The following is a 143,323-nucleotide window of genomic DNA, read 5'->3' on the forward strand; positions in this document are numbered from 1 at the left end:
TAGCAATGGGAGCCCAGCAGGACACAACCCCGTTTGTATATTGCAGAGGACAACCATTGGCTTGAGCTAGCCTAGTGGACAGGTGGATCTGACCAGTGAATTACAGCCATATGGGACTCTGCTAGGAGGAAGTGACCCATTTTAAAACGTCTGTTGGAAAGAAGCCTAATAGCAATGGAGACCCAGGAAAAGCTGAAAAGCGGCCCTGAACACAGGTGTGAATGGTGGGTGTGTGCATGTGTGTGCGAATGGTCTGTCCCAGGGGACACATTAGGCAAAGGAAAGCTCTTGTCTCACAGCAGAGCCAAGGCCGAGCAACAGCATTATTACCTCAGAAAAGTCCCTAGATATCTGGACTTCCTCTCTGGGGTCCTTTGCCTGGGGACCAGCTGCTTTGCTCACAGATCCTGCTGTCATGGTGGGCATCTGTCTAGCACCGAGCTGCTGCTCTCAGATTTGTACAGGATGGTTTCCAAAGCCTGCTTCCTAACAGGGTTTTCTTCTAAGGCAGACCGGATTCTCTCGTTCTGAGGTGTGCACTCACGTGTACCTGTGCCTGTGTTCCTGCATGTGCAGTTTGTGTGTGGGTGATCCGTGTGTGCTTCGGGGCATGTACATGTGTGGGGCTTCCCAGAGTTCTGGATGGAGGCTGAGCTAGTGCCACTGCACTGACGCTGCCCTGAAAGGACACACCCCACAGCAAAGGACACGTGTCCCGGGCTGTTCCCGCAGAGCAGGACAGCACAATTCTTGCAGTGCAGTTTATTTTTGGAAGACAGACAATACAGAACTGGAGCAGCCTTTGGTTTGTTCTCACAAGGCTTTTGCCCCGCCCCCTTCTTTGTCTTTGGTTTTCTGAGATGGGGTCTCACATAGCTTGCGCTGGCACTGGGCTCTTTACCCCACTACCTCAGCCTCCCGATTGCTAGGATAATCCGTGTGGAATGCTATGCCTGCTTTATGTGGTGCTGGGATGGAACCCAGTGTTTCATGAATGCTAAGCTACATTTCACCAGCTGAGCTACAGACCCAGCCAATTTCCCTTTTAATGGAGAAGTAGCTCTTTGTTATCTTCAAAGAAAGAAGGTGGCTTTTATCAAAGTAGTTCAGGAGATAGGCCTGCTGACTTTGAAAACCATTTATTCCTCAGCAGTGTTGAACTTTTAGAAAAGATTTATCTTTATGTGTATGAATGCTTTGTCTGTATGTATGTCTCTGTAACACATGTATTCTTGGTCCCCAAGGAGGCAGAAGAGGGCGCTGGATTCTCTGGGAGTTTTAGATGGTTGTGGGGTGCCACGTGGGTTCTGGGCATCAAGCCTGGGTCTCCTCTGGAGGACCCGCAAGAGCTCTTAACTGCGGAGCCATCTCTGCAGCCTCCTCAAGGACTTTTATATATATAGTGTTCTGCCTGCATGCGTGCCTGCACACCAGAAGAGGGCACCAGATCTCATTATATATGGTTGTGAGCTACCATTTTGGGGCTCGGAACTGAACTCAAGATCTCTGGAGAGCAGCCAGTGCTCTTAACCCCTGAGCCATCTCTCCAGTGCCTCAATGGCTTTTAAAACCCAATGCGGAGGCTTGAGTCCCTCAGCATTTCACAGGCCAGCTGAGTTCCCTTTCTACTGCCCAGAGTAGAAAACCTGGGCTATGGGGCCCTGGGACAGTGCTGCTAGCTGAAGGGCCTCAGAGAGAAGGCAGGGCACGAGGGGTTGGAGAAGGTGGCTCCAAGGAACAGGAAGCACGTGAGGGTTGTCTCCTCCTGGAAATCTATGCAGACCAGAAAGAAAGAGGCAGAGAGTCACTTTCTCATATATTATGGACATTTTATCCCTCGTTCACAACAGTGTTTGTAATAAACAAATATGATACCTATGCATTTTGCCTAGAAAGTTCCACCAAGCAGGCGTGCCACACTGCCTGAGTGACCTTCCACGTGCTGCGGACAGGGAAAGCTTTGCATAGCAGTCAACACAGCCGGGCAGTAGATCCACGCCTGGGAACCTTAAGTCAGCTCCCAGACCTGGACCTCTTCCTAGAGCATGGACAGCTGTCCTTACCACAGAAAGCTTGTGAAGAGCAAACTTGTAAAAAGAAGTGTACAAAAGGACACATCCATATAACACAGTTGCACCCTGTAGACAAAGCATCCCTTTGAGATTGCCCACAGTCAGAGATGGCAATGGGGAAGAGGAAAAGAAGCTCAGATGTCCGCCCACCCTCACAGCACGCGATCAGAAGAGTCCGTGGTTTGCGTGGCTCCAGAAAGAGCCGGTCCTGTAGTTAGAGGACTCGCTGGTACAGACGCCGGCGCCGGGAGGGGCAGGCCTTGAGGCAAATCCCGTTTGATTGTCACCATGTTGCTACTCTGAGACAGTAAATCCAAGCAGAGCAGTGGAGCTCTTCTTTGAATCAAGTAACTCCAGTTTAATAGAATACAATGTAGTGCATTTCAGGGCCTCATTCACAGTCTGCCTCTCTCCGAACACCTTTGCAACAGAAGGAACCCAAAAAGCTAGGGAGAAAACTCCAGGTGACCTGTCAGAACAGAGTTCACAGTTTCGCAGGTCTGTGAAGAGATGATACCACCGTCTTCAGTGGCTGCTCTCAGTGGTTTACTTCTGGAGTGGTTTGTAAGAATGCCATCGTTCCCCTGAATCAACTGATTTCAAATGCCTGTAATAAACTCCGATCCATATGTCCACCCTATCAGCCAAGTTGCTCACCCAAAGCCTGAACTTGCATTTTCAAATCCTGGCCCCTGTAGGCAGGGGTCTGGGGCCTGAGTGTCAGCACCCAAAGGACAGCCCCGTGGCAAGACTCTGGGACAAGGCCTAAGGCAGGTCAGGGATACCCTCACCGAGGCCCAGGTGCCTTTGGTGTGGGGCTGGCCTATTGGCCAAAGATATGTATAGAAAGAAGGCAGGAGGCATTTCAGGTGCGCCATTCTAACCCTGAGCCTCATGACACTGCAGAGGGCTAGAAGCCACACCAAATGGTTAGCACTAAGCGTCACATGCATCTAGCTAGTGATGGGGTCTGTGTGGGGGACAAACAGCTGAGGTGCAAGTCATCAGGGCTAGAAAGGCTACTTTTGGCTTGTCCTATAAGGTCTCAGGCAGAGACAGGGCAACCTGCAGGAAGAACCACTTACTCCATCCTGAACCTGATCCAAAGTAGTCCTGGTGGGCATGGATGGTCTCCTGATGTCTCTTGCACTGTATATGAATGGAACTCACTGCAGATTCTAACCCTGACTTTTCCTGATGGCGTAAGGGCAGGACTCCAGAAGAGACAGAAAAGATTCTCAGGGCAAGGTGCACAAAAAGGGGGGGAGGGGAGTCAAGGCATCGTGGAGACACCTGTGTTATTTCTATAAGAAAGAGTTGTTACATTGTTGTGGTATGTTATCTAGCAGCCCCCATATTCGGAGCTCATCAGACCGTTTCCGAGGACAGGGCCTTACAGCATGGCATGTGTGACTCATGGATGCAGTCACCAAACACCCACAGATAGCAAGTGGCTTCTTTCTCTGGGTTAAAGGTTTCATCAAGAGGAGTGTCCCTGATCCCTGAACTGCCCACATGCTGACCATTCAGCCTCCCTAGCTTATTGTCCCTACTTCTTGCAGGACGGACACCAATGAGGATGCTAACACAAAGTCCTCAGAGGGAGCAGTCAAGTACCTGGATGCTCTGTGTGGATAATCTCCAGGTGGGTACCATGAAACGCAATTGGCAGTCAGGAGAATGGCAGCCACAGTTGTAGCTCAGGACAGCTTCAGAGAGGCCTACATGAGGTACATGGTATAGCCAGGGACCAGGGGTGAGAGACCACCTGAACAGTGGAAAGGTTTATCAGGGAGCTGGCAGGTGCCCTTGTATCTGGCTCTTGAGCCTGAGTGGTAAGGAGTCCACATCCCAGTCTGAGCTGACGGTGTGGGGTCCCCTCTGCTGGGGAAGCTGAAGTAGAGCCAGTCTAGCAGTCCAGGCCCTTCCTCCCAAGGCCACCAAGCACTCCAATTCCAGAATGCCTCTGGCTCCTGAGCCTACTGCTTCTAGCAGGGGCTCCCTGAAGTCTAGCAAGCTGCTACAGCAGCACCTTCAATCTGGATCCAGGCATGACATCAGCCGTGCCTGTAGCAGGCATGTGAAGCAGGGTATGAAGGAAGAAGAGAAGAGCATTATTCTGGGATTTATTAATTTAATAGAAAAATCAAAGAGGCTCTCCTCCCCATATCCTTCTGAAGCAGATGAAAAGCAAAATCCGACCCCACCAAAACAAAAAAAACAAAACCCCAAACCACCCACACCCACATTCCTAGTGTAGTTTGTGTGCTCTCAGAAGCGCTGCATTCGAGATAAGCAGGGGAGGCCTAGGAGAGCAAAGCCTGCAGCCTGGACTCCTCGGGCCATTCACAGACTGATCTCAAGGCTCAGGGCTTCTGAGGAAGTCAGAGGCATTAGCGAAATGGTGAAGGCTCTGAGCTCTCTTTATCAGGGGCCAGGTGCATGCATGGCAGGCCCACTGGCCTGTTTCCTTCTCATTTGTGAGGTGACTGGGGTGGGGGAAGGACAGAGACCTCAAGCAGGCAGAAAGGCAGAAGAAAAACCCCATCAGAAAGGAGTGCCCAAGATGGCTCAAGAGCTGGCAGAGGCCAGGGCAGGCAAGCCTTCACCTGGAGGGAGAGAATCAGTGTCTTGGTTTGCTTGACTTAACCCTTCACCCTTACAAGCAGTCGTGATTGTTGCCGCCGCCCAGGAGCGAGAGGAGCAGTCCACAGCCACTCTGTTGTGCACGGACCGCAGAGGCCAGGAGTATCTTCTGTAAAGTGGACAAGCTGCCATGCGGAGTCAGGCCTGGGCTACTCTCAGGCTTCTCCAGGTCTCCTTCTTCCGGTGTGCCCTATTAATCTTCTCTGCCTTTACTCTGAACTCTGGCTGCAGTATGCCAGAAAGAATACCCGGTTTTTCCTTGTTAGAAAACGTGAAATGACTGTAAAAGGGACTGTGGAAGGTTCCAGACAGAAGGTAAAAGTATATGACGCTGTTTCCCCGAGGACCTAGATCTCCCAGAAACCAGGCAGGCCTTCCTGCGCTGAGTAAGGAGGAAAATGTGCCTCCAGGGCCAGCCCATGGGACCCTGGCAAGGCACCAAGTGCAGGCGGAGGACCCTGCTGTCTGCCAGGAAGCTTCTGTCACTGAAGTGGTACTGGGCAACGGTGGGTGTGACGGACGGCAGCCATGACACTTTCCCGGGCAGAGGCAGGAGAGGGTGAGGGCAGGGAGAAGCTGCGAGCCAGTCACAGACCAATTTGTAAAAATAAATTCTAACAAGCACTAAAGGTGTCTGACTGAGAACAAGGAGGCCTGATGGTGACACCACCTCCTGAAGAGTGTCCCAGGGGAGTCCCACAGGCTGGAGCCCCCAGACACCACAACTTGGAGGTGTGGGGCCCAGGTGCAGGACTTCAGCCTTCTGGCTACAGAGGACGAGGGGGCCATGGACCTGTATGGAGGTGCTGTATGAACTCAGGGATTCCACATTCTGCAGAGTTCTTGGGCGTTCACTTTAAAAAGAGACATAAGGTGCTTAAAACACAGCCTCCAGAGAGGCAGTGCCAACGGTGCTGCAGAGGACGGAGGGGTGGTCTTCAGCCCCTGGGCAGAACAGGGACAAAGGGGCCAGATCTACATTCAGTGTGTGCTTATCTCTAAGACTTCCTCCCCCTGGCTAGAAGCAGAGGTGCTAAGCAGGGCAGGACAAATGAGCTCTGTAGGAGAAGGATCCAGCTGACCTGCCCCCCAATGAGGACAGCGGCACCCATGAAGAGCCAGTGTTCTGGGGTGCAGGGCACAAGGTGGGGGCCAGGTTAAGTTCCCAAAATAACAAATAAGAAACAAAAGCCTCATTCTAAGTTTAAGAAGGGAGAGCAGCCAAGGCCGCCTCTTGGAGGCAAAGTTCTGGGGAGCCCCACAGCCCCACCACCTTCCCCAAGCCCGCCTCTGTCCCCGCAGAGGGCCGATGGGACCCTGGGTGCTGGCTGACCATCTTCACCTGGCAGCTGAGTTCTTTGCTCTTGGCTCAAGTTTTGTTAATATTAGTCACCAGTTAATAAGAAAAATAGTCTCTAAGTGTCTCTTTCCCTCGTTCTCGTGTGTTCTGTTTTTAATTGAGTTAATTGGATACCGCGTCAGGTTATGGGTGTTCAATCACAGCATTAATTATTCCTTTTTCTTAAGCTCTTGGTTGCCATAGCTGGAGCCTTTTTCTATCTCGGTCACTCCTATCAGTCTTCGGACTCCGAAGGAAGCTTTAAAGACAAGAGAGAGAAGGTTAGAGGCTAGACTCACGAGGGCACCCTTGCTGGTCTTGCCATTCCCCACCCCTAATCCCTTCCTCCCAGTGTGCAGCTGCTCTAGAACAGGAAGCCACACTAGAGTGAAAGGAGGGCACAACTTCCACAGCCCAACATGCAGGAGCCTCCCAGGGGCACCACGATAAGCCATCAGCCCTGGGTGGTGGCCCAGTGACCCCAGCATGGGAGCTGGCATATCTGTGCTGTTTTACCTGCTCCTACAAACCCCAAGAACGTCAGGATGAGGAGTGGGGATCCACTGGCAAAGACACCCAGGACAAAGCTGAAGAGGGGGGACAGTAGGATGGTGGCCCAGCACAGGAAGTTCAGGAGGGTCCACGGCCTTCGGGCAGGCTTGATCGGCTCTCCTGGGAATGTGCCCTTCTGCTTGTACATCTCTTGCAGGGCGTCCTGAGAGTGATGGGGAGAACAGGAAGTTGAGACTGTCAAATGGGACCCTGATGCAGGAGAAAACTCAGCAATAAAAGCCACTTGGCCAAGACACAAGCCACAGAATAAAGCAGACAACACCTGGTACAGGAGGGAGGAGCAGGAACCACTTCCTTGGAGGACCTTCAGTCACTAGTATAGAGGATGTGTCATCTGGACCCAGGAGTTAACTAGGAAATGGCCAGTCAAAGCTGCATGTGGTCACAAGTGGCAGATGGCTGGCTGGTTCAGACCCTAACAGTTACGAAAGCCCAGACAAGGGATAGCAGCATGGACCTGCTTGGGTGCTGGGCCTGGCCACAATCCACACTCACCTCTCATACCATGGCATCCAGGGACCAAACTCAGAACATTATCTTGCAGGGCAAGCACTTTTACCCACTGAGTCATCTTGCTGGCTCCACAGCATTCCTATATTGTTTTCCTCCTCCTCCTTCTCCTCCTCCTCTTCCTCTTCATCCTCTTCTTTCTTCCTTCCTTTGACATGGGATCCTTGGTAACCCAGGTTAGTGTGGAACTCTCCACATAGCTGATACTGGCCTTGAACTTCTGCTCCTCCTAAGAGGCTAGGATGTTGGAATAGCAGGCATCAACTGCCACCAGCTACATTTTCTTCTTGAGAGGTGTACTATCCTCTCTGTGTGTCTATCTATCTATCTACCATCTATCTAAAACTTAACTGACATGATCGTACATATTTATGGGTCATGGTCTCTATCTCACTCACACACACATACACACACACACACACACACTGTGTAAGGAGCAGAGGCTGGCTGGGCACTACCTCACATCTGTCATCTATTTGTGTTGAGAATGACTAGAGTCCTCTCCACTGAAGATTCTGAAATTCAGAGTTGATATCAGCCACGCCAGTAATCCTAACACCACTCAGCTCTGGGGCATTCCACGCCATCAGCCACACCAGTAATCCTAACACCGCTCAGCTGTGGGACGTCCCACACTTCCAGTCTTCTACTCTACTATGGTGAGACTGGCTTCCATCGGTAAGGGAGCATGGGCTGTGTCCTCCCGTACCTGGCTGGCTTTACTTCTGCAGTATTCCTTCCCTTCCATCCACGCTGTTCCAAATGGCAAATTTGATATGTAGTGGCTGAACAGTGTTACCCTGTGTTTTACACATCATATTTTCTTTTCTTTTTATTTCTCTTTGTTTTGTTGTTGTTATTGGTTTTTCTTTCTTGAGACAGGGGTTCTCTGTGAAGCCCTGGTTGTCACGGAACTTGCTCTGTAGACCAGGCTGGCTTTGAACTCAGAGATCTGCTTGCCTCTGCCTTCTGAGCCCTGGGATTAAAGGCGTGCACCACCACCATCCAGCTTCATCATAGTATCTTTATTCATCCATCAGAGGGTGGGGGGACTTCTACCGTGAACAGCACTGAGGTAATGCTGGCTGCAGGTGCCTTTGTCTTTCTTTTTTTTTTTTTGTTTTTGTTTTTTTTTTTTATTTTAGATTTTATTTATTTGTAAAGTATACAGTGTTCTGCCAGAAGAGAGCACCAGATCCCATTATAGATGGTTGTGAGCCACCATGTGGTTGCTGGGAATTGAACTCAGGACCTCTGGAAGAGCAGCCAGTGCTCTTAACCTCTGAGCCATCTCTCCAGCCCGCCTTTGTCTTTCAAATTAAGTTTTCTCCTGAAAACTCCCCACAGGAGGACTTCAGGGTCCGATGGTGGTTTAGCTCCTAGAGTTTCTTTGATTTTGTTTGGATTTCTCTTTCAGCGAGTTCATTTTGGGTATGTGGAAATACCTTTTGGACACTGGTTCTGTACCCTGAAACTTTAGGGAATTTTCCAGTTCTAACATTTTGGCAGTTCTGACTTTTGTGAAATGGAAAGTCGTGTTGTCTGAGAACAGAGTGGTTGGATTAGCCTCCTTTCCAATCTGGACTTCCTTCACCTCCTTCTCTTCCTAAGCGCTCTGTGAAGACATCTAGTGCTATGCTGGATAAGGGTGCTTCGACAGACAGACAGACAGATGTGCTGAACCCCAGGACTCTTCCATCAGGATAATGAGTCTGTGGCACATGGTCTGAGCTGTGTGAGCCAAGAACCTTTTACACCTCCTTTGGTGGTAAAGGAGATGGGCATACGTTATCCAGGTTTCCAAACAGGTGCGCATGAAGCCAGTCAAACCAACCTCATATGATTTTGATTCCATTTGTTGGTTGTGTCTTGTTTTATTTTTGTTAATACTAATTCCATTGTTTTGTTTAATCAGTCTTGACCAGAGTTTTCTATTTTATTAATTTTTTTTTTGAGATAGGGCCTCACCATGTCCAACCTTGGATTTCCTGAATGCTGGCCTTGAACCTCAAACCTCTGTCTCTTGAGTGCTGGGATCAAAGGTGTGCTCCTCTACACCTGGCTCCTTCTTTATTATTTATTTAACATGCATTGGTGTCTGCCTGCATGTATGTCTGTGTGAAGGTGTTAGATCTTACAGACAGTTGTGAGCTGCCATGTGAGGGCTGGAGATTGAACCTGGGTCCTCTGGAAGAGCAGCCAGTGCTCTTAACCTCTGAGCCATCTCTCAAGCCCCTTTGTTAATATTCTTGAGAAAAGTGTTTGGTATGCAGTGGGAACCTGATACACGGTAAGCGCTGTACACACCGGGCACAGCCCACAGCACCACTCTGCTGGCAGGCTGATTTTGTTATCCACTTGCCCCAGGCCTTTCTGCTGCTTCGTTCACTCTTCTGCAGGCCTTCTTGTCTCCATTCTCATCACTACATGCTCATTCATTCTGTATCTGCTACTTCTCAAGTCCCTCCGAGGACTTTGATTGTCCTGCCAGGCATTGGCAAGGCTTTGCTGCCATGGACATTTTGTCTTGTGGTAGCTTGCAGCTGGCCTTCACCTGAGTCCCATCTGTGCAAACCCTGAACAGTCTGCCTCTGGGGTCACCTCCTCCAGTTGTGCACGGGTCTCCCTCAGCAACCTGAGGGAGCTCTCCATATACCACTTTCTATTCCAGTGTCTCCATCTTCTAGAACTGAGGGTGAGCCAAGACAGTCACCAAGGCAACGCTCTCCAGCACAAAGGAGGTGGGTGGGAACAAGTTCAACCTTCTCTAAGCTGACTTCCTAGAAGGTTGGGCCTCTAGGGTGGTAGTATGGGTCACATGTAGTCACTAAATAGTGACATGGGTCACATGCAGTCACTATATAGTGACATGGGTCACATGCAGTCACTATATAGTGACATGGGTCACATGCAGTCACTATTTAGTGACATGGGTCACATGCAGTCACTATATAGTGACATGGGTCACATGCAGTCACTATTTAGTGACATGGGTCACACGCTACCACCCTATAGTCCTGTGCAAAGTTACATCTCACCATCTGATCCTATGGGGGCTACAAATCAGGACTTTGGGGGGAACCAGCAAACATTAGCAGAGTGTGTATCATCAGCATAGGTCCCTTCCCCTCAGGTCTCGCTCTCTTTCCTCCTTGGTCTCTGGAGCTCCCTTACTTCCTTGGGAGCTGCTTGAAGCACTGGTAAGGACTGTTTCCTGCAGGCTTTTCTGATCATCTGATTTCCAACAATGCTGAAATGGACACGTATTGTCCCAGGAAGTGAGCATAGGATAAGCATGCACTTTGGAGTGAACTGGACACGTGGTTTCAGGAGCACCTCCAGGTGCCTGCTGTGGGCCCATGACATAAATATGCTGTTGTAAATCTGGGGGCTGCCCACAACATAGGCATGTTATTGTAAATCTGGGTGATGTCTGTTACACTCATAAAATTTCTTTTTTATAAAAAAAGGAACAAATGTGGTAAAAGGCCATCAACACAGTCTCACACGTGGGACACTGTGCAAGGCTTCTGCACAGCTGTGCACACCCAAGCCCCAGGCCAGATGTCACTCTTCATTGGAGGGCTAACTTCTCAAATTTTAAGAAAAAGAGAAGAATCTAATGTAGGTGAGAACCACCAGTGCTTGTTGATGTGGGATTCATCTCTGCACGCTGTGAATATTCTTTATTGACATTGGTTAATAAAGAAGCTGCTTGTGGCCAATGGCTTAACAGAATAAAGCTAGGCAGGAAAACTAAACTGAATGCCGGGAGAAAGAAGGTGGAGTCAGGAGAAGTCATGTAGCCACTGTGTAAGCCACAGTCACATGGCAATACACAGATTAATAGAAATGGGTTAATTTAAGATATAAAAGTTAGCCAGAAATACACTTAAGGTATTGGCCAAACAGTATTGCAATTAATACAGATTTCTGTGTGATTATTTTGGACGTCTGGATGGCCAGGAAATGAACAAGTTAGCCCCGCCCCCAACAGAGAAGCATATAGCACCTGCCTATCCTCCTTACCACCCTGCCTGCTTTGGAGGTAGAAGACGGGCAAGCAGGAGCCTTTACCTTCTCCTGGTACAGCTTGTGAAGCCACTGGGCTGCGTCGTTCTCATCTGCGGGGATGTCTTCCAGGGGGAACCTCCTGTCGTGTCAAGAAGATCAAGAGCAACATGAGAGAAGGGAAAACTTCTGCTCGCGGTTGGGAGGCGGTTGGGAGGGAGCGACTGAAACCAGCAGGCAACAAAATAAGTCTTGGTGGTCAGCTGACACACTGGAACCTTCTGGGCTCCCACGAGGGCTAAAAGATGCCTCTATATCCGGGGACCCTTTGAGCCACCTGCCTAGCAGAGCACGCCTTGACTTCCCCATAGGGTGATTGCAGTGGCCTTGGTCTTTCCCAACACAGTCACTGTTGGAGATAATCAAGACAAGGTCTGGGGCCTTTGACCTTGACTGTCACCCTCGCTGGGCTGAGGGAGACTGGGTGATGAAGAAAACACACTCTGGGCAAGTCTATGAGGCTGCTTCCAGAGAGGTCTCTGACCTGACCATTTGTTGAATCCGCTGATGGATTTAATTTTGAATAAACTTTTGGGAGGCCCTGTAACTGTGCAAGGCCCCTGGCTGGGGTGTGCCTCTAAAAGGTATATACTGGCCCCCTCCTGTCATTCTCTCTGCTTCCTGACCACCACGAGGTAAGCAGCTTGGTTCTGCACAAATGCTCCCCACCCCTGATATTTGAATCTCACCTTAACCCCCACAATAATGGAGCCAGATGACCATGGTCTGAACTCTGACACTAGGAACTAAAACACACCCCTCAGACTGTTTATGCAGAAGTGACCAACACAAGGTGAGTTGAAGTGCCCAGAAAGGAGCGAAGGAGGGAAGAGAGAGGAATGAACAGAGGAGGGGGGCGGGGGAGAGACAAGCAGAAGTCAGCCAGGTAGAGATAGACAGGGACAGACAATGCTCCTGGGTTAAAGACTCTACAAGGCCAATTAAACAAACTTCAAGACTATGGAGAGTTCAAATGTTGCAGACTACAGCCAAATTATCTTAAATTATTTTCAGTCTCTTACAAAGCCATCCACTACCTACCCTGTGTCTGATTTAACATGCTGGAGACTATCAAAAGCTAACAATATATTCTAAGCAGATGACCAGCTCCTACAAACCCAAAGGCTAAGATGCCATGAGCTAGCCTCCGGGACCTGTGGTAGTCCCTTGCTCTACCTGTGGCTCCTATCAAGCATGTGATGAATACTTCCTAACCTTCTCTGGTCTGTAACTAATAATAATATCACATAACTACTTCCACAGTGGGAAATGGCATTTGGAGGAGACTTCAATGTGTGGTTTGGGGCCATGGTCACTCATACCTGACTCTAAAGCAAACCGCCTCTTATTCTCTTTGAGATGAGGGCAGCTTCTGTGTCAATAATTGTTGAATTATCTCAGCTCGAGAAATAATCAGGCTAGCTAAAAAATAGAACAATTATATTTTTCTTTATTATAACGGGCAAACTCACGAAACAGGAATGAGAAGTCTGAGCTCAGCTATGTAGAGCAGGAACCAGAGACAGAGAGCACACCTGGGCCGCATTTTCTCCAGGTACCCAGAAAGTCACGCCCTAACTTGGTCCCACCTCTTAAAGATAATTGGCTGACAAAGATTCCCCATCAAATAACATTTTGTTAGACATGTGGATCACTGCTTCAAGACAAAACTACATATCCCAGGAAGGAAAAGTATTCAACATTGGGAAATTTTAATCTCATCTTACAATAAATGTTTCCATGTGGACCCTGAGCTGTCTGAACCCCTATTCTGGGAGTCTGTTGGTAAACAGGTGGCTGCCTAGCAACTACAGGTGAAGCCTTTCCCAGTCACGTGGCTCAGCCCCTGCTGTGGAATCCAATCAGACTGTGAATAAACAGAGAGTGTGAACTACACAGAGAAGTGTATGGAGACCTTTCCGTCACTTTTCCGCTGGAGACCCGGAAGAGATAGAAATGCTGTGCCCATGCCCCGCAGATCACAGGGTGTGTCTGGGAGATGAAATTCTGCCACATATGGAAAGCACATATCCTCGCCTTCTAGAAGCATCTGATGGCAATGAGCATCATTGCTCCCAGAGGAGCATCTCAACTACTGTGCTTGACTTGAAATCACAGGCTGAGTGATGCTGAGCCACTTGTGGGGACAGTCAGCTAGAACTCTGTCACCTAAGAATAAGTGTTTGTGTCATAAGCTTCTTTAAAAAGTTAGGCCCGAGCTGGGCTGTTGTGGCTCATGCTTTTAATTCCAGCACTCAGGAGCCTGGTCTGCACAGTGAGTTCCAGGGTAGCCAGGGCTACACAGAGAAACTGTGTCTCAAAAACAAAAGGCAAGACCCAGAGCTGGGTGTGGTGGCCCACACCTTTAATCCCAGCACTTGGGAAGCAGAGACAGGTTCCTGGCCAGCCTGGTTTACATGTCAGGTTCTAGGCCAGCCAAGGCTACATAGTGAGACCCCATCTCAAAACATAACTATTATTGGAAGGAAGGAAGAGGAAAAAAGAAAGAAGGAAGGAGGAAGGAAAGAAAGGAAGGAAGGGAGGGAAGGAGGGAGAGAGGGAGGGAAGGAGGGAGGGAGGGAGGGAGGGAGGGAGGGAGGAAGGAAGGAAGGAAGGAAGGAAGGAAGGAAGGAAGGAAGGAAGGAAGGAAGGAAGGAAGGAAGGAAGGAAGGAAGGAAACTAGACCCATTGGCATATTCCTGTAATGCCAGAACTTGGGAGGCGGAGAAAGGGAATCAGGTGCACCCGGCCAGTCTCACAGGGAGGTCCTGCTTTCCACAGGGAACTGCAGTACTTCACAATGCCCAGGAGGTGGCAGAGAGCACACAGGACTAGAGTGATCAGCGCCCTCCTCATGGAGACACATCCCAAGTCCCCAGGTGACATGGGAACTCCTAGGCATTCTGCACCCTCTGCATGCTGTGTTTTCTGGTGTGCCACATGCGTCACACCCTAGAGTTCCCTTTGTTTCACTACTCTTGTACCCTGAAGTCATTATGAAGTCACATGGGGATACTTAAACACTGTGAGTCTGTGCGGTCACCAAGAAGACTGCTGGAAGAATGGGGGGGTGGGTATAGACACAAGGTGGCTACATGAGACAGGTGCTTTGCATCCAGGGGGTCGAGTGAGGCCACAGTTTCAACTGTTTAACATTTTAAGACTTCATTTGATGGATGTAAAGGGAACTATGAGTAAGGGGGAAGGGCTGTGATGAGCATGGCTCTGGCTTGGGTGGCCCTCATGGTGGCCCGCGGTTCTTTCTTCCAGAGAGAAAAGCCACATGAAATGCCCACAGCCTGAGACAGATCTGTGCATTTAAAGTGAGGCCCTGAGGGGCTGGGGTTATGTAGGCTGTTAGGGACCTTTCCACCTCAGCACACACACCCAGCAGAGTACCACTGCAGGCTCAGAGCCACATCAGGGGGAGAGGCAAGAGCATCTGTGCAGACAAAATTTAAGCCTCTGCCTTCCAAGGGCTCCATCCACGTGTGGGGAGGATTTGTCACAGTCAGTGGGTGTAGCTGGGGGGGGGCACCTTCTACAGCAAGAAGACTATAAGGCTTAGACCTCCTTCATGTCTCTCCCTGGTGTGTGTGTGTGTGTGTGTGTGTGTGTGTGAGTGTGTGTGTGTGAGTGTGTGTGTGAGTGTGTGTGTGAATGTGTGTGATGCCACATTCACATTCACACTACCATATACATTATGAAAGAAGTAAAAATAAAAGCAAACGCTGACAAGGCATGTAAATGAGGTCCCGCTGGCTTCCCTCTCTTGGCAGCTACAGCTTGAGCTCTAGTTATCCTGAATTTCCATGGAAGTACTCCACATCCCAAGGCTAACACGGGCATGCCAGCACAGAGAACAGAGGGCCCTTGAGGGTACACACATGCAGGCTTGCCCTATCACAGCTTCTAGAGTGCTATCACACTCAAGGGAGGCTGAGGGAAGGCCCTTAGCTGTGACTGCAGGAGCATTCTGGATGATGGGAAGGGCGTATTTGTGCAAAGTCCATGGTCAAGGGCAGACCAGCCAAGGCCTCTGCAAGCTCTTGAGAAGCCCACTGGAATATAGTGGGACACAGCTACAGAAATATCAAGAGGAAGTATCAGAGATGGAGGAGGCCTCCTAGTCACAGCTTGGTGTCTCTGTGGGGGCACTTCAGCTCGATGGTTGGCTGGGCAGCAAGAGGGGCTGGATGAGTGGGACCTGGAGCAGTTAAGCCAGGGACAGAAGTGTGACTGACCTCTGAGGGGCTCACTTCTGGACATGACCAGATTCTCAATCATTGTCATCTACCCTAGCACTATGGTTTTGGTCTCTGCTGTCTCTTGAAGACTATGAATTAGTAGCTTGGTCTCCAAGGAGGCCCTACTTTAAAAAAAAAGTGGGGCCCAGTGGGAGGCCCTGGGTCATGGCTGTCTCTGGACGGGTCAGCATAGTGGGAGGTCCTAGATCATGGCCATCCCTGGAGGGGTCAGCACCTTGGTCCTTCCTCTTTTACCAACTGGCCAATGAGGCAATTGCTATAATCAGTCGTGTGTTGTGTTCCTATCATTATGTGCTAACCCCACACTGGACCAAAGCAACAGACACTCAACCATAGACTGAAACTAAGTTTCTTCTCTCTAAGTTGATTGTCTCAGGTGTTTGTTACAGTGATAGGAAGCTAACTAACACGTGGCATTGGAAGCCACCTAAGGCCCAGGGTTAATCACCACAGTCCCATGGGGTCAATAGTGGGCTGGATCCTTGCTGGAAGATGAACAACATGAAGGAGAGAATTAGGCTCACTTGCTGACTCCAATCCAGGGCAAGTTCCCAGGACAGGATACAGGGTCCTGAACCTCAGTTCAAAGCCCAGGAGGAGCCGGGCGGTGGTGGCGCACGCCTTTAATCCCAGCACTCGGGAGGCAGAGACAGGCGGATCTCTATGAGTTCGAGACCAGCCTGGTCTACAAGAGCTAGTTCCAGGACAGGCTCCAAAACCACAGAGAAACCCTGTCTCAAAAAACCAAAAAAAAAAAAAAAAAGCCCAGGAGGAAAAAGCAACAAGCTTATTGCTTATGTTCACAGCCTTATTTCTGGAAGCTCCCACACAGTGTAATTTGTAACCAACATGAGCTCAAGTCCACTTAGAAAAACCAAGCGCAGCTGTCAAACGGAAGCGATTTTGGGTGGATTATCTCCTCAGGAGACACAGAGAAGAACATCACCTTGGCCATGGCCCCAGTCAACACTGAGACATGACTCCACCCACCCTGTCTAAGGCAGGCTGCCCTGTGTGAGGTCTCAGAGCAGGCAAGTCCAATGGGTCCTGACAGTGTATGTGTCTAAGAAGATGACCAAGCAGTTCCTGAAGGCACCATCACTTGGGCTCTGAAGAGCACACAGGGCCTTCCCCAATCAGAACTCCCTGGGGATGCCCAAGTCACTATCTAGAAGTTAACAAGCCAGATCAGAGCCACCTGGTGGCAGTCCCACTCTACCCGGGGCTGTGCAGGAGGTTCCATGTCACTGGCTGAAAGTGAGAGACCAGAGGTCAGCATTAGTTCACTAGACTGTGTGACTGGGAGAGCAACTGACAGTGGCAGGATGTGGGACAGAGCTTTCCTCAGAGAGACATACACGGTGTCCGCTGAGACTGAGAGACAGACAAGAAACGACCCTCACACTGGTCAGGGGACCCAGCTGGGGACACTAGGGGCTCTGGTGTTGCCTTCTATGCCCCACATCCTCAGGAGTACTGTGGAGGGTCAGCCTCGTCAGGGCGCTCACCTCACACACATGTCCGCCTCATATTTCTTCCCATAGAGGATTCCCAGCAGGGACGGGTTCTTACTATTCCTGAAGTTCAGGGTCACATCGTAGATGGCTCCAGCTGTGGGGAGGAGGCAGGACCAGTGAGAGATGGATGATGGGAGACACTCTACAGTAGTGACATCACCACCAAGCAGAAAAGCCACTTTTACACTGGGTCTGCCCCTCGACATGCAGAGTGGGGATGGAGGGGCGATGATCTTCATCCCCGGCTGGCTGCGGAGTGCTCAGACCCTCTCTGCTGATGGTTCCTGCATGCCCAGTGCTCTTCGGCCCTTTCTGTGGCTTCCCTAACTCCTCCCAGGTGAAGCAGACATCTCTGATCTGACTTCTTCTTTCTATGGCTTGCAGTATTTACTGTGTTACTTTGACAGTTTTTGACTAAGCAGCATTTTATCATCTGCAAAGAGCTGCGAGATCTGAAAACATGTCAATCCTACTTCCTCCTCCTCCCCAGGCTTTGAGTGTATTTTACACTTTATAGTTTGTATACTTTTTAAAGCTTTTCTTCTCTTTTTAAAACACAGGCTTACGTAGCCCAGGCTGGCCTCAAACTATGTTGCTGAGGATGACCTCGAATTTATACAGTCAAAAGTGATCTTCCAACCCTGATTTCATCTCCTGAGTACAGGCCTGTGCCACAATATCGGGGTTTATGGGGTTCAAGGACATAGGACCTCATGTATTCTAGGCAAGCCTTCTACCAATTGAGCATTATCCCCGGCTCCATTTAACTTCTTGCTGCATAGAAGGTAGTGGTGGACTCCAGTTTCTCACCATGGGTCCCGGTCTCCTACCTGTTCCCCGGAGGCACTGGACTGCAGTGGTAAAACCCTTGGTCCGGGGCAGTAGATGGTACTTGAGTGGCGGCAGCCCCTTGGAGGCAGCCACCTCCATGCTGATGCGGTGCTTGGTCTCTGTGAAGCGTGTTCCTTCACAGTAGAGGAGAAACTAGGTACAGAATGAACGTAGGGTAAGGGGAGGCAAGAGGGTTATTCCAGGCCAGCAGGGAAGGAACCAGAGCCCTGCCAGGCAAGGCCCCTAACATTCTGGGTCTCACACGCTACAGCAGCATAGCACGGGCTGCTGGGTGCACAGAGAACTAAAGCACAGAACCATCCAGCGACAAGCATGTGGTGTCATTGAAGTGGCATTTTATTCTAGGGCTGCAATCTGCACTCCCGTCACACAAATGAATGCATACAGAACGGTTTTCCTGAAAGAACTATCCAGAAGAAGAGAAACCTGAAGGTGTCTCTGAGCAGCAGCCTTTATCAGAAGACAGAGCATCTGTTGTCCCCGAGAAATGTGAACTAAGAGGCCAGGTTTCCAAGAGGAGACAAGAAAGAAGATGAGATTTGTTATGGCTCTCCCATCTCCCTGCACCCTAGGAGGGTGTGTGCCAAAGTTAGGCTTGTAGCAGAGGGAACAGATAAAAACTATGTCCCAGGGAAGGCGCTAAGTCTGAAAGGTCAGGTGAGATGGTCTTGTGGGCACGTGTATGCACAGATGTGTGTGTTAGACTGGCTGGCCAGTGAGTCTCGGGGGTCACTTGTCTCCACCTCCCCAGTGCTGGGATTATTCGCATGCGTACCACAGCCTGGCTTTTCTGTTTGGGTGCTGGGGGCTCAGACTCAGTTTCTTATTCTTGTGTGGCAAACACTTTACCAAATGAGCCATTTCCCCAGCCAGAGATCCTACAATGTATGACTTGGGCCATGGCATACACACAGGAGGACTGAGTTGCCCCCCTCGGCCACTGCCATCTCATGGTACATGCAGCACACTCACCCACATGCATTCTGGATAGTCCGCCAAGCGCTTCAGCCCCTCTTTGACAATGTCCCGGTCTTCCTCCCACTTCCTTTTGCAGAATACGATCTCCAGAAAGTACCACGTCCAGCCGATGAGAGGCACGCACAGCAGCTCCCTCTTAGCCAGCACCTTGGAGCTCTGCGGGGAGCAGGGAGGCCAGTGGCATCTGTCAGAGGTGGGGAGGGCCTGGCCAGAAGCCCTGACAGCCACCCCAGGGGCTCAGGCTTTGCTTTTCCCAGTTCAAAGCATTTGCCATAAACAGGACCCTGGCTTATGGATCAGCACACCTCAAGCACACTCGGGGAGGGGACCTCAGAAACTGTTCAAGAGTCAAATTTTGGGAGGAGGGCAGGTGCACCAGGATATGGAGGATAACACCTCAGTTCCAGGTCCCTTTTCTGACCTCCATTTTCCTGCCATGAGTTAGGGGCTTTGGCTGCACTGAAATCCCTGGCCCTCTTCATGTCGTTTAAATTCATCGGAGGCCACTCAGCTAACTGCAATTATTCATTTGGTCTTGAGTGGAATCCTCTGGAAGGTGAAAGGTGCTGACAAGAAATGAAGTCACAGCTAGTCCCAAGAATGGGCAGGAAACTGAAGAGGGTGCCACACGGGGAAGACACACACCCCGTCTCACTATTAAGGGGGCAAGTCAAGAAACCTCCAAGGGACAAGCCTCTACAGTCCTGGGAGCTTCAGATCCCAGAGGTTTCCTCCTAGGGCCCTATTTCACCATTACTCATCCAGACCCTCCCTGAACCCCCTGGGAGTCACCCCCAGACCCCATCGCTCACCCAACCCTTCCCTGACCCCATTGCTCACCCCCAGCACGCCAAACCGCTCGCACATGGTCCACCCACAGAGGAAGTCGATCTCGAAGTTGTGGTTAAGGATGACAACTGCGTGCTCCTTCCCAAAGTGGTCCACGGTGGCCTGGTCGGTGAAGAGAGTGCACTCCGTGCAGGACCACCACTCCAGGAGCATGACCAGCTCTGCGGGAGGGCGGGGTCAGCACTGCGAGATGCCTGCCCAGCACCCCCCTCTTAGGTCTCCACAGACTCTGGGAGTGCAGTCTTAGAGCCACTTCCATTTTCATCTGCAGGGGAGCTTCCTCCTAGAGCTGAGCTCCCAGGGCTCCTGCTTCTAAGCTTCCCCAAATCACAGCTGTGTAGTCTAACGAGAGCTGGGTGGTGGCAGACAGAGGAAGCAGGGCCTGGCAGACCTAAACGGACCCCACTGCCTCAGTGCGCAGCCACCGTGGCACTAGTTTGCTCATGCGGAAGGAGGGGGGCTGTGTCCTCACTGACAGGCAAGGAGAACACCTGCAGGGCTGTGGAATTAGCAGCTGGAAAGTGATGATAAGGTGGACATGTTGACTCTTTTGCCTACAACTTTCTCTGGTGTAAGCTGTGGTTCATATTCAGTTTTGCTCACCCCAGGCCTAAGAAAAAGCTCAAATGAGATCTACTGCTGCCCAGGAGGCTGTAGGACCCCCAAAGGCACTAAATGGTACGTGGCCAGGAGTGTGGAGTGTACTCAGTAGCTGACCCAGCATCTCCACCAGAACACAGAACTGAGCCTCCCCTGCCTGCAACTCATAGGCCAGTGGCAGATTCAGGAGGGACCAGGATCGTGGTATCGCCTGTCCCCTCGAAGATTTAAGGGAAACACATGTTCACTTGCATAAGAAGGTCAGGGCCAGACAGTTCCATGTTAAGAACTTTGCATGTGTTTGTTCAGGAAAGAATCTGGACATAAATGAGTTCTGGTGGGAAGCACAAGATGGCAGGCAGGCGTCCAACGTGCACCCCGTGGTCTCCAGTGGGAATCACACCATGGAGACCAGGCATCTGAGGAGCGTGGACCAGGATAAAACTGCCACCCGAAGGATGGTCACAGGAAGATCCATACTTCTGACTCTGGCCACTGCTCTGAGAGAATCCCAGAGTCCTTTGCAAAGAACTGTCTGCTGGGGATGGAGCCAGCGAACACTGCCTGCCTCAAACATGGAACCCACAAGCAGGGTGAGGCCTCAGGGGCATGGGAACTCTCATCCAGAGGGATGCCAAATGGCATAGGTGCTTTAGAACACGGCAGAGGTAGGGTTCTTTTTTTTTTTTTTTTTTTTTTTTTTTTTTGGTTTTTTTGGTTTTTCGAGACAGGGTTGGCTTTGGAGCCTATCCTGGAACTAGCTCTGTAGACCAGGCTGGTCTCGAACTCACAGAGATCCACCTGCCTCTGCCTCCCGAGTGCTGGGATTAAAGGCGTGCGCCACCATCGCCCGGCAGAGGTAGGGTTCTTAATGTTTTCCAAACACATCAGCACATGGCCAGATGGGCATCCCATGCGTGTGCCTGAGATTCACACATGTCCACACAAGACACACACAGCAGTGGCTCTGCCACTAGAGAGTGGTGACAGTCATCATCCTGCAGCCCAGCACAGGGTACCACCCAGTCACAACACAGATTGAAGCTCTGAGCACCAGTACCCAGAGAGTCCCCGAGGACGTGCTCTTCAGTCACCAGGTCAGGGCCCTGAGAACTGGCTTCTCTGCCCTTCCCAGGGGCTGCAGTCGGGGAGTCTCAGCGGGACGCGTGCTGTTCTGGCTTCAGAGTGCTACTAGATGCGGGAGGCTATGACTTAGTGTTTCTTTGTAAACATTTGTGTGGCCTTGTCACCCGGTCACACAAGCACAACAGCATTATGTGTGGATGTGGGATTCCTAGTTCACCCTTTGTGAAACAGCTGTCCCCTTTTGAGTCAAACTGAGGAGGAGACTTGGGCAGAATGTTGTCACTGATGGGGAGGGCATAAAGGTGCAGAGCCTGGAGACACACTTCCCTGTGAGATGGCACATGCCCTCTGCTGTGGCCGTGACACACAACAGGCGCCATCCTATACCCACTCCGGGCACGGCAGTCCCTTCCTACCTCTGTCCCTGCTGTCCACGTCCCTGCTGTGACAGCCAGGCATAAACAGTAGCATACTGAATACTTATTTGTGTATCTGATTTTTTGTTTTAAAACTTAGAAATGCAGTTGGAAGGCTGGAGAGATGGCTCAGAGGTTAAGAGCATGGACTGATCTTCCGGAGGTCCTGCGTTCAATTCCCAGCAACCACATGGTGGCTCACAACCATATGTAATGAGATCTGGTGCCCTCTTCTGGCTTGCAGGCACACATGGAGGCTGAACACTGTGTACATAATAAATAAATAAATCTTTAAAAAAAGAATATGGTGGTGATCGACTTTTTAAAAAAGAAAAGAAAAGAAAAAGAAATGCAATTGGAAGAAGGTTCTCTTGTACAGAAAGACCACTCATTTTCTCCGTGTCCGTGTGGGCCCCCTGTGGAGAGATATGGTCAGTACTAGCCTCGAAAAGACAACCTGGTGAGCTTTGGGTCCATATGACAAGACAAGATGAAGATGCCATGGGAAGTGCACATCTACAGAACTCTCAAAGCTGTATTCTTACTCTGCAGAGCAACTGAGTCAACCTGGCATCCTGTAAACTGCAGGTAGTCACACCCAGGTCAGTGCCACTCCCGGTGCACAGGCTGTGAGTAAGCGGCTGTCTCTCCAGGTTTCTCATAGAAATGGGCTCTCATGCACTAATGCATCTGACAGACAGTGTGTGGCAACATGCACACACTCGTGATTAAGGGCACTCTTGCTTCTTCCTGTACACTGTGATGTGAGCAGGCAGAGGGCCATGCCACACTGGGCTGGAGTGGAGGCTGGCTCTCAGCTCACCGAAACTACTCTCTCCTTGTTTTTGCTCGTTTGCAAGCACCCAGAGGGCTGTGACGTACCCTGTGAAAGTCTAGTGACACAGCCCGCTATGGAAATACCATGTGCTTGGCAAGTCACATGGCCTGCTAGGGAAATATCGTGTGGTTGAGACTAGTAAGGCTACTCTGGACACCTGTTCACGGGGCTCCTGGGAGGGTGTGACCTCAGGGAGGATTGAACTTCACCTAGCTCTATTCTGGGATGGAGAGTCAGGTGTGGCCCTGTCCTTACTGCCCCTTGAGAACCCTGGCAGGAGACGCTTCCCTTTCCCACTGGAGAAGAACCTTTGCACAATGCCTGTGGGCGGAGACACTTACGGCTCCAGAGCGAGTAGGCCAGGCGGCAGTTGATGCGGCGGTATAGCTGCTTGCTGATGGGCCAGAGGGCCAGTGTGCACAGCTGGGTGAAGTTGATAACCAACCCACTCACCACAAAGACGAAGCCAATGAGCAGGTGCACCACGAACTGGGTCTTCAGGTAGGCAAGCAGGCCCATGGTCGCTGCTCAGGGGCGGGCGCACGGTCCTTCACTGAGAACAGCCGTCCTGCAAGCACAGGGCGCAATCAACGGTCAGTGGATGCAGGGACTCGGCATAGGCTGTGGCCTGGGAAGCACAGTCCTCATTCAAGGCCCTGGGGAGGAGCTGCCCTGTGCCTGGCTCAGAGAGAGGCCCCTCCGGAAAGCTGAGGAACTACATTGTCTATGTGCATCTCACACATCACACACCACCACGACACACGCGCACGATGGCTTTCTGGGGCTGCACTGTTAGCAGAATGGCCAGTTACCAGGCCTTAAGGACATGTACACAGCAGGTCTCGCTCTTGTGATAGAAACTGGACCTCGTGCTCCAGCCAGATCTCCAGGTGACCAAAGCCTGTGGCAGCTTAACTGTGACTGTAAGAACATCCCAAACCACTTGGTTAAGTCACCTGGTTCTGGAGAAACTGGTTAAACCAGAAGTAGAAGATGAATGCATTGCCTGAAAGGGCAAAACCAGAACAGGGATAACAAGAACAACTCTCAGACACGCTGTGCTCCAGGGCCCGGTACAAACACTTCTCACCACAACTTGTCAATGGTCATGAAACCCCAGAGCAGATGTTCTTAGGACTGTGTGGAAGAGGTGAGTGACCAAAAGCAGGAATACTGAATGGTCTGTTCAGGGTCACTCACGGACCAGCAGGAAGAGATTTTATCGTGGACTTTGAGGCTTAAATCTAAGCTCACATCCCAAGGGCAGTTTCCTTACAGGCAGGGCCGCAGGCCATGTGCAACATGACAGCTCCCTCCTACACAGTACAGGATGGATCAGCATAGACCTCAAGATACAAGGGGTCAGAGTCTCCACAGTCATCCCCTGGCACTAGCCTTGCTGTGACAGCTCTGAGCCAGCAGTCCCAGGAAAGGGACAGCCCTTGCCATCCCATGCTCATGTCATGTCTCGCCCATTGGTTTTGTGGCTTTCCAAGGAGATGCGCAGGCCCGTGTCACACCTCCAACCCCACAGTCAGGGCCCCAGAAACAGACCATGATTTTTCATAATGAACTTCAGTGAGGTCTTACACACAGTCACAACACACTCAATTTTGGGTGGCAAGTTTCAATGGCCAGGCAGCCACCACCACTACACAGAATGAGTCATTTAGGCTGGTCCCATCCAGACCCTGGTTGTGCCCATCTCTACTCTGACAGCTTGACTTTTAGTCTTTTCCAAGGTGTAGAATGGCAGAATTTGGGCCCAGATGGCTTGGCGTCACACTGCTGAGCCTGACCCTGCCAGCATGCAACAGCTCCAGCGTCCACTTCTAAGTCCTCAACTGTCCTTTACCTGATGAACCCGGGGTGTCCAGCTGCAGGGGACCAGGGTGAAGGAGCCACACTTGTTTGTGCTCCAGGCTGTAAGGATGGTTTTTTTGGAGCAACCTGCTCTAGCAACCATCCCTGTGCTGCACAGTGGTGGCTTCCTGCTCTACTATAGGAGTCTAGAAGCAGAGAGCTTGTGCAGATATCAGGCAAGCCCACACCCCCCTCCATACCCATCCCTATAGTGCACTGCCACCTACCACATTCACTTCGGATCTCTGGTGTTTCATGGTCAAGGTCCCTGGTCTAATCAGACCTGGCAGGGCCAAATGCTAGCTTGGAGATCAGTTCAGGTCCAGAGACCACTACTCTATGTCTTAACCCGACATCTGCCTACCTGCCAGGTTACCCACACAGGACTATCTACCACAGTGTCCCACAGGCCGCATGTGCTTGCTGCAGACCGCTGAACTCAATTGTCACTCTCTACTCCCTAAACACTCCAATGACAGACACAGGGCCTGCTTTCTCAATGCTGGCCACGCGCCGATCCCAGGATTGCTTCCTTACTGCTTTTTTGACTTCGGTGCTGTATACAAGAATGCCATTCAACCTTCACACCAGATCCTGTCTGCTCTGTTCTTGGCTGCGAAGATTCTGGTCCATCAGAGCAGGTAAGTGTGGGGAAGGGTCTGGACTCAGTGACCAAGCGTTGTTGGCCAGAAACAGACCATGATTTTTCATAATGAACTTCAGTGAGGTCTTACACACAGTCACAACACACTCAATTTTGGGTGGCAAGTTTCAATGGCCAGGCAGCCACCACCACTACACAGAATGAGTCATTTAGGCTGGCTAAAGTATTTGTTATTTTAAGGCAGGGTCTCACTATGTAGCCCTGGTTAGCCTAGAACTCATAGAGATCCACCTGCCTTTGCTTCCAGTGTTGGAACTTAGGGCATGTACCGCCATGCCCAGCACAATGCAATTTTTTTTGTTGTTGTTTTTGTTTTTTTTGTTGTTTTTTTCGAGACAGGGTTTCTCTGTAGCTTTGGAACCTGTCCTGGAACTAGCTCTTGTAGACCAGGCTGGCCTTGAACTCACAGAGATCCGCCCGCCTCTGCCTCCCGAGTGCTGGGATTAAAGGCGTGCGCCACCAACGCCCGGCCCACAATGCAAATTTTAAAAAGTTTTGTGTCCTCAGATTATTTCAAGTTGACACCTGTATTTCAAACCCAAGTTTAAATATGCAGAGTGTATAGAATCCGGCATGCTATAAATTCCGACTTTTTAAGGTAAACTTTTAATCTTCTAAACACAACCATAGACAATGGCCAGCCTAGAGATTTGGCGTCTCCGTGGCTGTTTCACAACCTCCCTATGCAGACACTTCCCTGCTTGCTTCCTGGCTGGGTATTTCCACTGCTTTGCTGCAGGATTTTATCACCAAGTGGCACACCAAGAGTCTCTTTGGCTTGAAATTATGCTTGAGAGCTTTTTATTGATTACTGTAACCTAATATCCCAGCAAAACTACCGCTCCACCCTCAGTTGGACACTTCTGGCACACAGGCTCAGAGGTGAGGCATCTCAGAACTCCACACTTTAACTGTCCTAGGATCACCTACTTGTAAAGCTGGGATCCCAGCCCAAGCTTAAACCCTCGGAGAGCAGTGCAGGACGTCCACCTGGACCCTGGGGACGCCTCACAGCTCTTCTCAGGCCTCTATCTTTGTTTTTCACTATGATCCTAATCCTGAGATCTGAGGTCTACCTAGCCATCTGAAGGGAATACTTCCTCACGGTCACTTTAGGTTCAACATTTTTGGCCAAGAAAACTCCACAGGACTGATAGGCAGTTCACTCACAGAGTGATGTGGGATTTCCCTCTGTATGCTCTGAATGTTTTATTACCACTGGTTAATAAAGAAGCTGCTTTGGGCCTATGGCAGTGCAGAATAGTGCAAGGTGGGAATTCCAAGCAGAGATAGAGGAAAAAAGAAGGTGGAGTCAGGGAGACGCCATGTAGCTGCCGAAGGAGACAGATGCCCCAGAACCTTACCACCTCATGGTAAAATACACAATAGTAGGAATGGGTTAATTTAAGATGTAAGAGTTAGTTAATAAGAAGCCTGAGCTAATAGGCCAAGAAGTGTTGCAATTAATATAGTTTCTGTGTGATTATTTGGGTCTGGGCAGCTGGGAAACAAATGAGCAGCCTCTGCCTACAACAGCACACAGTTAAGGCTCTCCCACCAGGGCAGCAATGCCACTAGATATCCTTCGCATAAGAACACGGTGTCAGCTAATCCCCATAACCCCTATAGGGGCTGCCTGCGAGTGGGCTGACCCTGACCATGAGATATGTCATCTGTGAGTCTGCCCCATGATCCTGTAGTAGGATGGCACTGTCAAACTCACAACCTTTCTTCCATGTCCCTCTCTATTCCACGATTCCTGCCCTGGCATCTGGTACCTGTTATGATCTCTGGACACTGGTGTGACTTTGAAGATTGAATGTGACTAGAGGCTTAGACATGGTTTCCAGAGCCTAAATGTCCAACAGCTGGAGGACAATGTGGTCCCTACAGCTCACAGGGTGGTTTCCTGGGCTTTTCAATGACCCTCATTAGATGATGGTCTAGTATGCTCCCAAAGCCAGCCTGGCATTAGAATACCTTGTCCCTGAGGGCAACACAGTGGCTTCCAGGGTTTCATCAAGGCACTTGAACAGGCTCCGGATCTAGCACCTTCCTGGGTCAGAAGATGGTGGCAGGTAAGAGCAAGCCAGCCTTGGTTTCCAAGGAACAGGAGGACTGCTTGCCATTTGGGGAGGAGGGAGCCCGTGGCTCAGCAGGCTGTGCTGATTATAGGGTTCACCGGTACCTTGTAGGGATCTTACTCAAACCCTTGCACCCATCACAGCTGGGAAGCAGAAACCACAGAGATGCTGTCCCAAAAAGGATGTCCCTGAACCAGACTCTCCAGTCACCAAGAAGTTAGTTAACTGCGACCTGAAGGAGCCCTTGATCTTTGCTGAGATATCTGGGGCTCGGGGCTCAGCAGGACACTGAACTAGCCCACCGCACACAAGGAGGGCCTTCCCTGATCATCTGCCAGATTGCCTCCTCACTAGAAATGAATTGAGTCACTCCCAGTGGTAAGCTCCTAGGACCTCAGAATGGCAGTACTGAGAGACAGGGGCTCACAAAGTGACAAAGGCTGTTGATTCTGAACTGATCACCCATGTGCTCGGTGGAGAAGAATGAAGGCACCAGCTCTACCAGCAACTGAACCAAACTACGGGCCTTATCTCCAGAGTTCTGAGCCTTAAATCCCACAGCACAGCCCAAGGTCTGTACACTCATGCTTCTCACAAATACACAGGCTTCTTGGCTCCCTGACCTGAGATCTGGGAACCCTGCAGGTCCCTTCTCACAGTCAACTTCCTGGTCACAGTCAATTCTCATCTTCCCATTCTCTGGGAGCCTCTCCATCATCCTTGGTCCCTTAGCCCTGCTTCCCTAAGGACCACTTCCCAGAATGCCCTCTTATCTGTCATAGCACTGTCTCTCTAGAGATACCAGACACACACTGCCCAGCTGAGGGGTAAAAGTCTTTTGGATAGCAAGGCTGGCACTCAGCAGAAGGGTTAGCAGAGGAAAGACACTAAAATATGGAAAATGGGCTACTTGTGATGTTCCGGACAGGAGACTCAGTCACAAGATAAGACATTTGCACATGAGTTCAGTGATCAAATTCCAGTTAGCAGGACCGACACGGCTCTCACCTTTCCTCCCTCCCTCTTGTCCCATTCATTCACATTCATTTTCCACCACCACTGCCCATCCCCAAGCCGGGCCTATGAGCAGCAGGATGGCGGACTGTGTGAGTGGCTGGGCCAAGGGCATTCCCTGATACCCTCCCCGTCTTGCTTTGTATGGGATGAACTCAGCTGGTCCAGAATTCGCAGATGCTAGAAAATTACTAAGAGAAATGAGTAATGGGGATAAATAAATGTCCCCACAAATGGGGACATGCGGCAGCAGAGACAGGAGAGAACCTCAAACTGTCTTAATTCAGGTGTAACACTCACTGCTCATAACAGCCAAGGACGAAAATACAAAGCCCCACCCTTCTGAGTGGCCAAGTGGGTATGGAAGAGTGGAGCATGCACAGGGCAGTGGCCCAGAGAGCGCTCACCACCCCCAGTGTCCTCACAACAGGTGCGACAGTGGCTTCATGGCCACAGACTGTATACGCACTGGTGAGGAGCTGGAAGGGACATGGAAGGGACCGACTGAGTGCTGGTGGCAGCTGCCAAGAGGGCTGCACTGTGAAGTTCTGGAGTGTCGCTGGGGGCAGGCCTGCACCTCACCACAAGGAACCTCTGTTCTTCAGGGTGTTTGACCAGAACGGATAGGAAATAAACACAACCCAAGGAACAAACTTCAATCCTTGGGTGAGTTCACCATCAGACCATCCGGTCTCTCCGCATGATGGGAGAGAGAGTGTGAGTCCTTGCCTGGCCACCCAGCTTCTGGAGAAAAACATGTCTACCTGTGGTGAAGGAAGGACTGCCATCGGCACCACTTGCTCTACCTGGCCAAGCACTGTCACACTCAGCAAGACTACAGGGTGTTGAACAGAGGAAGTACAGCACAGAATCCAAGATGGCAGGGGCATTGTATGCTTCTGGAAGCTCTGGGTCCTGGTAGCTTTGCGCAACCTGGTTAGTGTCGTGCATTGGTTGCACAGAGCTCTACCAAAGCCAAGCTCCAGCAGCTCTGCTGTCTCCCAAGCATGACCTTGTGGCCATGTTGCCTTTAGGGTAGGCAGGAAGGAGGGAGCTAGAACCCCCAGGGCCAGAGGTTTCCTTTACAGTAAATAGGGTGTGGCCTTACAGGCCTTCATCAGGCAGACGAAGACAAGCCAGCCCCTCATGTGACCAGCCTACAGGACACAGCTGTGAACAACGCACCTACATGGGACACAGGACCGTGCAGGTAAAATGCATTAAGCAACAGAAAATCCAACTGAGTGAGGCCGCACACAGCAGGCTGCAGGGGATCTCTCTGAGCATGCTCTGAGTCAGTCCACACTGCTGCTCCTCAGAGGTGGGCTGACCACTGGCCCAGGACCTAGGCAGGCTTCCCGAGTAGCAGTGGCGTTTATAACCCCAGGATTGCCTTCAGAGACCTTGTAGCCGGCTGTCAACCATTGGCCATTAAATGAGGATGCTTGGGTCTGTCTATTGGATGATAAGCCCCACCCAGCCCAGGTCACCAGACCACGATCTTGGGGTAACTGTCAGTGAAGAGGAACGATTTCAGGGTGACCAGAGCCCCCAGATAAGCCCAGATGAAGCTGCTGACCCACATAAGCACGGTGGAGTGGGTGTGGTCTTAGATTGCTTAGACACACCATAAGCCATTCCAACACATAAGCTGCTTATAAACACGACTGCAGCCTAATTACAAGAGACAAAGCTCCTGCCGCCTCGGAACAAACTGAATCCACAGTTCCTTGCAAACAACCAGGAAAGAGATCCAAGAGACTGAAAAGGTGCCACAGCTACAAAGCCTGTCACCAGCAGCTCAGCCTGGCCACATCATACACAGACACAGACCAAGAACAGCCCCGCAGGTTGAGGCTTCAGGAACAAGGTGCAATCCCACCCCTTTTGTACTGAGCGGGCAACCCACAGCCATGGTCTGTACCTCACGGCACAGCCACGGGCCATGTGAGGGCTCTCACACAGCATCTCACACTGGCCTCCCAGGCTCCAGTGGACTTAGGTTTCTCCAGGATTTAGCAAGTTTTAAAAGTAACAAAAATCACCTTTAAACCATGGCTGAGTTCATGGGGATCTTGTAGCATTATATTTTCTTGACTAATGGATTAAAGGGTACAATTAAATGTCACACAGCAGCCCTCCAATTCCTGATAGCACCTGGCAGCTGGGGACAGAGAATAGCCAGTACAGCAGCATATATCCTGATCCCGAGAACAGAGCCCCAGCCCGACACCAAACCACAAGGCTGCATTCCTCTCCTCCTGGAACAGGGGCCCTGGAGGACATGTGATCCAGTTCTAGCTAGTGGAGAGGGAGGGAGGGAGAGAGGGAGGGAGGGAGGGAGGGAGGGAGGGAGGGAGGGAGGGAGGGAGGGAGGGAGGGAATGAGATCGGAAGTCTCCAGGTGAGTTTTTTTGCTGTCCCAGGAAAGATGGTAGACACCACTCTTAGCTTCTCTTCCCCGCTGAGCTAGGAAGGGACAAGCAAGGCACAGCAGCAGTTTGGGGTTGTGAAATGATGTGTGTGCAGAAATATGGCCAATGATGAGGTTTCTGAGGGCAACAAGCCAAAATCTGCCAGCACTGCTGCACACCCTGAGGTCACACCAGCAGCTGCCCACTCAGGAGGCAAGGACACACACAAGTCTCTAGCTGTCACCCTGGACCATCGTAACTCTGAATCTACCATTCACACAAGTGAAGCGTACAGCATACAGATGATGGTCCCTTAGCAGCTAAATGTGTGGCTCCGGTCTGCTATAAGCATACTATGACAAACGTCAGTTAGACTTCTGTGTCTTATAAGCCATGCTGATTAGATTTCCTGTTGGGGAATATTATTTTAAGATGTGTTACATTTGTTTATGCTGTAGAACATTTGTTTAATGATGCAAAGACGTGTTGCATTCTTTTTTGTTGCATTTGTTTAACTCTGTGAAGCTGTGTTGCTTTGCCTGCCTAAAACACCTGATTGGTCTAATAAATGCTGAACAGCCAATAGCAAGGCAGGAGAAGGGATAGGCGTGGCTGGCAGATGGAGGGGAAAAAAATCTGGGAAGAGAAGATCAAGGAACAAGAAAAGGAGAAGAGGAAGACTCCTGGAGTCAGCCACCCAGCTACACAGCAAGCCATGGAGTAGGAAGTAAAGAAAGATATATAGAAAGGTAAAAGCCCAGAGGTAAGAGGTAGACCAGATAATTTAAGAAAAGCTGGCTAGGTAGCTGGAGAGATGATTCAGAAGTTATGAGCACTGACTGCTCTTCCAGAGGTCCTGACTTCAATTCCCAGCAACCACATGGTGGCTCACAGCCATCTATAATGGGATCTGATGCCCTCTTCTGGCATAGAGCACCATATACATTAAATAAATCTTGAGAGAGAGAGAGAGAAAGAGAGAGAGAGAGAGAGAGAGAGAGAGAGAGAGAGAGAGAGAGAGAAGCTGGTTAGAAACAAGACAAGTGAAGGCCAGGAAATCATAAGAAAAGAATAAGCTTCTGTGTGTATTTATTTGGGAACTAGGTGGCAGACCCCCCTAAAGAGTCAAAAGAATTTTTTAAAAATCACCTACAGTTTCCTGAAAGAATTATGCTGCAGAGGACTCCTCAGAGCAGAAGCCTGAAGTCTCAGATAATCAAAGTCCATCCCACGTTCACCCAGCTCCATGCCTACTTAGCCACGGCTTTGCCAGGGAAGCCAACTGGGATAACTTTGGACCAGAGAAAAAGAAAGCATCACCACTGGAGCTCCAGGTAGGCCATCCCAGCAAGAAGAGGGCAGGCAGACTATGTGGGGACTCTGGCCACTGCACAGGGGCTATGGAGCCACTCACAAGAGATCGGCATGGTCTGGAGGCCCTCTGAACGAACACCTTGAAGGAGTCAGGGGGACAAGAGGGAAGTGAAAATCCCCTTGATTGCTTTTAGTACGAGATGGGTGATTAAGGCTGAGTCCTAATGGCCCCTGGGCTGTTGTCTATAGAATGAGACAGGAAGACAAGGCAATGAATGAGCACTTGGGAGGGAAGTGGACAGTGGGGCAGTAGACACAACTCTAATGACAGAGTGCCACCAAGCAAAAAAGGAAGTAAAGAGCCCTAGGTCTCTCACTTACCCCAAGTCCCCAGCTCCAGAATCTTTGCGGCCTCCAGGGTGTTTCGGATGGCCTGAGCAGTGGCGATGGTGGGAAGGGAAGCAGAGGGAGGCACAAAGCTTCCAGGTCTGATGACTACACAATGGGCCTGTGACAGGCCTCTGGGCTCACAGGCGTGGCTGTATTTCTTACACTAGGACAGGACACCACCCTAGGTCAGGGCAGAACACCACGCTCCAAAACACGCATGTACATAATGTAGGACACTTACACACACGAGCACACAAACTGAATAGCATACAACTGAGCAGTAATCATACATGCATACGACACACAGGTGCACTACACATGCACGTATGTACACTCACATATAGCACATGCGTGAACAGCCATGCAATGCACAATGGCCACAAGTACACTCCACACACACGCCATATCGGTCATCTCACACACACTGCACGGGATAATGACAGAATGCTCTTAGAGAAGTGGGTGGGTACTTCCTGTATAATAACCATCACAGTGACCATTCTTAGTCATACACTTTACTAAACACACTGCACTCACAATGACAAAAACTGGTGGAGCTTAATTCTAGCTTTTCCCGGGCATGGGGAGAGCTCATTGTTCCTAACCTCGGCCAAGCCCAGTCCCCGTAAATGTGCAGCCTTTCCTCAGCCTGCCAGAAGTCTGAGGTCCCAGGACTGCCAACCAGAAGAATCAGATGAGAAGTAATGTCTGCCAAGGGGAGAGGTGGAGAAGCCCAGCCGGGTGGAGGGTGGGCCGGCGGTGCCCGTGCCTTCAGGCACCTTCTCTATTACTTTTCTCCACAATGTCCCCGCCCCACCCCAGACTCTCCAGATGCCACAGGAACACTGTCCTGCACGCAGCTCTCCAGGGCTCTCTGAAGGCCTTCTACATACGTTAGTCAAGCACAAGGGCATTGCCACATCTGCATAAACTGGCACCATACTCCACACATTTAAACTAGATTTTCAGGAAGGTAGAGATTCAAATGCAACAAACTAAGCTGGTCTCAGAACAACCACCTTGGTCTCCACACAGCACACAGCAGTGGGGTCTTAGCACCCGGGACCTGCAGCTACCAGGAAGCCTGGCCTCATCAGTGACCACGGGAGTCCGGAAAGAGTCCCACGTTCACACACTGGGGTCATCTACTCATCAGTCAAATATTCAGCTCCGTGGCTGAATATAAACTCAGAAAATCTCGGTAGATGTGTTTAGGTGAGAACATTCCTAAAATGCTCATCCAGTCAGTGGTATCTAAGAGTAACTCGAGCAGAGTAACAAAGGCCATTCCTAACCAACACAGGGACACAGTTCTCTGTGGTGAGGCTGCAGTTGCTATAAGCACATGCAGTAGCCTATGGCTGTCACAGAGCCCCAGCACGACTGTGCGACTGTGCGCTGCATTCCCACCTCGAGGCTGTTCCCTTCACTCTGTCCTGTGGCGGTGGCCACTCCCAGCACCTGCCACCTTAACACCCCTCCTGATTTATCTTTAAAGTACCAAATACTGCCACAAGAGTGGGCTACAAGGGCTAACTGGTAGAAGGGAACAAAACAAGCCTCCTGACCCTGGGAGAGGCCTGGCTCAGATGTCAGGAGAAGCGGGTGGACCCGTCAGGAGGAAGGCCTGATCTGAAGAACTCATCAATGAGAAAAATATGTAAATTCATACCTAAATGTCCCTAACTCCACGTCCTCCAACACTTATCTTCTTATGTGTCTCTTCTCTCTCCTGCCCCCAAACTTTGCACCAAATCCAAGTTTTGTTCTATAACTTATCCTCGGAACTCCACCCTACAGTGGCCAAGGCCAAGGTCCCCAAGGTCGAGGTGTCCTATCAGGCCACCCAGCTTGGTTGGCTGCCTGGGAACTGGTACAACTTTCCTGTAGTTGAGAGATGAGCCTGGCTTTCTATATTTGGGGCAACAAGGCTCTTTCTGCTCAGAGAGTGACCAGGAAATCTAGGTCAGCAGGGTCGGTGCCCTCACAGTCACTCTCAGCCTGTCCTGCCCATTCCTTCCCAGCAGGAAGCAGGACCTCCAGCAGGGGAACCTTAGCCCTCTCAGCCCAGGCAGGGACTTGGGCCTCCCTGGCTCCTTACCGGCACTTCCCCTTTCCTTCTCTCCCTGGGCTCTGGATTTCGGATGGCTGGGGGAGTCTGCAGCCTCTTCCCACAGCAGGGCAACAGGACTCAGCTGGCACGAGTTTGGGATAGCACAGTGACCACTCAGCTATGTTCCAGAGTACAAAAATAGCCATCCTGCCAAGTGGGTGAAACGTCAGGGCCGGCTGTGTGGCCAGCTCATGTTCACACTTGGCACATGAGAGAGGCAGGGCTTGTGGAGCGGGGCAGGAGAGAAGCATGCAGGAAAGCAAGGCCACAGCAGCAAAGATGCCCAGCCCAGACTGCCCACACTCTCAGCAGCCTTACTGCCTCATTGCTCCACAGAGCCCAGCCTCGTGCAGGGCTGTACTCCCCAACCACAGGAAGCTGGTGGGTGGGACAGTGCCACACATGGGCTCACACAGGAAGGCTCTGCTCTCGTGGCCTCCTTACTCTAAGTACAACTCAGTGTTCCGACCTGTGAGCTTTCTGCCTGACGTCACCAACTACAGCTGGGTCGTACCACCTCGTGCCAGGCCGGCAATGCAGGGTTTTTCCCATAGGTTCTTCCCTCAAGCCCTCAATAGCCTCATCTGCCTCTCTATGCTGGGTAGGGACAACAGTCCTTTCCCTGGAGTAAGAGCCACAGGCTGAGAGGCTCAGTCTAGGGTTGCTGAGCAATAATTGAATGACCCAGTGTCGGCTGATGGAGAGCAGAGGAGAGTGGGGGACCACTGAGTATACCAAGGCAAAGCAACAGGCAGAAAGAGAGGATGGCCCGGGGCTGTCTGATGAGGGGGAGAGAGACACAAAAGCTGAGCAAGACTACAATTCAGAAGATGAAATGGACCGCCATGCTGGTCTGCCACTGACAAGGCTGGGGACAGGGGCATGCCAAGCTGAGGACTGGTTCTTCCCCTGAGAGGGTGGAGGTATTTTCTTACTAATGTACCCCAAGCTTACCTGGTGCTAGCCATACAAGTATGATCAATAGCATCTTGTGGGGAGGGGAGAGATATTTTTGGTTGATACACTGAGTGGCTAGGAACACCTAGAGTTGGGGCCTCCTGCTGTCACCCAGTACGGCTTGAGAGCTGCCAGAAAGGCAGTGTGGTGAATAAGCTTGACACTCAAACCCACAATCCATTGCTCCCCTGGCATGCAAGAGACAGGTCCGTCCACACAGGTACCCACAGCCTTCTCTATGAGGGAACCAGCCAAGGCCACCCTGGAGCTAAGGGGCTGCCAGACTCAGGGTCTTCTCAACTCTGGGCCCAGCATGCAACACAGGTCTGGGAATTCCTTACCAGCTACTGCCCCTGACTCATACAGTGCCCTAAGTTCCTTAGTAAGAAACAGAAGCATCCTTCTTCACTGGGGCTAGCACCTCCCTCAGGGTCCACATTGGTTTTCTCAGTGGGGTCCATATGGGCCTCTGTAAACAGCATTAACTGTCTTTATATAAGCCACAGATCCTAGGTCAGGTTTGATGGCCTCTGCCCACTGCTCCATCTACAGACCCTGTTGTCATCAGAAAGAGGTAGTGTCATCAGATCCATCAGAGCGAGCCCTTCAGACCAGGGTGACTTGTGCTCAACCAAGCATGGACTAAGGTACAGGACCTTTGGAGGGCTGGTGCTAACTCCAGCTCAAAAGAATCCAGTATCTGTGCCTCCCCGGGACACAGGTGACACCTCTGAACAACTTCCAGATGATTTAGGACCTGGAAGGTCAGATGACCTCCAGTTCCTTGGCCCCATCCCAGCTCTTAGAGCCCCAGGGTGGAAGCCAAGGGGTAGAGCAGATCCTGAGTTAGGAGAGCAGAGACAAAAGCAGCCACCCAGAGTCCCACTGTAGCACTGACACCTGCGCCACCTGCACGCAATGCTCAAACCTGCGTTGTGCACTCTGTACCATCCGTACCCACAGTGTCAACACTCATACTGCCCGACATTGCCCACAGCCACATAACCCATACCTGTACCCTCCCAGTCTACAGCCCATCACACACCTGCATCACTCAGACCACAATGCCCACACTCATACGGCCTACGCCAGACCTCCCTCACCAGTAGAAGTAATAGGCCAGGGCCACAGCAAGCAGTGCAACGCAGACCCCAGAGAAGAGGCAGGTTGAGGAGCTGGTCAACATCTCTACCCTCTGTCTCGTGAACTTCTCAGAAGTGGTGAGGAGAAGCCTGGCTGTGAGCACAGGTCTCTGGCAGATTAGGGCGCAGGCCAAGGAAAGAGCTGGTGACTGCACCTATACTGTTCACATCAGGAAGGCAAGGTGACAACTAGAGAGACGGAGGCAGACTGTCCCAAGGGGACAGTACTCTCACAGCCAGAGACAAGGCAGCCTCTTTTCTGGGCTACTGCTGCAGGCTCTACTGTTGGGCACACACTAATCCAATAAGCGGCTTTTACCAGGAGCCAAGTAAGAATGGCGTAGGTCACTGGGCCCTGACCAGCACTGGCCCCAGGGCTGGACTCTAAGAGCACTATAGGTTCCTTTCCCAGCAGCCAAAGGTTCCAGGTACAAACAGGAGGCTGGTCAAGTCCCAGAATCCTCAATTCTGTACCCCAGACACAGTCCTTTGGCTTCCTGTGTCTGACACACTGTAAAATAAATCAGCCCACAGCCTGGACACACTGTTTGGATGCTGCAATCTCAGTGCTCTGTGCCCACAGCCTGGGCACACTGTATGGAAGCTGCGATCTCAGTGCCCTGTGCCCACAGCCTGGACACACTGTATGGAAGCTGCGATCTCAGTGCCCTGTGCCCACAGCCTGGACACACTGTATGGAAGTTGCGATCTCAGTGTCCTGTGCTCTGTGGTTTCCAGACCAAGATTTCTGGATCTAAGAAAAGAGTGTAAAAGCTGAACCAAAAGATGCTGAACTAGTAAGAAAAAAATGACCCAGGGGGCCAGAGAATCACTCTGGGGCCCATCCCTCACAGATGGCTCAGTAGCTCACCCTTATGAGGATAGCGGGCTCAGCTCCTTAGGGCAGTGCTTGGTCAGGGCTCCCATTAATGTTTTATCTTTTAGGGTCAAGGCACTGCACACCATAGGTCTCCCACAATCCCCTCTCAGGTGCTCACTGCCTGGCTGCAGGTCCTGACTTCTCTTGGCCTTGTGCATAAGTCACCTGCTGCTAAGACATCGGCACCCATTCTGAGCACTGAGCCCCGAGAGGCTGTGGTCAGAGCCCCCAGCACAGGCTGGGATATCACATTCAGCTTTCTCAGGGCCACCCTGGTGAAAGAGCTGTAGTGATGTGTTGTCCTGGAGTCTGGTAGCATTCTTCCCCAACACAAGTCCTCAGGTGGCTGACAACTGCAGAGACCAGCACCACCCCACTAAAAGTCCCTGTGTCTCTCACTGGCCCTTAGCAGATGCTAGGTAACAGATATTTGTCACCTTGACCGCAGAGTGATCTATAATGACAAGTGCAATCAGCCACCTGGAAGAACAATATCGGGTGCCCTCCTTACCCGAATCCCTCATGACTATTTATAGAACTGGAGTTGACATCTGGAGAAAACAGAACATTTGAAAATTCAGGGATCCCTTCTCCTTGCCTCAGGAACTTCCTTCCCAAGAGCAGTGGTACAGAACCCTTCTCTGGTGAGACAAGGACACTGTGTAATGAAGGAAGGGTTCACTCAATCCTGTTAGCAGGGGCAGGGCAGGTGGAGCCAGGCTTTTCCATGTGGCAGTAGCAATAGTACCACCTGTGTAGCTCCCACTGGGAGGACCTCATACCTTCTGCAGACTGATGTTTACACAGCCTCAGGGGGCCACTTTTGCACGAATTCAAGGCAGAAGTGACAGCTGATTGCGCAACATTGACCTCACACTTGCTTTCAACAAGACCCGGCTGAGTATCATATCACCCATGAGGCCGGGAGGTCCAGCTCTGGGGGAACCAGGACTGCTCTAAGCTAGCTACTAGGAGTGGCCTTCAAGGTAGTTCATAGATGCCCAGAATCTAACAGGGCATCTGCTCCAGTGCCAGGGTACAGAAAGATACTCCCATGTCTGTATCATGATGGGATTGCCAAAGCAGGGGACATGTTAGCAACAAGGGGCCAGCCTGCGGTGAGAAACATGCCCGAGCTCAGACGTACCCTCAACATCCATCTTACAGCAGAAGCTGCTTTTCCAGCTGAAGCACCACCATCCTGTCCAATGGGCCTCTTGACTCAAAGGATGGGGGTCCTACAGACACCACTGGGAGAAGCACAAGTCAACAGGGTCCACACCCGGGCACTCACTGTCCTCAGATTTGGGAGATGAGCCCCCTTCTCTTAAAGCAAACACAGCATGTAAACAGAGCATTTACTCCTAAACAAGCCTTGGAGGAGGCACTTAGGGACAGGTACCAGGCAACCCATGGCCTGCTGTGATTCGCCTGCCCGTTTTCCTTAAGGAAGACACGGTTCACATCAGGACTGACAAGGTTTTGATGAAGCCCCTGATTCCCGGAGGTGGTACCTCACGGTGGTGTTTCTGCCTCACATCCCCAGAACCTGAAGAAAAGGATGTCCTAAAACAACTATGTAGACCATGCTGGCCTCAAACTACTCAGAGATCTGCCTTCCTCATTGCTGGAATTAAAATGTGCACACAACCATGGCCGACAAGACTAGAACTTTTTAAATTGGACCAGGACCAGGAAGATGGTTCATCAGGTTAAGGCACCAAGCCTGACAACCTGAGTTCAATTCCCAGAACCTACATGATGGAGAGAACCAACTCCTGAAGGTTACCCTCTGACTTCCACATTTGTACCATGGCCATAGTAAATAAATACCTGTTATAAATAAAGAAATAGATAGAGGAAGTAAGCCAGTCTCCTGTCCACAGGGTCCTCTTTGCTGCCCACACAGACGTGACTTGCTAAACTGGTCTTGGTAATACATACCACTCAGGGAACCTGCAGAGATTCCATGACTCAGTCACCTCACCTCCTAGTCCTCTGTCTCAATCCCTTTCCAGTGCATCAGACCTGTCCTTGGGAGGCCCTCGGGATGGAGACCTCCTGTGTGTGGCCAAAGCTTGGCCAAAGTATTCCTGCACGTTCATTTCTTCTGGTGGAGTGTAAGCACTCAGCCTCCTATCAGGCTTTGGGTCTACTCTAGGCTGGCTCACCTGTGCCCCATAGCACAGACAAAATGATAAGTGTAAACACCCAAGGGTAACAGCCCTTCCCACAGTCAGTGCCAGCTCCTCCCAGCAGGTACAGGCGCCCTTGCCACTGCAGCCTATGATGCTCCCCAGCCCCTCCCCTCAGCCATGAGAAATGCTCCATCTGTGGGCTTTCCAGCTCAACTCCTGGTGCTGTGCTTATCTATTACCCTGGGCCTCTGGGGACCTGGCCTTGGCCTCGTCTCTACTCAGGGCTAGGCTGTGAAGACACTGGAAGGAATGGCTAAAAAAAAATAGCACCTAGCATTTGCTGGACATAACAAAGGCCAAAGTGGCTAGCTGTTACGGGGACACCAACACTGTGGCTAAACCTTTCTCTATGTAGGGCTAGGCCAAGACTCAAAAGAACACATGGTAAAAGCAAAAGCAGACAGAAAGGACTACATCAAACTAAGGTTTCTGTAGAACAAAGAACACAGAAACAGCGTGAGGAGGTGGCCACAGACTTGGGACGCCTGCCAGTCAAACAGCTGTACAGTCCTGTGATGCTTCATACTGACTGTCAGTCTGACAGGATCCACAGTCACCAAAAAGACAAGCCTCTAGGCTGCCTGGGAGAGTAGGGCTAGGAGGTGGCACAGTGTGTAAAACACTTGCTTTATGGGGACCTGAGTTTAAATACCAAGAACCCACATAAGGCTAGACGTGGTGGCTGGAGGCTGTAACCCCAGTGTTTCTTCTGGGAGAGGGGGGTGAAGACAGGAGTCTCCCAGAAGTGTGTCAGTTAGCCTGGCGTATACAGCAATGAACAACAGAAACTCGGCCTCAGACAAGGTGGAGGTGAAAACCTCGGACACAAAAGCACCTGCTTCCTCTTATACACACACACACACACACACACACAATGGGGTAGAGATAGAGACACAGACAGACAGACAGACAGACAGACGTAGGGAGGAGGAGAATTAAGAAGGACTAGGTTAGCCTCTGGACATGCCCCTTAGGGATATATAAATTAGGGTAATCAAGGCAGAAAGACTGACCCTAATGTGGGCTAGGCCCCCAGATGAAGTAAGCAGGAAAAGGGAGCTGAGCACCACCACTGATCACTCTGCTCCTGACCTGGGAGCACTGTGGCCAGCTGCCTCCTCACACTCTGGCACCATGTCTCCCCTGCCAAGATGGGCTGTGCCTCCCGACTGTGACCCCAAGCAAATGCTTCGGTCCTTACATGGCTTTCGTCGCAGCAACAGGACAAGCGTCTGTACAGAGACCAGTGTCCAACAAAGGGCTCAGTTCATGACCAAGCCACAGGGAACAGGTTTTTTTCTAAAGATAACATGCTAATGGTCAAGAGAAGCTGTGAGCAGTATTCAGTGGTATGGTGCCAATCAAAACCTACAGTAGCCGTCATCAGGACAAGTGTTGGCAAGGGCATGGAAAGGAGGGGCCATTGCATATCAGTATAGCCATTATGGTACAACACTATGGAAGTTAAGAAACCAGAGCTATCTTATCCATCAGTGGATAAATGGGCAGTAAAATTAGTGAAGCACACAATATAATATTATCCAGTCATAAAACAAGTCTTAATATCTGCATCAGTGTGGATGAAATAAAGAGCATTATGTCAAGAAAAGTCAGGCAGAAAAGACAGTCTGCACACTCTTACCCATAGGCACAGGGTAGAGCTGCTGAGGACCGTGGTTCTAAGCTTCAGGCAGATTGGAGACGTGGTGGAGCTGTGTGGCACTGTGACAACCACAGTGACTGACAGCACTGTCCAGACACTTGTAAAGAGATGACATGCTTTGGCCTCCTCAGACATCCTGCCCTCCTGATGCTCTAAGTCTGAAGAAAGCACCCCAGCTTAACTACAGCACGATGCCAGGTGCCCACTCTCCATGCTAGGCTCTGAGAGCTGGGGAAACACCATGTTCAGGCAGCCCAGCACCTCTGCCCACCACCTTGCTCTGCTTACTCAGTTAATGGGCCCAGGTCACCCTTTCACCAGCTTACCAAGTTTGCTGCAAGTCAGGAGGCCAGGGAGGCATCAGGACCACAGTGCTCACCTGCCCCGCCCACGCTTCCCTGGTTCTCACCACGCCCATCCCTCCAGCTCTGCCTCTGGACTGGCAGCTGTTTCCTGCAGTTCCAGGAAGGAGCCAGAGTTACTGCTGGTGCTGGGTGGGGCTCCCTCCTGCGCCTCATCTGCCCATAGGATGGATGGCTTGTGTCCCACCCTCAGCCAGGCTCTGTAGGGACCCATTCACTGGACAGACGCCTGTAGAAAGTGACTGCTGTCCAGCTTCTCAGCCCAATCTGCCCTCCCTGTCTTTACATGAGCAAGCACATGCAGAATAAAGACAGAATCCCACCCGTGGAGAGGCTCCGTGCTGCAGTAACGGCAGAGAATCTAGGAGCAAAGCAGCTGGGGATCTCGGGGACGCAGCTGGTAAAACGCCCTTCTAACAACATGGGGACACGTGGGGAATGGAGTTACTATGTAGACCAAACAAAGAGTAAACAGGCCATGGTATGAGCCCAGGAGTCTGGGGCCCTGTCTCCAGGGTGCTGGATGTATTTGGAAACATTCTCTCCAGGTGCCGTCTGGGCAGTTGGTAATCACCCCAAGGCATTTTTAAAGGTAGGCAAAATAAGATGAGAGACCCTGGACTGTATTTGTGAAGGGTGGGTGGACCAGCCTGCCTGGTCCCAGTCCGGCTTCCCTCCCCTGTAATGTGTTGGCTGTAGCATGGGGACATCACGCTATGTGTGGCTGATCCTCCTGGGACATCTGATACCAAACTGGACCTAGAGGGGAACTCAAAAATAAATGATTCTGCCGGGCGGTGGTGGCGCATGCCTTTAATCCCAGCACTTGGGAGGCAGAGGCAGATGAATCTCTGTGAGTTCGAGACCAGCCTGGTCTACAAGAGCTAGTTCCAGGACAGGCTCCAAAGCCACAGAGAAACCCTGTCTCGAAAAACAAAAAACAAAACAAACAAAAAAAAAGATTCTTTCAGACAAAAGGGTTCTAACCTTGCAACAACCCATAGAAAGTGGCCTGCTTCATTCCATGCACCCAACCCTACAGTATCACTGAATTTCTGTCACCTCCAAGTTGTGTATCTTGCCACAGGAGCATCATAACCTCTGGAAAAGGAAAGAGGCTTCTATGCCAGGAAGCACCCCCCTCAGTCACCAGGGGACTGCCCACCCTGTTTCTGGAGTATCTCAAAGGAAGTCTCCCTAACTCAAAACAAGGTTAGAGCTATGTGACGTGGCTTCTGGACACAAGTACCATGTACATCTCAGCTCTAAGCCCTGCTGGTGGCTCTGGGGGAGGAGTGATGCCCATACAGGCACCAACTACCGCCCCCACCCCCACATAGGGCACATCTAGGTTCCTGTGCTAAGCACTCAAATGGCACTACCCGTCACCAGCTTGTCCTTGGAGACAGGTTCATGGCACCCCTGAGAGTCACTGCCTGCACTGTTCACATGTCCCTGGCAGAGTAGGTACTGCTCTTCCTGATGGCACAAGGGAACACATCATGACAGAACTGCTGGCCAAGGCAGGAGCACAACACCACAGGGCAACGCAGAGTGTACAGGAAGGAGCATTTAGCTATCTCGAAGGTCACCGCCTTGCCCAACACATAGAAAACCTTGCCCATCTTTTTTTTTTTTTTTTTTTTTTTTTTTTGAGTTTATCTAATCAGCATACTCTGGACTCTTTTGCCTAGATTCCTACATGCTGGGATTACTACAACACCTAAGTACCACACTACCTGGCTGGAAAATCAAAGTTTCATTGCACCACCTTGGCAGAGTCACACAGGGACAAGCCAGGGAAAGCTGTACCAAAGCCAAAACCATCCCTGTCTGCCTCCCCACCCTTCTGTGCTCACCTTCAAAAGCATCACAGTCCCCACGCCACCACCCACCTTCTCACCAGCAGGACAAGAGAGCTGACAGAAGACAGTCCCCAGCCAGCCAGCCAGCACCCAGAGCTCCACCTGCATCCACCTGCTGCTTCTGGCTTTTCAGAGCAGGGGGAAGCCAAGAGCAGGTTAGCCCACCTTGGCCAAAGAGGGACTATTTTTTAAATATATTTACAAAAGTGTAATTTCTAAAGGGCCCACCTCCTTACCTGAACAGACCCAACAGGGTCCAGGCTGGGCCTGTCACACTGCTGGCTTTCGCCTCTGGAAGTTGGGTGGTAACTGGTGCTTCTGGAGAAATTTCTTAGGTTCCAAAATAAACATTCCAAAGGCAAGATGAGGGAGACTTTTGTTTTGTTTTGTTTTTTGAGACAGGGTTTCTCTGTGTGTCCTGGAACTAACTTTGTGGACCAGGCTGGCCTCAAACTCACAGAGATTCACCTGCCTCCCAAGTGCTGGGATTAACAGCATATGCCACCACCACCTGGTGAGGGAGACACTTTTACATAGGCCCATTTCCTCCTAAGCAATGAGTCAACAAGCAAGAAGATGGGGCCCCATGTCTCAGCATGGCAAAGAGCCTCAGGGCAAACCTAGGCCTTATGTGGCATCACTCCACCCTGAACAGACCAAGTTTACATGGGACCAGCCAACAGGGCCGAAAGGGCACTGCCTGGGGTGCCTGGGCACCTGTAACATAGCAGGGAAGCAGAGAAGCCTTTCACAAGTACTCGGGACAGGAAAGGACACTAAGAATTCAGACACAAAGATGATGAGCAAGCAAGTCTGAAGCTCAGAGCAGTGACATTCTGTGCTCAGGAGGCAATGCAGAGAAAGGCTACTGTATTCTATTAAAGTAAGATCATTGATATAATCTTCAAATCAGAGAAGGAGATAGGAAGGCCAGGGGACCTTCAGTCACAGGGCCTGCTCTGTGGGGCTCTGTGGTGGAGGGATGGGACCTCAACATAGAGCTTGTAGTCCACGAGGGGAAGACTCTGGGTAGAGTAGAAACAACGTGATCCTGAAAGAAACATGCAGCCCTCTGGACAACAGTGACTGAGGACAGACAGACAGCACTGCCACAGAAGGGGGCAGATTGGGCAGGAAGAGTGACCTTGGCAGAGGCCATCCCTTCTGTCACCACCCCCTCCTGTCCAGTTAGACCAACAGTCTTAATACGCTTGGTGCCTCCCTGAAGGTGCCGGGTCACCTACTTCCACAAAGTCACCTACTAAAAATACAGGGCTTACGGGGAGGGGGGGCTAGCAAGGTGCACTGTCCCAGCACAGCTACTGGCCAGAGGCCACTGTTCACAGAGCCGCTCACCCAGGGGGTGAGGTGAAAGGGTGAACAGATGGCTTTGGATTCTTCAAATTCAGGGCCAGTTGCTCTGTGGAGCAAAAGCTTGAGGCTGCTGTGTTCTGACGAAGAGACGCCCAGAGATGAGGACACTAGCTCTCTGTGTCCCCAAGTCAGTCTGGTCTCAAATAAGCTGCAAAACAGACTGGTTCCTGGCTGTGGGCCCTTGAGGCTGGTCACATTCATTTACAGAGCATGCAGCAGTCACCAGCCCCCAACTCTAAGGCCACTGATAGCCCTCATTTTTCTGGGTAGACTGTGGAACCAGGGCTAGGGCCTGGGCCTTCTGCCCCTTGCAAAACCCTCACATCTACTCTCCTGCATACAGTTCCCAAACCACGTTCAGGGAAAGGGAGTTCCACAGCCTGGCTGTTGGCTGCTGGCACTGCTGTTCCCACTTGGCAGAGGGAGGCATAGGAAAAGAGGCACAGCACAGCTCTCTTAGGAGAGGCAGCCACTGCCTGGGCACAGCTGGGCACAGCACCAAGTTCCTAGTGACAGGGGTTCAGATGACCCCTGCTGGGCATCTAGAAGAGCCATTTGCCTGTGTCTCTGCTCTGTCCACAACTGACCTGCTCCAGCCCTGGCCTCCAAACAGCCCCACAGCTCTGTCCCTGTTCATGCCATGCTTGGAAGGACGCAAACTATCCATTCCCTACAAGTCCCCCGAGATGAACTACATCCTGAGTATATCAAATACAGGTAGGAATCACATGTCACTCAGAGCAATCACAGGCCTGTCCCCAATCCCAGACGTAGCATGCTTCATCAGTCAGTATCAAGCTCTGTCTCTGGACCCATGGGCTCTGGCGGCTCTTCTACTTTCCCAGGACAGAAGACAGCAGGAACCCCTGTTGGGACCCCTGACCCATCTACTTAAAATGAAGTCTGTAGCACTCCATGCAGGCTGTTGTCGCAGGCTCCAGCATCCCCACCCCTCCCAGTACCCATGTGGATGCACCCTCAAGGTACCCCCACTTGCTAATCTAGAGCAGGGCTACAACCCCCCCCCCCACTGAATACACTGATTTTCTGATGATGGGAAAGAGATCACATTTCAGAGTGCACACTGGTCCTTCATCAGTCCCTGTGGGCTCCTGCCCACCCTCACTGTCCCCTCAGCACATAGCAAGCAGGCAGACCAGGGACACAGGGGAGGGGCTGGCCTGAAGAGCACAGCCTCTGATCCCCCTGCCTCAGCGCTCCATGGGTCAGCCCACCCTGTAAGGCGGCATTTTCCCGGTACAGGTTTGGGCCAGGAAACCATCTTGCTGGACACATGAGCCATATTCTTCCTAAGTCAGGAGCAAACACTGATGCTCTTAAGCCCTGCCAGCCTGGCACTGTGTTTACCCCCTCCTCACTCAAAACCAGGAGGGAAAGCAGGCGTCTGCCTCACAGGCTCCTGTTTTTCCTTGCTCTCTAGCACCTGAGCCCACATACCTAAGGGCTCTGTGAACTGCATGAGAACTCTCACGGGACAGAGCTTGACCCCAGTCATGGGTTCTAGTCATCTTATCCAGTCTGAATCCTAACAGTGACCCTACATGCCTAGCTTGGTGTAGCCCCTGTGAAAGTCCACAGCCACTTCCTCTGCCTCCCTCAGCATTGGAGGTCCTCTATCACCACCAGGACAGAAGTGGCCTAGAGCTCATAGATTTTTGTGAGTTTGCGGGCAACATGGCCTACATAGTGAGTTCCAGGACAGCCAGAGAGAGATATGTAGAAAAACTCTGTCTCAAACACACACACACATGAACCAAAATCATAATGCTGAAGGGCAGCTCAGAGCTGCAGAGAAGCCCAGGGCCCACCCCAGCACGACAGATGGCGACTGCCTACTCTACCGAGGTTAATGGAGATGGCAGTGAGGCTGCCCCAACCACCTAGCATGCTGGCCACTGGATGTCCGCTCTAGTCTGCTGAGACGGCTGTGGAGCTTTAAGAACCCAGAAACACTCTGTTCTTGTTCCCTTCTGCCATGGCTTCACCAACCCCTCCCAGCACCCTGTGCTCACAGGGGCTGGGAATCAGCTCTGCCTTCTGAACCCAAGCCAACCCAAGCCACTCCTGCTCCATGGGGGCCAGGACATGTTTGTGCACACCCATTCCCACCATTACTTGAGGCGTGACAATCATCACCACCTGGTACCTGATTATGAACTGGTCATGTCATGGATAACTCTGGGAAAGACCGCCTAGTGGAATTTCTAACACGCGCGCACGCGCGCGTGCGTCCCATTACCATGGTTTGGCTTCCACTATTCAAAAGAGCAATGCAAAACCCCATGTGTAAACAATGTATGTTCTAAATTATTTTTATTATAGCGTGCTGTTGTCATTGTTCTAGTTTCATAGTGACCGTGTTAGCTACTGCTCGTCTGTCTCTATGTGCACATAATCTTTGAATTCAAGTGCACCGTGGGCATGCTAATACCATGTCCATAGGGCTTGGCAGCAGCTGCGCTCAGGGATCCATCCCGATGACTATAAAGGGGCTGAACCTTTGCAGAAGAGAATCTTTTTAATTTTCCCCTCACACCAACCTGCAGCCCTCTGGCTGGCTGGCTGTGGGTGGCCCTGTGGGTAGAGTGAGCACCTGACCAGTCAGGGGACCTGTACTCACACTCCACTCTCAGGACAAGTCTGTGCCTGAGAGAGCCACAGTAGGGTGGAAAATGATTCACCTGCAGTTGACTCCCCTTAGTACCCGCAGTCCCCTCCCAATTCCCTACCTGGTCATGCAAGGACAGACAGAATCCAAGGGCTTCTCCATTCTGTGCAGTAGGAGCTTGTCTCCTTAAGACTACCCCACTCTCACCCCCGAGTACAGCTCAGAGTTCCTTGTCTCCTATAGATCTTAGTAATTCTGCTGTATAAAACATACCTTACTAAAGGACCTGCTGGTCTGAATTTATTCCAATTTTTGGGCCCTATGTGGGCACCTGTGGAGAAAGTGAGTGCAAGGCCTAAGATCATAGCCCTCATCTTAGCCACACTGAACGGACACCCCTTCCCTCATGCCCATTCCAGATGACGGTGGTCCAAGAGAAACACTGGCTCACCAAAGACAGCAAGTGACACCCCTATCAGTGTGCTTCTGCAAGCATGAGACCAGTTGCCCAAAGACCGGTTACCCAAGAGCTCATTTCACAATCATGGGAACAGAGCTGAGAGAGTGGTGCAAGCAGGCATTAGCTCCTCAGGACGAGCGATATCAGCAGCACACAGCACCAGTTCAAACCAGAGCAGCGACATGAAGCTGAAACAACATTCTCCATAAGCAGCGCAAAAACCCAGGAGGAGGACACTAACCCAAAGGCGTGTTTTATCCACCCTACACACTCAGAACGCCAGGTCAGCTATGTGGGTATCAGAAAGACACTGGGAGCTGCCGTGCTGCGTCCCACCCACCCTGTGCAGTTCAGGAACAGTCAAACTCAAAGCCTCAGTTTATCCTCACTGCCTTCCAAGGGCACAGCAACTATGTAAGGCTGGAGGCCACCATCTGGCAGCCTGACTCTGTTATCTTCTTTACTCAGTGACATCTGTCTGCACAGAGGAGATGAGGCACTCAGGGAAGTCCTGCTGCCATGGCAGCAGCACAGCAGTGGCAGCGGCGGCAGCAGCAGCAGACATCCCAAAGAACGCACCTGAAGAGGCTAGTCACAGAAAGTGTCACTCACCCAAGTTTTCAAGGGGCCTGCTTTGGAACTTGGGCCGGGAGGAACCACAAGTCTGAAAACCAGAGTGGAAGAAGACCCTCATCTAGCAGCCAGGATGGAGGTAGGGGATTTGGAGAGGGCCACCCATCAAGGGGCAGACTTAAGACCAGCAGGGTCTAAGAGATGCCCTCATGACCCCCCCTTCAGTACCATGTGGGTGCACTAACCTCAACAAGGTGGGGTTGGAGCACAGTCACCCTTACTTGTACAGGCAGGCAGGTCACCAGCAGAGCTGCAGCTGGCTCCAGAGGTGTCGGGAGGCAGACAGGACCGGCTTTATCCCCATCAGCCCTCCCACACTGGGAGGAGCAGGACCCAGGTCCTGTACCTGATCACACCAGACCAGTCTTTGGACCAGAGGCAGAGCAGGGGTGTGGCCCAGCCAGCCTTCTATCCACACCCACCAATTACCCGCATGTGCCCCTGTTCCAGTGCCCAAAATGGGCCCCCCAGAAAAAGTCCTTATCTAACTGCCCATAATGAAACCTGGTTTGACAACACAAGGCATTCCACTCAATCAGAAGCATAGTAACAGCTAGAGAGGAAGGGGCTCCAGATGGAGGGCAGAGAAGTAGTGGGAGAAGAGAATGTCTCTTTCTCCACAGCCCAGTGAAGGGCAGAGGCTCCTCAAGCCTCCCGCTCCTGAACCCATTCTTCCCTTCTTCCTTGCTTCCTGACCATAGTCTGGGAGCCATGTCTAGGAAAGCCGTGGCTCAACAGCACTGAATACCCTGGCCGTTTCAGGCAGGATAGCCACTAAAAGGGTTTTACAGTGAACAAAGCAAAGGCCAGTGCCAAGTGCCCCTGGATCACAAGTGAAGACCGAAATGGAAGCAAGCAGTGCTAGGACCCGAGTCCCTGCAGCACAGCTTCACTCCTCTCTGACACAGGGAGCACTCTCGGAAGAGAATCCTGATCCTCAAGGCACAGACTGGGCTGTGCTTCTTGGTCTTGGTCCCCAGCCTGCCATGGCATTGACAGTCGGGCTCCTTACAACATGGACTCATGGTTTAGAAGTTCCTAGCCAGCTCTTTCAGTCACGCCATGACATGGTAATGAGGGCTTAGGTGAGCCAGCCACTACAGCCTTGGGCTGGGGCTGGCGGCCAGGGAGACCATGATAAGAGGACTGACATAACACGCTGAGCCTGAGAGGAGAGAAAGTGGGGAACATCCTTGAACACACTGGCACAGGAGACAGCTTCCTGAGCAGAACACCGATAGCACAGGCACTGGCATCAACAACTACTAGATGGGACCTCATGAAACTGGAAAGCTTTTGAAAGAAACCACCACCATCATGGCAGCAACACGGCAGCCTATAGAATGAGAAAGGATTTTCACCAACTCCACATCTGATAAAGGGTTATCATCCAAAATACATAAAGAGCTGAAGAAACTAGACATCTACAGACCAAATAAGCCATTTTAAAAATGAGGTACAGATCTAATTAGAGAATTTTCAATAGAGGAATCTCGAATGGCTGAGAAACACTTAAATGTTTAACATTCTTATCTACTAGGGAACTATAAATCAAAACTACTTCAAGATTCTATCTTACATTTGTCAGAACAGCTAAGGTCAATAACACAAGTGACAGACAGCTCATGTTGGTGAGGCTGTGGAGAAAGGGAACATTCCTCCATGGCTGGAGGGAATAAAAACTTATACAGCTACAATTGAGGAAATCAATACAATGGTTTCTCAAAAAATTGGGAATCGATCTACCTCAAGATTTAGCTGTATCACTCTTGGGCATATACCCATCCTACCCAAGGACACTTGCTCAACTGTGTTCACATGGCTTTATTCCTATAGTCAAGAACTGGAAACAACCTAGATGTTCCTCAACTAAAGAATTGATGAAGAAGCTGGGCAGTGGTGGCGCACACCTTTAATCCCAGCACTCAGGAAGCAGAGGCAGGAGGATCTCTATGAGTTCAAGGCCAGCCTGGTCTACAAGAGCTAGCTCCAGGACAGGCTCCAAAGCTACAAAGAAACCCTGTCTCAAAAAAACACACCAAAAAGAAATGGATGAAGAAAATGTGGTACATTTACACAATGGAGTACTACTCAGCTGTTAAAAAAATGGCATCATGAAATTTGCAGGCAAACGGAAGGAACTAGAAAAAAATCATCCCAAATGAGGTAACCCAGACCCAAAAGACAAAGACAAACATGGTATCTACTCACTTAGAAGTGGATATTGATATTAGCAGCTCAGTAAGACCCAGAGAGGCTAAGCAACAAGGCAGGCTCTGGGAGTGATGCACAGCTCTCCCGGGGAGGGGGAAAGAGAGTAGATTTTGTGAGTGGACTGGTGGCGGTGAGGAGGGGACTGGAGGGGGAGAGTGCTGGAGAAGATGACTGGAACTGGAGGGCATGGGGGGGGGGCGATGTGGAGACCTAGTGCCTTGGAAACTCCCCGGAATATACGAGGGTGACCCTAGAGAGGACTCCTAGTGATGGGGGATACAGAGCCTGAACCATCCACTTTCTGTAAACAGGCAAGGCTTCCAGTGGTGGGGCTGGGACATCAACCCAGCCAAGAAAGCTTCTACCTATATTCCGTCCTGCCTGCAAGATGTGCTGAGGCAATGATGGCACAGAAGCTGTGGGAGTGGCCAATCAATGATGGATCTGATGTGAGGCCCACGCCACAAGAGGGAGCCCATGCCCAACACTGCCTGGATGACCAGGAATTGGAGGCTGGATAGCCTAGAGACTTATGGTAGAACCAAACACAATTATTAAAAAAAATAATAATAAAAATAAATGAAATGATTGCTAATGATGTTCTGCTGTACTCATAGATCAGTCATCATCAGAGAGGTTGCTTCTGGCAGCTGATGGGAACAGATGCAGGGAACATCAGGTGGGGAGAGAGCCCAGGTGGAGCCCACTGGGAGAGCATGGTCCATGGAATCAACTAAGCAGACCTCATGGGAACTCACAGAGACTGAAACAGCAATCATGGAGCCTACATGGATCTATGCTATGTTCTCTGCATATATGTTATAGTTGTTGGCTTGGTGTTTTGGGGGGGACTCCTGACAGTAGGAATGGGGGTGACTCTGACTCTTTTGCCTATTCTTGGGATCCTTTTCTTCTTATTGGATTGCTTCACCCAACCTTGATGTGAGGGTATGTGCCTGATCTTATTTTATCTTTTTTTTTTTTTTTTTTTTTTTTTTTTTTGGTTTTTCGAGACAGGGTTTCTCTGTAGCTTTGGTGCCTGTTCTGGCACTAGCTCTTGCAGACCAGGCTGGCCTCGAACTCCCAGAGATCCGCCTGCCTCTGCCTCCCAAGTGCTGGGATTAAAGGCGTGCGCCACCACCGCCCAGCTTTATTTTATCTTGTTATGCCCGTTTGGTTGATGTATCTGGGAGGCCTTCTCTTTTCTTGGGGGGACCCAAGGGGGACTAAGAGAGAGGGGTAGTGGGGAGGGACTAGGAGGAGTGGAGGGAGAGAAAGCTGCAGTTAGGATGTATTGTATGAGAGAAGAATAAATAAAAATTTTAAAGGATTTATTAATTTTTATTTTATGTGTGTTTCTTTGTATCTATATATGTATACCATGTACATGCAAGGCCCACAGAAGCCAGAATAGGGTGTCATATCCCAGGGACTGAAGTTACTGGTGGTTGTGAGACGCCATGTAGGTGCTGGGAACTAAACCCAAGTCCTCCTCAAGAGCAACAAGTGCTCCTAACCACTGAACCATCTCTCCAGCTCCCTAGTCTTCTTTTACTAGAACAAAAATGTCTACAAGAGGTCCCAATAGCAGATGTCATGAGACAGGAGACTTCCTGAGTCTGCTGGTAAAGCAGAAAAAGACAGTCCACAGAGTGAGGCCAGTGGGACATGGGACCTGAGCGGCAGCCTGTCACTATTCTCTGTGCCACAGGTTCAGCCCCGCCCCTGCCCGGAGCTGAGAGGCCTATCTCAGGCCCACAGCTACGGGGCCCTTCTTTCCTCATTCATTTATTTACATCAGCAGCAGAGAAACGGTCAGGGCGAAGGCAGAAGCAGAGACAGCAGCAGCATTAGCTCAGACATCGAAGGGACAGCTACCCTTGCTCACTCAGAAAAGAGTTTCTCTTTATAAACACACAGGTTGGCACCTTTTCTCTTTCCCATGCTTGCTCTGGTGGGGGCTGTCCTGCAACTGTGTGCCACACACTAAGCCCCAGCCCCGTTGCTCCTACTTTGAAATGAATTGTTGATCCATGTCTGTAGCCCTCTGCCAGCTCTCATGAAACAGTCTCAAGAATAGGATTCCTGGTATAGCACTCCAACCTTTGGGAGGGGTCAACCCCCATGGCAAGGCTGGTTGCATGTGTGTTATATAGGTGGTTAGCTGCATCCTTGGCTCCAACCATAGGAAGCCAGGATCCCAGTGCCTCCTAGAGTGCCAAATAAAACCAATTCCTAACACTGTCAAATGGACTTAGCCTGGTGGAGAAGAATGACAGATCTAACTCCCTAACGAAAGCTCTTCCACCAAGAGGCCCAGGCCTGAGCTCGCAGGAATATGAGAGTGAAGTCCCTTCCAGGAGTTTGGCCGGCAGAGCGGGCAGCAATCCAAGGCCACCGCCCATAACATTTAGCTCTGAGGAAATCCAATGGGCTTATAGCATTTCTTTGTGTGAACATTGGACTGCTACCTAACAAAGCCCAAAGTACTTCCTGATTAGACAATCATGCAGGAGTCAATTTATGATATTTGATGTATGCATTACGATAAGTTACCTGAGCTGACACTTCTGCTCTGCCACCTTGCTCCAACCAGCAAGTTACTAACAGGAGATGCAGGAAGTTCCAGGAACGAGAGGGGCCCTTTGAAAAGGCCCATCTCACTCAAGAGTAGATAAGACAGCCTGCAGATTAGCCCAGACTTATGCAACAAACCCAAATGCCATCAAAGCTGCTTTGTCCAGGACACAGGAAGGTGAACCACAGAAAGTCAATCAATGTGACTATTGACAATAAAAGATAAAGGGAGAGAAATAACAGGATAGTATTATGAGATGTTAGGAAGAGCAGGTCTGAAGTCAACCCAAGAGTGCTGAAGGCCACCTATCACTGTGGCTCATGCTCTAGAGCCCATCCACAGCCATTGTGTGAGGAAGGACAGGAAGTTAGAACTGGTCGGGTTACACTTGCCTGAAGCCTCAGCATCCAGGACGCTGAGGCAGGGGGATTACTAGAGCTCACCTTAAACAGAGGTCAGAGGAAGAAAATGCATGAGTTTTCAGTGTTGGTGGGTGACAGGACTGTCTCAGGAAACCTGAGATGTTCTCAACGCCAGTCTAAGAGACAGTGCATCCCACAAGGCTTCGGTGTGGAGTGCCATGCTCCTGTGAGCACAACCTATCTCCTCAGGGTTCCATTCAGTCCCCAAGCCTCTCCCAGGGCCTACTCAACAGCTAGCATTCCTCAGAAAGGAAAATTATCTTCCCTCCAGAGAGACAAGGAAGACAGTGAGATGCAGAAACGCCATGAGGACTCACACACTAGCGTCTGCCCTTCTGTGGCCACGTGCCCAACCTCACCATCCGTGTTGGAGGCCACACACTTCTCCACGTTCCTGTGTTCCTGTAAACTCTCCTCCTGACTCCAGTCCACACACCCCTCCAGTGACTAGGGGAAAGACATGGCCCACGGCAATGAGGACAACCAGGTCACATTGCAGCTGTCCTCTTCCATAGTTTACCATACAAAGCCTGCCCAGCCTAGTGGGGTGTGGGAGTGAGCGCTGTAGAGCCCAGGTTTGGATGCAGTGTTATCTTACTGGCTCACTTCACTACGGGACTGGGCAAAGCCGAGCAGATAGTGGCCATAAGACAAGACTCAGAACACTCAATCAGAGCAACCATGAGAACAAAAACAGGAGATGGAGGCTGGGTGCATCTGGCGTGGCCCATAGAGGGCTGCTGCAGGAGGAGGTGCTGCTGATGGACACCATCCACACAGGTCATTAGCGCACATGCAGTCCTCACGGCCAGAGCACTCTCCTCCTAGAGCCACTTGTCACCCTCGGAACTTACAGCCAGCACCAGCTGGGGGGACAGATGCAGAGAGGCAGTTCTGCGTTACAGGGAAGGCAAAGTTCACTTCCACGGAGGCAGCACTACTGGAGCGGCCTGCAGGGCAGTGAGGCCCAGGGCTGTCAAGTTATCCGGACAGGTGGATGCTGGCCCCAGTTGGCCATCACGGGAAGATGAGTGTGTGCCAGCTCCACGCTGCTTTCTAAACATAGGCATGGATTAATTGCCCCAGAGCCATCACAGAGGCTGAAACACACAGGTATGTGCATGAGTATGTTCACAGGAACAGGCATTGCTGAGAGTGTGTACACGTTAGGACATTAGTGAAACAAGAAGGGCTTTTTTAAAGGAGGCGGGTCTGTGCAAACTGAAAGTTAAACCAGCTGTGGTGGCTGCCCCACATAGCTTCAGGTAAGAACTATTTCCTGGTTTGTTTGTTTGTTTTAATTGTTGTTTGCTTGTTTGAAGCAAGGTACAACCTAGGCCAAGTCCAGGCTGTTCTCAAACTTGCTGTGTAGCAGAGCAAACCTTGAACTCCTGACCCCTGCCTCTGCATCCTGAGTGCTGTGATTACAGGCATGGTCATCATGCCTGCTTTATGAAGTGCTGGGGACCAAGCCCAGGGCTTCGTCCATGCTGGGTTAGTGCTCGACCAGCATAGCCCTAGCCCCTTTGTATGTTCTTAGGAGCTTTTTGTGAGTTCTGGAAGATGAATTACTAGCCACTCTAGGCTTGTGGATCCTCCCGGAAGAGTGAGCTTCGAGATGGAGTAAGGAACATAGCTTTATTTATTATATTTGGTTCTGGTTCAATTTTTACAAGCATATGCTACTTCTATAATTAAAACTTAAGTGTGGAGAAGAAAGTTAACTGGCTTACACATCAGGCTTCTACCTTTTGTGTCTGCACAGCGTCAGTCTGCCCACTCAGTCAGCACTGATAAGACTCATCTCTCCTTTCAGGCAAAGCGCTTCCCTTTGCAGGATGTCTACCATTACTAGACAGCGACATCTGTGCCCTTTGCACCCCACTCACACAACCCTTGGGAACACAAAGATAATCCCTGCCCAGCACGGCAAGATGCAGGCTCTGTACAGTGGTTGGGGTGAGGAGGGGGGTCTCAGCCTTTACCAAACTCCCCTTTTCTGCTTCTGGAGGGAACACTGGGCCTCCGGCATCCACCCAGCACCTGCTCACTTCTTGCAACCTTTGTCACAAGGGCAACACACCCGGGCTGCTGTGCTTAAATGACTTGAATGAGAACTGTTCCCTATTGCACCAGGAGACACAAGGAAGAGCCCCTCTGGAAAGCTCCACTCCTCTGGAGATTTCTGCCCCCTTCCAACCTGACTGGAAACAGCCTGAGCTTGATGGCTAGGCCTTGCTGGGAAGTAGCTGTCCCTGGTATAGACTCAGAGGGGCTCTGCTAGGGACAGGCTGCACTTCCTGGACTCTGTGTGTGTGTCTCTGGGTAACCACACACACACCACCTCCTGTCCCCCACCCCCTCCCAACTGCTAATTCAGCTGGCACCAAATCCCCTTTGGCCAATTACTTTGCGCTGTTGGGTAAAGGCTCCAGCGCTCCCTGGAGAGTCTCGCTGAGGCCCGGATCTTCAAAGAACTTCCTCCCACACCAAGACTCTCTGAATGTCAGGTATCCCAGCAGCCACCCTGGCTCTGTCCCTGGAGCATGCACCCTTTGGGTGTTTACTAGCTATCTGAACAGCTCTGTTTGTTTAATTCTTTAATTATTTTACACGCATTTATTTGGTGTTGCCTGTCACAGCATGCATGTGGAGGTCAAAGGACAACATCCAGGAGCCGGCTCTTTCCTTCCACCATGTAGTTTCCTGTGATCAAACTCAGGTCGTCAGGCTTTACAGGAAGTGCCTTGACTCATTGGCGAGATGTCACTGGCCCTTGTACAGCTTTCAAGAGACGCCAGTTGTAGGAAACAAATGTGTTGCCATAAATTTCAGTATGGTGATAGGTAGTGGGGACGGATGAAGCCCCGGCCATCTGACTGTTTCTGTCCTGACTCTTACTCAGAGTTGGGGGTCTGTGCATTGTGGACACTGAGCTGACCACGGATACTGTGCTATAGATCCAACTTGAGAAGCAGCAATATTCTCAGCCTGAAGCTCTTCTCCCAACTCATTTCCCAGCCCTCAGATGTGACAGAACCAGAGTCCCTGTCCCCATGGTGAGGGATACCCAGCGCCTCTCACAACTTACTTTCTACACAACTCTGCCAGACTCTGCCCCTGTCCCCAGACTCAGGGGTCACAGCACCAGCCCGGGCCCATCTGGGCAGCCTACAGCCCCACCCACAACTGGCCTGAGTGGGACCTGACTGGAGTATCTGTATGCCTTTGGTGAGAAGTCCTGGTCCACAACAATGTGGCTCTGTATAAGCGGAATGTTTACTTTGCAGAAACAGCAGGAATATGTGTGCATGTGTGTATATGAAGCTGGAGGGGCTGCCCGGGGCTGCCCAGAGCGTCAGCCAGTCAGAGCTACTGTGGGCACCTATCTGACCAGCATTCGATTTGGGCACAAAGGAGGGGTTAGAAATTATTTTCAGGAGATCATAGATATAAACAGAAAAGTATGGGACTAGAATTTGGTTGCAGTAGTTCTAATTATATTTTGGGGGAGGGAGGGCTTAAGCTAAGATCCATGCTGCTCCTGCCCAGCCTCTCGAGTACTGGGATAACAGCTGTGTGTTATCACAAAGACCCAGCTCCTACTTAGACAAATGTGTTTGTTGTTGTTGGAAATAAAATAGTGGGTTTCAGCATACTCTTGGCCACAATTTGGCCCAGAAAGTTAAACTACCTGCCCACTGCCTGCCAAGAACTGGAACTCTGACCTAAACCATGAATTTGCAGTCTGGACCGAGGAATCGGCTGCACAAACAGCACCCGCTCTGAAGATATCTCCTGGGTCATGGAGGAAAAGCAGGCGGCCACCTGATTCAGGTTTGACCACTGAGGATGAGTCTGCGGCTCGAGCTCCTTCACTAACAGGCCCTGGGGATGACACGAAGCTCCAAAGGAAGAGGGTACAGGAGCAGGGAGCCATGTCTCCCAGTCACACAGAGTGCTAGGCTCTTGCTCTCAGGTCTGGTGGCACAGAACCCACTTCCCAACTGACCCAGCTACAGAGGGCAGTTTCCACCAACACCAGTCCCCGTGGCCTCCGGAAGGAGGTGCACCCACCCTGTTTCCTCCAGAAAGCAACTCTGACCCCCAAGTCATATGCTCAGGTCCTGGCTATCAGATGGATGTCAGCTGGTCTCAAGGAGACCTGTGGGCTTCTGGAGCCATTCTGCACAGGGGACGCCATGCGAGAGCCTCCTGGCAGCCACCTCAGCCCAGCATCCTCACCCTTCACAGCTTCTTCCTCAGACAAGTGATAAACAGCTGTAGGCCATAGAGCACATTGAAGCATGTACCACTGGTCAAAATCAGCAGGCGTATTAAGGCCTGGCCATGCCCAGGGCTCCGGTGGGCCCACTAACCCTATCTAATTGGTGGGCACTTTGGGGTCAAAGGCTTATGGTCTTCCACTAACTGGAGCTGGCCATGTCACCCAGGGGACTCACACCCAGGCTGTGCCCACGACAAACACATAGACTTGCAGGAACAAACTCATGAAACCCACTACACTGTCTTCACTTACCAAGGCACAGGGTAGCAGGGCCAGGTGATGGCTGTCCTCAAGGGTGTCCGACCTGCAGGGCCTAGAAGAGAAAGACATGGCCGTGAATATGGCATACAGGGCTTGGGTGATGCAGTTTCCCTCAAGGAGGAAAAGTGAGAGCTATGCAGAAACTTCCCCAGGAATTCAAGCTGACTCCAGGATCATGGCTCCAGGAAAGGGAGAAGCTGAGCCACTATTTCCCACTGCTAGCAGGAGGCTAGTAGATGACTCTCAACTGAGCAAACCCAGAGACAGCCAGCAGGTACATCCCAGGACCCTGGAGACTGCTGCAGAGACCTGCAGCCCCTAAGCAGTGAGGTGGGTTGCATCTGCCCCAAACAACAGAACAGCCTCTCTCTGCCCAAAGGCTGTCCTACCCGGAGCCACTGCCCACTTCTTGTGTATAAAAACCCTTCCCACCTACTCCGCAGCATCGGGCTTCTCAGACGCCCTGTGACCTCAGCCCGCAGGAAGCAGACACAGGAAGGTCACTTGAGCGCAGGAATGCAGGGTCAACCAGAGTAACCGGCTGGTCTCCTGACAAAATACGAATGACCAAGATGGAATCATAAATATCAGCAAGAATGAGCTGCACAGCAACGTGTGAGCTAGAAGAGGGAGCTGACTGTGGAAAGGGGCTCTCCGAGTCTCGGGGGTCCCAAACAATGATCATTTTTGCCTCTTTGATAACTAAGACTGCCATCATTGCAGGGGACAGAGTATAAACTACAAACAGAAAAAAACTGACTGTCACTCAAAAACTAGGTAAAAGAGCTCGTGTGTAGCTCAGGGGAGAACTCTGGGGTACATGAGGCCTGGGATCGTGTCCCTAGTACCACAGGAAGGGAGAGGGAAGGAAAGAGAAAAAAATGCACACACATATGCCATCTACCTGTAGCTCTGCTTAAACTCTTGTCAAGCCAGGCATTGTGGGCACATACCTTGAATCCCAACAGGGGCAGAGGCAGGTGGACCTCTGTGAGGCCAGGCTAGTCTACGTCAGGAATTCCAGGACAGTCAGGGTTACTGACTGCCAAAAACAAAAAGGACAAGTTTCAAGTGGAAACCCCTCTCCCCTTGTGCTGTGTGACTCCAGACTGCACAAACAGTGGTGTCTGGGCTGTGCCTGGCTAAGAGACATCATTTTACAAGCAGCTTTGACTCCACTTTGAGGGAGGATAGTCACTGCAGCCCCTGGTGGACACAGAAACTGCGCCCTGGTACCACTCGTTTAGCAGACTGAAAAATCACATACTTAAAGAACCGAAAGAGAGCCACCCTGTAAGTTATTGCAATGAACAGAGACTGTAGGCACACGGGGATACATCAAAATCCTATCAGGAAAGCAGGCCCAACAACTTATTGGACACATCAAACTAAGGAACGGGTGTCACTCCCTTACCTGGACGCTATAAAATGACCGACACCTAGCCATCGGATGCCTCACATGTGCATCAAGGACCAAGGACTGGTCTATCTGGATAGGATGGAACCCAGGCCAACCTGGGCTATACAGGAAGTTCTAGGCTAGCCTGAGCTACTCAGAGATACTCTAATCCACCTTCTTCCACCCACCCCTGCCAAAAAAAAAAAAAAAAAAAAACCTAAAAAAGGAAGGAGCTGGAGAGATGACTCAGTGGTTAAGAGCACCGACAGAGGACACAGAATCAGTTCCCAGCACCCACTGGGTGGCTCACAACCATCCACAGGCACACACAAAGTGCATGTGCATACATGCAGGCTAAACATTCACACACATAAAATAAAACAAATCTAATTAAAAATTTTAAGGCTCAAAAATTAATCATAGTAGTATATGAGAATCTACTTAAGACTAGAAAACCAAGTGGGAAGTCAGACACGCAACTCTTTAAAAGAAAAGTCACCCAAGCTCAGAGAACCCCCAGGGAGACCCTGCAAACATCAGAGCAGGATCCCAGCTCTCTCAAACTCTCTCAAGACCTGAAGAGAAAAAGAAAAACAGAAGTAGGAGATGCCTGTTCCCTGCCCAACATATTCGAGGCAGTTTATGCTTCTCATTATTTAAAAAAAAAAAAAAAAAAAAGGAGGGAGAGAGAGAGTGAGCAAGTGAGTCATTACTGGGCTATCTCTTACAAGTCATGTTCGCCCATACCCAGAGCCCCAGGAAGAACCAGCAAGTGACTCATCAAAGAGCATAGCTAAGCTGGGTCTCCCCGGGGGAGCCGGAGAGCCTAATATTAATCAATAAATCAAAGGGAAACAGCAAGCATGGTTTCAAAACCAAACTGAGTGCTGACTTCAGCACCACATGCAGTAAGGTTAGAAATGCATCCTGGCAGCCCCTAGTCCTCCGAGACAGCCTCGCTCAGGTACCCTAGGCTGACTTCACACTGGCTATGGAGTCAAGGTTGGCCTCGATCTCCTCGTTTTCCTGGCTCAGTCTTCCAGATCCTGGGATTACAGGTGTAAGGCAACACCCCTGGCTCTCCAGCTTTCTTATGAACAATTCTGAAGAGTTGAAGCTATAGCAATAAACATCTGGCTAAGAGTATCTAGATTAAAGTCATCATTTGCTTTGTTCTTTTTTTTTTTTCTGGTTTTTCGAGACAGGGTTTCTCTGTGGTTTTGGAGCCAGTCCTGGAACTTGCTCTTGTAGACCAGGCTGCCCTCAAACTCATAGAGATTCACCTGCCTCTAATTCCCAAGTGCTGGGATTAAAGACGTGCGCCAACACTGCCAGGCAAATTTAGCATTTGCCAAATGTCTGGTGCACACACACACGCGTGTGGTCTTTCCTGAGCCCCCTGGGGGTTCCTTTCAGACCCTGCACTACCTGACGCCCATACCCCGGCCTGGCTCTCCTAACAGCACTGTTCACAACCACAACACCGTGAGTACGTGGGGGATGAAACGGCTCCCCCCCTCACACCATCCAGCAGCCGATCCACATATAGTCTTCTCCAAATGTCACAGAAACACTCTCAGGCCTGATTTTTGAGTGTCTCTAGCAAGGCTCAATCCTGGCACCTGGCCGTTTTGCCAGGCCCCTTCTGTCTGGAGCTGAGACTGGCAGCTGCACGGGGAAGAACCTCCGGCTCCCGAATCACAGTCTGCTGCCAGTCCTCCAGAGCCACGCGCAGTAAGGAGACTGCGCTAGCAGAACACACTCGGAGCATTTTCGGGGAAAGCAGGGCTCCACTTTGGAAGGAAAGCTAACATAGGACAGCTAACTGAACTCTGTAGTGATGGAGGGCAAGGAGAGCTGAGAAGAAACAAGTTACAAATTAGCCAGCTCCCGACTCAAGGACAAACTACAGCTCTTTGTGCCTCTGAGACCAGCACAAGACCTTTCAGCGCCACTGGGGAAAAAGGCTATGCCAGGAAAAGGGCCCCAAGCAGTGAGCCAGGTAAGCTAGGCCCTGGCAGGCGGGAGCTAATGGCCACAGCTTGCTGCGATTAGAAGGACATGCTCCACTGAGCAGAAAGTGACATCTCGCGTCCTGATACGGGGCTGTTGGTCACCAGAAGCCTTTTCACTAACAAGCATTACCCAATGCCTCGCCACCTACATCTCTCTAGGGCATGGGAGGTAGGGAAGGGCACTGGGGAGCCAGGCCAGAGGAGCCAAAAGAAAGTACCAGGAGCCTGGGATGGACATGTGACTTGGCCCCAGCTCTGTGGTTGTTTGGGATGGCCAAACTCAGCTGAGTTGAAAACAGGAACAAGTCCATGCCTGCTGACACAGATCCTGTCATGGGGTCTAGCTGCTAACACTACATACTTTTCATCAGCGCAGACACTAGGACCCCCTACCCAGGGCTCAGCTGGGAATCCCAGGGCTGTGGATAAAGAAGTTGGGGCTCTGGTTATGCCTCAAAGGGCCTACGCCACAACTGCCCTTGAGAGGTCAGAGCAGAGCTCCGAGGTGAACATCACAGCTAGGAAGGAACAAGAAATAGACCATTAGTGTCACAGCCACATGGTAGAGGCTTATTTCCTGTCTTTTGTGTGTCTGGGCTATGATGGAGCTGTCCCAGCTCCGGGCCTCACACAGAAAGGAAATGCAGTACTTTCTCGGTTGCAGGCAGACATGGACTGGGTGACAGCTGCCTGGCATTCATTCTGAGTCCCAGGAACCCAGGAATCACGTGAGGACATTGCTAACCAATCACCTTAGGGTCCCAAGAGCAGAGATGGCAGACAGAGCTGGACGGCTGCCTCCTGTAATCCATCCAGATGTGCATACTACCAGATGTAACCTAGGGATCATGTCCCACTGCTGGCTCCCGATACATTAGGTTTGCTTATGGAAAGGGCACCTATTGTCACAGTGAAGGGACGGACACGCTGCTGTCTCTTGAGTAGGCCTTACCAGGCACCAATCCTTAGAGCTCAGAACTTCACTCCCAAATGGCTAGAGAGGCCCAATATCTGGTTTCCCAGGCACTGAATCTCCAGGAATGCCTGCTAACCAATATTCAGGAAGATGAATTCTGCCCTGACCACCCCACCAGGGATGGCAACTACCCTCTCCTCTGCCCTTCCTGGGCATCTTGAGTTGGAGGGGACCATTCTGCAACCAACACAGATATGCCCAAGCATTCTCACATAGAGGTGGGTGCCATTTTTAAGTCCTAGGTTCAGCCTAGGATATAAGGGGCAGCACAAAGAACTTACTGTAACAATAGTCACCAAGGTCTATTGGCACCATGCCAGTGGCCAGTGGCAGCCAGCCACCCAGCTACACCTTTTGCTTTTGGTAGATGTGGAGGAAGACGGAGCAACTGGCAGAATCACTACTAATAAACTTGTCCTATGTGAATGTAATTATATGCTTCTCAGTTTTGCTTCACAAGGCAACAGATGTGTACGTGACCCGTGTCTCCACACATCTACTGAACTGGGAAATTATCATCTCACGCTGTTAGCCCCTCCCCTGCTAAGAAGGCCTGCACACTGAGCTTAAGCACAGCACTCCCAGCGGTACAGAAGCACAGCCCCCACACACCTTCCTGGGCCAGCAAGTGAGGAGCAGAGAGGGACAAGGACAGGCACACAGGGACCCACCTGAGCCCTTGAGCACACAGACACCAGCGCAATACTGTCAGATTGCTGAGCCATGTGTGACCCAGCAACAAGGAAAAGGACTGGTGTGACACTGGTGTGTGGGGACAAACACCCCAGGAGGCAAAGGGAAGTGCTACAGTGGCTGAGCTAATGTCCACACATTAGCCAAGTTCCTGCAGCCAGGTGAGTACCCGGCATGGCTGTCATATGCGCTGCTGCCATGAGAACAGAAACGGGACCACATTCTCTTCAGCTGCCTGTGGAGGGAGCAGGAAGGAGCAGGTCAGAGGAGGAAGGTTCTGGGATCCCCTGGAAACCATGGCCGGTTTAGACATCTCCTTCAAACTTAGTCCTGAGCTGCGGCTGCTGTCCCTTCTCAGTGTGGCAGCCACCGCAACATCACTGCTTCCTAAGGGTGCCTTGCTGGGAAGCCAAGCGAGGATTCGAACAGTACGTAGTACATGCACATGGGGCCCCATGCGTATGTGCACACCACTTTCATACACGGGATGAATGCACATGCATTGAGGTTACAGTCAGAAGGGAGGCAGTGTCCTGGGGCACACTACCCATTATCCAGCTTCAAGTCTGGGGTCATGCCAACATAGTCCAGAGGGGAGGTCAGGGATGAACACCTCACACAGTCAGCCAGTCACCTGCCACCCATCCTCACTGTAGAATTTAGAAACAGGGCTTGGCACACACAACACTATTGTGGTATTTCACTATGAGATGTAGCTACACAAAACCTTAGCATGCCAGCTTTCAGAACTAGAAAATGAATGAAAGTGAAAAGCCACCGCAGCAGCCACGGCAGTGTCGTTCCGCTGCAAATTGGTGGTATGAGCAGAAGCTAGAGCGGCCTGTGTGGTCTGTGCAGAAAGCATGGAGACTCTTCACTTGCAGTGTACTTGTGAAGACCCAACCAGTAGTGTCCATGACACTAACACGAAGAGTGGGGACAGCTTCTGTGCCCACCCACTGATCGTGCCAGGGTCTAATGCAGCGCTTGTGGTCTAACTGATGTCCAGGTCAGTGGGAGAGTGGACAGTGGGAAGAGGCTGCAGAGATGGGTGCAGCTGTGATGCATTCTTGGTGTGTGCACGCATGCACACAAGAGCACCCTAACACAGAGAGAAATAAAGGAGGGACAGAAGGACAGCCAGGGGAAGACGGGGGAATGTCACGAGTGAGGAAAGGGGAGACAGCAGGGCCCAGCAAATCCTGAAGGGAAACTAAGGGTTAAGACACATGGCAAAGGAGATGGCATCTCAGAACCTGCCACTGAACTGTGACTTCCAACTCACCAGAGTGGACTTGGTAAGCACTGTCCTGGACTAAGACAAGCTAGGGACTGCAGGTCAAGTCAACAAGGCTCACAGAGCAGGAGAGAGATGGGAAGGGGGTCCAGGACCCTGGTAGGAACAAAAGTGATGGCAGGAATAGGTTTGCAGGTCATGAAGAATAGGTAGGAGCAGTCCTCAGTCAGGGCCAGGAAACATGGCATGCGAGGCACCCAGGAGTTTTCTTTCACTTAAACTCTACTTCCTGTGGGGCGCTGGTGGCATACACTTTTAATCCCAGCACTCGGGGGTGGGGGGAGGCAGAGGCAGGTGGATCTCTGTGAGTTCGAGGTCAGGCTGGTCTACAAGAGCTAGTTCCAGGACAGGCTCCAAAGCTATAGAGAAACCCTATCTCGAAAAACCAAAAAAATAAAAGACAAAAAAATAAACTAAATAAATCCTACTTCCCAAGTCTGATGTGATAAGAGGAAAGTACCCTTCTTTTTTAGCTTGTGTGCATGTGGAAGTCAGAGGACACCCTCAGATGTTGTTATTCAGGAACAATCTCTGTGTGTGTGTGTGTGCGTGCCTGAGTGTTACGTCTGTGCACCACATACATGGAAGAACCCACAGAGGTCAGAAGAGGGGTTATAGATCGAACCAGAATTGGAACTGGAGTTGCAGACAGCTAAGCTGCCATGTGTGTGCTAAAAATCGAGCCCTGGTCTTCTGCAGAGGCAGCTAAGTGTTCTCAACACTGAGCATCCTCTAGTCCCACCCTCTTTTTTGAGAAGGGTCCCCTTTAAATTTTTTGCGACCCAACAAACCTCTCCACCAATGCAATGATCCAAACCAAACCAAATTAGAAAAGGCCCAGGTTTAATGGATGCCAGTGCTCGTGGGCGGCCCTCCAGGAAAACACGGAGAGAAGAACAGGGAAGACCACGGACAGGGGAAAGAAGGACCAAAAGACCATGTGTTTGTTCTCGGGGGGGGGGGGCAGTTTAAATAGCCTGTGGGAGTGGTCTTGATCCTCTCTGGGGAGGGGTCACCGTTTGGCAGGTTTTCTCAGAGGTAGAGTCTGGACTGAGGTAACTCCCAGGGGAGGGGGCTTGAAATGGAACTTTCCACCCAAGCATTCCAAAATGGATGCCAGGGGCTAGGATGAAACCCCAACCAAACATTCCAGACTCTTTGGATATAGGGGTGTCAGCGACTGGGGTGACGCTTCCAACCAAAAACCCCCACTAGCCCAAAGCTTGTTAAGTAGGCAGGTCAGCTGACCAGTGATCCCAGGGATCCAGCTGTCTCTGCCTCCCCAGTGCTGGGATTACAGGTGTGTGCCATTATGCCTGGATTCTTTACATGGGTTCTAGAATTATCAGCTGAGCCATCCACCGGCTTCCCCACCCCACATACTCATCTTTTTAGAACTGTATTCAAATCACTATTTGCCACCCTTAAAGAGCTATGTTCACAGTTGGGCATGAGGGCGCACGCCTTTAATCCCAACACTTGGGAGGCAGAGGCAGGTGGATCTCTGAGTTCGAGGCCAACCTGGTCTACAGAGTGAGTTCCAGGACAGTCAGAGCTTCACAGAGAAACCTTGTCTTAAAAGAGAAAAAAAAAAAAAAGAAAGAGAGAGAGAGAGAGAGAGCCATGTTCACAAGGTTGAACAGTTAGTTGACTGGACCTGCTGCCCGCCACCACTCGGGGACCTGCAGCATGGTCTCATGACCCACTGCCACCACTCAGGGACCTGCAGCATGGTCTCATGGCCCACTGCCCACTGCCACCACTCAGGGACCTGCATTTTACTTATACCACCTGTAACTCCAGCTCCAGGGGAGGGGATTCAACACCTTCTGGCCTCCTTGGGGACACACACACACAATTTTTTTTTTAATGCTAACCGGCAAAGTGGCACACACCTGTGGTCCCAGCTCTTAGATGCCTGAGGCGGGAGGAAATCACAACCTTAAGGACAGCCTGGGCAGAACCTTCTCTAAAATAAGAAGAAACAATAATATTTAACTATCACTGGTGTGTGCTGGTTGTGGTTTGTGTGCGGTTCTTCAGCTGCCAGAGACTCAGTGGGAAACACGACTAAAATGATAATTTTGCTTGCTGCGTCTGTGGCAGACACCAAGTTGATGAAAATCAAGGCTTAAGACAAATCAGACGCCCTCTGTAGCCACGTCCCCGGAGGGTTGGGAGCCCTTGATAAAGACAGCTGAAGAAGAAAGGGTTCCTTCCTAACCTAAACTCCCTGGAAGGTGTGCTGTGTTTTCCACAGGCAGTTTGACACCAGCATGGAATCCCCCAAGACAGCTGACTCATTTGGCACAGCTATATGTGCTGTTCCTTAGGGCTCCTCGCTGCTCAGCCCTGCTGGGCTCATGCATTCACCCACCACCAGCAGTAGTTTCTTCACTCTCTGAGAGTTCCTCCTTGGTAATCCCATGTCCACATAGCTGTGGCTCAGAGCCATCCCTGGCTCTCGTCAGGAGCACTGCGAGATTATTACAAATAAATCCTGCAGTGTCTGCAGACACACTCACCCAAAATGCGTGCACAGCAGCCTGGAGACAGATCAATGGGAAAACACTTGCCTTTTAAGAGTGAGGGCCTGAGTTCAGATCTCCAGGACCCACAGAAGAAAGTGGGTATGTGGGACCCAGGTTGCACAGCTGCTGTGGCAGGAAGCACCAGGTTCTAACCATAAGCTGACACCACCCAGGGAGGGTCAGCATCTTTAGGGAAGTACCTGACATTCCAACCATTAGATAAGATTAGAAAAGACCATCAGATGTCCCTGACCTGGACTCACAGATTCTCCTTTTGCCAAGACCCCTAGACAAATGTCAGCCAATTGGGGTCCTGAACCCTGGAAATCCCCTCACCCCAATTTCTACTATGATTAAAAAAAAAACCCTTCTTTGACTGTGACTGGACTGGACACTCTGCTCTCAGCCACTGTGTCAGAGGTCAAGCTTCAGCTTTGACATAGAGAACTCGGTCTCCTAGTCAGTATTTAGGGGACTCCATGATCTCATAGCAGGGGAAGAGTGCATGTCTATAATCCTAGAGATGGTAAGATGAGAGGTGGGGACAGGCAGACCCCTCAAAGGCCAGCTAGTGCTTGTGGTCTGAGGGTCACGAGTCTGGGGCCACCCTTGAACTACATAGTGAGTTTCAGGACAGCCAGGGCACCAGAGAGCCCCTGTCTAAAAAGAAGAAGAAAAATAAATAAGGAAAGGAAGAAATCTTACAATGTTTGGGAAGTAAGGACAATCCTACATCCCAAAATATACAAGGCAAAGCGGCGCAGAGCAAAGAGTGGAGCCAAGCGGCTTCTGCGGGAAGAAAGACTGAATACTCAGGAAACACTCAAAGTTAAGTTTGGGGACTCGGTCAGTAAAGTGCTTTGTCATGAAAGCATGGGGACCTGATTTTGGTCCCCAGAACCCACAGAAAAAGTGGCAGCAGGCTGGAGAGATGGCTCAGAGGTTAAGAGCACTGGCTACTCTTTCAGAGGTCCTGAGTTCAATTCCCAGCAATCACATGATGGCTCATAACCATCTGTAATGAAGTCTGGTGCCCTCTTCTGGCCTGCAGGCATACACACAACAGAATATTGTATACATAATAAATAAATAAATATTTTTTAAAAAAAGAAACCTGTCTGGAAAACAAAACATGAAACAAACAGTCCTGTGCTTCATCCGGCTGGCAGTCCCCTCTTCAGCCAGTTCCTGTCTCCTGGGGACACACTTGTATTAGCAGATCATTTCTCTGGCCACCACCATCATGGCTGATTTTCAGTTACTCAGCCTCCATGCATCCTTTATTCCCTCCCTCATTCATGTTTTTCCACATGTCTTCTTTCTAGGCTGAGGGTGAAGCTTAACACATATTGTGTGTGTGTGTGTGTGTGTGTGTGTGTGTGTGTGTGTGTGTGTGTGTGTAAGAGATAGAGACACAGAGAAACAGAGAGAGTAACATGTGGTTACTGGGAATTGAACTCAGGACCTTTGGAAGAGCAGGTAATGCTCTTAACCTCTGAGCCATCTCTCCAGCCCCCCAGACAGGTTTCTTTGTGTAGCCCTGGCTGTCCTAGAGCTCACTCTGCAGACCAGGCTGTCCTGAACTCAGAGATCTGCCTGCCTCTGCCTCCTGAGTGCTGGGATTAAAGGTGTGTCAGCACACCTGGCTAAGCAAGGGATTATAAAGTAAGGAGATAGAATGGCCCCATACCTAGAACCTGATGATTGAGAGAAAAAGTGGGAGGTGGCACAGCCAGACACTGCCACAGGGGATCACTTCCCTCCACATCCACCCCTCGTCTCCAGAGCACAGGGCCTGGTGCTCTTCTGCCCACAGCAGAGCCTGGCACTTCTTAAAGGTAGAGGATAAAGGGTCACCAGGGTGTAATAATCCCAAGATAAAGTCATGAGGGTTTCTGTCTTCTAAGTATGACCTCCATCTCCCTTCCCTGCACCCATCTCTCTCTGCCTTCTTTCCCCTATTCTCTCCCTTGCACCCCTCATGTGTTGGCTTAAATGGTCAAGAAACCCCATTGGCATGAACTAGAAAGACCCTGACTCCTGGTGGTGGCCACACAGGAATCTGGAGTCGGTTCCTTCCTAGAGGGGCTTTCACAGAAGACTGCACACCGGGCACCACACTGTGAAGAGAAATAACCCCAAGTGATACTCCAACCTCTGGCCCACAGGAAAGTGAGATGTCGTGGAGCCCAATGTGTGAGGTACCTGGATCCGTGGAGATCAGGGAGGCAATAATAGCTCATCCAGCAGGGCAAGGGGATGTGGACAGGATGGTGCTCACTACAGAGATGGAGCTGGGAGGATGGCTCAGCTGGTAAAGGGTTTGTCTTGCAAAGATAAGGCCTGAATTTCATCCCCAGGGCCCATGTGAAGCCAGGCCTAGGGACTGTAGCTGTAACCCCAGTACTGGGAGGCAAAGGACAGGGGGAGGCCTAAGGTTTGATGGACAAGCAGCCTAGCAAATCAGTGAGCTCGAAGTTCAGTGAGAGACCTTGTCTCAAAAATATAAGGTGGAGAGCAAAAGAGGAGGATGGCTGACAACAACCTCTGGTTCCACACACATGCACGTCCGTGTGCACACAGATGGAAATAAACATACACGCACACAAAATTTAAAAACCAGGCCCAGACTAAGAGCCTCCTTAAGAAACACGTTCCTCCAACCTCACACAATCTCTCTGTCTTGGTTACTTTTCTGTTGCTGTGATACAACACCTTAACAACTTAGACAGAAGCGTTTTTGGGGGGCTTACAGTGATGGCGGGGAGTGTGGCAGTGGGCAGCAGCTGAGAGCTCACGTCCCGAAGCACAAACAGGAAGCAGAGAGTGCACTGGGGACATCACAAGGCTTTGAAACCTAAAGCTCACCTCTACTGACAAACCTTCTCCAACAAGGCCACACCTCCTAATCCTTTCCAAATAGCCATCAACTGGGGACCACATTTTTTAAATGCTGGAGACTTATGGGAAACGCCTCCCTCAAACTGCCCCCTGCTTCAGCCTGAAATTAGTACAACCCAGATTCTGAAGCACAAGAAAGATGTAGGGAATGGGGGGAGTCAGACTGGCTTCCAAACAGACACAGGAAGTTCCAAACAAATTTTTTTGTTTTTGTTTTTGTTTTTTTTTTTTGTTTTGTTTTTCAAAACAGGGTTTCTCTGTGGTTTTGGAGCCTGTCCTGGAACTAGCTCTTGTAGACCAGGCTGGTCTCGAACTCACAGAGATCCACCTGCCTCTGCCTCCCAAGTGCTGGGATTAAAGGTGTGCGCCACCACCGCCTGGCTACAAATTTTAACAAACCTACAGGAGACTGCTCAACACATCATACAGATCACACCTCCTGGCCAACCAGAGAAGCTGGATGGGCCCACTAAAACAAGAAATCCAGCACGTAGTTTTCCCAGAGAACAAGGAGAAGGGGGTCCTGTGCCCAGCTCAGCACATGCAGAGAAGTCAGTAAGATAGTCTGGGAAACAAAAGGAAAAAGGGGGAAAATGGAGATAGGGTCATGCTATGTACCCAGGCTAGCTTAGAACTCACCATCCTCCTGCCTCAACCTCCCAAATGTTGGGATTATAGGCATGTACCACCAACCCCTCTTGACGAGAAAATTGTCCTTTGCATGAAGTGGGCCTTCTCTTTCTCATGGGGCTATGGCAAGCAGACACCAAAGTCCACCAAGCCACCTACCTACCTCCCACCCAGGTGGCCCCTTCTGTGAAGTTACTATTTATTTCCATGGAGGAATTTTGGAAGCATGTTCTTCCTTTCCATTCCACCTGAACCCTCATCCTGATGGCCCCAGGAGCTGTACCTGGAGACTCCTCCTTGGCACATATCATCTGTTCTTCAGCCAACAGTGACCCCCCATGGACAGGCTTCAAGAGTCACCGTGTGACCATCCATCCCTCCCCAGGGCCTTCTCGGTTGAAGGTGCCAGTCTAGGGATATGAAATCTGTTCTAAGAAGGTTGTTTCCAGTCCACATGACTTCAGTCACTGCATCTGAGGTGTTGTAGTTCCTGTGCCCTCCGTACCTGGAAAGGGCTTCCACGGCTTGATCTACAGAGCCCAACACAGCCCCACACCAGCGTTTTCCCAGCACAGGAAGCCCCAGGGATTTGAATGTGTAAAGCAAGCATTCTACCACCGAGCCAGCCTGTCATTGTGACACCTGGCTACACAGCCAGGGAACAAGCTCTTTTCCCCTCTGTCAGCACAATGTCCCACCTCTGCACATAGCTGTTCCAGTAACACACTGGTTCCCCTGTCTAGCATGGCTGTGTCCTAGACCCACAGTAGGCTGTGCACACTGGCCAGCTCCAGCACTCTGACACCTATGACCTCATGGACAGCCTCAGCCATAAGTCCCTTTCCCAAGGAAGGTGCGGGAGAGCACCCTAAGCTCTGGTGTGAGCCTTTTTTTTAAAGGATGACCTGCTCCACACACATCTTTCCAAGCTCAGGCCTGGACATCACCTGCTCCTGAGGAGTAATAACATACCGCCTGCTTTTTGTCCCTCATGGTCAAGCATCTCTCCATTGTTCTCTCTTAACTTCCACCCCCAGGAAGCCCAGGGAGGCCCCTCAATGCAGCCAGCTCCCATTCCAGCAAAGCATACTGACCAAGAGTCAGGAGAGCACGGTGAGACAGGTCTGGCTTTCTAATTATGTTTTATGGGCTTCGCCTTCTATACTACTAACTTGTTTAACTCTCCTGGCACTCCTTACTTAGGAATAATATGTAAAATGGCTACATATCTTCAGTGTGCAACCCACAAACTGAGCACACAGTCCAGCCGGCACTGAGGTCATGAGCTAAGTCTGCTGGTCCACCTGAGGCTTATTGAGCATCCTGCCGGCGAGGCCACAATCCTGCTGGGCTCTGAGTGGACTCAAGCAGCACATACATGTCTCTTGCTCCCTTTTCCACATTTATTTGTATGTGTATGTTACACATGTGCCACAGCACACACATGGAGGTCAGAGGACAGTTTGTGGGAATCAGTTCTCTCCTTCCACATGCGGGTCCACAGGATCAAACTCAGGTCATCATCGGGCTTAGTAGCAGGCAACTTTCCTTCCGTGCTGAGCCATCTCACTGAGCCCTCACTCCTCTTCTTCACAGCTACTGCCTTGCCCACAGTGTGAACAAGGTACTCCCTGCTATCCATCCTCAGGCTGCCTGGAACTGTGGGCAGCATGGCCAACTGTACAGTGGTTTCCCTGCAGGCCCCGAAACACAGCAGTGAGCAGCAGTCTGCCCCCCTCTTCTGTGTCTCACACCCTGGTGCCCACTGAGAGCCACTGGTAAGCAAAACAAGGGACTTAACGCAGAGAACCCAACATTTGTCACTGCGGCAATGAAACCACCTGCAGGAGGACAGACACTGGCTCAGGGTTTCCGAGAGCTCTATGGCTTGTCCTGCATCCTTGGGCAGAGTCACGGTGATGGATGCCCATGAAGGAATGCCGTACTTCACTTCCTGAGAGACAGGAGGCAAAGAAAGATGGGCACAAGAGGAACCAGGGAAGATACAAGTCCAAGGGCATGCGTCCAGAGACCTATTTCCTCTAACCAGTCACCACCTGTTACCCCCTTCCAACAATGCCATTGTATTATGAACCCACCGAGGGGCTGATCGGGATCAATTTGTCTTTGGAAGTCACAGAGCTGGGCTTTTCTAACAATGATGTGATTATTAATTCAATCAAGTTGACAGTCAGAATTAACTGTCACCACGATGATACCGTGACAGCGACCTGACACTGAAGGAGGTAGAACACACGGTGTGGATACAGTGAGGTGGAGCAGAAGGGTGTGAGTTCAGAATAGGACATAACTTCAAACTGATAAACTCTTTATTTATGGGGGTTTCTATTTAATATCTTGAATCACAACAACTGACTATAGATAAAACCACAGAAGCATGCTACATGATGTGTGTGTGTATGTGTACTCACAAGTTACTCTTCCATTTTCATTGGAAACAGGAATTGAGAGACCTTAATAAGCAGGTTTTGAACACATCAGCCTGTGTCTCCTAAGGGAACCAGCCTCCCACAGTTTCTGCGAGTCCCAAGGGTCTGTGCCAGGCACAGTGGCTGCACACTATCATTCCCTTTGCCCCACAGCAGGGCCAACCCTCGCCCCAGGGGCCTTGCTACAGCTTAGCCATCCTGGTAGGGTGGCCAGCCTCACCCTTGGTTTCATTTCAGCATCTCACAAGATGGACCTTTCGTTTTGATCTCCTTAATGTCATTTTAATTTCCTTGCACTTTTCATGGTCACCTCCTCCTCTGTTCTGAGGAGAAGTGACAGGAAAGAGGGAAATTAGGATCACTTCCTAAACTCAGACACTGGACAAGGACTGCCATCACTGTCCATGCAGCCCCATCCCAATACCCTGAGCCAGCCAGGAAGGCAGAGAGAGCACTACTACTGGCACAAGGAAGAAACAAAGCCACTGTCATTCCTGATGTCATGGATGTGTGTGCAGAACGTCACAACTCGACAAACGAACTATGAGGGACAGCTAGGTAGGTGGCCAGCCGTGACAATAATACCCAACAGCCACCTCAGTATGATCCCAGCAAGGGGCTAGTAATGCAAAGAGTGTATTTTTAAAATTCTGTTTTCCAAAACAACAAAGATAACAAGGGCATAATGGGAATAATGGAACATGGCAGGGGCCATTACAGCATTCATCAGAAGGATGCTCCACAGAGACTACGGACAGCAGAGTGGAAAGTGGACTTTAAACCCTCTACAAGAAGCTGGGCTGTGGTGGCGCACACCTTTAATCCCAGCACATGGGAGGCAGAGGTAGGTGGATCTCTGTGAGTTTGAGACCAGCCTGGTCTACAGAGCAAGTGCCAAGACAGCCAGGGCTGTTACACAGAGAAACCCTGTCTTGAAAACATAAATAAATAACAAAAAACAAACAAACAAACAAACAAAAAACCTTTACAAGAACATGCAGAGTGCATTGAACCTTGGCTTATGCATTGTGCAGCTCTCAGAAGGCACTGCCTAGAAAAGAAAATGATACTCTACTAAATTTAAAATATCTGCTGGGCCTAGTGGTGCACGCCTTTAATCCCAGCACTCAGGAGGCAGAGGCAGGCAGATCTCTGTCAGTTTAAGACCAGCCTAATCTACAGAGCGAATTCCAGGGCAGTCAGGGCTACACAGGGAAACCGTGTCTCAAAAAATAAAAAATAAATAAATCTGCTCCTTAAAATAAAATGAAATAAAAAGATAAACCCAAGCAGCAAAGAGATCAGTAAGCACAGACAATGGCAGGCATCCTGGACCCAAGAAAGTACACTACCGCAAACCAGGCAGGAGCAATAGGTAAGCAGGGGCCACAGCAGCAGTCAGCAGAGCAGGAGCAGAGAAGCCGCAGAGGAGAACCCACGACCAGCCAAGGGGCACACAGGGGGAGCACACAGGAGTGGCGAGCACCGAGTGAACACACCAGGGGAGAAACAGAGGAAGCACATGGGGGGCAGCACACAGGGAGTGAGGTGGGGGGGCACACTGGGAGCACATGGGTGAACACACATGAGCAAACACATGGGAGCACACGGGTGAACACACATGAGCAAACACATGGGAGCACACAAGAGGAGACAGAAGGACAAACACAGTGGAAACACACAAGAGAGACATGGGGCAAACACCCGGACATATAGGAGAAGACACAGGTGAAAGTACAGGGGTTACGCACGGGGTGGGGGGTGGACTCTAGGTAGAGAATCCATATCACTAACAGCATCCCACAACACTCTATTTGCGAAGGTCAAAACGGACACCATGTGCCCAAGAGCATGTAGTCAGTCCAGCTCACTGACCCCTCTGAGGCACTTACACTGGGTGTTGAGGGCCACACACATATGCACCGGACACATATGCACTGGCTTAGGGGACGGGACCTAGCTGAGGGCCCTTGTGCAAACAGGTGGTCCTGTCAGGAGAAGCATCCTCTGGTCCCACAGGAGGGGAGTCTCTGTTTCTCACCTGGCACTCATGCTGTTTTCTTCCACTACCCTCAAACCTTCATAGGGAACCCCATCCTGCCCTCCCAGGAGAGATGCTACTTAGGCTTGTGTCTACACAGGCACGCAGGTCATTGGCTGCTTCCACTGCGTGGATTCTAGGAGGACCACTCAGTCCATTTCACTGACTCAGTTACTTTATCTCAAGAGATGAAGAGGGGAAGCTGGAGACTCACTGGCGGGTGCCGAGTGTGGCCGACAACAGTGCTGATACGGCACAGCCCATGCTAAATTAGAAACTTACACAATGTCCAGTTTCAGGCTTTTTCTTGGAGGAACAAAGACTAATAACTTGAGTCCCATGACTCCCCGGCCATGCTTGACTGAGGTCGGCAGCTGGCAGTCAGGGGAGCCTGGCCATGCACAGCACAGCCCGCCCCCTCCCATCTCACACCCAGATCTCACTTCCTCCCCTTGCTGCTGGGCCCCTATTGGAATCTGTCTTTAAAATCTCCACCCGTGATGTTGTCATCAAAAAGGAACCCTCGAGAGCCAACCGTTCACCAGCACATAGACTACAACGCAGCTGGGGCTCCAACAAAGCAAGCGCCAGGCCAGGTTCAACTTAAAATGGTGGCTACGGCTACAGTACTCTTTTTTATCAAGCCTAGAACCCAGGTTGTGGGAGAGTGCAGGGAGAGTGTCTGCTTGCTCTGAGCCCCAGCTTTTCCAGTGTGCCTGCTCCTGACTACACGTCAGTACAGAACTGCAGATCTCTGTATAGGCACTTTCTCCTCTAATGCCAGCTTCTTGCCAGCTACTGCCCAGACCACACAGAGCGACAAAGGCCTGTGGGGCCACAGGGCTGCTCCTCAAACCCCAAAGCTGCCTGCATTGCTGCATCACACGCTGACAGTAGGGACGGCTTCTGCTGTGCCCTGATTTGTTTTCTTTCCTTCTTTTTCTGAGTGAGTATCTAAAGTTACCTGCATTCAGGAGGCAGAGGCAGAAGGATCTCTGTGATTTCGAAGCCAGCCTGGTCTACATAGTAAATACCAAGACAGCGAGGGCTCTATTAAGAGACCTTGTCTCAAAAAAAAAAAAAATTATTGAACTTAAGGCTGGAGAGATGGCTCAGCACTGGCTGTTCTTCCAGAGAACCTTGGTTCAGGTCCCAGTATCCACATGGCAGCTCACAACTGTCCTTACTCCAGTCCCAGTGGATCCTGTGCCCTCTTCTGACCTCTGGGCACCAGGCACTCACATGGCGCACAGTCATGTATACAGGCAAACACTTAAAATACATTAAGTTACTAAACTTTGGTACTGGGGATGTGGCTTGCCTAGCACACATGCACAAGACAATGAGACATGCTCCTGCTGCAGCACTTCCCCCAAGAAATGCCCCAAAACAAAGTTGTTTAAGCTTTAAACCTTATCTCTGAAGAGACCAGACCTTTGCCACTCAGCCTTCTCTGTCATCAGCAGTGACAGGTAAGGTAGGAGCCCACAACGCTTAGCCAGCAGTTAGGAGGGACAGGCACTGGGAGCCTGTAGGGGCATGGCCCTCTGTACATCGTCCTAGTTTGAGGCTGCCTGTGGCTACAGAGCCTTTCTCTGCACTGGGATTCTCCCTCCTCAGGCCTGCCTTCCACAGACCTGCCCGAGGGCTCACCCCAACGCTACCACCCACAGCATTTTTGCCAGGAGACCTCTTATATTTTGAACTCCATTGTAGCACCCGTTTCCTGTGCAAACTCTAGCTCAAGTGGTCTTCATTTAATTACCTGACTTCCGCCTTACTCTGGCAAAAAGCTACCTCAGCACATTTTTTGAGGTACCGGGACTGCTCCTTCTGGGACTCTCTGATAAAGAGCACACTGGTTCACTCAGCCAGTACTCCAATTACACCAGGACAACAACCTAAAACAGAAATCAACCACTAGGAAGCCTGACTGATGGTCGGCACGCGCTGTGTGTTAAGGATCAGCACACGGTCTTTCACACCCAGGTGGAAGACAAGCCCAATAAGCATATTGTCTGCATGACTCAGTTCCACTCCTAGCATGCAGCTGCGGCTTGAATTTCACGTGGGGTTGTGAGCCCAATACAGCAGAACAGTGGCCCGAGTCACTCAATGTGTGTGTAAAGCTAGTCACTCAATTTGTTTTAGAAATGTGGATTTTGGGGCCAGAGAGAAGGCTCAGAAGTTAAGAGCACTGGCTGCTTTTCCAGAGGTCCTGAGTTCAATTCCCAGCACCCACTTGGAGGCTCACAACCATCTATAATGAGATCTGGTGCCCTCTTCTGGCGTGAAGACATACATGCAGGCAGAACATAATGATACATAAAACATAATAAATACATAAATAATTAAATCTTTTAAAAAGAAAGAAATGTGAATTTTCACATATGGGATGCTCTGAGCATCAAGTGGACTGGCGGACAGAACAACACCTATAGATTGATGGCACCTGCGTTTGAAATGCAGAGCCGAGCCGAACGCCGGCCCAGGGCTGCCATTCCATTTTCTCATACACGTCTTCAGTGTGGCTTTGAGAGTTCAACTAGAAGTATCTAAAACAGCCATGGTGGCTGCATTCTCTACTGCACAGAGATAAGCGAAGGGTAACATACAGTAGAGGCAGGGGCTGGGGGGGGGGGGTCACACAGCATGAGGATCACAGATCCCTAGCACCTATGTAAGGAGCCCAGTGCAGGAGCTCTGACCTGGAACCCTGGCTCTGGGGAGGGGGGGGGCATGGACAGGAGAGTACCTGGTGCTTGCTGACCGGCCAGCCAGCCTAGCCAAATCAGTCAGGTGCAGGGAGAGACCCTGTTTGAAAAAATAAGAAGATGAGGCTAGAGAGGAGCTCAACAGTAAGAGTGCTTGCTGCTCTTACAGAGGACCCAAATTCAGTCCCAGCAGCCATGGTGACTCACAACCACCTGTAACTCCAGCTCCAAGGGAACCTGAGCATGTCACACACACACACACATGCATGTATGCACGCATGCGTGGGAGGAGGGTGGGTAGGGAGGGAGGAAGGGAGAGAAAAATAAAAATAAATCTTGAAAAATAAGGTGGGGCTGGAGAAGTGGTTGAGTGGTTAAGAACAAGCACTGGCTGCTCCTCTAGAGGTCCTGGTTCCATTCCCAACACCCACATGGTGGCTCGCAACCATCTGTAACTCCAGTTCCAGGACATCAGGACAAGCATGTTGTGTCATTACACACATGCAGGCAAAACACTCATCCACATGAAATAAAAATAAATAAATCCTGCTGAAAGTCGGGCAGTGGTGGCGCACACCTTTAATCCCAGCACTTGGGAGGCAGAGGCAGGAGGATCTCTGTGAGTTCGAGACCAGCCTGGTCTACAAGAGCTAGTTCCAGGACAGGCTCCAAAAAACCACAGAGAAACCTTGTCTCGAAAAAGCAAAAAAAAAAAAAAAAAAAAAAAAATCCTGCTGAAAAATAACAAAGTGGTGATCACGTGAGGAAGATCACTAGTGCGACCTCTGAACCCCACATGTACCCACCCACATGCATGGCCACGCAAAGGTACACATACACACTAAATGAATTTGTTTTCAAAGCAGGGGCAAATGTAATATCAGCATACACTTTTAGACTGTTCCTGTCAGCAAATCAGCAGAGGGAGAGCACCGCTGGCCAGCCAGTAGTGACGGGAGACAGAGGGCCAAAGCCCGAGCTCCAGGTTGGGCCGAGGCTGTGTCCGCCCTGCAGCAGGCAGTGTTCTGCCACTACTCTACTCCCTGCCACTGTCATTTATTATGGATCCCACCCCCACCTTCCCAAAAGGAATGGAGACGCTGCCCATTAATGATGCATGGCTCCTGGGTCATAGAGGGACAGGCCTTTGGGCTGCTGGCACCTTGTTCCCATCAAAAGGACCTAGCTTCAGCCTTTAGCCCTAAGTGACACGATGCGCTCCAGCCAGGAGGGGACTTCTGCCTGTGCTGCCCTCCACACACACTGACATCTAGAGTACATGCTGCCTATGTCCCTTCCATCCACATGTGAGAGAGAAGTGGCCATTGGGCACACCACCACCTACTACAGTCGCCAGTCACAGACCCAGCAAGAACCATGGGCCCCGTCAGCCTGCTCTCCATCCCTTACAATGAAGCACAGCTATGCCCCAGTGACAAGTGTGCACTCCTGGACTTTGCCTGACAAACAAGGTCGGGACACGTTGGACTCTAAACAAAGCAGCAAGAGTCTTCAAAGAGGAAACACTGTGGAGTTGCCTGAAACAAAACATTCTGAGGTTAATAAGCTCAAGTTAACCCTGCAGTTATTATCAGGGTGTTCTAGGAATGATGCGCTGTTCCGCTGCTCGCATTACAACTTGGAAAAATTCATTTAAGATCCCAAGGTTCTTCAGTTGGCTGAAGAAAAAACCCATGAAGTCCCTGAGCAACTGTTTACAAAACTCAGCACAACCTCCCAGCAGCAGAAACTTCTCAATGAGAAGATGAAGCAGTTACAGAGCTCACATCAGACAAGTCAGCAATATGACGCTGGCCAAAGGTGGCCAGTCACGCCCAGAGGCAAGCTGTTCAAACCTCACCAGCCACGGCCTGTGGTGGGGGAAATCACAGTGGTGTACACAAGGCCAGAATGGGGAAGAGCATGTGAGAAGGCAGAATGGTGTGGGATCAAAGAGAGGAGTGTAGGGAGAAAGTGGTTGTTGCTTTGGCAAGAGAGGGAGTGGGGGATGCCAAGGGGCCACTGCTAGATCTGACAAGCTATGATACTGGGTCACACTGCAGGACCCAAGCAAAGCCACAAGTCAGAGAAGGGGACAAACAGGCAGGCAGAACCAGCTCCATCTTGGGAGGGGTAAATGGAGCTGGGCCAGTTAACCAGTGTCAACTTGTCAGGAGTGAGATTGGATCAATGATGCCATCTGACCCCTGAAACAACAGTAAGTTTCCACCTTTGCTTTCCCCCAATCATACCATGCCCTACAGTGGTATGACCACGCCTTACCATGCCCTACCTCCCTCCAACTGGGCCAGAGACGAATTTACGAGCTTACTCCCCCGCCCGGTCTGAGAAGATGGGAGTCTCTTCACTCTTACTTTAAGTTCTGGCTGTGGTAATTTGTGACATAATCCAGGGCAAACGGCTAGTCCTGCTCCTCAAACCCCAGTGTGGCTCAGAGTCTGTCAGCAGAGGGTGGAACCTACAAGCCCCAGAAAGGAACCAAAACAAGGGCTGCTGTGGTGGATGCTCTTCCAAAGACCCCATTACTTTCTGCACACTGTTCGCCCAGCCCTCTGTAGCACACAGACACTGTCCTTCCCAGGCGCTGGGCCTTTATCTGAGAGCAGCCTAGGGTGGGACAGAGACCTCCCTTCAACTCCAGCATCCCTTCCCTGTTCCTTCCCTAGGAGACACTGTTTAACCCACTTTCCACCCATCCCGAAGGCAACTTCCTTAGACCTTCTGCGCTGATGCTGAGACAGGCATATGTGGGGCCACACGCAAGGCCTGTAACAGGTCCATGCTGAGTTAGGTCAGTCTCTCAGCTGACATCCACCTGCTGAGCACAGCCACTCCAAGGAGCACACACCACCAAGACCAAAAAGAGGCTGGGAATGCCATCACAAGTAACTGTTTTCTGAAACAATGTAATCACAGAGCCCAGGGCTTGATACTAGAAATCAGCTTCATAGGCTAACTTCCAAAGTGGGAAGGGGTCCTGCTTATCTAGTAAGGGGAGGGGACAGTAAGGAAGTGATCAAATAAGACCAAAGTGTACAACCCACCGAGACCTCTTGGAAGGGGTACAGTCCATTTCACAAATGCCATCGCAGCAGAAAGGGCTGCTCCCACTCAGTACCAACAGACACAAACCCAGCACCCCCAACCAGCATTCTATGTCCAATCCCAGAATCAGAGATCTCGGCTTCGGACGAGTCATTCCGGTCTGTCGCCTATCCAAGTAACCTCCTAGTTTCCCAGAGAAAAGAGCCCAATCTCTTAAGTATTCTCTTAGACAAGACTTTCCACACTGCTTTAAAAGTTAGGTCTGGAAGGCCATTTCTAAAACCATTTCCCTGTGCCACTAAACTTTTCTCAAAGTTAAAAAGGAAACCTGCATATATTGCACACAAGCGCTCACAATGCTCCTATCATGGGTACCTGGGGTTATGCTCCAGGGCTCCTGGTGGCCCACCGTGGACAGGTGTTTTCCTCCAGAGGCTCTGGTTACTGAATGACCCCAGCGCCTGAGTGAAACGTGGAAATTCACAGTCGGCCTTTGGTCTCAACGCCAAAGTCAAAGGGAGCCCTCGCACCTTCCTGCAGGGCGTCCCACCTGCATCCCTCCCTCTGTGTTGAGCAAGCAAAAAAGTGAAACTAGCCCACAGGGCCCCGAAATCAGGCTTGGGGCTCCCCAGTCCGAGGAGCCAGGTGTAGAGCAAGGTCCCCCAGAGAGGGGCCGGAGGCCGCCCAGGCCCTCTGCCTGGCCTCGCACCCCCATCTCTCCCGATCGCTCCTCCCCAGGCCGCCGCGCATCCCTCACAGCACCGGCGAGCCCCGCAGGCCGCATAGGGGCCGGGGCGGACCCGGAGCCTCCAGCGCCGCGTTCCCAGGCCGCGCGCCCCGCGGAGCGCAGCCGGCCACTGCGGCGGGGCCCGAAGACCGCGGGCGGGGACCACCTCGGGTGGCTCGGCGGGGCGCGGCGCGGCTCACCTGCACTCCACCTGCTGGCCGCGATCCTCGCGTCGGCGCGTGCGGCCGCTGCGCTCGGCCTGGGCCCGGCCCGGCCCTGCGTAGGGCCTCAGCGAGTGCGGCGCCCGCCGCCCCGGGCCCCCATCGCCGCCCTCCGCCTCGGCGCCGCCGCCACTTCCTGTGCGCGGCGATCCCACAGTTCCGCCGGCGCGGGACGGCGGGCGCGGGGACGCGGGGACACGCGCGGACGGACGCGCGGGGGAGGAGTCGGGCCCGCGGCGCAGCGGCGGGCTCCGTGGCCAACGGACAGCGGGCGGGGGAGGGGACGGGAGGGGCGCCCCGCGGGACCAGCCTCGACCCTCCCGGAGCACCGGGGTGTTCCTAGACCCAGCCTGAACCTCCTTCAGCCCCCTAGAGTCCTACCGGGGTCCCACCGTGGTGTTCCTGGGCCAGGCTTGGACCCCGTTTCAGCCCCCTGGAGTCCTTCTGGGGTACGCGGTGTTCCTGGGCCCAACGTGGACCTCCTCATCACCCTGAAGTTCTTCGGGGTGTTCCTGGGCCAAACCTGGACCCCTTTGGTTCCCTGGAGTCCTTTGGGGTGCCCTACCCCCGAGTAACCGGGGTGTTCCTGGGCCCAACCCTAGAATCCTCCTGAGCCCCAGCCTAGACTCCCTTCCCAGCTCCCATGGTCCCCTTGAGCCCAGGGACGATTTGATGACTCAGGCTAGACCACCTTCCCTCTGGGTTCTCCTGGGATGCCGGATATTTCTGGGTACCCGGCCAATTCCTTGAACCTCACTCCCAACCTCCTTCCCCCACCCCCACCCCCGGGTCAGGATCCCATCCAGAGATCCTGGGGGACTGTCCTCAGTGTCTGTTGCAGCACCAGGATCGCTTTCACTCCCACGTGTTGTGCCCTTTGACTTATTTATAGTTGGCAACTAGCTGGCAACACTGTATCCACATCCGACCCAGGAGGAAGCTTCTATTAACCTAGTCCAGGATCCCCTTCCCCAAACAGCCTGTTAATCCCCTCCTGGCCATAGTGAGTCATCTGAGATGAGGATCAACATCCACTTGAGCCTCCCTCCCCCCCACCATTTAGCAGGTGGCTGATCCTAAAACAGGCCAGGAAGGACTGCGCAGGCTCAGATGCTGCATCAGGACAGGGCCATCTGCACACCACTTGGAACCTGTGTGGCCTCATGCCTGCTCAGGCCCTTGGATCCAAGCCCTACTTTTTGAGCTCATTTGAAAACGACTCAGTCCTAGGTAGTACACAATCTACAGGTACCTCTGCCTGCGTTTAAAAGCCTCTGGGGCAAGATCGCCTGTGACAGAGATGGGCAAGATTGTTCGTTCCCATAACATCAGAACAGACTGAGTACCAAACCCACAAGCCTCTTCAACTGCAGTATCTGCTGTGACTGCGGGCAAACAGGTTCTTTCTCCCCAACCCAATCTTTGTTACTCACTGTATTAACTCAGCACACCACACCACTGGACAGGTTACAGAAGGCCTCAGACGGGTTGAGGAGGCTGCATGACCCAGCCAGCCTGTCTGGAAGGCAAAGGCTGAGCTGACAGAGGTAGGAGAGAACCAGGGAAAGTTTAAGGATGGGGAGAGAGGAGAGCCCCTCCCCAGCGGTGAGGTTGAAGCCTCCCAGCTGACAGTTGATTTCAACACACTTTGCTGTGAAGATGGCCAAGGCGCCTTTGTAATATTTCAGATAAGGATGTTAATAACACTTAAGGCTGAAGCATGTTTGACCTTTGAGTCTAATCGACTGCTTTCCCAACAGTAACCCTACAATTAGTGAATTTCACAACTGAGATCACGGATTTTGTTTACAGTCAACAGACATGCCTCCACTCTGCTCTGGCTCAGTAAGGAATTCTTTTACCCCTTTGGCCTATGTTTTGATCTTATCTGGCCTGCAATTCTGTCTGGCTCTCCTCAGGACTGGCCCCATGGTCTCCTTAAGAGGGGGGATGGCTCCCTGACAGTTAAATGAGTCAGGCACCAAGGTGGCTCAGGCCTTCAAGCCCAGCACCCAAAAGGATGAAGCGGGAGGATTGCTGCAAGTTTGAGATCTCTAAACTACAAAGTGGGAACCAATCTAACTAAAGAAGAAACACTTTCAAGTAATATAAAGTGGGAAGATATCGTCAAAATCTCTCCCGGCTAGTGGCACACACCTTTAAAGCCACCAGCACTCGGGAGGCAGAAGCAGGTGGATCTCTGTGATTTTGAGACCAACCTGGTCTACAAAGTGAGTTCTATGACAGCCAGAGCTACATAGGGAGACCCCCTCCTGGAAACAGACAAGTCTCTCTTGTAAAGCCTCTGTCCACACCTGGGGATGTACTCTCCTAAGCCTCTCCCTCCTAATACCGATGCCTAATTTGTGTTAATATCTGTCCTAATAAGCCAGTGCTTTGCTCCAGGTTGACTCACCCTGAAATTCTTTGCTGCACTGAAGTCAAGGACACAGCTTCAGAAATGTGGCTCCAGCTCCCTCGGCTGTGGTCACTGACAGCACATGAGAAGAGCTCCATGGGGACCACACAAGGCTACACACAGCTGTGTTGTAAGGTGGCAGGCAGTTTCTAGTGTCAGTGTGTGTGTCTAGCATCGGTGTGTGTTCCAAGCAGGAAAAAATGGACTCCAGCCTAGGGACAGGCACATGGAATTCTCTGTTGTGCTGGCTCTCATGGCCGAGGCTCACGAGCGTCCTGACGTGATAGCCAGTGTTCCTCTTTCGTCTGTCCTCGGTGTTCCTTCTTTACCGCCCAGACGAGGGTCACATCTGGATAAGCTCCTGTGCCTGGCATTTCCGGTAAGCTGATATAGTCACCAACATCGTCATTTCTTGGTCCAAATCTATTACTTTTCAGTTTGTGCCTTCTGGTGTGCCAGCAAATGGAGGTTACTTCTGCGAACAAGAAGCAGAGACATTCTGTCGTGGCGACTGGACTCAAAATGGAGGAGCTCAGATCAGCGCTGTCACTTTGTGTCACCTCTGAACCAGGCACTGCAAAGTTTCTTCTGCTGAGAACCATTGACCCCATTCCCGTCAGCTGTCAACTGTCGCTTTCAAGATCACTGTTTTTGTGGGGAAGTTTACCAGGATTGTGGATCCCGATGCTAATTTCTGAAGATACAGAAAGCATACACTCTCCACCTACCACAGGCCAGCCTAGAATGGGCAGGACTCCCACAAACCCAATTCCTTTCTCTTTGAAAATAGGGGCTCTATTCAGACCCCCATTTTCCTATGCCAGACTTAAAAACTGGAAACAGTCTTGGGCCCAAGTACCCTTCCTCCAGGAAGGGACGGTTATCCCTCCTCACAGCTAGGCTTATGCGTGGTCTGGTTTCTGTCTAGTGAGCCTCTTACAAATTGTGAAATGGAGGCTGGCAATAGCTCAGCAGGTAAAAGCTCTTGCTGTACAAGTCTGAGGACCTGGGTTCAAATCCTGGAACCCAAGTAAAGGTGGAAGGAGAGAACCGACTCCACGAAGCCACCCTCTGACTTCCACATACTCACTGTGGCATGAGCCCTCACATACTAAAAATAATAAAAAAAATATTGTAAAAATGTTAAATTGCAAGATGGCTACAGACAAAAATAGGAGGGACTTGGCTGTGTGTCCTCCTGTTCCTGTGTTTCAACAAACTATAAATAAGTCCATTTCTTTTTATCAATTTCTGTTTAATTTTTGTGTCTTTGTGTGTACGTGTGTGTGTGTGGTATGCATGGTGTGGGCTTGCATGTGGACGGATACATTTGCGTACACACGTGTATGGGAGTCCTAAGGCTGATGTCAGGGATCACCTATTACTCTTCCGCCTTGTTAACTGAGTCAGGCTCTCACAGTCCAAACCAGAGCTCACTAATACAGCTAGTCTGAGTAGCCAGCTGGCTGTGGGGCTCCAAGGCTGGACTCGCAGCTGGGACGCCACGGCCTCTGGTGTTTAGAGGGGATCCGAACTTGGGCCCTCACACTTTTGCAGCAAGTGCTTCACCCACTGGGTCAGCTCCCCGGCCCATCTCTTCTTTAAATTTTGTGTTGTTTATTTTTTGTGTATGTGTGCACACATCAGGGAACAATTTGGAGGGGTTATTTCTCTCCTTCCCCCATGGGGGAGCCTGGGAATCAAACCCACATCCTCAGGCTTGGCCACAGTGCCTTTACCCACTGAGCCATCTCTCACAGCCCCCAATTTCTTCTAGAATACAGGGAACAGGGATAGAGGGTGGCTCAGCAGCTAAGAACATTTAAAGATCTTACAGAGGATGGGAGTTCCGTTCCCAGCACCCACATCAGGTGGTTGATAGCACCTGTAACTCCAGATCCAGGTGAGGACACCCTCTAGCCTCTTGAGTCACCTTTCGTGAATGCTGACACTCATACACATAAATAGAAACAAATCTTTAAAAGATAATACAGGGGGAGGGGCTGGAGTACTGACTGATCTTCCAGGGGACCTGGGTTCAATTCCCAGTACCCACCTGGCAGCTCACATGACTGTCCGTAACTCCAAGATCTGACCCCCTCACACTGACATCCATGCAGTCAAAATGCCAATGCACATAAAATAAAAATAAATTTAAAAAAATACAGGAAAATAATGTGGTAGGTAAATTTAACAAATCCAAGTACCCAGTAACAAGTTTTGAGAGCCAGCCAGTAGGCAAGCCTGTAGCTGATTCATTCCCCAGAGCTGTTGGAATATTTGCGGGTCCCTGACCCTTAGGTACCATTTCCCCCATACCCTTGTTAATGAACTGGTAATGGAAGGGGGGTTTGATTCTATTTCTGTAACTCTAATTGTTTGGGGTTTTGTTTGGTTTGGTTTTGGTTGGTTTTTTCAAGACAGGGTTTCTCTGTGTAGCCCCGGCTATCCTGCAACTCGCTCTGTAGACCAGGATGGCCTCGAACTCAGAGATCCACCTACTTCCACCTCCCAAGTGCTGGATTGAAGGCATGCGCCACCACTGTCCACTCACTAATTATTTAGTTTTAAGATCTGGAGAGTTCCTTGTCACCTTGCCATGAGGACCTTGTTTTGGTTTGTGGTCTTGGTGGCATTTTGTAAAGAAGGTATGTTTGAAATACATGTCACTTTGAAAGTTCAGTCCAGCTACTTCCTGCATGGCTGTTTGGTCAGTGCCCTGGATGGTTTTATGTCAACTTGACACAAGCTAAAGTCATTTGAAAGGAGGAAGCCTCAACTGAGAAAACGCCTCCAAAAGATCCGGTTATAGGCCAGACGGCAGCGGTGGTGTATGCCTTTAATCCCAGCTCTCAGTAGGCAGAGACAGGTGGATCTCAGTGAGTTTGAGGCCAACCTAGTCTACAGAGTGAGTTCCTCAAAAAACCAAAACAAACAAAAAAAATCCAGTTATCCAGTTATAGGGCATTTTCATAACTAGTGATTGATAGGGATTGATGGGGGAGAGTCCAGCCCATTGTGGGTGGTGCCATCCCTGGGCTGGTGGTTCTGTGTTCTATAAGAAAGCAGGCTGAGTAAGCCTTGGTGAACAAGCCGGTAAGCAGCACCCTCCATGGCCTCTGCTTCCTCCAATGACGTGGAAGTGGAAGCCAAATGAACATTCTCCTCCCCAGCTTGTATTTTCGGTCATGGTGTTTCATCACAGCAATAGAAACCCTAACTAAGACAATTAAGGAACTTCAAAACTCTGATTTTGCTTGCTGTGGTGGCAGAGTGCTTTTCTGGTGTCCTGGCTTGACTTCCTCCTTAGGTTTTGGTATAAACTTCATCTCCACATGCACAGAAGAAGGCCATTTGGATTCATCTTGAGTCACTTAGCAGCGCTAGCCGCTATGGGATGAAATCCACACGAACCAGGCGGAATTTCCCTGAGACCCCACAAACCACAGTGGAGATCACTCAAAAATATCACCCAGATTCAAATTTCGTGAGGACCTTAATCTTGGGAATGGAGCTGCAGCTCAGTTGGTATAATATTTACCTAAAATACCCTGACTTCAACCTGCATAAACCAGTCACAACAACCTTGGGTCTGAACATTCCTTTGGAAGGAGTGGGGGCACAGCTTTGTAGGTCCCTGAGGATAAACTAGTATACCAGAAGAGCTCAATTTGTAACATTTTCAGTTGGGAAAGTAAAAGGCTATAAAACAGAAGCCCAGAAGCTGAAGTCAGGAGACAGGGTTCAGTAAAACCTCCAGGGTCTTGTCGTCCAGTGTCGTCCAGTCGTCGTTGTATGTTGTCCTCCGCCGCCCCTCACCACCCCCCCACCCCCCACCCCCCCACCCCCCCACCCCCACCCCCCCACCCCCGGTCATGCAGCCTGTGCTGGGTAACCCAGTGGTCAACTCAGGTTTTAACTGTAACCAAGTTTTTTTTTTTTTTTTTTTTTTTTGGTTTTTTTCAAGACAGGGTTTCTCTGTGGTTTTGGAGCCTGTCCTGGAACTAGCTCTTGTAGACCAGGCTGGTCTCGAACTCACAGAGATCCACCTGCCTCTGCCTCCCAAGTGCTGGGATTAAAGGCGTGCGCCACCACCGCCCGGCTTGTAACCAAGTTTAGAATTGTGTTTGTGAGGCTCTCAGAATTTACAGGTTTACAGCTGGGAACCCAACAAGGTCAGGCTCAAAGATCACCAGGGCCTAGTTTTAGAATTTTCATTTGAATTCTCTCCCACTCACCCCTCCCCATCCCTCTCTTAAGTTGGTTTTTTTTTTTTTTTATTTTTTTTTATTTTTTTTTTTTTTTTTGGTTTTTTCAAGACAGGGTTTCTCTGTAGCTTTGGAGCCTGTCCTGGAACTCCCTTTGTAGACCAGGCTGGCCTCAAACTCACAGAGATCCGCCTGCCTCTGCCTCCCGAGTGCTGGGATTAAAGGCGTGCACCACCAACGCCTGGCTTAAGTTGGTTTTTTAAAACAGTTTCTCTGTGTAGCCTTGGCTTTCCTGGAACTAGCTCCGTAGATCAGGCTGGCTCGAACTCACAGAAATCCACCAGCTTCTGCCTCCCGAGTGCTGGGATTAAAGGTGTACATCACCACTGCCCAGCTTAAATATCTTCCTTTTAAAAAAAAAAAAAAAGGCCAGGTGGGGTTAAAAGCACGCGCCTTTAACCCCAGCACTTGGAAAGCAGAGACAGGTGGATCTCTGAATTCGAGGCCAGCTTGGTCTACAGAGTAAGTTCTAGGACAGCCAGGTCTACACGGAGAAACCCTGTCTTGAAAAAAGCAAAACAAAACAAATAAAACATAATAAAAATAAGTAAAAAAGGAACTCTGGGGACTGGAGAGATGGTCTGGCAGTTAAGAATGTACTGCTTCTTCCAGAGAACCTGAGTCTAGTTCTGGAGTCAGGTGACTCACAGTCTCCTATAACTCCGTTCTAGAGGACACACACACACACAAATAATCCAAAGGGGAATGGAAAACCACCTAAGTTTATTTTCGTATTTTGTTTTTCAGACAGGTCTGTGTCGCCCAGGTTGGCCTGAAATCTGAACTTCCTGGTCCTCCTGGTTCCTCTGCCTCCTGCGTGCTAGGACTGCCGCGTGGATTATGGGCGCCCAGAAGCTACTTTTTTTTTTTTTTTTGGTTTTTCGAGACAGGGTTTCTCTGTGGTTTTGGAGCCTGTCTTGGAACTAGCTCTTGTAGACCAGGCTGGTCTCGAACTCACAGAGATCCGCCTGCCTCTGCCTCCCAAGTGCTGGGATTAAAGGCGTGCGCCACCACTGCCCGGCTCAGAAGCTACTTTTGCTGAGAGGCATGGACTCCACACTTGAGCCCCGTCCCCTTCCTTTAATTTTCCTTCAAACTTGTGGGGATTTTGCTTTGTTCAGTTGGGAAAGGGCCCCCTGTCACACAGGCTGGCCTTGAACTCACAATGTAGCCGAGGATAACCTTGAATTTTTGTTCCCCCTGATTCCACCTCCACAATGCTGGGATTGCAAGCCATTGTCACCTCAGCAGGTCAGATAGTTGAGAGGCGGGGATCCTGAAGCAGATGCCGAAGACAAGGGACACCTGCACACTCCACTACCAAAAGAATAAAGTCACAAGCGACGCTGCCAGGACTAGTTTGGGTGGGAATCCTACTTTCCACAAACCCAATCCTTTTTTGGAGGAGGGGAGCTCATTCAGATCCCCTTTTCTTCTACCGGGACTTAAACTAAAAGCTATATGGAGCTAACGTGAGGCCCAAGTTCCCTCCCCACACCCCCTTTTAGGAAAGGCCAGGTTGCCCTATTGTCTTAGTTTGGGCCTCTAGGGCTGCGAACACTATTGCTATGAAGAGACACCATTACCGCGGCACCTCTTTGTTTTTAAGATTTATTTATTTATTTATTTATTTATTTATTTATTTATTTATTATGCATACAATATTTTGTTAACATGTACACACCAGAAGAGGGCACTAGATCTCAATATCAATGGTTGTGAGACACCATGTGGTTGCTGGGAATTGAACTCAAGACATCTGGAAGAGCAGTTGGTGCTCTTAACCTCTGAGCCATCTCTCCAGCCCACGGCAGCACCTCTTATAAAGGAAAATATTTATTTGGGGCTGGCTTACAGTTTCAGAGATTTAATTCATTACCTTCACGGCGGGAAGCAAGGCAGCATGCAGGCAGACATGGTGCTGGAGAGGTAGCTGAGAGTTCTACATCTTGACCTGCAGGCAGCAGAAGGAGACACTGTGTCCCACACTGGGCAGAGCTTAACCATCAAAGGCCTCAAAACCTGCCCGCACAGTAACACACCTACTCCAGCAAGGCCACACCTTCTGATAGTGCCACTCTGTAGCCCAAGCATTCAAACACATAAGTCCATGGGGGCTGTACCTATTCAAATCACCACACCTACCTTTTGTGGGGGAGGAATTAGACTGGCCCCTCCACCACCTCCTCCATTTGGCCAAACTAAATCTATTATCCATTACAAATTTGGGGGAGGGGTGAGACAGGCTATCTCTGTATAGCCTTAGCTGTCCTGGCACTCCCTTTGTAGACCAGGCTGGCCTTGAGCTCAGAGATCCACTTGCCTCTGCCTCTGAGTGCTGGGATTAAAAACGTGTACCACTGCTGCCCTGGCCTGGGCCCAGTCATTACCAATTTTTGTTTCCTAGTTTCTTTTAAAAGATAAGAAAACCAAGTGGTAACTCTGATGACTCTTCTGCCCAGTAACATTGTTGCCACGACGGAGGTGCTGGGGCCATAAAGGCCGCTGATACAGGCGGTAGCCCAGACCTGGAGGGTTACAGTAGCCTCGAGTTATGTAAAAGTACACACCTGAGCCCTATAGGCCTGGCCCCCTCACTCCTTACTAACAAGAGGATTTGCTCTCTTACTGGAAACTCCGGGTTTCTACCGCTTTTGCCCGTGTGGCCATTCTTAGTAATCCAAACCCAAAGACAAACTCCCACAGGCACCCGCAGGTGTGCTGGCTTAGAGCCTCGCCTGTAAGTCCAGAAACCAGACACCCTCTGAAGGCCCAAGGTCACCTGGTCCAACCACAAAACATTTGTTTAAAATATTCCTAATTTAAACCATTTTTCATAGTTTCTAATGTGCCAGTTCTGTATGCACCAGTACTGCACAAGGTTAAAGATGGATTTCCTTTGGGCTGTCATTCCACAAATAATGACATGGAGACTTATTACTAATTGTGACTGCTTGGCCTCAGCGTAAGCTTGTCCCACTAGCTCTTATAACTTAAATTAACACATGTATGTTCATCTACATTTTGCCACATGGGTTTTTAACTTTCTTTCATTATGTATCTCTGACTCCCTCCATGTCTCCTGGGCATCTCTCTTCTCCTCAGTTATCTCTTTTCTCTCTGTGTGCCCAGAAGTCCTGCATAGCTCACAACATAAGGTCGATTAATTTAAAACAAAATCCCAACAGTCAATTACAGAGCATCCAGGTAGCAAGATTAAGCCTGTCCACTTTTCTGAGTTACTCAAAAAAAAAAAAAAAAACCACCCACGACTTTGCTGACACTTTGGGCTTGCTCACTCTCTGTGACTCACTTCCTCACCTGCTCCACTATGTGGCTACTTTCCAGTCAGCCTGACTGGAAACCCAGCTCGGCCATAGCACAGTGACTTTTCTTGGTATAAGTCAGTATCATTAGTATCCACGCATCTGTACTGGCCTGACCTAGGGGTGTACGTCCTCAGCTGTAGCCACTAAGAGCACCTCCTGTGTACATTCGCTTCTTTCCCCTTTAAAAAGGCCCTGCCCACCTCCCATCTCTCTTCCCCCCTCCCCTCCTTCCCTCCCTGTCTCTCCTACCTCTCTCTCCCTCTTCTCCTCCTCTCTTCCCCTTTCCTCTCTCTCCTCTCTCTCTCTCCTCTTTGTCTCCTCTCTCTCTCCTTTCTTCTCTTCTGCCACTTCTGTCCCCAGAGGTCCATCTCCCCACCCCCTTTTCCCATTCACTGTCCTCCAATAAAAACCTCTCCACCTGAGCTCTGTCACACGGCACCTTTATCTCCTGTGCCACTTTTTCTAAATTAAAACAAGCACCATGCTTCTGTTGCTTTCCTATTAGAGAAACCAAGGTACCCACCTCCACTGCCAAATGAGAAAGAAGAATCTGTCTAGAGTGGGTTCAGTGGCCATGTGAAGCGTTCAGGAAGTAGGAAGTCGGAGGCGCCGAGGCGCCTACAGAGCTGACCAAGGCAGCTCCCTCCTCTCAGGTGACTCTAATTGTCAGAAGGGACTTTCTGCTAACCTCTTCCACAGATTCAGAAACCGAGTGTGAGAACGGACCCCAAGACCAAGTGGCAGAGGGCTGCCCACCTCCATCTAACCCAGAGGGACCTCTCAGTTCCCAGGTGGCTCCACCGTAAAAATGACATGCCTCAATCTCCTTAACTCTGGACAGGCATTGGCCAACCGTAGGTCATACTCCTGGAGCTGTTTGGCAGGAACATCAGCTTATCTGGCTTCCAAGAGACTACAGGCCAAGGCTCAGTGCCAGCCTGGCCCTTGGACAAGGACAGTTCAGCTTGGGTCCTGGTTTCCTTTGCTGTAATATAAGACAATTTGTGCTCCAAGAGTATCAAGATGGTCCTGGGCCTTGGACAGATCAGCTTCTTCAAAGGGTTTTTTTTATCATGTTTTAATTGTGTGTCTATGTGAGAGAGTAGCACAGACATGCGAATGCATTAGCCTTCTCAGGCCAGAGGTATTGCATTGCCTGCAGCTGGAATAGGCAGTTGTGAGCCACCCCACATTGAGTGCTGGGAGCCAAACTCGAATCCTCTGCAACAGTAATATGCACTACTAACTACTGTGCCATCTTCCCGGGCCCCCGGATGAGGCATTTTAAAAGCTGGGATTGTGCACAGATGTTAACATTTACTCAGAGTGCAGGTTACTGCTGGAAATGCATGGCCACTAACCAAAAGGTTTTTAGAGAGTTTCTGCTAACTCATAGTTCTCAATAGGAAAGCAGGATGACGAATCCAGCTTTTTCAAGAAACTAATTATTGTAAACTCAGCCTTCTGCAGAGGCAAAGTTGTAGCAGAAGCTCTTCTCTGTAGAGATTAGGACCCCAGCATGTGGTGAGACATGGCTTATAGAAATGATAGGATGGCAGGTATCCTTGGCAACAAGCACCACATCAGGCAAGACTAGAAGAGCTAGAAGCCAGATCTTGATGACAGCAGACACTGGGCTAGCGCCCAAGCCGTGGGGAAGCCACGAAGGCCTAAGGTTTGAGGCTAGGCTCCTTCTCTCAGTATGAGGAGTCTCCGTGTCCTGTGGAAATGGTGACTTGAGCAATCTCTGCACAGAGCCTGTGCAGGTGATACCCAGAGCTGTCATCAGCATGTCCTCAGTGACTTCCATAGCATGCTGGGGCAGGAGAGACGGAGGGCAACCAGCCGGAGGAGGAGAGACGGAGGGCAACCAGCCGGAGGAGGAGAGACGGAGGGCAACCAGCCGGAGGAGGAGAGACGGAGGGCAACCAGCCGGAGGAGGAGAGACGAGGCCAGAGTGAACCTCCTTAAGGCCATTATTTCTTTTCTTTTTTCCTTTCTTTTTTTTTATTTTATCCAATCATTTACCATGAGGCATCGGTGGTTGATTTTTGAGAGCAGTCATTGAAAAGCAAGTTCTTTTAAATAAAGGAAGAATAACAATTAAGTTTTCAGTTAATGATTGCCACGTGATAGCTTAGAGTTTGTTTTCACATTGAAACCTGCTCTGTAAGTTTATCTTTTTCAACATGAAGCCTTCAGCAATGTACACTTGTCCAGCAGTCAGCCTTTCTCACTAGGAAACCTAGTAGCTCTAGAAAAAAAGTATATTTACATATGGAACGGACTGACGGAACAGCTGCAGCTTTGGAGGAGGAGCTAGCTAAGGTTTGCTTGCTGCAGCTAAACTGTGAAGCGTGCATCATCAGAGCTCCCCATCAGCACTGTCACAGACATATCAGAGGGATAAACCTGAGCCAGAAGCATAGTCCAAATGGTCTCTGTACCAGTTAAAATGACAGAGACTTACCCACTGCCTGGACAGCCACCCTGGGATCCTCCGTGTTGGGGGCAGAGGTCGTCAGCCTTCAGGTGTCACACAGGACAACATTAGATCTTTGGCTGCCATACAGGGCAGCAGCAGCCTTCAGCTGTCAGACATAAACGGTCTGAGAGACTTTCCTGCGCAGGAGGAACTTGGGGAAACTGACCTGCCTAGGTGAGGCTGAGTAGGGCAGTCAACCCAACAGTGTTCTTAACTTGGGTCGAATCCTGGCAGCGGGCAAGGCGTGGTGCAGTTCTCGGCCCAGTGGTCAGCATCACCACATTTGAAGCAGGCTCCAGAGGGAGTCTGTTGTTGTCCATCTTCTCTGGGGATAGCCTTAGCTGCTGCTACCAGAGCTGGTATTTTTGTCTATCAGGGGAAGACTTTGTTCATTAAACACCTTAAATGCCGTATTCAGCAGATATCTCCCAGGGGCTTGAGAGCCACCATCTAACCTAAGGTATAATTAGGTATATAAATATATATAATTAGGTATAAAATTTCAAACAAATTTTACTTATTTTTTAGTTACTTGCTTTAGGCTTAATGCCGACAACATATATAGAGGAGTAAAGTTTGCCCTATACATGAACTCCATTTGTACTCAGTATGACAACAAGCTTAGTTCTGAGCGCATTAAAGAATCTGATCATTTTAAGGTGACTACTAACTTGTGTGTCCTAATTATCTGTAACAGTTCACAGGTTAATGGGTTTTTTTTTTAAAGATTATAGTCTTTGTGTGTTTGTTTGGAAAAGAAATAGAGTTAGCATAAGACACCCCAAGACCAAGTTCTAAGCCCAAAGAAGGTTTATTTGCCCCAGAGGGACAGAGGGCAGGGAATAAGAGACAAACACAGGAGAGAGGATGAGGAAGAAGGGGAAAGGAACAAAGTGGGGGGATATTTGCCCTGGAGGGACAAAGGACTACCTCTGGATAGAGAGGAGACAGATGTGGCCCATGAGCAAAGGCCGGTTTATAAAGGTAAAAGGGGAACCCCATGCTACAATAAGGTGTTTAGTTTTGATTGGGTATGTTAATGAAAGCAGTCAAAAGAGGCTTTTGATTGCTGGACTTTAGTGACTTTGGTGGTCAGCTTCAGGAGGAGGAAGTGGTCAAACGCAGATAGCAAAGACAACAGTGACAGGCACCTCTAAGTCAGTATCTGTTAACCTGAGAGACCTTTATAACTTGGGAGTTTATAAACCTTAATCAGCAAACACACCTTAATCATCAAGAATACATTATTTTTAAGTCCTGTTTTCCAGGAACCTTGTTCGTGGTTTTGTCCTCATCTGTTATTTTTTACTCTCATGACAAAAAAAAAAAGAAATCATTGTACAAAAATCCATTCCTAACACAAAATATCTTGGAGATCCTGCTGTTTTCTCTTTATTCAGAAAAATGGATCTATAACGATAAGCAGAGGGTTCGGCAGAACTAAAAAGGTTTATGGGCCTTGCCTCGGTTTATAGCACTTGCGCATGGTCACTTTAGTCAGGATGGAGATGAAGCCATATAGCATCTTCTCTCTACACCCTTAATAAAGATGGCTGCCACACGGTTGCTTCCATCTTGATGAGGTCATCAACCTAGATGGTGGCAAGCCACCTGGTTACTATTTACTCTAAAATGAGCCCATCAGGCACATACCCTTTTTTCTTTTTTAAAAACATCTATTTCCAGGCTGGAAAGATGGCCCAGAGGTTAAGGGCACTAGCTATTCTTCCAGAGGTCATGAGTTCAATTCCCAGCAACCACATGGTGCCTCCCAGGTACCTATAATGAGATCTGGTGTCCTCTTCTGGCATACAGGTATGCAGAACACTGTATACATAATAAATAAAATAAATCAAAAAAAAAAACAGAAAATAACAGATCTATTTCCTAAGCAAGAGTTGAATCCAAGTTTCCTACAAACATGCTGTAGTTTTTTAACTATTAATCATTTTTGTTACAAGCTTTAAACTTTTTTCTGTTACAGATTTTTCCAAAGTTTTTAAACTACACCCAGTGAATTTACAAATCGTGAGATACTGAACGCTTGCACAGTTATAAATCTTGAGATAAAGTTTTTATTTTAGTAAAAGTTTTAGAGATGAAAGAGAGGGGAACATTTAAAGAGTTAAATATTGGAGCTCTGGGAACCCCATGGAAGATGGGGAGGAAGAACAGTGGGGGCAGAGGGGTTGAGGACACTGGGGGAGCATGGCCACAGAATCAGCTAAGCAGGGCTCATGGGGCTCACAGAGATTTGGGAGGAATTTTTATTTATTTTATTTTTATTTTATTTATTTATTTTGGTTTTTCGAAACAGGGTTTCTCTGAACCTGTCCTGGAACTAGCGCTTATAGACCAGGCTGGCCTCAAACTCACAGAGATCTGCCTGCCTCTGCCTCCCAAATGCTGGGATTAAAGGTGTGCACCACCACTGCCTGGCAATTTTTAAACAAGCATGCTTGGGCCTAGAAAAGGAGTGCATAACCCCGCCCCAGAGACAGCTTTATGAAATAGAGCAGCATGTGATAATATTTAAATATTTGAATCTCCATGATACTGACTTAGAAATCAGAGGGGAAAGACCAGAGAGAGCAGAGCAAAGAAAGTGCAAAAATAAGAGATTTGGGGATTCTTTGCTTGTGCAGTGGTGGAAGTCATTACAATCTGTGATAAATTGGAACTTGAGAGCATCGTTGGCTACTGAAGTATACTGAGGCCAAGATGTTTGAATTAAGACAGCAGGGCTTAATGGAACCTTTGAGGACAAGGAGGAAAAGAGATCAGAGAGGCAGGGGAGGGGGGTTCTGAATGGGAAGAGTCCATGGTTAGAGACCAGAGAGGCAGGGAGGGGTGTTCTGAATGGAAAGAGTCCATGGTTAGAGACCAGAGCAGGCTGAGAGACGGACAAGCAGGAAGAAGGCATTCTCTATAGGAAGTGGAGAGGCTTAGGGATAGGGTCAGAGACAGGGACTCCTCTGCTAGAGGGAGGATTCCAAAGTCTTGGAGGCCCAGGAGGACACAGAGAGTCCCTGATGTACCTAGAGGACTTAAACAGAAGGTTCCAGAGAGCCAACAAGAGGGACAGAATCAGAGCAGGCAGCTCCTGGGGGGTGGATGAGGAGAGGCAAGGGGTTAGCCATGGTTAGAGACAGAGTAAGCTCCAGGAGAGAGCTGAGAGACGGAGCTAGCAAAGAGCAGCCAAGAGCAGAGTAAGTAATGGCAAGAGAGACAGATCAAGCTACAGGGGTAAGCTGAGAACATGTTGGGAAAAAGCAAGGAAGGGAGAGAGAAAAGTGACAAGAATCTTAATCTGGGGCAACCCCAAGTCACTAGAGAAAAATGTCCTAGATCACAAAGGAGAGATGTGCCTTTCCCTGTGATAGGTGCCCAGCAGGGAGAGAGAAGTTGCCTGATGAACCGGAGTGGCTTTTTCAGCAGTAGCAGGAGCCAACAGAGACAAAGGAGGCCATTCTGAGGTAACACTTATGCAAGCACCAGGAGAGATTAGATGGAGAGAAGGAATGGATGAAGAGTGGACTCTAACATTGGGAGTTGAATTCAGTGGGTGGCAGAAGCCAGTAGAAACAAATGATCCTTACCTTAGGAGAGTCAAACCAGAAGCTTGGTTAGGTGAGGAAGGGCTGAGCCCTCTGGAAAGGGGTTCATCTGTGTCCCCCCTGGGTGTTTAGCACCAGATATATAAACTGGCGGCAGGACCACCCCATGATAAGGGGCAGGTTTTTATTGTAGGAGAGAGAGAGAGACAGAGAGAGAGACAGAGAGAGAGAGAGAGAGAGAGAGAGACAGAGAGAGAGACAGAGAGACAGAGAGACAGAGAGACAGAGAGAGAACAGCCAGAGGCATCTGCAAGAGTCCAGAGCAGAGAGAAAGAAGTAGACGGGACATGGCCAGGGCTGTCTGTGAGAGAGGAGACAGAGGATGGCGAATAAAGAAAACCGAGTGAGAGAAGCAGGAACAGAGCATAGAGAACGTAGCAAAAATAGCAGGGTCATAAGGAGGAGCTGGAGGGAGGGGAGCCTTAGAGGGCTAGGAAGCTAGCATGGATTCTGAGGTCTCCAATAGGTATCTGTGACAGCAGCATGGGCTTTGGTATGCTGACAGGCACAACAAGTAGCCGTTTGTCCCTTCTACCACTCCCGCAGATGGGAACAGTTTTCATAAGTTCCTAAGGAAAGCTGGCTTTTCTCTAACCACCGGAAACCCCCCCTAGTCCAGGTTGAGCTCATTTCTGGATATGTGGATGGCCTTTTGGGGTGTGGGGAATTGGAGTTTTCTTTAGACATTAATAATAATAATAATAATAATAATGACACTGGTCAGTTGGATCAGGGCCACCCTGGTGACCTCATTTTAACTTAATTACTTCTGAAAAGGCTCTTTCTCAAAGATTGTCCCATTTTGTGGCCTTAGGGGTCCACATGAACGTGGAGAGAGACATAGCATCCCAAACAGCCACTTGCAACATTCGTGTCTCAAACACAGATTATTTCTGTGATTCTAAAAAGGTGTCTTAATGGAATATGTATCTGAAATAACAAAGGTATGGGGGAGAGAAGTGCTAACGGGAGCTAGCTGTGAGCAGAAACCTCAGGAGCCGCTGACTGCCCCGGTCAGCTGGAGAACCTATGGTCCCCTTCCTCCTTGTCATTGCTGCCCTTGAGACTCAGCTTCTGCTGCTTCCTGGGAATGAGTCAAAGGAGCTGGGGACCTGGAAGCAAAGAAAAGACAAGGATACTAACAGCAACAACAGCAGACAAAGGAATGTCCCCACCCCCACCCCAACCCACCCAACCCAGTGAACCCTTCCAACTCAGGGAGTCAGGATGGGGCAGACACTAGTGATATTTGACAATAACCAGCATTTAATGGAGGCTCTCAGTGCAGCCCTGGGAGAGGGTCTGTGGGCGCCCCAGATGAGGGCACTAGGGTTTCACAGTGGGAGACTGTCCTGTTGAGCTTCCTTGTTCAGTGGTCTGGTCCCCCTCCCCACCCCTACCCTCTTAAACAGTTGGGATGATGAGTTCAAGGCTATCCTGGTCTACAAGAGCTAGCTCCAGGACAGGCTCCAAAGCTACAGAGAAACGCTGTCTCGAAAAACAAAACAAAAAACCAAAACAAAACAAAAAAAACAATTGGGATGAAAGTTAAGAGTCACCCCCCTGCCTCCCCCCTACCTCCAGCTATTTTGGCTAGAGAAGCAATTAGTCGAATGGGAAGTGCTGGGGCAGAAGCCCCCACAGGGAAGGGTTGGCTTAGACTGCCCCAAACACTGGACCAAGGATGACTCTTAGTGAATGAACAGGACGCCAGTGTGGACATGGTGCCCGTTCCTGTCTCTTCCTTCCCGAAGTCGGCATGTACTCTCTTGGTTTTGTGTGTAAAATGGCCAGATTCCTACACAGCCTCCCTCCCTACTTCCTGGCCTTCAACCGGGACTTGTTGTTCGGACTCTATAGAAACAAGGATCTGAATTCCTACCCTGCAGCCCTTCAGAACTGGGAGATCACGTGAGAAGGGGAGAGAGGGCCCCTAACTCTGTCCCTGCCAAGAGGCCTGAGCACACAGTGTCCCCCTTTATCCCAGGCTCTCTCAGCACACTGTGGCAGGAAGGTGGCTGACTGTGGCAGAGGAAGGCCCTCCCTGGGGCCCAGCAGGATGAGCTGAGCATGCTGGGAGCCCTACAAAGCCAGGTATCTATAATTGAGCTCTCATTAATAACACAGCAGGTGACCTGCAGAGAGTGGCACTTGCTCACAGTGACCGGCGAGTGTTTATTTTAGAACCCAAGTGGCCAAGAGGTCACAGTCCCAATGAAATCTCTAAATGTTTGCCCTGCCAGAGACGGAGTTTGGATTCCAAAGGTTCCCCTAGACCAGTGGCCTGCACAGCCACTGTCATTCCTTTGCTACTCCAGATAACAAATTCCTGGGCTGGACCAGTGGCTTGTCTGGCTTCCGCTGCTGCAATCAGCAGAGCTCAGGCAGGTGCGGGCTTGTGTGCCCTGCTGAGGACCAGTCCTTTCCAGTACCTGGGTTGCCTCACCCTGTGCTTGTAGACACTGAGTTCTAAGCTGACCCTGGAGCCAGAGCCCTCCCAGCAAGGCTCAAGGACCTTAGGGGACCCCACCTCTCAGACAGTCTGACAGCAGAAAGACAGGTCAGGTCCTGCACATTGCCATTGGCCTGGGGGTGATAAATGGCACCCTGACCAAATGGCGAGGAGGGGTTCTGAACTGCTCTGGACTCACGTGTACCCTTCCCCCTCTGTTCAGTCACAGCCAGCAGCGGCCAAGAGGTTAAATGTCTCCCATCACCAATGCCAGGCTATAATTTATGCACACTTTTAAAAACAATTTTTGGATGGCATTACAACTTGCTACAGATTAATCGAAAATTAAACTTATTCAGGGGATGCTCAAAGCGCTTGGTGACTATTCTGAAGCAATTTAAAAACAATCTTATGGCACAGTAATTGTAATTGTAAGTAATTATCTACTGAGAGAATACACAGAGCTCTACTGGCTTGAATTTCTGTGGGTGCCCACAATTAGGAGCTATAACCGCCAGACATCTGCTAAAAGGGTGCCAGCCAGCCTCAGTCTCCCCACTGGTCCCCAAGGTAAAAAAAAAACTCCATCCTTTTCCTTACCTCAGCAAATTCCTTGCCCCCATCCACTCTCCCCCGTTGCTGTTTCCTCTGTCTGGCTAGGAAGCAGTGGACACCATCCTTAGATCTGTAATCTGTCACCAACCTAGGCCAGAATTTACAACCTGATCCCCCAACTGATCGCTAACTGTGAACCTACTGGCAGTTTCTTAACCTCTCTGGCCCTCAGTTTTCTCACTTCAGATGGAGAGAATCACAGTGTCTAGGTCCTAGCAGTGTGCTGAGGTGGGGAATGAGCACGCGACAGGCCCATGCTTAGCCCCTGGTGTGCCAGAAGCTCCAAGATAACCTTGGACAACAGCCAAGTCTGGGTGGGGCTGGCCTTGAGCTCATTCAGCTCTAAAGCCGTGGTCCAAAAGAGTGGTCTCTGCCAGTCCAACAACGAGACCACAGAGAAGCCAGATGCGACCCACCAGCATGGGGAAGGGGGTGCGGGCATCCTCTGTGTACTCAGGTTCACTTTAAAGAACAAATGAAAATAAACTCAGGGCCCCTGTCACAGTGAAGTGAGAAAAACATGTCTGCTAAATCCTGACCTGACCTCAAGCTAAAACAGGGGTCAGCCTGACCCTCAGACACGCAGTTACAGGAACCATTCATAACTCACCTGCCCTGCTTCTGCAATCACAGTGACAGCCAATGCATCTGCCTCAGCGCAAAGTGCCCAACCCGTAGGTTTTCCCTTCAGAAGCCCCCGGCTCACTCAGCTCAGGGGCTGTGCCTTTGGGTGTGTAGTCATAGGAGTACGTGCCCCCAGCCAGGTCTGTGCGGGTCAATAAAAACTTCAAACTCATAAAGAGCTCACCCTGGTCTCTCTTGTGGGAGCAGAGCCCAGTTATAACAACGGGTGTGTAAGAAGAAAAGCAAACAGAAGAGTCTGCCTTTCTCCTCCAAATGAATCAAAGCCTCTTCACTGTCTACTACAATGTTTTTGTTTTGTCTTGTTGCCATTGTTTGGGGGGGGGGGTCTCATGTATCCCGGGCTGACTTGCAACTACGTAGCCAAGGCTGGATTTGAGCTCCTCATCCCCTTCCCTTCACCCCCCAAGTGCTGGGATCACAGGCGTGTACCACTACACCTGCTTTATTCCGTGCTCTATTCGATTAGGGAATCCAGGTCCCCTCTAAAAAAATGAGCCACATCACAGGAGCCTTGCTGCCCCTGCTGCTGCTGCTCCTGCTGCTGCTGCTTCAAACTGAGACTTCAGAAAAACAGCATGGCCTCTTGCAAGAAGCCCAACACTGCCGTCATAACCTCAGTACCCAGAGAATGTCTCGGGTCATAATGGAAATCATGACAAAAACAAGGTTTGCTTTTCCAGAACTTTTGCATGCAAAAAATATGCAAATTACCTCTAGCTAAATGAGATCACAGTTATTATCTGTTTAATATTTTCTGTCCTAAAGAATGATAATTTAAAGTTAATTAAGTCTCTTATCGAATCAGAGGAACCCCAGTCAAAATGGCAAGTGCACATTTCCTTTACTGTTCAGTTTACCCAGGGCTTGTGTTACAAACATATTTTTAAAAATTTGCGGTATTGCCGGGCGGTGGTGGCACACGCCTTTAATCCCAGCACTTGGGAGGCAGAGGCAGGCGGATCTCTGTGAGTTCGAGACCAGCCTGGTCTACAGAGCTAGTTCCAGGACAGGCTCCAAAACCACAGAGAAACCCTGTCTTGAAAAACAACAAAAAAAAAAATTTGCGGTATTGGGGGGTACTGGAAAGATGGTTCCGTGGTTAAGAACCCTGTTTGCTCTTGCAGAGGACCCAGGTTCGATTCCCAGCACCCACATGGCAGCTCACAACTGTCTGTAACTCCAGTTCCAGGGGACATGACACCTTCTTACAGACATATATGCAGGCAAAACAATACACATAAATAAAAAAATAATTAATTGATTAATTAATTTTAAAATTGCAGTATTGGAGATTGATTAGGAGATTTCATACATGCTGGGAAAATGCTCTACTATGGTCAACATACCATTGCCAGACCTCTTTTAATTTTTCATTTTGGGACAGTCTCAGTAAGCTGCCTAGGCTAGCCTTGAACACAATCTGTAGCCCAGGGAGCCTCTATGAGAGCCAAACAGGAACAATCTACCTTGCAAGTTAATGGGAGACCAAATCAGGAAAAAGAGAGCTTGCAGGTTCAGGGGTCTGTTTGCAGCTAAGACCGTTAAGAATAAGCTCCCTGGAGTCATATGTTAAGTCTTGCAAGCTAAGGTTTCTTTTGTAACTAAGAAGATGTTTCTGTTTGTCCTGGGCTAAATCCTGGTTAAAGAATAAGTTCCTGTTTGTCCTATGTAAGTCGTGCCGGTTAAGGTTCTGATTTGTAATTAGGAAGTTCCTGTTTGCCCTGTGTTAAAGTCCTAGTTAAAGTATAAGTCCATTTGTCCTGTATCAAGTCCTTGCAAAGTAAGTTTTCTATTTGTAGTTAAGAGTAAGATCCTGTTTCTGCTATAAACAGCAGGGGATCTCATTCACATGATGTATATCTTTGTCCTTGTCCCCGCCCTTTCATTGTATCTTTCTAACAATGTACAACGACCAACCCCTCCATTCTGCAAAAAACCTTATCTCTCCTAGAAAAGGACCTTCAAGCCGGTTGTGGTGTTGTGGTGGCACGTGGCACGCTGGTAGGATTTGCTGAAGGAGACAGAGGCAGGAGGATCACGAGTTCAAGGCCAGCCTGGGCTACACATTAAAAAAATAAAATAAAAGGGCCTTCAAGAGGTCAACAGCTGCTGCTCTCTCAGATCCCGACTTATGGCGAAACTGCGAGCTGGCCAGTCCTGGGTACATTCTCAAAGCACAGCTCGCTTCAATTGGACAATCATGATCAATTTGGTCTTTGCTCCTTCAATTCTCAGCTCCAGAGTAGGGATTCCAGGTGTGCCCACCAGACCTGGGAAACCTGGATTGTTCAGGACGGCATGGGGGAAGGACTGAGAGCTTTGTCACAAACTGGGTGCAGGAGTCACTGTGTATACAAGGCCCCTTCCTGGGGGATACTGCTCACCTGCCACGGTGGCTCTGCTGATGCCCACTGGAGGAAAAAGGCTCTGATGTCCCTGCCTGGGGTCTTGCCAAGTCCAGTGAGGAGGTCAATGCGTCCGGGGTTAGCCAACAGGCAGAAGCCATCCCAAGACCTCCCTCAAAGGTGCCATCTCAGTGGGGATGTGGTTTCAGACTGCGGAAACCCTCCTCCCTGCTTCAGGCTGAGCCCCCCCTTCCTAGTCCCAAGGCCTGTTTCCAGATCCGGCCACATCTGTAGGTACTGAAGGTAGGCCCACTGTGCACCGTGCGCGCGCACGTGCCCACGCCACAGCAGCTGCCAAACAGGATTAGGCCTTCCTGGGGCTGGGCCTGCCTTCCCCAGGCACAAGCAACATCAATGCTCTGTGGAAAGGCAAAACACATTGAGGGCCCCAAACCCCGTGGATGGTTGAAGAGTAAGGGGGACTGACTCGTCATCTGCTCTTGACTCTTTGCCCAGCGTCTTTGAGTTAATCCCACAATGCTGCGAGCGAATGCCTGAGGTAGAGGAACTTCACTTGTGGGTCTGGAGGCACCAACAGCATAAGCCACCAGCCACCAGCCACCAGCCACCAGCAACTACTCAGTACAGACCCCCGTTGGCTACCAGTATCCTCTCCCACCCTGTCTGCCCTCCCTGCCAGGGACCTGTCTTACCACTCCCATGAGAAGCTTCCTGCCTCCACCCAATCTTGCTCCCCTGCCCCCTTGCTGCCTCCTGGTGGCCTCCTCAATCTGACCTCTTGCCCTCTGCCTTTTGGCTCCAGGTTGGCAGGTGCTTTCTGGGCCCTGCCTCCCTGCATTTGCAGCTGTGTTTTTCTCTGTCAGTGTAAAACCCATGACAGGAGACACAAGCTCATGCCTGCAATGAAGGATGCCCAGACCCTGGTAGGGTCATTCTCTGGGACTAGGTCAAATGTTACACCTTGGGGACCCAGATAGGCCCTGGAAGGACAGCCACCTAGCAGTGCATGTTAGCACCCAAGACCGGGCTGCAGCCAAGAGCTTCTTGCAGAGTCAAGGATGCCTATGAGACTTGGGTACAACTGTAGTCCCTGGAGGAACTGACCTCAAAGGGTACATGGAGCAACAGACCCAGCAGGTACTGAAGCCAGGGCCCCACACTCCTAGGGTCCATCCATTCCCACCAATAGCAGTGTGGGGCTGTGGGGATGGTCATCAGGTGACTGGGGCAGGAACTTCAGACAGATGAGCATCCTTCTCAATGCTCTCAGGAGAGGACCAGTCACCACCTGAGGGCATTCTCACAATCTGGCACTTCCCCTCCCTCTGTTTAGAAAGAACGGAAGAGGCCCTGAGTGAGTGACGTCCTGAGTGGATGTATATTTTGGCATGGACACAGTCATGTCATGGGACAATTGGCAAAGTTACTGTCCAAATGGCCCAGCTCAAGAGAAATGGCAAAGCTATTCCCAGGAGTCTGCCTGAGTCTGGGTGTTTCTGGACAATTGATCAGTGTGTGCAAAGACCATCAACTGTGGCTTCCTCCTTCACAGCCCGAGCCTGCTGGTCTACAGAGACCTCCAACGGAGACTCGCTAATGCCGTCCCCTGTGCTATATACCCTAGCAAACACACTGAGGCTCTGTGTTGTGGCAGGAGTGTTAGGATTAGCGAACCCCACCTGATGCCAGCTTCACTACACATGTGTCTATGTGTCTGTCCCTTCTTCATTCCATCACTGTTCCCAGGCAGGGTTCCAGGACCTCCGCTTCATAGGACATGACTCCTACTGCTCATCCCATTCATCCGCCCACTGTTGCTGACATTGGCCATATTGTGATACAGTCAGGGAACCCATCTTGGGCACTGGTCATGTTGCACTGACTTTGCAAAAGCCAAAGTCATGAGCCGGATAAATCTCTTTTCTTTATGAATGACCCAGCACAATGGCTAACACTGATTTCTGTATCCAACAGGACCCAGAATCACCTGGGAGACAGGTTTATGGCTGTGTCAATGTGGGAGTATCAAGACTAAGCTAATCACGGGGAAAAAAACCGCATACACATCTTTAGGATCTCTCTGTCATCTTCTTTCCTCTCCTTATTTCTTTTCTTACCTCTATCCAGATGTATCCTTCTGTCTCTCTTGATGCCTTCCTCCTAACTAACTTTTTCCCTTTACAACATATATACCCCAGCAAAATCTTTCAAGCAATATAAAAATTAAATGTGGTTCCAAGCTATTTTTAAGTGAATGAATACAAATAAAAAACGTGTTTCCCAAATCTTTTACATGATTTAACATTTAACATATTACAGGTAAAAAACTATCTCCACGAACCTACATACATTCATGTCCAGGCAACATGTTATAGATGAACAGAGTACAAGCAAGCAAGATATTTTTATCAGCCAATTCTTTTACTGGCAGGCTGCATTTTGTGGTTACAAAGAAATGATCAACCATTTTATTATTTATCTTTAGGGTAATCTTATAAAAATATCTTAAAAGAATAACATATCTCAGGATGCGCTGGCACCTGCCTTTAATGCCAGCACTTGGGAGGCAGAAACGGGTGGATCTATCTCTGTGAGTTCGAGGCCAACCAAACCTACAGAGCTACTCCAGGACAGCCGAGGCTACACAAAGAAACCTTGTCTTAAAGAGGCAAAAAACAAATCACAAATCTAAACTTTTATATATGAAAAACTACTAGTCAGCTCTATTTTAAATCCTCAGGGTGCACACCCACCCATCAACAGTTTTTATTTTTTATTTTTATTTTTTATTTATTTATTTATTTATTTATTTATTTTGGTTTTTCGAGACAGGGTTTCTCTGTGGTTTTGGAGCCTGTCCTGGAACTAGCTCTTGTAGACCAGGCTGGTCTCGAACTCACAGAGATCCGCCTGCCTCTGCCTCCCGAGTGCTGGGATTAAAGGCGTGCGCCACCACCGCCCGGCTCATCAACAGTTTTTATATCAGGAAGCTGAGGGCAGAAATGGGTACAAGGTATTGATCATCCCCTTAGATCACTGATCCATCCCATCAAGAAATGTACATCAGCAAGCAAGAGCCAGGCTGTCATTGATCTTGTTTCTTGACCTCAGCAAGTCCCTCACTCAACTACGTGCTTTTCTTTTTAAAAAAAAAAAAATTATTTATTTATTTATTATGTATGCAATATTCTGTCTGCATGTATGCCTGAAGGTCAGAAGAGGACACCAGACCTCATTACAGATGGTTGTGAGCCACCATGTGGTTGCTGGGAATTGAACTCAGGACCTTTGGAAGAGCAGGCAATGCTCTTAACCGCTGAGCCATCTCTCCAGCCCCCAACTATGTGCCTTTCTAAACTTTAAATTGTTCCCCACAATTTTCTACTTCAAAACCATTAACAAAAACACCTTATGGACAGGGGTGGTGCACACCTTTAATCCCAGCACTCGGGAGGCAGAGGCAGGCAGATCTCTGTGAGTTTGAGGCCAGCCTGGTCTACAAGAGCAAAAACACCTTAACCTAATCTTACTAACAATTCTGCATGTCTAAATACTTTCTAAGGATGGTGGCTGAATCATTTATCTGCTCCGGCATCAATGCTTGGAAAAAGTCAACCACTATTACTGTAAGTACCAGTAACACTCCCCAGTGAGGGGCTAGAACCCCGAGAGGTTTTTTTAATATTTATTTATTTACTATGTATACAATATTCTGTCTGTGTGGTATGGCTGCAGGACAGAAGAGGGCACCAGACCCCATTACAGATGGTTGTGAGCCACCATGTGGTTGCTGGGAATTGAACTCAGGACCTTTGGAAGAGCAGGCAATGCTCTTAACCTCTGAGCCATCTCCCCAGCACCCCCCGAGAGTTTTTATATGACCCCTAGATTATGAGGGCTGTGATAACCATGGAGGCAGCAATCAGAGCTATGCTCAATAACAGCGTGAGGTCCATGGGAGATGCAGTCCTCGGGACCTTGCCTTTCCAGGGCCATCTCAGGCGTGGCTTTACCAACCACTCAGCCATGTTCCATGAGTTCCCACGCTGCCTGTTGACCCCTCGCATGGCCCTCGACATGTGAACATGTCGTATCTGTCTCTGCTTTCACCCTTAGCCAAGGGGTCAGGCTCCCAGCAGGGTCTCACTGCTCTGGTCCCAAGAGCTACTGCAGGGGATCATTGTCTGTAGACTTTTCCTATGCTTCAAGTCAGACTGGAAATGAACAGAACCCTTTATGGATGTCATAAGCCAGAACTTCACATTTTATTCCTTCCTTATGATAGGGTAGGCTTAGGACATCAGGTGTCAGGGACACGGTGATGCTTCTCAGCTGTTCCCCAAATCGCTGCGTGGTTGAGGAAACCTGACTAGTTTAGCAAGCTTCCCCTGCTCCTTACAGGGAACTGGGTCTGTTTAAAGCCAAGGTTGAGTTCTTGTCCTTAACTGGAGAGAAGAGCTGTGAAGAGAGAAGCAGCAGCTGGGAGTCTGAGCCCTGGCCAGGCCCACGGGCCGAGGCAGAGATGGGGTGTTGTCCAAGCGTGACGAGCCTTGGCTTTGTGGACAGTTTAAACCGTTAAAATGTGCCCCTGCTTTAAAACTAGCTTCGTTAGGAGGTGTAATTGTTTAAGTTCCCTGTGGAGCCATATGGTGCCAGTGCTGGGATGTGGGCAAAATCATGGGCGCTGGGCTGTTGGCAGGAACCCAGACAATGAGGTCCCCTCACCAAGAGAGCTATGTGTGTTCCTCTTCTGGGTCTGTTGCTGAGCTGGTCCTAACCACCTACAGCTAGTGGTGCTGACTGGGAAGGTTGTGGAATCCTTAGGAGCTGGAGTCTCACTGAAGGAAGTGGGTCACTGGAGGCGGCCATCAGACCTCAGCCCACTCCCTCCCTGTTCACTTCCAGCTGTCTGAGCGCGGATAAAATAGGAGCGGGCACCCTCCTGCCCCTACCACGTCTTCCCCGCCACGAAGGACTATGTCTCTCTGGAACTGTGAGCCAGAATAAGCCCTGTCTCCCTTAAGTTGCTTTTATCGGGATATTTATATCACAGCAGTGTGAAAATAAGGAAGAGTGTGTGCTTGACAGCGAGACTGCCATTGGGCACCTCAGCCAGCTCCCCTCCATTTGACTGGGACCCACCTGCCCAGCTCAGCTGGTCTCAGTCTTTCTCAGTGTCTGACTCCTCCTGGACCTGAGGGGCCGGAGTGAGGAGAGGCAACACTTATTTAGGCTTATTTAGGAGGGGTGGTGAGAGGACCTGATTAACCAGAGCTGCAGCTGTGACGAGAGCCCAGCCATCTCTTAAAGGGGCCACTACAGATTACAAAGGGAGAAACTAACCCAATAAGAGATCTAAGGAAGAGGCAAAGAATACGGGTATTATTTTACATTTCTTAAGTGTGATTAATATATCCGGACATGATTAGTCAGTTAGGTGCTATTGATATCTTGAAAGTCTATGATATAAGGACAAACACCTGCAATACCACCCTAGTTCATCATAAATCTTTGAAGAACTTAGATCTAGCAAGGCCAGACATCTGCAATTCCGCTCTGTGGAAGTTCCTCCTGTGATCACCCCACAAGGATTTTCGTCTGGCCAATTCATCCTGTCAGGGAGTTAATTATAGAGAACAGGCTTCTAAGATTTTTTATTATTATTATTAGTACAGGGTGGGACGAAAGGTTTGACTGTCTTATTTTATCTGCCAGAATACACAGTTCGGGGGGGAAAGTCACCCTCCAAACAGAACACGGAAAAACTGTGCCCAGCATACAAGGAACACGCAGCAGGGAGCATGCTTTCACACAGGAGAATCTGCAGTTAGAGAGAGCCAGGCAGCAGGCAGCTCTTCCAAAGGCAGTGTTTCTCACGGGCTGTGCCTCTGTCAGATGTGCAGATCTCTGGTGGATTGGCCTTCTAACATTCAGCCCATCTACTGTGTAACCATGAAGACCCCATGAGGAGATCCTGTCTCAAAAGGAAAGGTAGAGGGCTGGAGAGATGACTCAGTGGTTAAGAGTGCTGGCTGCTCTCCTAGACGATCCAGGTTCAATTCCCAGCACCCTCATGACAGCTTACAACCATCCATAACTCCTGTTTCAGGAGATCTGACACCACACACACATGTGGTACACAGACATACAGGTAATCAAAATACCCATACACACAATATAAAAGTAATTAAATTTCAAAAAGGTGGAAGGCCAGCAAGATGACTCAATAGGTTAAAAAAAAAAAAAAAAAAAAAAAAAAAAAAGATGTTTTTCACTAAGCCTCACAACCTGAGTTCAATCCCTGGAAGGTGGAAAGACAGAACCTACCCCAGCCAGCTGTCCTGTGACTGCTGCGTGCACACTGAGACAATTTACCCCACCCCCCAAATAAATAAATAATAGAATTCTTAAAAATAAGGTGAAGAGCAACTGAGGAAGACACCTCAAGTAAACCTCTGGCTTCCACGTGCAAGCGCGCACACACACACACACTTGGTGTAAACATTGTTACATTAATATAAAACTATCACGAGCATTGGGTAATAAGGACAGAGGACAGCCAGTTGAAATTATCAGTTGTGTTCATGCAGTCAGACTAGTATGGGCTTCCTTACAGTGTCATTTTCTGAATTCTTCTAATTCTATCTAGTTTAAAAAGATGAATTCCCCGAAGCTGGAATCCCAGTTATCCTGAGAGAGTCGGCTCCTGCCATGCAGCCTTTGTATCCCGCACAGCGACGGCACATGTACATGATGATCTGCTCCCCGGGGACAGGGTGGTAATTAGTGCCCAGAAGGTAATAAATGGCAGTTACTAATCCTGGCCCCAGCACTCAGCTCCCACCCACCTTCAGTCAAGCTGAGTATCAGGCAGGAGATGAGAAGGCTCGTGGGGTCTGGAGGCCAGATTAGAAGGCAGGATTTACAGAAAAAAGCCCAGATTCAGAGAGTGGATTTTAAACTCTAAACACCAGAGCACACTTTAACACTCTTCCACAGGAGTTTGGATCTGTGGCAAAGCTTTTTCTGGAAGAGTGAGATGGGGACTGGAAAGACAGCTCAGCAGTTATGAACACTGACCGCTTTTGCAGAGGACCTAGATTCCCAGCATCCATGTCAGGCAGCTCACAACTTCCTGTAACTCCAGCTCTATGGGAGCTGATGCTCTCTTCTGGACTCTGAGAGCACTGCACTTATATGGTGCAAATACTCAAACATAGACACACACAAACTATAAAAATAAAATCTTTTTTGCTTGTTTGTTTGTTTTGAGACGAGGTTTCTCTATAGCTTTGGAGCCTGTCCTAGAACTAGCTCTTGTAGACCAGGCTGGACTCAAACTCTCAAAGATCCACCTGCCCCTGCCTCCCAAGTGCTGGGATTAAAGACATGTACCACCACTGCCTGGCAAAATAAAAGCTTCTTAAAATAATAAAATTGACTCCTTAAAAAAACACAAAATATCACTCATTTTTAAAATTGACTTTTATTGAGCTCTACGTTTTTCTCTGCCCCCTTCCCTGCCTCTCCCCTCCCCTTCAACCCTCTCCCATGGTCCCCATACTCCCAATTTACTCAGGAGATCTTGTCTTTTTCTACTTCCCATGTAGATTAGCTCCATATATGTCTCTCTTAGGGTCCTCATTGTTGTCTATGTTCTCTGGAATTGTGATTTGCAGGCTGATTTTCTTTGCTTTATGTCTAAAAGTCACTTATGAGTGAGTACATATTGTATTTGTCTTTCTGGGTTACCTCACTCAATATGATGTTTTCTAGATCCATCCATTTGCCTGCAAATTTCAAGATGTTATTTTTTTCTACTATGTAGTACTCCATTGTGTAAATGTGCCACATTTTCCTTATCCATTCTTCAGTTGAGGAGCATTTAGGTTGTTTCCAGATTCTGGCTATGACAAACAATGCTGCTATGAACATAGTTGAGCACATGTCCTTGTAGCACGATTGAGCATCCTTTGGATATATACCCAAAGTGGTATTGCTGAATCTTGAGGAATTCCTAATTTCTCAAAATTAGAAATTTCCTAATTTTCTGAGAAATCACCATACTGATTCCAAAGAGGCTGTACCAACTTGCACTCCCACCAGCAATGCACAGCCTCTCCAGCATAAGTTGTCACCACTGTTTTTGATCTTGGCCATTCTTACAGGTGTAAGATGGAATCTCAGAGTTGTTTTGATTTGCATTTCTCTGATGACTAAGGATGTTGAGCATTTCCTTAGGTGTCTTTCAGTCATTTTAGATTCTTCTGTTGAGAGTTCTCTGTTTAGGTCTATACTCCACTTTTTTTTTTTATTGGATTATGTGTTCTTGTGGTGTCCAATTTCTTGAGTTCTTTGTATATTTTGGAGATCAGACCTCTGTCTGATGTGGGGTTAGTGAAGATCTTTTCCCATTCTGTAGGCTGTTGTTTTGTCTTGTTGACCATGTCCTTTGCTTTACAGAAGTTTTTCGGTTTCAGGAGGTCCCATTTCTTAGTTGTTTGTCTCAGTGTCTGTGCTACTGGGGTTATATTTAGGAAGTGGTCTCCTGTGCCAATGGGTTCAAGTGTACTTCTCACTTTCTTGTCTATGAGGTTCAGTGTGGCTGGCTTTATGTTGAGGTCTTTGATTTATTTGGACTTGAGTTTTGTGCATGGTGATAGATATGGATCTATTTTCATTCTTCTACATGTTGATATCCAGTTATGCCAGCACCATTTTTTAAATATGCTTTCTTTTTTCCATTTGTTATTTTTTGCTTCTTTGTCAAAAATCAAGTGTTCGAGGGTGTGTGGATTAATAACCAGGTCTTTGATTCAGCTCCATTGGTCCCCCTGTCTGTTCTTAGGCCAATACTAGGCTATTTTCAGTACTGTAGCTCTGTAGTAAAGTTTGAAGGCACAGATTGTGATGCTTCAGAAGTTCTTTTATTGTACAGGATTGTTTTGGCTGTCCTGGATTTTTTGCTTTTCCATATGAAGTTGAGTATCGTTCTTTCGAGATCTGTGAAGAATTTTGCTGGAATTTTGCTGGACATTGCATTGAATCTGTAGATTGCTTTTGATAAAACTGCCATTTTTACTATGTTAATTCTACCTACCCAAGAGCATGGGAGATCATTCTACTTTCTGGTGTCTTCTTCAATTTCTTTCTTCAAAGATTTGAAGTTCTTGCCATACAACTCTTCCACTTGTTTGGTTAGAGTTACTCTGAGATATTTCATGGTATTTGTGGCTACTGTAAAGGGACATCACTCTTCTTTTTTTTTTTTAGAGCTGGGCAGATAGCTTGGTGTAGAACACTTACCTAACACATATGAAGCCCTGAACCTCACCCCCAATATCACACATAGAGAACTGCTCATTCACCCGCTGCCTTGCTCTCTATGACTTGCTCAGCCTGCACTTTATACAACCAGTGACCCCCTGCCCAATGGTGACACCTCCCACAGTGATCCAAGCTCTCACACATTGTCCATTGTTAATCTAGAAAATGCTCCCATAGACTTGCCTGCTGATGAACGTGATGGAGACAATTTCTCATTGAGGTCCCCTTTCCAGATAACTCTAACACGTGTCAAATTGACAAAACAACCAGAACCAAAAAGTTTTCTTTATGTTGTTGTTTGGAACAAATATAAAAAGTGTAGCAAATGCATAATCTATACATAGCATTTTGGGGAGCAAAACTAATACTTCAAAACACTTATCAATATAAATTTAAAAGTTAAGTAAGAATATATATTTGGATATAAAAACGATAAAGAAGGCTTATGGTTGAGCATGGTGGCACATGCCTTTGACCCCAGCATTTGGGAGGCAGATACTGGTAGACCTTGAGGCCACCCTAGTCTACATAGTAAGACTCTGTCTCAAACAATAAAACAAAACAAAAATAAAATGAAGTCAAACAAACAAACCACAGCTCTTATAGGAGAAAGGGCAGGTGCTGTCCAAACCCCAGCCTGTCCCTCCCAAGCTTGCCTGTCGTCCTCAGCCATTCGTAAGAACAGAGCTCGGTTTGTTGGGGGTAATTCCAACTCATACCCTGTGTCTTCAAGGACATCTGTATACCTCAGTTGGGGATGTACAGAAGAGAAGAGAATTCAGTCATCACTTGGCCCCCCACCAGTGTGGGTGGGTACCTGCAAGATTCTATCACACCAGGGCTCCTACCCCGGGCTACTCGCCTCAGAACACCCTGGCTCCTCTGGCACCCACAGTGAAAGCCCATAGCAAGGTGGGGGTTGTCCGGGGCAACTGCCTGAACCAGCGACAACTGACCAGCAATGGCAGCAACCCTGGAAAGCAAGAGGGATCAGGCTACTCTGCCTCCCTAGCCCCGCCCCCAACCCCACCCCCTCAGCCGGCGACTGTGTTTCCTGGGATTTCCATGGTACCTAGAGTCGGCCGGCTTAGTTTGTTTCCTGCGCTGTCCTTTCGTTCCACTCATGCTGTTTTCCGTTGTTTCTCCCCTCTCCGTCCCGCTTCCTTCCTCCCACATCCATTTTTATTGTTTTACTGTGTTTGCTACAAAGCCGGAAGGTTTACTGTATCAGGTTACTTGGCACCTCCCCGGTCCCTCAGGAGGACACAGTTCCTGGTTGTTCACCCGCCACTGCCCATCAGCACATTCACCTTAGATTGCATTCAGGCTCTGAGTCCCACACCATAAGGGCTCCCCCAGGCAATAGCTTGTCTTCCAGCAGCCATGATGTTCTGCCACAGTCTGCATTTCTTTCTTTCTTCTTTTTTTGTTCTGGCTTTGCTGTGTTTGAGACAGTAGTATCTCACTATTACTCTGACTGGCCTGGAACTGACCATGTAGCCAGGCTGGCCTCAAACTCACAGAGATCCACCTGCCCCTGACTCCCCAGTGCTGGGATTAAAGACTTGCGCCACCACCACAGGGCTTGTCCACTCTTCTTTAAAGCCTCTGTCCCCCTTTGTTCCCATGGCCAGCACTTCAGGTTCCCTCTGTGTAGCCCTGGGTTGCTCCAGATCAGTATCTCTGGCTCTGGCTCAGAAACCCAGGCCTCATATACACCAGTGTATTATGGGTGTGTGCCGCTGAGCTCCTATTCTATGCAGTGCTGGGAATCGAACCCACGGCTTCACACATGCTAAACAAGCACTCTACCAACTGAGCCGCATCCCAGCCATCAGTTAGTCATTTCTGCAAACTGCGTTATGTAAAGCAAGTATTTCAGGAAATCTTTCTGGAATAAGCGCCAGGCAGAGTGGAAGAGAGAGTTCTCTGTTGGACCCAAGCCAGGAGAGCTCCCGAAATGCTTTGGTCCCAGGTCTAGTTTGTGAGGTCTCATTTTATACTCTAAAACCACAAGGTGGGGCAGCAAGTGAGACTTTACAGAAGCGTCTGTGGCAGCCAGTCTTTTGTTCCCAAAGACACGTGTCATAATGAGCTGACAGGCGGAGGCTGTTGCGCCCAGGTTGTTAAGGACAATTACCCGTTGTTTGGTCAATTTCTCTAGGTGCCTGTCATAGGCATCAAATGAAGCCATGTTTGGAAAGGAGCTCTTGCGGCAGAGCTTTAAGGAAATCAATAAATACATCAATAAATCGCTATCTGAAAATTGGTCTTTTGTTTTACCTCACAAGTAAGTAAGTAAGGAGAGAGAGAGAGTGGTTTGCTGGGCCACTGGCATTGGTGACTTGTTTGTGGGCAGGAAAAGGAACTGAATGCTGAAGAGAGGTGCTGACGAGCCGCCCGGAGCAAAGGTATGCCAATGGAGGGCTCGTGACCCATAACAAGCTGTCTTCCAGCCTGGGTTCACAGGGCAAGTGCTGATCTTCAGGCTGCCATCCCAGACAGTGACATTTGCTCTCAGAGGCCTTGCTGGAGGCGGGGAGCAGCATATGACCCTCATAAGAGTCCACCAATGGTAGCTGGGAGACCTCCTGAAAGGGTAAGTCTTCCCTGAGGTAAGAAATGAGGCGCTCTGTGCTCCATATGTAGGCTTCTGGGTATGGCCTGCCACTAAGGAACCCGAGTGTTTGGTGGAGCCCTTTGAGGAACACTCAGGGAAACTGAGGTCAGCCAGTCACTCACTGTTTGCAGAGACCTGATCCTAACTTCAGGCCCAGATATTGAGCTTTTGTCCTCTCGGGAGAAGACTCTGGGCTCACCAGGAGCCTGTGTCTGGAGCAGCCCAAAGCAGCAGCCCCCTGCCAGAGCAGAGGCCAGAGATCTGTGATTCCTCCCTCTCCCTCCTGAGCACAGGGTGTGCAGACTGCCTTAGGCTCAACCCAAGCCTTCCCTTGTCTGCGGGCAGGGGCAACAGCTACGACAGCGTCCTCTGAGCCTCGATGAGCATCCGGGGCCTTCCAGGTGTTCCACATAAAAGGAAACCTCTGGAAACTTCTGCAGCAAGATGCAGGGTCATGGGAAAGGAAGCTGCAACTGTTCTTGGTTGTCAACCCGACAAGGCTGGGAAGAGCGAGCATCTGCCGAAGGACGGCCTCCGTCAGGCTAGCCTGTGGGCAAGTCTGTGGTGAATTATCTTAATTGCCAATTGCCATCAAAGAACCTGGTGATCCCATCTCTAGACAGGTAGGCCTGGGCTGTATGAGAAAGGTAGTTGAATTGGAACCCAAGCACAGGTAAGCAGCCTTCCTCTGTGGTTCCTGCTTCAGTTCGTGCCCTCATTGACGGACTGTGACCCGGAAGAGTAAGCCAAACAAACCCTTACCTTTCCACTCCAAAGATAAACAGTCCCTCTAACACCTCCTGACCCCACACCTCACCGGCAGCTGTACTGGACGAGTGTCATAGGTCACACACAGAGAACTAGGCCACCGCAGGCATGGGGTAGGAAGCAGAGTTTAATGCTATATTAGATGTTTCAAAGGCCAAGCGTCAGAGGCTGGAGAGATGGCTCAGCAGTTAAAAACACTTGCTGTTCTTCCAGAAGACCCAGGTTCAAGTCCCAGCACCCACATGGCAGCTCACAACCATCTGTAACTCCAGTTTCAGGAACATCAATACCCTCAGCTGGACTCACGGGGCACCAGGTATGCATACAGAGTACAGACAAACATGCAGGCAAAACTCTCATACACTTGAAATAAAAGAATGGGTTAAGTACATATTTTTAAAGGCCAGTTGTGAGGGCTGAGCGAGGCTTAGAGCTCAGCTCATAGTGCATCAGAGAGCGTTCATAAAGCCTAGGTCCAGTCCTCAACACCATGCACACCAGGCCTGGTGGTGCCTGCCTGTAATTCCAGAACTTGAGAGGTGGAAACAGAAAGATCAAGGTTCGGGGTCATTCTGGGCTACGTAGCAGGTTAAGAGACAGCCTGGGATACATGAAACCCTGACTCAAAACCAAAGTCACTCTGGTGTCATGGGCCACCTCTGTCAAATCATACATCAGACCCCATAAAACTACAAGAACACTGGAAAAAATATGAAAAATTAGTATTTTCAGAACTTTGGAAGTTGAGCAAAGACTCACAATCATGGGATGAGCATATTCAAAAAATATATATATAATATATATATATATATATATATATATATATATATATATATAATAATTCTGGGTGTGGTGGTGCACAACTTTAATCCCAGCATTCGGGAAGTAGAGGCAGGAGGATCTCTGAGGTCAGTCTGGTCTGTATATTGAGTCTAGTCTAGGACAGCCAGAACTACAAAGTGAGACCTTATGTCTTAGTTTGTGTTTCTCTTGCTGTGAAGAGACACCATGACCACAGCAACTCCTTACATTTCATTGGGGTGGCTTACACTTTCAGAGGTTTAGTCCATTACCATCATGGTTTGACATGGTGGCATGCAGGCAGACATGATGCTGAAGAAGTAGCCAAGTGTACCATATTTTCTCTTACAAGCAACAGGAAGTGGTCTGTCTCACTGGCCTGAGCATATATATGAGACCTCAAAGCCCACCTCCATAGTGACACACTTCCTCCAACAAGGCCACACCCACTCGAACAAAGCCACACCTTGTAATAGTGCCACTCCCTTTGGGGGCCATTTTTTTTTTCAAACCACCACCTTGTCTTAAAAAAAAAAAAGAAAAAGAAAAGAAAGGAAGGAAGGAAGGTAGACAGCTAAAGAAAAGAATTCTTAGTGCTGTGGCATTCTGGCTCGCTCTGTTCCTACCCCAGCCTCTTGGGCAGTCCAAACTCCAGCAGCTGACATCAACTGGAGGGAGGGGCAGAGCAAACTCGCTGCTGCCCAGGGCCTCATCCTCAATGGTCAAGTGGTCGTCAACACGGTCAACATGGGCAGAGTCCAGCAGCCCCACAGCAGGGCCTGTGGTTATCTGACCTAACTCAGACCTCCTTCCTGGGAACAGCTTTTCCCTGGGGACGGTTGAGGATCTGCAGCAGCAGCTGTTTAACGGCACAGCTGCCTGAGGCGGTGTTTCTGTTCAGGACTGAAACCTTTAAAGAAAAAGCTGGGAACTGATGCCCATAGGGAGTTTGGGAAAGGCCCCAACAGACTCCTAGAAAGCTGGAAACCACTCTAAGAAGGACATTCAGAAACACCCCCAAACAGCCCTTAGGCCAAGCATCCTGTAGACAGCCACTCCCTGGGTCAAACCTCCAGTCTTATCCTTGAAGAAACAGGAATAGGCTTGAATTCTCTGACCTTTGGTCCAGGTGGAGCAGATCCACCTCTATGGGCCATCTTAATATCCAAAATACCAAGTAACCACACCCTAGGTCAGGATATCTTGTTTGTAGTCACTCCAAAGTCAGACTTCTTGTCAATAGCTTGAAAGAGCATCTAGCTGTTTACCATGAGCTTTCTAGGGAATCCCTCCTCCCCCAGTCTCCATCCCTCATTTCACCATAGGGTTTTAGGTATGTGCTCCCATGCCCACCTTTTGTAGGTTCTGGGGATCTAAACTCAGGCCCTCACATTTGTGGTAAGCAGTTAGCCCATGGAACTCTCCCCAACACTCTCCTTTTCCGTCATGATAAAGGCTAGACATGGTTGTTATGATTCAGCCGCAATATGGCTGACACTTCCAGGTTCCACGGCGACACATGTGTGGACAAGCCCTCAGGCTTGACCCACGAGCGGCATGGTTGCATCACCTACATAAGTCGCAGCTGCGTGAGCCCTTCAGCGCATGCGTGACCTCCATTATCTGTGTATGACATAACCACATCACACCACCACCACCACCACCACCACCCCCCCGTGTACGTGCGCTAGGCAGCCCTTAACCACTGGACGAGTGGTCTTCAGCCTCTCTCTCTCTCTCTCTCTCTCTCTCTCTCTCTCTCTCTCTCTCTCTCTCTCTCTCTCCTCTCTCTGCACACTGACCACACCAGGCCTGTACACCCCTGCCTAATAAATGCCTAAGCGGGTTTGTTGCGTGTTCCATATTTCCTTCTCACTTGCGCCAGGTAATTTCAATGGTACCTCAAGACAAAGTCTTACTTCCCCATTCAAAACCCTTTCTTGCCAGAGAATATTTTTCATACTTTTGCTTGCATATATGTATAGTGCCCGTGAAGGTCAGAGGAGGGTATCAGATATCCTGGAACTGGACTTATGGATGGTTGTGAACCACCATGGTAGTGCTGGGAATAGAACCTGGATCCTCTGCAAGAGCAGTAAATGCTTTGAACCTTTGAGCCATCTCTCCAGTCCTTTAGTCTATGAAAGTACTTTCTAGTTTTCTGTTTTGAGACAAAGTTACACTTTCTAGCCCTGGCTAGCCTGGAACTCATTTCACCTGCCTATGCCTCCCAGCAATGTGATTAAAGGCATACCACTACGTCCAGCATGGATGAAAATACTTATTATTCATTCATTCATTCATTTATTATTTTGGTTTTTCAAAACAGGGTTTCTCTGTAGCATTGGAGACTGTCCTAGAACTAGTTCTTGTAGACCAGGCTGGCCTAGAACTCACAGAGATCCGCCTGCCTCTGCCTCCCGAGTGCTAGGATTAAAGGCGTGTGCCACCACCACAGCTAAAAATACTTACTAAAGATTTCGCCAGGTGGTGGTGGATTTCTGAATTAGAGGTCAGCCTGGTCTACAGAGCGAGCGCCACAACAGCTAGGGCTACATAGTAAAACCCTGTCTCGGAAACAAAAACAACAACAAAGATTTAGTCAAGACAAACTTACTAACTCCTTAAAAGCCTTGAATCTAAGCTACATTCACAACACAATGTAACGGTCTGCTGCTGCGATCCACACAGACACCCCGCTAAAGGCTACAGCTCTGTTTGCGGTGGGACTTGGACAGGCTTTGTTGTTGTCTGTTAGAAAGGCTTTCACACCTATTTCTGTTAGTTTCCCACAAGTTACAGAATGTTACATTCCAACAGGGACTGACTAAATACCAATTTATCTTAGCAAGAAAAGACAGAAGGAACAGAAAATACACAGAAAAAAAAAAAGAACTCACAACTTTGTTAAACTGGCAATTGCCATTTTGATTACAATGAGACTTGGTCTCTTGAAGAACTAGGGGAGCTCACAAATGATTGCTTTCTCCTGAAAGGCCCAAGAGAAAGGAAGAATCCAATGGCTCAGGCTGAGTGGGCAGCTTACAGGTGAGCTTGGTGGTGCAGGCTGGACCCAGAACATCTATTTTGTTTGTCTGTTTGTTTATGAGACAGTGTCTGACTGTGTATCTCTGGCTGGCATCAAACTTTGTTATATAGATTAATGCTCTCAAACTCATAGAGATCCACCTGCCTCTGCCTCACAGGCACTGGGATGAGAGATATGTATTACTACATCTGGCTGTATCACCACATCTGGCTCTAGAACATCTATTTTTAATTATTTTTATTAAATGTTTAATACAGCCGGGCGGTGGTGGCGCACGCCTTTAATCCCAGCACTCGGGAGGCAGAGGCAGGCGGATCTCTGTGAGTTCGAGACCAGCCTGGTCTACAAGAGCTAGTTCCAGGACAGGCTCCAAAAGCCACAGAGAAACCCTGTCTCGAAAAACCAAAAAAATAAAAAATTAAAAAAAAAATTAAATGTTTAATACACACGCATGTATGTCTGTGCACCATGTGTGCCTGGTGCCCACAAAGGCCAGTAAAGGGTATCGGATCATCTGGAATTGGAGTTGCAGATGTAGGTGCTGGAAATTGAACTCAGGGCCTCTGGAAGATCAGCCATTGCTCTTAACCACTGAGCCATCATCTCTCTGGGCCCCCAGAATATAATTTTTTTTGTTTGTTTGTTTGATTGGCTGGTTTTGGTTTAAGACGGTTTCTCTGCATCAGAATTTTTTTTTACTTAAATAACATATTTTTTTCATTTATTTTACATACCAACTAGTTTCCCCTCCCTCCTCTCCTCCTGTTTCCTCCCCTTTCCCACCTCCCATCCACTTCTCCATCTCCATTCAGAAAGGGACAGGCATCCCATGGGCTTGCAGCAAAGCATAAAGCATCAACTTGAGGCTGGACCAAGCTCTTCCCCTTATGCTGAAGCGGGGCCAGGTAATCCAGCATGGAGAACAGGGTACCAAAAACCATCTAAGTGCCAAGGAGAGGGCCTGCTCTCACTGTTAGAAGCCTTACTAAGAGACCAAGCTACGTGATTATCACACACATGCAGAGGGCCTAGGTCAGTCCAGAATATGTTTTTAAAGCATGTGTATGCGTGCGCACACGCAAATGCACACACTTATTTTTCGCCAGTGCCTAGCTAAGGACACCTGGGCCAGCTGCAGTGTGTGACTCTTAGAGCTTCTCCCTTCCTCCTGGCACTGACAGCCCTGGGGACCAGGCCTTTCCTAGAATTTTAAGAGCCTGGACTGCAGCTGCTAGACTTGTCTATTTTGTCGTATTCTCCCTCTGAGGAATCATATTCTTTAGCCAGAGGAAGGAGAGGCTCCAGAGAGGGAGGCCAGGGCTTGGAGGCCACTCTCCGACAGAGCCATATGGAAGAGAGAGTAAGGGACTGGTGTCCTTTGGTCTCTCCACGACCCTGCGCAGCAGGACTGTCTTGCAGGCCTCTGGGAGTTAGGAGGAGCCCTCATAAGAGAGAAGAGGGCAGTCCTCAATCAGGTCCAGAACCGTCCCCAGAGATTAGAGAGGCAGCAGAGAGAACCTTATTATTACATGTATTTATTTACTTACCGTGTGTGTGTGTGTGTGTGTGCGTGTAAAGACAACCTGCTGGAATCACTTCTCTCTTTCCGTGTGGGTCCCAGTACTGAACTCAGGTTCTCAGTCTTGGCCACAAGGGCCATACTCACATTGCTGGCGAGAGCAGAATGTGACAATGTGTTAGGTATCTGAGTCCGTGGGATGACTTGGTGTCCTTGGCTTGTTCCAGGAACATGCTGGTATCTTATCTACTCATGTACAACACACAATCCCAGAAGCTTTTACAAGAGGTGTTGACAAAATAGCCTAATGATTTGTCAGTTCTCCCAACTACTTAGCCTGCTGAGCGGCCTCAGAGAGTAGATAAGAATTATATTGAGGGGCAGAGGAGAGGACTAGAGAGGAACAGAGCCTGGGCAAGAAGAGAGGAAATCAGGGGTCTCATAGAGGCCTTTCTGGCAGAGAAAGTAGCCAGGAGAAAACCCATACCAATCCCCAGAATTGTTCAAGGGAACAGAAGTGCCAGGGCCAGTGTGGGTCCCATTGAGATATAATGTCAGCCCAAAAGAGGCTCCTACAGGGAGACTGGTCTCTTGCATGTCCACAGAGGACCCAATGCAATGCTCCAATCTGGGATGTCCCTTGAGAATAGGGGAGCCCCAATCATGAATGTTAAACCTAATTTTCCTTAGACCTTTCCATGCTCATGAACCTAGAGGGTCAGTCTGGTCAGACCAGATCAGTATTGAATGGAGACTCAGTCACAAGGGGAAGGGTCTCAGCATCCTGCAGAAGCAAAAACTACTCATCTGATTAGAAATGGGGAACCAGGCCATGGATAGTGGTGTATGCTGTTAATCCCAGGCCATGGATAGTGGTGTACGCTGTTAATCCCAGGCCATAGTGGTATATCCTGTTAATCCCAGGCCATGGATAGTGGTGTACGCTGTTAATCCCAGGCCATGGATAGTGGTGTATGCTGTTAATCCCAGCCCTTGGGAGGCAGAGGCAGGTGGATCAAGGCTTTCTGGAAAGAGATCAGTCAGGGGCTAGAGAGATGGCTCAGTGGTTAAGAGCATTGACTGCTCTTCCTGAGGACCTGGGTTCAGTTCCCAGTACCCACAAGGTGGCTCACAATCTTTTGTAATTCCATGGGATCCAACACCCTCTCTGGCCTCCAGAGGCATGGACATGGTACATAGACACACATGGAACAGTAAAATGACATTTTAAAAAGAAGAAAGAAAGAAACAACAAAAACGAAAATTTAAAAAGGAAGAAGAAAGAAAGAAAAGGGATCAGTCATGGCCTGGAGCCCTTTGTACAGTAGCCCTAAGGAGCTTCAGCTGCTGTGGAGTGTTAGCCAAGTACCACAGTCACAAGCACTAGGGAGAAGGCCAGAGAGGCAGAGGGCAGTCCCCTTGTGCGGCTCCAAAATGCCCTGGAAAACAGGGTCAGGCAGGGTGCTGCTGCAGGAGGTAAAATACTTCTTTACCAAGCGAGAAAGAATACACCACGAGAGCGAAGCGTTCCCAGAGAGCACTGTGCTGCCGTGGGGGGGTGGGCGTTCTTTTACAGCCGTTCAGGGGGGAGGTGTTTGATCTTTTCTGGGACTCCTGTGTGGGTTCCTATCTGAGGGGGCAGGTGGGCCTCTCATTATCTTGCTGAGTAGTAAATTTTACAGTGTGTCTTTCTAGAGACTGGCTATTTCTGTAATGTGCCACGGGTCAGCAACAGCCAGGCTCCAGGTGTCCAACACGCCGTGGGTCCCTGAGGTCAGCTTCTGGTTGGCCTCATTCTTCAAGTACATGATTTTTGCTTTGACTTTGGGTCTTTTGTCCCCATGGGCACCTGACAGTGAGCTCAGACCATCCCAAGGCTGTGTCAAATGTCCTTGGAACTCAGTGGCTACTGGGATAGTTAAGGAGGGAGAGGAAGCAGGCAGGCCTAGGAAGGCTTAGAAACATGACAGCTCTTGAACCAGTTCCTCAAAGGGACAGTGTTTGGTAAAGCTGCCTGCCATCCTTCTTACGTCTTCAAACTTCCTCCGTCTGGCCTTACTGTGGGCTACTGCCCACCCCATCCCCACCCATCTCCACCACCACCACCACTGAGGGGCTCCACAAAGCTGGTTCCTGCTGCTCAACCTGGCCTGGAGCTAAGGCAGGGCTGTACCCTCCCCTGATACCAGTCCCAGCTTCCCAGTCTAATAGGCCCTTGCCCTCTCTGTGACTCATGACTGCCTTTGGGCTGCATCTGGCTGCTGAGTGGACCCCAAGCTGTTCATACCACCGCCCCCATGCCCAACAGGTACATATAGAAATACTTGTCCTCCTTGGGACCAGTTTCACCATTTCCCCCCAATATAGTTTCATGGCCATTGACCATTAGCCTATGCCCATCACCCCCGATTCCCCCAGGAGGACTCCAGGAACGAAGGCACACCCAGATCCAGCAGCTGCTGGAGTCTAAACACTCTGCTTGTTATCAGAGGACCAACAGATCTACCGTTCTGCAGGCAACCTTGGGCCTTCCCCTTTGGGGAAGAGGTTAGAGGCTGATGAGGCTCCCACCCACTAGTAGCTCTACCCCCACAGGGGTGGGCACACTGGGAATCAGGGCACCTTTTCAGTGAATGGTTCAGAAGCCGACAAGCACGGCGCCTGGTGTTCTGTTAATGTTCACTTGGACTCCAGCAGAAACCGGCCACATTTGCTTTGACCTGACCTGACAGGCCCCACTGTCTGCCTCTCTTTCCCCACTCCCTCATCAGCTTTAGGATGTTACAAAACCCATTTCTACACTGGCCTAAGTTGTCCGGATCCTTCGAGCCTCCCCAGACTCAGAAAACTCATGTCCACGATGAAGGTCAGAGACCATTGAAGTCTCATTTCAGTCCTGAGGCCCCTACTGAACTAACATCCTCCTTCCTTCCTTCCTTCCTTCCTTCCTTCCTTCCTTCCTTCCTTCCTTCCTTCCTTCCTTCCTTTCTCCCTCCCTCCCTTCTCTTTTCTTCTTCTTCCTCTTCTTCTTGCTCCTTCTCCTTTTTCTTCTTCTTTTTTTGAGACAAGGTTTCTCTGTGTAACCGCTCTGGCTTTACTGGAACTCACTTTGTAGACTAGGCTGGCCTTGAGCCCACTGAGAACCACCTGCCTCGCTTCCCGAGTGCTGGGATTTAAAGGTGTGTGCCACCACTGCCCATGGATATCTTAAAGGAAGGGGGGAGAGAGGAAAGTGTGGAGTAGGTTGGAAGTTGAATTGCCCTCAGCTTGTGGGGGCTGGTTCTTTTCTGTACCACCATCTTTGTGCCCTGGCTGTTTGGGGCGGGGCTATCTATGCCAGGCTATACATGGTCACACAGACAACACAGACATAACCCAGGGCAGACTTGTATCTCCCACACACTAACCCGAGAGTGGGTGACTGTGGCCAGTAGGTGGGCAGGTTTCTGGGGCCCAGCTTCTCCGTTTGCCTGGCTGGCTGGGACACTGCAGGCACCACAGGGCTTGAGAAGGCGACTCCTCCCCTGGCTCCTCTCTGTGCAGCTGCTCAGCGCTACCAACCCCGCTTTCCAGGTACTTGTTATTCCCTGCACCTTCCATGTCCCTTGCAGCTCTCGGCTCTGATTGCCCCACTATTTATAGCTCTTTGGGAGACACAGATTACTGTTGTAGCACAGCCTTTAGGCTCCAGAAGAACACTGAAGACAACACTTAGCTGACCAGTTTGCTAATGAACTTCTCCCCAGCGACTCAGCAGTTACCCTGCCTCCCCTTTCCGATGCGATGACTGTACTTTCCTGTTCCAAGAGGCCGCTCCAAAAATATAACCACCTTTAAATAAACTGTGCGATTGCACTTCCCTCAGGGAAGGAACATTCCTCCTCCCCCTGATCTGCCTGTCACCCAGGAAAGCAAGGCCACGGCGTCTCCACCAGCCTTAGAAAGCGAGCTGGGACTTCTGGGGTGGCTTTGTGTTTGCTGATGCGTCCATACATATGCATGTGCACTTGCACACATGTGTTCCCACACACATGTGAGCACACATGTCCCACACACCTGAGAAAAGATGTGTTTATGATACCCCACCAGGAAACAGTCCTGGGGCACCAATAGTTAGAGGAAAAAAAATAGTTCCACTGAAATGACCTCTCTGACCTTTGGCAGCATTAGCTAAATCCACCAGCCCTCAGCAGGCACTCTACCACAAGGGATGGCATCTCTCAGAGGCAGGAACTTGTCTCCAGAGTCCCCTCCCTACCCCAACTCCAGCCCATCACAGGCTCCCAGCCACCTAAAACCACGCATGGGCTAGCTAGATGGCACAGCGGGTGAAGGTGCTTGCCACATGCACCTGACAACCTATATTTGGAGCCCAGAGCCCATGGCAAAAGAGAACTGACTGCTGAAAGTTGTTGCCTGGCTTCCACGTGCACTCCATAGATAACAGATTAAAATTAATCCATATAGAGACACGGGCAAGAAGCCAAAGAAGTCAGCAGTCCATTGGGGCACAGACCCAAGACAATGGACTTCAAGAGCTCGGTGACAGCCTGTTCATGTCCATTCCATTCATCCACAGTTGCGCTCCTCAGGACAGCGACGATGAAGGGAAGGCCATCCACAGTACTGACATGGATGTGTATACTCAACTACAGTCACACTGTCTCCTAAAGTAATCTGAAGAGTACTTTAAAGGGCTGGGCAGTGGTGGCGCACGCCTTTAATCCCAGCACTCGGGATCTCTGAGTGTGAGGCCAGCCTGGTCTATGAGAGCGAGTTCCGGGACAGCTTGGACTGTTACACAGAGAAACCCTGAACCCTGTCCAAAAAAAAAAAAGGAATATTTTAAGTGCTAAAACTAACTTGGGTAGTCTGGTCTCTGGTCCCTGGTCCCTCAGAATAGCCATAAATTCCTAAGTAAACTGGTCTCTGGACAAGCTATAAATTCCATAACAATGTGACCCTAACCTAAGGTTAACTGCCTGACCATTTCTGACCACTTAGCTGCTATCTCTTGGCTTCTGTAAACAAGGCTTGCTTGCTGCAGATGTCCAGAGCTGCCTTTCTGTATACCTCACAACTGCCATTTGTCTTAGTTACGGTTTCTGTGGTTGTGAAGAGACACCATAACCATGCAATTTTTTTTAAAGGAAAAACATTTAATTGGGATGGCTTACATTTTCAGAGGGTTAGTCCATTACCATCATGGTGGGACATGGTAGCATGCAGGCAGATATGTTGCTGGCTATATCTTGATCAGAAGGCACAGGAAGTGAACTGACTCACTGGGCATGGCTTGAGCATATATGAGACCTCAAAGCCCACCTCCACAGTGACACACTTCCTCCAACAAGGCCAAATCTACTCCAACAAAGACACGCCTCCTAATAGTGCCACTCCCTTTGGGGGTTATCTTCTTTCAAACCACCGCACCATTATTGCCTTCAAAAACTGAAACAAAGTGGAGTGGAGGCTGCTTGCCGCCACCCCTCTCTGCTGATGGGACAGCCCCTTCAGTGCTGAATAAGGACTCCATACGACACTCAGGAGTTTTTCTCTTCAGGTACCCCATAACAGCAGATTCACCCTGGAGAATATTATACAACCTTTAAGAAGGAATGGGGTTTGACACACGTCAACCTTGACCATGTGTTCAAGTCAAGAAGTCAAAGGCCACCATGAGATTCCAATTCTATGAAATGTCTAAAAGAAGACCATCCACGGAGATGGAAAGCTGGTCTGTGGTTTGGGGGCTGAGAGAAGAGGACCATCCACGTCCACGGAGATGGAAAGCTGGTCTGTGGTTTGGCAGGCTAAGAAGAGGCCGGATGAGCATCTACTGCTGATGGGTATGGTTTCCTTTGGTGAGAATGTCATGGCAATGGGACACTGTGAATGTGCTAACTGCCCCGGCACACCACGTGACCATCCACATGGAAAGTTCTGGAGAGCAAGCCCTTAGCATTCTTCCAGGCAGTCTCTACCTCCTGCTTCGCCCACCCCAGCCGCATCATGGCGTACGTACCTAATGCCCTCTTTCCGCCTCTGCCTTGGGAGCTCTTCCACTGCCCTTGTCACTGGCCTGTCACAGTCGTCCTGCAGGGCAGCTGCTACAGGTAAATTTTGCATTTGTGTGCCACCACAATGAAACTGTTTAAACATAGTAAGGGGGTGCTGTTGTTCTTAGACCCCTCCCTCCAAGAGAAAAGCCACCCCACGCACTTTGAGATTAAGGAAGAAAAAAAGCTCTTCTATAAAATAGTGCATGTCCGACTCTGGCTAACGCCCAAAGAGAAATTGGCCTCAAATAAGGTTTTGCTAACTTATATACACCTGAGGTTTATGTATTCCACTCATGCGGTCATCTTTAAATCTTCTTCAGGTCATGACCACAGGCCACATTTTGAACAATTTAAACATGGACAGGAGATTGCAAGTCTGGTCACTTAGGCAGAGTTGGCCCAGCACAGGTATTGACAGAATTATTTAAGAACACCAGCTACCCCAGTTCATCTTGTCCGCCGGGCAGATGTTTTTCCTGAGAGGAGCACAGGGGACTTAAGGGCAGACCAGGGTTTGCAGATGGTTGTGACCCTGTACTGTCCCCTTGAGCTGCTCATTAGAGGCATGCTCTTTGATATGGGAAGTCCTCAGGTCACAGGAGGGACAGCTTTGAAGGGGACTGTGGGACCTCAGCAATGTCTTTCTCTAGGCTTGTTTTCACATCCGGGTCACCAGGTGATGAGTTCCCACCATCATCGGATGAGTCTGTCAGAGACCACAGAGTGAGGGAGCTGACAAGGACTGCAACCTTCAAAACTGTGAGCCAAAAGCCCTTTCTTCTTTGCATCATGATCTTCCACGTATGTTCAAGAGACAAGCGTGTGGAATCAGTGGACTATAGTGAACTAGAGTGCAGACAACCCTCTCCACATACATCCAGGCTTTGCATGGGTGTCTGGACCTGGTTTCATGTGCCTGAAGTGGCCTGGGTGCTGCACAGGGCCTATGTCTGTGCCCTGTGTATTCTGTACCTGCTCTCTGTCCACATGGTGCTCTTCAGTAGCTGAATCAACAGCGCCCCCTTCTGGGCTTAGGTGGACTTTCCCGCTGTGGCTGTTGTCTCCAAACAGTGGCTTCCACCAGGTGTTCAAGCTCTGGCTGCCAGCTGGAGGTTGAGCTGCAACTATTGGCAGTGATATAGAGACACCCACGGGAAGGAAGAGGAAGGGCCAAGTCCCTGACTGTCTCCCTGTCCTTTACTGTGAGTAAGAACTAGGAAGCCAGTGGGCGAGGAAGCGGGGATGTTCAGAGCGCATTTTCTAGCTTCTGCAGCTGATGCGATAACACCCAGGGCTATGCTGGCCTGGAGGGATAGCTCTGCCAGCATTGGGCTTTTCAGAGAGAGAGAGAGAGAGAGAGAGAGAGAGAGAGAGAGAGAGAGAGAGAGAGAGAGAGAGAGAGAGCCAGCATTGGGCTTTTCAGAGAGAGAGAGAGAGAGAGAGCGCCAGCATTGGGCTTTTCAGAGAGAGAGAGAAAGACTGCCTCTCACTCATACCCAGGTGTAAGGCCCTCACCCAAATTGTTTCTAAGGGATTTTTACCTTTTTCTCATCACTTCAGACAGACACCAGACACCTGGGGACAGTTGTAGCATGATTAATAAAAACCCAAGAGACAGATATTGGGGTTCATCCTGAAGGTCAGAAAAGCAAAACAGCCAGCTACTGTTTTTCACCTTTACCTCAGTCCAAAATGGCGATCCTGCCTCCAGGAATCTCAGAATCAGACTGTGAGAACTATCTCCTCTGGTCTTATGTTCTTCTCTAGGGCTGGAATTAAAGGTGTGTACCGCTACTATAAACTATGGCAAGCTAGTGTGGCTACTGGGATTAAAGGTGTGTGTCACCACTGCCTGGTCTGTAAGGCTGACCAGTGGAGTTGTTTCTGAACTTCAGGCAAGGTTTAGTTATTAAAATACAAATGAAATATCACTACAGATAGAGGCCACGCTCCAAGCCCAATGGGGTGGCCCACACCAGCCCATCCCCAGCTACCTGCCCTACCTCACCTTTTCAAACCACAGAAGCCATTCTGGACGGGCCCTGTGTGTCTCCACTTGGATCAGGGGGCTGACACAGGGGAAACCTGTGTTTCCTGCCTTGACTGCACCTGGTAGAGCCCCAGAAATACCTCTTCAACCCAGAGACTCCCAGAGACTACAGGCATCGCTGTGACGGGGCGGGGCTATGGGGATGGCCTTCCGGTCATACACCCCTTGCTGGAGTCTGGACTGTAGGAGCCAATCAGAGTGGTCTCCACTTTAGTGCGGGTGCCCAGCTGGGAATTCCCTTTCCTGTTTAAGCCAGTAGAAGCCTGGCTTGGTCCCTGAAGCTTTCTGAGTCACAGCAACCCTATTTTGTACTCAGGCACCCTTTCAATTTTTAAAAACCCTTGCCCAGAAAGCCCGTAATTAGGAGCAGTGGTGGGAAGAGACTGACAGTTGGAACACAGGTCACAGAGGCAGCACTTCGGCTGTTGAGAGGCACTGGGAGGAAAGTTCCTCCCGGCCAGCCCGGAACCCTGTTTCCTTGGAAACCACAGCCTGCTTTCAAGAAACTGGAGATGCTGCTAGCTAGCTGCCTCCAGAACCAGAACCCAGGCTGCCCCTCGAGGCAAATGCTGGAACTCCACCTGGGAACTTGGGAGGTGACGCAGGGAGAGGCCCAGTGCCCACTGACCCAGTGCCCCGTCCCTCCTCCAGGGTGCAGGCCAAGGTTCCCTGCCAACAAGGGGGTTCAACAGTGATTTCAGTGAGGGAAATGTCATTGAGGGTGAGATGACACCATGTGGAGACGCCAACAGAGGGGTGTCACCTTTGGAAGGATTTTATAACCCTGGAAGGATGGTTGTTTTGCATGCAAAATTGTGATAATCACCTGTCCTCTGAAGTCATAGGTAAGTAGATGGACTGGACCAGTGGACAGAGGGATAAAACCATGGGGACGGGATGGTGGGAGGGCAGATGGTGGGTGGGTGATACGAGACACACTAGAAGTTAGGGAAGGTAGGGAGGCAGATGGCTGGCTACAAAGGCACACGAGTAATTGATAGATGGGTGTAGATGTCAGAGCAGATATATGTACAAGTTCCTGGGCACAGGCCGCAGAGCTGTCTGTGGTGTGACCTTCCTGGGGTCATGTTTGATGACCATCTGAAGGAAATGAGATGCAAAGGGAAGAAACTGAGGGATCTCTAACCCAGAATCTTCTGGAAGCTACTTCAGGAAGATGAGAAATGGTGATGGTCCCCTCCGGCAGGGTCCTGTGATCTTCCAAAGGGCAAGAAAGACACAGGTCACTGTATCCTGCCACTTAACTGAACAAGACAGTAAGTGCACCTCAGCCCGTGACCCACAGCCTGCGCCTGCCATACAAGGCTGCTGAGCATGCAGCCTTACCCCGACTCCCCCAGGTCTGCTCCAGGGAAAAGAGCATGACTGGGAGGCTTCTCTGGAGGTGATGAAAAGGTTCTAAAATAAGCCGTGGGCCTGCACCTGTGACAGCACTGACCTGGACCCTTCTGACAGGTGAACAGAACACGAGGCGGGATGAGAAGCCCACTTCAGTTTTAAAGATGGAGGAGCCCAGCAGCCCTCCTCCATGCCAGCATGGCGCATTGCTCCCACTGGCTGCAGCCTTCCAGACAACCTCAATGGTGCCCTTCTGGTGTGCACACCCAGGAGCAGGGTTCCTGGCATCTACCTGTGCTGGCTTCTAGGGACAAGGGGTTGCTACTGAGTTTCCCTGACGGCTGTAGACAGAAACTATGAGCCACTGGTGTCCAAAGCCGACCAAGTTCATCATGTGACTTATTCTTTCATGTTCGTTGCTTCTTTGTAGATGATGGAAGTCTTAGGAATGTTATGAGACACTATGACCAAAAACAACTTAGAGAGGAAAGGGTTTACTTGGCTTACACTTCCACATCACAGTCCACCATCAAAGGAAGTCAAGCTTGGACTTAAGGCAGGAATTGATGCAGAAACCATGGAGGAACAATGTCCAAGGATGGCAATACTAACAATGTGATGGGCAATGTTAAGACATCATCCCAGACTTGCCTACAGGCCAATCTGATGGAGGCATTTTCTTTTTTTTTTTTTTGATTTTCGAGATAGGGTTTCTCCATAGCTTTTTTGGTTCCTGTCCTGGAACTAGCTCTTCTAGACCAGGCTGGCCTCGAATTCACAGAGATCCTCCTGCCTCTGCCTCCCGAGTGCTGGGATTAAAGGCATGCGCCACCACCGCCCAGCTGGAGGCATTTTCTTAATTAAGATTCCCTCTTCCCAGATAGCTCTTGGCTTCCCTCTCCTGGGGGCACTGCTGACACAGGAAGTGTCAGGACAGAAGGAAAAGAAAGGTACCCAGGAGGCTCCTGGACTCAGTGCCCCACATTCTCTCATGGATCCTCAAGGGCCACAAGAGGACTGCACTGCGTGGGAAAAGTCTCCACAGACCAGGCTGGCCAGGAGTCCTCGTGTAAGTTGGCCCTGTGTGGTGCCCACGACTGTCATTTGGCATGGGAGTCAAGATAGGTGTGCTGGCCTCCAACCCATGATCCTCCTGCCTCTGCCTCTTCGGCATCTCCTACTGGCGCCTATGGTTGAGAGGCTTTCAGCGTTTAAAGAGATTTCAGAATTTTACAGGCCTTGGGGTTTTATTTGTTTTGTGTGACAGGGTTTCACTGTACAATAGCCCTGGCTGTCCTGGAATTTACTTTATAGACCAGGCCGACCTTGACCACACTGAGATCTGACTGCCTCTGCCTCCCAAGTGCTAGGATCAAAGGCGTGCGCCACCACCAGCCAGTCAGTAAGCTCTTAATAACAGAGACAGTCTTCTCCTGTGTGTGTGGTGCGCGGTGTCCTTGTCTCTTTGTCAATCTGAAGAGGGGCTTTACTGTTGATGGAGTCTAGTGTTTGTGGGGTTCTGGAACCCACCCCATCAGTACCAACAAACTCTCCTCTGTGTTCATCTGTATATGGGCTTGGGGAGGGGCCTGTTTTCTGGCTGAAGTCACACACTCAGAGGCTGAGCCAAATCTACTGCTACATCACCCTGAGACCAACTGGCCTGGCCAGAAAGGACATGGTAGAACACGAGCTGCCACCCCAAGGGCACAGCAGGTTCCTAACACTGAACAGAGGGTACTGCTGGGTCACCCAGTACACTCCCACATCCGAGGACTGACAGCCTTCCTTCAAGTTGCCCCAGGGCACAGAACTGCACACACAGGGTCACACAGTCTCACAGGGTCACACAGGGCACAGGGCCTGTCATCCCTAAGCTGCTACAGAAGTCTGGCGGTTCTTCAAACAACCGCCCTGACAACCCCACTCCTGGGGTCTGCCCCAGAGCAGTGAAGACACGTGTACAATGAACTGTGTACATCGGAGCAGCACGACTCCCTCACAGCCCAGTGCAGACACCCCAAGTGTCCATGCTCTACACCAGGAAACTTGAGCACATGCTACAGACATGAGCCCTGAGAACACCCAAGTGAAAGCCGCCAGATGCAAAGACATGTACTGCACAGTCCCAGTACACACGTGCAGAGAGGAGCTGGCAGACATGTACTGCACAGTCCCAGTACACACGTGCAGAGAGGAGCTGGCAGACATGTACTGCACAGTCCCAGTACACACGTGCAGAGAGGAGCTGGCAGACATGTACTGCACAGTCCCAGTACACACGTGCAGAGAGGAGCTGGCAGACATGTACTGCACAGTCCCAGTACACACGTGCAGAGAGGAGCTGGCAGACATGTACTGCACAGTCCCCAGTACACACGTGCAGAGAGGGGAGCTGGCAGACGTGACACGGATCCAAGCGAGGCTGCCAGCACAGGGAGGGCTGCTAGCCAAGGCACACCAGGCATAACTGATGTGCTAACTGGGTCGGTCGCCCACTTCTGAGCATACCCTAATAACTCATGAATGAGACAGAGTGGGTGCATGGTGTGGACTGTTACTGCTCTCAAAGCCATTCACACAGGGAACTGAAGTCGACCACTTTTGTAGCCACCACCATCCTCAGGTGCGCGGGACACTACCTGACCTCCATCAATAAAGAGCCACAGTCAACAGCAGGGGACTCGGTGACTCATGTCTGGAGTTAGGCAGTTAGCAGAGGAAAAGCGCAGGCACTGAGGGCTTCACTGGTGGTGCTGGCTGCAGGCCTTCCCCAGGGCCTCACTCAATACCAGGGACCCTACTACTAAGCACTGACTTTGGCACCAAAGAAACCACACTTCAAAGTGTCACCATACCCAGGGAACGTGCTAAGCATGGCAGCTCCTCCCTTAGAATGATAAGTCACACTGCCTAATGCTGACTCCAGCTTAATCTGTAAGGTGCTGAAGTCACCACAAGCTCTAGGAGCAGACACGTGGCTTTGGTACTGCCCTTCCCAGGACCCCTCACCTGGACCCTGGAGTCCTGGCTGCCCCAGTGGTGGACCCCTAGGGAAGGACAAGCCCACAGCAGCAGGCCTGAGTCTACTCTTCTCGGAGGAATGAGAACCCAGGTGAGTTGTGCCCAGGCCCCCTGCTGGGGTCTCAATACATGCTGTGGCCACAGACACACTACGATATCCCAGAAAGGGGTGATGGCAGCAAGCAGGCCTCTCTGCCATGGTCCTGTCACCTCAGTCAAAGGACCCTCCTGAAAACCCTCAACAGTGCCAAGTTCATGAGGCGGGAACGCAGAGCCCCAAACCACAGCTGCCTGAGGGCTCTTCTCAAGGGTTCTCAGACACACGTAAACACCAAAGTACATAAAAACATACACACCACCCAGGAAGTGGCACCCACCACCCCACACAGACGTCCATACAAAGAGCAGAAGCAGCCGTGTGCTTTGAGGACCATAGTTTATTTGTGGTCAGCCCAGGGCAGAGGTGACAGTACCCACACAGATGGAGTTATTTGGTTTCGTTTTTCTTATTTTGGGGGAGAGAGGCTTCTGGGACCCAGGCTGGACTCAAACTCTAGAGGCCCTGGCCTCTGGCTAGGATTAGGTGTGCACACAGTACAGGGGAAACTATGAGTCTTAGGAGTGAGTTTCTGGTATGTAGGCAATAGCTCTGAGGCAGGCGCATTCCTGAATGCCAGCACTAAAGGGCACTCAGAGGCTACAGGGGCATGCCTAGGTATCCTGTCCCAACAACCAGGGGCCAACAAGGACGATGGCCGTCTTAGGCCATGACCTCACTTCTCACTTTGCAAGGGCTGTTTCCTCTTCCTCGCTGGCTGCTGGACACCAGCCCCCTTTGCTCGGGCACCAGGCTTCTTCTTCTTCACAGGAGGCTCTCTTTGACCAGTATTCTCATCCTCCTTCCTGCTCCTCTTCATCCCTGGGCTCAGGTCTGAACTTGAGGCTTCTGCCTCGCTTCCTCCTGCAGAACAAGCAGCTGGGACAACACGGTGTGTTTCACTCACCCGACTCCTGTACCACAGGTCCTGGGCAGTCAATACAAGAGCCACAGCCAGCACATACACACCCAGAAGGGGGGACGGACACCAACAGTGGCGAAGGTGAGGACCAGTGAAGGATACAGGACAGGTGAGGCTCAGCTCAAAGGCTGTAGGAAGGTCAGAGAGAGGTAGCCCAGGCAGAGCACAGGCACCACAGTTTGAGGGCAGTCCCCACAGACTGCAGGGCTTCCGGTTAAAAAGGGGAAGAGTGCCAGGGTCCCCAGGCCAGGTGCACTGCAGGCGTCTGTGCATGATGGGAAGGGGAGAAGAGGGGGTGAGGCAGTCCATATGTTAACTGCCACCCAGGGTCCTACCTTGCTCGTTCTGGGGCTGCAGTGTGGACAAACGATTCTTTCTCTTCTTCTTCCGCTCCCGCCTCCCTTCCAGCAGTTTCTTATAGGCTTTTTCAGGGACATCATCATCTGGGAAAGTGCCTGAGAACGAACCAGGGTAACAGTGGGGGCACTGAGGGCATGGATCACCTCCCCTCTGCAAGGTCTGCTGTCACACTAGACTCAGTGTGTTCAGCGATGATGACCAAGCTGTGGAGATCCACATTACAGGTCCACGGACCCAGCTGGGAACCAGGAAGATCCAGAAAGGCAAGCCACATGTACAGTGCCAAGGTCTATTCCTCAAACAGGCTTATGCTGCGTAGTGGTGACTGACGTTCTGTACTGCAGGGGTTCCTGGACACTGGTAAAAACCTATCCATCACAAAGTACACACACTCTGTAGTGTGAACTTCATCTAGAAACACTGGCACGAGCTCAGGCCTGCAGGAAGCATCAAGGCACATTCTGGTGAATGAAGAGAGGCTGAAGCAAGACAGAAGAGGACAGTTAAAGGCTGCAAGGCCTCAGAGGCCAGGAATGGCAATGAAGTCTGAGCAGCACTCAGCAAGCAGAGGACGACTGAGTGCTGGGCAGCCTCTGAGTCGATCCCTTCTCCCAAGACACAGACCTCTGCAGAGACTTCTCATGCCTAAGGGATGGCGTGGAACCACTCCATCCCACAAGCGTTAGTCCTTCCTAAGTCATGACGGGCGGGGGGGGGGGTGGACAGGACGACGGGACGGACACGCACACACCCCAGTGCCCACCAGATCCTCACCTCCAGCCAGGACCCGCAACCTGAAAGAGAAGACCGACAATGTCACCACTCAGCTATGGCTCTGCAAGACCACATCAGTACTGCCTGCAGTCCTCCTGGGGGACCATCTCACAGGGCAACACACAGCAAAGGCAGTGGGGGTGGGGCCGGATGGTAAGGACACAGCTGACCATCACTAAGGACAACAGCAGGGGCAAGACCAGGCCTCTTGACTCACTTTTGAATCACTCTGTAGAGGCGCTTCCTGTTCTGAGATGGGGTGCTCTGTCTACTGGCAAGCGTGAACAGTCTGTTAGCAATGGCCTCGTAGTCAAACTGTCTCAAAAGATGCAAGAAAAACAATGGTCAGTGTTCATATACCCCACCTCCCTGGGCCGAGGAGACACTCAGTCAAAGTAGACATTCTCTGCTCAGCACAAGAACAGACCCAACACACTCAGCGCTCTTCCAGCAAGGCCTGCAGACAGACTACACCACCCTGCTCCAGGGCCACACAGTCAAAAGCAGCCTCAGATTCAGAAGGCAGCATGCTCTTCGCTTTATTTCATTGTCTTTCTGAGACAGGGTCTTACTAAGTGGCTGGCCTGGAGCCCACCTCTGGAGTGCAGAGACCAAGTCCTCTCTAAACTCCCTACTCGCCACAGCAGACAGGGTCTTACTAAGTGGCTGGTCTGGAGCCCACCTCTGGAGTGCAGGGATTAAGATACAGTTGACAGGAAAAAAAGAAAATCAGTGGAAATAGCCCAACACATTTTATTTAACCCAAACTACTCCAAACTTACTCATGTGATGGGTTGTCAGTATTAAAGCCTTACTGACATCTGACCTTTCCAATCCCCCTGACCCCACTTCCTGAGCTGACTCAGAGCTATAAACCAAATGCAAACCACTAAGCCTGTTATCACCCTGTTCAAAGCCAGCACCCCAATGACAGGGTCAGACCTGGAGTGCAGCCCACCTGCTCAAAGCACAAGGAATGATATGGGATGCAGCAAGACTGGCTCAGTCCTTGCATCAACCTCTCAGCACCTACCAAGAGCTGCCCAGTTGCCCATCACCCACCCTTCCCCCAAAGCCACCCTCTATGAAGGCTACCCGTCCACCTCTGGGCAGTGAGGCCAGACATGGCTGCCTACCTGGAGGACAGGTCCAGTGTTTTCCTCGTCATCCCACACCTGCTCCTTGTCTGCCTCAGGTTCAGCCCTATGTACGGAGCCTAAAAACAAAATGGAGACTGAACTCAAGGGACCGTGCCTGGTGTAGGGTGCCCCAATACCAGCACCAAGGCACGGAGGACCCTCTTGGTCATGTCCTGGAACAGGCTGGAGAGAGCACAAGCAGCTGGTGTCCAGGGAGTGCGGAGACGAGGAAAGTTGTTCTCGGCAGGCACCTTGGGCGGAAAGGCAGATTCAGGTGTCCCAGCAGTAGGGCGGACCAGGAACACTGGAGCCAAGCTTAGCTCAGCTCAGGACACTGAGAACTTTGACAGCACTGCCTTTGGTAGGAAACAAAGTTAAGACAGGGCCTGCTGGCCTGGCACTCCCTTATAGCCCAGCTGGCCTTCAACTTGGGCAATTCTCCTGCCTCAGCCTCTCAAGTGCTGAGATTATAGGTACACATTCCCACAGACCACTCAGCATCACCTTTAGGTGAGGGACTTCTGGACAATGGTGCTGGGGGACACTTTGGCAAGGACAAGAGTTGCAGGACGGTCTGTTGTATGGAGTGGTTGCTGAGTCACAAGCAGGTACCAATGGGACTCGCCAGGAAACTTAGGATGACCGGGCTACCAAGAAAGACAGGAAGACACACGCAGGATGGCCAGGCACTGACACTAAAGATGAAAGAGGACACCAGCGATGCAGAGAACCCTTCCCTGAGAGTCCATGACCACAGCATCAAGACAAAGGAAGCCGGGCCAGACCCACTGCTAACAGAAGCCTGGCCCAGACCCAAAGCCCTTCAGGGGCCATTCACAAGAAGAATGTGCAATGCACTCACTTGTCCCTTGCTGAGACATAGTCAGACACAGACTGCCAGGAGGGCAGGGACAACAGAGAATCCCAGGGGAGAGCAGCATGAGACCTGGGCTTGACTCAATGCTAGGACAGCTGCCTCACGCATAAGGCCCCAAGTTCCAGCCCTGCCACCACCAAAACCAGAAACAAAACCAGGACAGATGCTGCCTGGTGAACAGGGAGGTCAGGGTGCCACGCAGGACCCAGGGAACATTATAGCCTAGAGGGGAGCACTCCAGGACCTGAGATGGTAGCTGGGAGTCAAGTGCTAAAACAGACTTAAGAAAGCAAACATGGATAGGTGGTGGTGGTGCACGCCTTTAATCCCAGCACTCAGGAGGCAGAGGAAGGTGGATCTTGTGAGTTCAAGGCTAGCCTGGTCTACAAAAGCTAGTTCCAGGACAGCTAGGGCTGTTACACAGACAAATCCTGTCTTGGAGGAAAGGAAAGAGAGGGAGAGAGAGAGGGAGAGGGAAAGAGAGAGAGGGAGAGGGAGGGAGGGGGGAGAGAGAGGGGGAGAGAGAGAGAGAGAGAGAGAGAGAGAGAGAGAGAGAGAGAGAGAGAGGTGTATGCCATCCTACAGTGAACTCTGGAGAGGACAGTCAGGAGACAGAACAATTCAGCAAGAGTCCTGGGCTCGGCCTAGGACAGGCTGGGCTCCTCACCTGCATGTGGCCTCTTGGGTGGTGTGTCTTGCAGATCTTGATCATCCTCTGAGGACTCCTCACCACCATCTGACTCCTCACCACCATCTGACTCCTCACCACCATCTGACTCCTCACCACCATCTGACGCTTCGCCCTCCCCACTCTGTGTGTCCAGTTCATCCATTAGGTCTTCAATGGCCAAGGGAGCCTGTTCCACAATCGTCTCGAGGATGCACCGAGTGATCTTATGCAGAACTAGGGAACTGAGGTGAGGAGACGCCAGAGAGCCCATTGGGTCGGGCTCTCAGACACCAGGCCAACTCTCACAACATGGAGAGTCGAAGGCCACTGGGGCTTGAGAGGGAAAGAGTGAGAAAGGCCAGACCCCAGGAACGCCCACCACTCACTCCTTCGTGTGGGCTGCTATCTGGCAGAAGGGGTCGATGAACTGCAGATTCTGGTCTGCGGTGAGCTATGGAAAAACCGAGAGAAGGAAGTTGTATTCTGTGCTGGGACATGCACCCCACCCCACAGACCTCACCAGAGCCCACTTTACCTCTGCAGCGCCCACTTTGGTCAGCTCCTCCAGGAAGATCTCAAGGAAGTGGCTCTTCACCCCATTGGGGGCCTGGCTGTCAGGGTGCAGTACCTCGGTAGTGAGCAACTCCAGCAGCTGCTCAATTTGTCTGAGGAGAGAGGGAAAAACAGTGATAGCCATGGAGTCGGCCACAGGTCAGTGGTGTCCCTGCTCCCTCCACACAGGTTCTGGAGGAGCCGCCATTCCACAGGCACAACTGACCTCTCACACACATAGAAAAGACCGGTAGGTCTGGGTCCGAGCAGTACAAAGGAGCCCTGCTGCCCAGAACACAGGACAAAACAAGTCCCTCTTGGCCATATTACATGGGAACATACACAGGCCTTTCCTATCTTCAAGACACAAGTGGGAATCCGGTCACTTAGATGCTCTGTGGGCTGCTCCTCTCTACTTGGGAAAATGTGCCAGGTCAGAAAAGACCAGAGGGCCGGGCAGTGGTGGCGCACGCCTTTAATCCCAGCACTTGGGAGGCAGAGGCAGGCGGATCTCTGAGTTCGAGACCAGCCTGGTCTACAAGAGCTAGTTCCAGGACAGGCTCCAAAACCACAGAGAAACCCTGTCTTGAAAAACAAAAAACAAAAAACAAAAACAAACAAACAAACAAAAAAAAAAAAACAGAAAAGACCAGAGGCCAAGAGGAAGGTGTGCCAACAAGGGCTAGGCCTACAGGCCATCCACTGGCTTCCCAGGCCCTGCCATCTGGCCAGCTGGTTGGCAACATGAGGAATTTGTGCATCTGGCACACAGTTTAGACCAGTGGTTCTTAACACGTGGGTCATGAACCCCCTCGGCAAGGGTCACCTAAGACCATCAGAAAGCACAGAGATTTACGTTATGAGTCATAACAGTAGCAGAATTACAGTTATGAAGTAGCAATGAAAATAATCTTATGCTTAGGGGTCACCAAAGCATGAGGGATGCATTAAAGGGCCGCAGCACTGGGAAAGATGTGGACCACTGGGAAAGACTGTCTCAGAGCCCTGGACTAGTACCAGAGACTGAGCAGTCTTCAGCAGCCTGGGTGCACACAAAACTCCTGGGCTGCTGACAATGTAGACTCCCTGACAGCCCAGAACTGTGGCACATGCTGTTTAAGGGCTGCCTGGATGGCTCCATTGAACGGTCACTGACCACAGAAAGGAAAAGCAATACTTTACCAGGCTCAGGGGCAGAAGAACCCAATAGCAAGATGAGGCACAAAACCCAACAAGAGACCAGAGACAGGCAAGCTCAAGATGGCATTACCACATGTGGGAAACACCAGAAACACCTGAGCCAGACTGTGCCACACCAAAACACAGCATGGGCTCCAGACAGACCAGGTAGGGACCAGGGCCCTTCAAGATGCTCTCCAAAAACAGCACTGTTACCATGAGGAAGTCACAACAGTAAATCAGAGAACATTAACTAAAACAAAATGAATTCTGTGTAAGTTACTGTATCCCCAACTGAGCCCTGGAATGACTAAGAACCACAGATCCTAAAGTACTTAATAGGGGTTAAAATAGGTGGTGGTTGCACAGGACTTTAATCCTAGCATTCGGGATCTCTGTGAGTTCAAGGCCAGCCTGATCTACAGAGCGAGTTCTAGGACAGACTCCAGGGCCTGTATTGGGGGGAAGGCGGGGGGGGGGGCTTCAGCTGCATGTGTGTATGACCAGCACACATAATCTACTCAACTGTAGACATGACTGGGCTGGCACAGTTCAGAGAAGACAGAATCATCTGAACCATTTTATTACTTTACAAAAGTAGCTTAATTTAGCACCACTGTGGCACCAAGAAACAAAAAGGCCACCATCTCCCTACAACAAAGAATCACAAAAGAAACTCAGGAATCCTGAGATGAGCCAGAGGCTACAGGTCCCCTCGCCAACCCACCTGTGAGATCTGACTCTCAGTGTGGACTCACCTTTCTTCCCATCCGCGGGTTTTCACGGTCATCAGTGACTCATGCAGGACCAGCCTCATGAGCTTGGACACAAAAGAGATTCATGTTACTGAGAGGACAGTTAACAGGCCACCCAGTTTGCCCATGTCCCAGAAGCCCCTGTCCCAAAATGCATGCCAGGGTGGAGTGCTGCAGACAGGGCGGATATGGGGACATGACACTATGGCCTCTGGACCCTGGGCCTGGAAAGCGAAGCTCTGCACTTGGCTTCATGGGTACCAGGAAGCCAGGCTGACCTGAGTGAGAGGGAAACACAAACTAGAGCCGAGCAGAATGGTCAGGGCACACACTGGGCTCCTCCTACAGCAGGAGTCACCACAAAGCCAAGCTGGGCCTAACTCCCTGCAAGCTCTCCCAAGCCCTCCTTTCCCCAGCAGAGAGCAAGACACAGGCACACCCTGCTCTGAACCACTGCAGCATTAACCGAGGCTCAGTGTCTTCCCATGATGCCCCACTATCCCTTGACAAGGCTCAATGTTTCCTGCAGTTTTCCTGCCTTTAGATCTTATCATATGTCCACGCTGGATCCAAGCCACAGTAAAGACAACGGGTGAGAAATGGAACCTAAGAGCCTTGGTGCACAGAGCACACCAGAGGACACTGGGACACTGCAGGCCTGACTCTTATGCCTACCTACACTAACACTGAGAAAGCCACGAAGCAAGACTTGGTCACACATGGTACAAAGATGAAATGGACCTTGGGGGCTGGAAAGATGGCTCCATGGTTAAGAGCACTTGTTGCTCTTACAGAAGACCCTGACTCAATCCTCAGCACCTATAGGGTGGCACACAACCATCCATGGTTTCAGAGGATCTGATGCCTTCTTTGATCTCTTAGGGTACCAGGCATGCATGTGGTACACATACATATATGAAAACCTCACACAAACACACACACACACACACACACACATAGGAAAAACTCACACACACACACACACACACACACACACACACACCGCACTTTAAAAGAATCTTTAAATGGACCTTGGAAAGCAACAGCATTTACCACAGCAGAGGCCCAGCAATAGCAGCCTAGCAGATTACATCTTAGCATAGCCACCCCATAAAAGACCTTCCCCACAGACCCACTCCCTGCTACAGGAGGTGTTGGACCCCCGA

At 50.2% G+C, this 143,323-nt stretch overlaps 2 protein-coding genes across 8 annotated transcripts in view; both read right to left on the minus strand.

Moving 5' to 3' along the window:
• Positions 1-1,815: 1,815 nt before the first annotated feature.
• Agpat3 (1-acylglycerol-3-phosphate O-acyltransferase 3) lies at positions 1,816-82,271 on the minus strand. Of its 4 annotated transcripts, XM_057794519.1 has the most exons (11): positions 82,037-82,271; positions 81,485-81,570; positions 58,388-58,448; positions 22,957-23,183; positions 19,667-19,836; positions 18,821-18,982; positions 17,827-17,980; positions 16,988-17,090; positions 11,218-11,293; positions 6,574-6,772; positions 1,816-6,316 (listed from the first exon to the last, which is right to left on the minus strand). In XM_057794519.1, the coding sequence occupies exons 4-11, from the start codon at positions 23,132-23,134 to the stop codon at positions 6,228-6,230; spliced, it is 1,131 nt and encodes a 376-aa protein (XP_057650502.1). In that variant the 5' UTR covers positions 23,135-23,183; positions 58,388-58,448; positions 81,485-81,570; positions 82,037-82,271; the 3' UTR covers positions 1,816-6,227. The 4 variants fall into 4 exon arrangements, with proteins under 4 accessions (XP_057650502.1, XP_057650501.1, XP_057650503.1 ...); XM_057794518.1 differs by lacking the exon at positions 81,485-81,570; XM_057794520.1 differs by lacking the exons at positions 58,388-58,448; positions 81,485-81,570; positions 82,037-82,271 and adding an exon at positions 34,459-34,570.
• A 52,985-nt stretch (positions 82,272-135,256) lies between these two features.
• Rrp1 (ribosomal RNA processing 1) overlaps positions 135,257-143,323 on the minus strand; it is a 23,621-nt gene continuing 15,554 nt past the window's right edge. For 3 of the 4 annotated variants that reach the window (XM_057794827.1, XM_057794828.1, XM_057794829.1), the window contains exons 6-14: positions 142,161-142,222; positions 140,207-140,336; positions 140,058-140,122; positions 139,669-139,913; positions 138,122-138,201; positions 137,203-137,300; positions 136,986-137,005; positions 136,187-136,306; positions 135,257-135,808 (exon numbers count right to left, since the gene is read on the minus strand). In XM_057794827.1, the coding sequence (XP_057650810.1) occupies positions 135,606-135,808; positions 136,187-136,306; positions 136,986-137,005; positions 137,203-137,300; positions 138,122-138,201; positions 139,669-139,913; positions 140,058-140,122; positions 140,207-140,336; positions 142,161-142,222 (1,023 nt within the window). In that variant the 3' untranslated portion in view covers positions 135,257-135,605. The remainder of the gene's footprint in view (positions 135,809-136,186; positions 136,307-136,985; positions 137,006-137,202; positions 137,301-138,121; positions 138,202-139,668; positions 139,914-140,057; positions 140,123-140,206; positions 140,337-142,160; positions 142,223-143,323) is intronic. The other variant, XM_057794830.1, reaches the window with a different exon arrangement.

This window comes from Chionomys nivalis, chromosome 19 (genome assembly GCF_950005125.1).
Source record: "Chionomys nivalis chromosome 19, mChiNiv1.1, whole genome shotgun sequence".
Lineage (NCBI taxonomy): Eukaryota > Metazoa > Chordata > Mammalia > Rodentia > Cricetidae > Chionomys > Chionomys nivalis.

Coding starts and splice junctions, on each gene's coding strand:
- Agpat3 (XM_057794518.1), bottom strand. CDS start 23,134: ATGGGCCTGCTTGCCTACCTGAAGACCCAGTTCGTGGTGCACCTGCTC. Junction 18,983..19,666: donor AGCGGTTTGGCGTGCTGGGG/GTGAGCAATGGG, acceptor TGCTCCCCGCAG/AGCTCCAAGGTGCTGGCTAA. Junction 17,091..17,826: donor CCAGTGCCTCCGGGGAACAG/GTAGGAGACCGG, acceptor TCCTCCCCACAG/CTGGAGCCATCTACGATGTG.